At 36.2% G+C, this 144179-nt stretch overlaps 4 protein-coding genes across 11 annotated transcripts; 3 read left to right on the top strand and 1 right to left on the bottom strand.

The window, feature by feature from the left end:
* The first annotated feature begins 31038 nt into the window (after positions 1–31038).
* On the top strand, positions 31039–86087 carry LOC129263391 (vinculin-like). Of its 7 annotated transcripts, none has more exons than XM_064100871.1 (25): positions 31039–31143; positions 32759–32930; positions 33568–33713; positions 34445–34616; positions 37000–37224; positions 38392–38537; positions 40893–41085; positions 41470–41615; positions 43234–43396; positions 45192–45409; positions 46168–46279; positions 48233–48430; positions 48840–48931; positions 52027–52149; positions 55869–55988; positions 57532–57795; positions 59889–59963; positions 61116–61232; positions 65050–65181; positions 68994–69090; positions 70921–71033; positions 71913–72028; positions 75016–75139; positions 81222–81312; positions 82190–86087. In XM_064100871.1, exons 1-25 carry the CDS (start codon positions 31084–31086, stop codon positions 82354–82356), a joined length of 3582 nt encoding a protein of 1193 aa, XP_063956941.1. In that variant the 5' UTR covers positions 31039–31083; the 3' UTR covers positions 82357–86087. The 7 variants fall into 7 exon arrangements, with proteins under 7 accessions (XP_063956941.1, XP_063956942.1, XP_063956944.1 ...); XM_064100872.1 differs by lacking the exon at positions 75016–75139 and adding an exon at positions 73280–73403; XM_064100874.1 differs by lacking the exon at positions 57532–57795.
* A 1443-nt stretch (positions 86088–87530) lies between these two features.
* On the bottom strand, positions 87531–102916 carry LOC129262961 (glucose-6-phosphate exchanger SLC37A4-like). 2 transcript variants are annotated; one of them, XM_064100878.1, is made up of 10 exons: positions 102792–102916; positions 99709–99915; positions 98724–98956; positions 97268–97403; positions 95551–95667; positions 94792–94962; positions 92956–93041; positions 92039–92152; positions 91096–91234; positions 87531–89523 (listed from the first exon to the last, which is right to left on the bottom strand). In XM_064100878.1, the coding sequence occupies exons 2-10, from the start codon at positions 99854–99856 to the stop codon at positions 89366–89368; spliced, it is 1302 nt and encodes a 433-aa protein (XP_063956948.1). In that variant the 5' UTR covers positions 99857–99915; positions 102792–102916; the 3' UTR covers positions 87531–89365. The 2 variants fall into 2 exon arrangements, with proteins under 2 accessions (XP_063956948.1, XP_063956949.1); XM_064100879.1 differs by having other exon boundaries at positions 102519–102807.
* A 14671-nt stretch (positions 102917–117587) lies between these two features.
* LOC129262962 (monocarboxylate transporter 14-like) lies at positions 117588–125361 on the top strand. Its single transcript, XM_054900924.2, has 4 exons — positions 117588–117953; positions 118496–118636; positions 119812–120765; positions 124988–125361. Exons 1-4 carry the CDS (start codon positions 117758–117760, stop codon positions 125128–125130), a joined length of 1434 nt encoding a protein of 477 aa, XP_054756899.2. The 5' UTR covers positions 117588–117757; the 3' UTR covers positions 125131–125361.
* Positions 125362–128658: 3297 nt separating this feature from the next.
* Positions 128659–139943, top strand: LOC129263392 (uncharacterized). The gene is made up of 7 exons (XM_064100552.1): positions 128659–128808; positions 130471–130592; positions 131642–131779; positions 133757–133813; positions 135117–135236; positions 137305–137421; positions 138596–139943. Exons 2-7 carry the CDS (start codon positions 130482–130484, stop codon positions 138608–138610), a joined length of 558 nt encoding a protein of 185 aa, XP_063956622.1. The 5' UTR covers positions 128659–128808; positions 130471–130481; the 3' UTR covers positions 138611–139943.
* The last annotated feature ends 4236 nt before the right edge of the window (positions 139944–144179 follow it).

The following is a 144179-nucleotide window of genomic DNA, read 5'->3' as shown; positions in this document are numbered from 1 at the left end:
ATTGTTTGCACAGCATCAAACGTAACGAAATAACTTGCGTCATGTGTATAACTATGAATGCTGTGACATGAGGACCAGATGAGGAGATTCACCAAGCATCAGAACTCAGTCGGCTTAAAGAATACAAGACAGGTTGTCTCATGCACATCTCGTCTAAAGCTTACGACATGCTCCTAAATGTTGAGTTAATGTTTCGCCGTTTACAATGCACATTGACAGAAAACACAAATGTCAGGACCCGTCTAGTGGCCGAAGCAGAGTTCTGCAACAGGAATGTCGACCTGCCAACCTGTCATGACATCAAATCAAAACTGTTGAACAAGTTCATCAATGCCCGCTTGCACTTTTACTGCAGGAAGAAGAATGTGGAACTGAAGGCAGAGTTAGCAAAAACGAAAAAAGGTGGTGAATTAGGGGGCAAAAGCATGGCCTTGCGAAAGCTGGCTAAAAATGTCAAGTGAGCAATCGTTGTGCCTGTCATGTACAGTACTTTACATGTCGTAACTGATTTTACACACCAGCCTAAACCTTGCATGAATTTGAAGACATACTTTGAAGAAAATTTTAGGAAATGAATTTTTTGTTATAAAAGTAACTTTCAGTAGCCAATTTTCACTCTGTTTCTCACCAAACGAGTTGGTCTCCCTACTGTACGTGTACAAGTACAATGAAGCTTTCTTTATGTTTATATGCAGTATCACACAACTTGCAAGGCTTTATAATGATTTATAAAATTTGGCATTCCTTGCATGAATTTTATGAATCTTATTGAAAAAAAATCTTTTTTTATTTATTTATTTGTATTTATTTATTTATTTGTTTATTTATTCATTTATTTGTTTATTTATTCATTTATTTAGTTCTCTAAAATTGAGGGATTCAAAATAGTTCAGGTTGATGTTTCAAAATATAGTGAAATCAGGATTTTGAAACTTTGATACAAAATTAATGTTTTATAGGCCAACTGTAAAATCAATAATGATTTATACGACCAAGTGTATGTTCATCTTTGAGAATTTCAGGAAATTATTCATTTGTAGAAAATTGACTGTTGTAACTTACAGTCTCCCATTTTCACACTTTTCTCACCAAAAGAGTTGGTCGATAGAGCTTTGTTAATCAGCACTGATGTTTATGTGCAGTACCAGAAAACTTGCAAGGCTTAATAATTTATAAAAGTTGACTTTCCTTGCTATTTTTTTTTTACGCTCTGAAATTCAGGGATTCAATTGGGTTAGAGCATGTGTTTCAAAATATATTGAAATTAGAATTTTGAAATTTCGACAGAAAATCAAGGTGTATTCCAGTTTGTGACATCATTGATGTATATTACCTAGTATACAGTGTATGTTCCTATATGAGAATTTCAGGAAATTAGTCATTTGTTAGAAAGTTGACTGTTGTAACTTTCAGTAGCCCATTTGCACTCTGTTTCTCACCAAACAATTTGGTCTCCCTACAAGTACAATAAAGCTTTCTTTATCAGCCCTGATGTTTATATGCATTACCATATAAAACTCGCAAGTCTGAAATAAAATGCTGACATTCCTTGTTGACAATTTTTTTTTAGCTCTGAAATTCAGGAATTCGATAGATTTAGAGCGTGTGTTTCAAAATATATTGAAATCAGAATTTTGAAATTTCGACAGTGGATTGAGGTTTAGGCCAGTTCGTAAAATTATTGATGTTGTATACGACCAAGTGTATGTTCCTATATGAGAATTTCAGGAAATAAGTCATTTGTATAAAATTGACTGTTGTAACTTTCAGTTGCCCACTTTCACACTGGTTATCACCAAAAGAGTTGGTCTATGGAGCTTTGTTAATAAGCAGTGATGTTGAAATGCAATACCACAAAACTTGCAAGGCTTGTTCAATAATAACTTATCTGTAAAAGTTTACATCACTTGGTTTTTTTGTTTTTGTTTTTGCATGTTTATTTGTCATTCTTGATGAAAAGAGAGATGAAGTAGAGAAATGGAGTGTGTGAGATGACAAGAGAGAGAAAGAAAGAGAAAGGGGGTGATGATGAGAGATGAGATAGATGAAAAGATGGAAGATGAACAAAAGACGAGATGAAGAAAAGAGATCAGAGATGAGATGAACAAGAGAGATGAAAATACAGTGTAGATAAAATAGAGGTGAAAAGATATATGAGAATAGAGAGGACGGAAGACATGATAAAACGGAGATAAGATAAAGAGATAGAAACATGGAAAAGCTTGAAGATGAGAAGAGAGAAGAAAAAAGTAGAGATGAGGCGGGAGATGAGGACAAATGAAGAAGAATGAAATATTTATATAAAAAGACGAGATGATGGAAAGAACCTATATAAGGTAAGATGATGAATAAAAGAGATGAGAGATGATAAACTCTGGTTTTGTCTGCTTGATAGATAGAGAAGGTAGAAAGAAAGAATAGTGAAGGAGACCGATGGGGGCACGAAAAAAATATACCAGAATGCCGCAACAAATTATTTCGCATTGCTCGAATAAGTCTACCCAAGTGTCCTTCCCTCCTTTCCGTTTATCCTGTCTTCATACACGAATATGTCCACTAAACCCTCTAAATTGTAAATATAAATTACTATTGATAAGCAATCATCTTTGTTTTTAAATTTTGACCGATAACGAGAAAGCTTAGAATGCAAAAAATCCAGATAAAACACCAGCGCGCGCTAAGCTATACACACAGTCACCGGGTGCGTAACAATGAATGGAACCAAAATGGCGTCAAATCTCCAGTTCAGTGTCGCAACTCTTTAATACAGGGCCGCCATAGGCCCTATATTTATTATGTACAATGCGAATGGAGAAACTGATTTTCACAAAAGTAAGAAACATGAAATGCATGTAATTGTGATCTACGAGTAAAATATTGTCTGAAAACATGTTTTCTAGCGAGACATATCATTTCTTTTGTCATGCATGAGATAAATGCTCTATTGTGAAATTCAAAATGGCCCATATAGGCCCTAACAGTGTTATCTACAATGTAAGTGGGGACATATAATTTTGTAAGAATTTGGATTTGCTTGATTATGACATCCATATAATCATGTTGCATGAGTAAAATCTTATTTGAAAACATAGTTTTCATTAATTATAGCATTTTTCTGCCATGTAGGTGATACATATTGTATTTTGACATTCAAAATAGCCGCTACAAGCCCTATAACTAAATTATGTAACATGCGTATAGGAAAACTAATTTTCACAAGAGTGAGAATCATAAAATGCATGTAACTGTGATGTACGAGTAAAAATGTTGTATTAAAGGGGAATCCAACCCAAATAAAAACTTGTTTTTATAAGAAAAAGAAAAATCAGACAAGAGTATAGGTGAAAGTTTGAACAACTTGCATTGGACAAACAACAATTAAGAAAGTTATGAATTTTTAAAAGTTGTAAATATTGGTAATCACTATATCCATTGAGACTTCAAATTGGCCGCATATGGGATGTCATAGTGATGTAAGGCAAGTACTACTCTTCCATGTACTCCAATACATATTATGGCTAAAATGTCATTTTTCCCAAAAGTTTTATTTCAAATTATATATTTCTTTCATGAGGACATAAAACAATATACTTCCTGTGTTATATTCAGATTACTGCCCCAGGGGAATGGGTACTTAAGAGAAAACCACAAATCCCTGATAATAAAGTACATGGCCTATGGGAAAGTTGCCCTTGCCCCTTGTCATAATTTACTTACCTAGTTGCCAATTTGAAATATACATACTATTAGTGATCTCAATTTTAAAGCAGCTATAACTTTCTTATCATTGCTTGTCCGATTTCTTTCAAATTTTCACCATTCTGTTTAATTTATTTTTCTCCTTCCCAACACAACATTTTATGGCCAAGGCTGGATTCCCCTTTAAACATGATTTCTAACTACATACATCACATATTGGTCATGAAGGTAATGTTACACTTAGTCCAAAATGGCTGCCAGAGGTCCTCAAAGTACTATGTACATTGTAACTTGGGACATATAATTTGACAGAATTTGACTTTGCTTGACTATAAATATTGCATATAATTGGGATGTAAGGGTGGAAAGTTGTCTAAAACCGTGGTTTCTAACGAGATATATCATATCTTGTGTAATTAAGTTGATAAATGCTGCATTTTGAAATTGAAAATGGCCACCATAGGCCCTTTAGATAATTTTCACAAATAGCACATGGCGGCCATTTTGAATGTTGAAACACCATAAGATAGGATATTTATTGTTATAAATCATGTTTTTAGACAATATTTTACTCATACAACACCATTTAGACAAGCGAAGCCAAAATCTGTTAAAATCATTTGTTCCCATTCACATTGTACATAATACCGTAAGAATCTGTAGTGGCCATGGGGGATTTTGACTTTCAAAATACAGTATTTATCACTTGCAGAATAAATGATATATCTTGTTAGAAATTATGCTTTCAGACAATATTTTACTCATGGATCACTATTACGTGCATTTATGGTGCTCACTCCTGTGAATATTGGTTTCCAAGTTCGCATTATACATAATACAGTCAATGTCTATGGCGGCCATTTTGAAAGTCAAAATACAATATTCAATCTGGATACCTGAATGTTATATTTCGATAAAAAATTATGTTTTGTAGACAGAATCCCATTACTTTATCATATATGCATTTTAGTGCTCACTCTTGAGATTTCTTTGGTCCTCTTTCTCATTGTACATAATAATGTTAGGGTCTTTGGCAGTCATTTTGAATATCAAAATACAACATTTATCACATAGGCCTTCATGGCATATTAAATAATACATTTCGTTAACAATTATGTTTTTAGTCAGTATTCCACTCGTTTATCATAATAATAAGCATTTTAGTGCTCACTCTTGTGACTTTTTTGGCCCCCATTGACATTGTACACAATATACTGTCTGGGTCAGTGGCGGCTATTTTAGATATCAAAATACAGCAATTTTCTCATACATGACATAATAAATGATATATCTCGTTAGTAATGGTGATTTGCCTACAGCACTTCGTTCATATACACTGTATCACGATTTCTTGCAGTTTAGTGCTCATTTTCGTGAAAATTAGTTTTCCCTATTCATATTGTACATAATAGAATATAAAGGGGCCTATGGCAGCCATTTTGAATATCAAGAAAATAAATATTTTGTCAAAAACTTTTTTTCAGAGAGTATTTCTCTCCTGCCACACGATTTCATATGCATTTTATAGCCAATGCATGTGCGGGCAATTTTATGATTTTCATGGGTTATTCATTGGCGGCCATATTGGATTTTGCAAATTTGCGGAAAATGCTCAAGGTTGCACGAGTGGCATCATTCAGATTCGTAATCAGCACCCTTGAATTGACAAGAAACCATCAAAAATATTGTATATATGAAAAAACAAGGTCATGTCTCTTCTATCCTGGACTATAAGCCAAAGCGAAGCCCAGATGACAAGACGCCCAAACCTCGACCAATTATATCGAAGTTTAACTCTTACAGGAAGCGCAATGAGATTCTCAGTAGAAGAAGAAAACTTGCAGGGAATAACAAATCCATTCAAGAAGACTTAACAAGAGAAAATGCTACTTTGCTTTCCCTTACAAGAAGTTGCACCAAAACAATCATGCATGGACAAGCGACGGTCGAGCCATAGCACTTATTTCTGGTGATAGCAACTTAGACATTAAGGCCCGTATTCTGAAGTCGGGTTTAACTTAATCTCAGGTTTAAAGTTGTGGTTTAAGTATGGATAGCAAATTGTTACATAAATCACTAACGGTAGAGATATCATATTTCAGCTCACTTGGCTCTCAAATCATTCATAATTTTCTAGCAAGTATGAATAGATGATTGTCTTCACCATCGATGAATCAGGAAAGAGCACAGTAAACATAAGAAACATATACAACTTATAAAATTTTTGACACTTTTGGCTTCCGATAATTTTAGCACAGAGTTAGACCATGGTCTAAGTTAAACAGGACTTCAGAATATGGACCTAAGATATTACATGTAAACAAGACCTCGTCCGTCTACCAGGATAAATTGATATAGACTATATATATTTCTCACCTGTTTAGTACATGACTTTTCTTGTACTTCGCATATTGCTGAACTTCATTGTTATTCATTATATATTGCATATTCTTTATTTGTATTTTGTATTTTCATTCTTGATGTTAGACAAATCATATTTTTCATAATGTATCTTTCTCAACTTGGGTTCATCTTAGGAGGATTTTGATCTTGTTACATTGTAGTCTTTTTACTATTGTTTATATTGATGTATGGAAACGGTTAATCATAACGATATAACCTCCAGAACATGTCTGTGTACCTTGCAATTATGTAACCAATGTATATCTGACATACTTCCATTTCATGATGTTTCTGATAATGAGTTTATACCAACGTATATGCTTGTAAGTGGTGACAAAATTGAAGATGATAAATATATTACAAATTCCTTTAATGAACTATTTGTGAACCTTGGTAACAAATTGCATGAAAAAAATTCTTTTGATTTTGAACATACACCTGTTGCACAAAATACCTGAAAAATCACTCTTTAAAACCTATTGATGAAAGTGAAGTGTTAAATGTTGTGTTAAATCTCTTAAATACTCACATTTATGTGGTATTGATGAATTGGATTGGTAAAGTCATTAAAGCTATCATTTATACTATTGTAACTCATATCACTTACATTTTAAATGTATCTATTACCATAGGAATAGTTCCATCTAAATTAAAAGTTGTTATAGTTGTTCTGATTCATAAAAAGTATATAATACCTCAAACTACCGTCCTATTTCAATATTGCCCTGTTTTCTCCAAGATAATCATTAGAAAAAAGTTTTATATACTCGTATTTATGATTATTTGTGTATAAACAATATTATCAATCCATGTCAATATGGTTTTCAAAAGAATAATCAAACTAAAATGGCTCTAGTTGACTAACATGATACGATTATTTCTTCTTTAAATCATTATACACGATCGGAATCTTTATAGACTTATCTAAAGCCTTTGATTCAATAGACCATGATATTTCAATTAAAAAAGTTATATATGTATGGAATCCGTGGTGTACCCTTAATATGGTTCAAAAATTATATTTCAGATAGATTACAATATGTATCTTTTTAATAAAACACTTTCCGACACACTCCCCATTTATTGCGGTATTCCCCAATGTTCTTGGTCCTCTGCTTTATATTATTTATGTAAATGATTTCTGTTATTGTTCTAATGTTTTTAAGGTTATATTATTTGCTGACGATACTAATTTGTTAATATCTCATGAAAATATTGTTGAATTATCCAATGTAATATCAACTGAACTCAATAATGTTAGCAAGAGGTTTGACAACAACAGACTAGTTATCAATTTTGAAAAGTCTAATTATATGTATTTCCATAATAAACAAAATCTTTTCCTATTGAATTGAATGAAAAACTTTACAGTAAAATCAGTTTTAAACAGACTTGACGTGGTCAAGTTTTAAGGTTGCACTTGGATACATCATATACAATCTATTTCATGCAAAATTTATAAGACCACTGGCATCCTCAGTAAATTACGTCATATTTTACCCCAAACAACTATTAAATTATTATATAATACTCTTATCCTACGGGCCCACTTAACTTATTGCAAATGGTGTCTGGGGCAATACTTATAAATCACGTTTGCAGGGTATCTATAAATTACAACAGAGAGTCTTAAGAATATGTACCCATGCATATTGGCGGCGGAAGCCAAAAATTTTAGGGGGGGACCACAAAAAAATTTAGACAAGCAAAAAAAAAAAAAAAAAAAAAGGTTATCAACAAAAAATTTAGGGGGGGGGGACCGTCCCCCACCTAAAATTTAGGGGGGGGGGCACGTCCCCCCGCTTCCGCCGCCTATGCCCATGCAGAATTAAGGGCCCCATCAAAACCTATTTTTATATCTGTTAACGTTTTGAACTTGATTATACCAACTCAATAAATATTGCACAATCATACTGTTTAAATATCACAAACAAATCCTTCCATTTTCTTCTCATATTCATTTCTAAAAAATGTTTTTAATTCTTCAAGACTTTCTCTCGTGAGATTACTGACTCGACAAAATAATACTTAATGTTTTTTTGCAGTATTCCTTAATTCCATTCTTTTCTTGAAATCTCTGTATCAATTTATGTAACATAAGCATGTTTACATGTATATCTTTATCTGTTTATAATGTCTCTTTTTTGTATTGATAATCTGTTATTATGCCCACATGCATTTCTCTGTACATTTCTTTTTATCGGAATTGAAAAAAAAATGAATTGAATTGAAAAAAAATTAAATTATCGATATCTCCGGGAAACAATTATAGGGCACAGTGATACATTTAAGTGACTCCTATATGCAGGGGCGGATCCAGGATTTCTAAGGGGGGGGGGCACATTTTTCCGAGGAAAAATTTGACAAGCAAAAAAAAAATGTTTTGTAACCCCAAATCAGCCCCAAAATTAAGGATATTTCGTTCCCGAAAAAAAATTGACAAGCCAAAAAAAAAAAAGGGGGGGGGGCACACTTCTGTTTTAACGGTGTTTTTACATTACAAATTTTAATTTTGCTTCTCTAAAGGGGGGAGCACGGGCCGGCTTTGCCCCCCCCCCCTTTGGATCCGCCAGTGCCTATATGAAATAAGACGGCAAAATCTAAAAATTACAAGATAAAGTTGTGACTGCAATCCAAGACTAAGCACCCATCGCTTTGAGGGTGGGGCGAACTGGTATAACTTCCCAACGCAATACCAACGCACAGGTGCATGAGGGGGTGAGGAAATCGTTCGCCTATCGATTGAGGGGTGCGCCGTCAGTCATTTCAACACATGCCCTTAACAAATCTGAGTGCGGAGATCCCGGGAAGGAATACTTCTAGCAAAATCGTCTGGTCATCGCGTTGTTTTTCTGGTTGGAATATTCAGAATTTCAGGACCCTCCTCTAAATTCAAGGAATATTTTCTCCTGTTTTCGAGTGTTCGAGGGATAAGCCATGCCGGTTTTTCACACGAAAACGATCGAAGCAATTTTGGATCCTGTCGCCCAGCAGGTAATGTATTGATGCCAGTGTAAAGAGTTGACGGGAACTCGGTGGCGTTGGTCGCCTGAGCTCTCCCGTATGTGTGATCCAGAACTGTGTGGTATGCTTTAATAGATCTATTACGCTATGGATAGGGTTGATAAGTTGGGGGGGGGGGGGGGCGGTATTCTGGATCTGGGCGCTAGCACCGGCCGACTTCAAGAGAACTTCCCCACCAGTATGCAGTAATTGTTCGCAAATCTGAGCTGAATACGTTCACATCATTTTTTGTCATTTATCATTATGTTTGATATTCGTAAATCTGAGCTGAGCCGAGTATGACGTATGGTCATTTTTTGTCATTTATTTTGATTGTAGCTTGAGTGAATATGAATGCTTTTCACAAAGCTACCCAGGGCACTCCATCTGCATTACTATAATCCAAATATGATTGTGGCAAGAAATATATAATTTGTAACATACATGTATGGGGGGGGGGGGATAGCCAGAGGCTTCTTGAGAGTAAAAATCATTTACTAACGTATACTTACCCTCCTCGGAGCCAGGAATTCCTTCCCATTCATCTGCATGTACCGCCAAAAAACCTGAAACTTTTGCATCCGAGATTTCTACTTTCCTTTTAAAAGATCTAGCCCTAAATCATGTAAATGGGATACAACTTTATATCCGACATTTCTACGCTATCGATTTCATTTTGGAACAAGAATTCATCCAAAAAATTAGAAAAATATGAAAAGACGGAAGAGACTTGCCCGATGAATACGCCGCCATCTTGTTTCCTATTGTCATGATTGTTCTTCCCCAACGTTACGGATGCATGGGGGAGGGGGTCCCTCAGCTGCTTATATCTTCTCTGATTTTCTAATGCCTATGTGGGCTGCAGGGCCCTGGGAACAATTTTTTTTTACAGGGGGTGCTGATGTAAATTTTACAAGCAAAAACAAAATTTATCACTTTCAGTACAAAATGAAGGTCTTTTTTTGGTCCTGAAAATTTTGACAAGAAAAAAACAGTTTCACTACAAAATGAAGGTCAGTTTTGGGTCCCGAAAAATTTGACAAGCCATAAGACAAAACAAAATGAAACAAATATAAAAAACAAAGGTTTCCCTAACAATTTAGGCAATTTATCTTTTATGTAAATAGATCTTCAAATTATCAAATTTGTTAATATATGCCCTGCAACCATTAAATCAACCAGACTTAGTGAATATTCAGTCAAGTTTGATTTCAATGGAATAAGCACTCTTTACCGATTTTCAAAAATAAAGATTATTATAACTCGAGAGCAGGGTTGAATAAAATCCTTGGACAGCATCATGATAGTAAAGCGTACTGTAGAGTTTAAACCTGCGCATTGAACCACTCAACGACAAGTAATTAATGCCAATTTTTTTTTTCTCCTTTCTTTATTTTTTTCTTTCTACCTTTTCTTTTCTTTCTTCCTTCCTTTCCCTCTTTTGTCTTTTCTTTTCTGTTCTCATTTTCCGCTCCCTATGACTCTCTTTTTAATAAGTCCCCATGGAAGACCAGCCGCACATATAATTGGTGCAGCTGAATATGGGTTATCCAACCGTCTTTTGCCTCAAGTTTGATCTTTTAACTTTCTTAACATGTTTCAATCATTAATTATTATTTTTTTTTTAAATCAATGTTTAGAATTTATTTCATTATGTCTTTACATGTATATATATTGTTATGTATTTATTTATGATGGAAATAAAACAAACAAAATCAAGTGTTCTAAAGGCTGAATACATAACCTCCGCATCACTTTTTATGTTTTTTTCAATATTCTACAGTAGGTAGGACGCTTGCCAATTTTAGTACGGTATTGATTACACTGTATTAGCCAGTCATTCATATAATCCATTATCTTGGTTGATCAATGCATATTGTGGATACAAGTATGTAGGCCTGCAGATATGTACGTGTAGGTCTTGCAATGTAGGTTGTTGCCCTTTGCACCGTAAACATGTAGGTCTTTAGAAATCCTGCTAAGCTGCGAATGTAATACAATATCTCCCACTGCCTCCAAGAGAAGGGATCTATCCCTAACACATGAAGCATTCAATACATGTATGTATTATGCATTATGGGTAAGAAGAGAACAGTGGGTCAGTGTAATTAAGTAAGTTAGTCGATCATGCCATAGCTTGGAATTGATCGATTTAAAAAAATTAATTTTGAAGTTTGATTGATTTCAAGATCCTCTTGCTGACCTTCCAATGTTTGAAGAAATCAGCTCCAGTCTACCTTCAAGAGTTGATATCAGAATATTCACCCTCCCGCAACTTGCGCTCAAGAAACAAATCACTCTTAATAGTTCCTGCCACCAATAGTCCAATACCCAGTCTTATGGTTCATAATCTTTTTATTCTGCATCCCCTCCACTCTGGAACAATCTACTACAAAGTAAAACAAGCAGATTCAACAGAGAAAATCAAATCCATATTAAAAACCTACTTTTTGTTAAAGGACTAGTCCACCCCAACAAAAAATTGATTGGAATAAAAAGAGAAAAATCCAACAAGCATAACAATGAAAATTTCATCAAAATCGGATGTACTTTATGTAAATAAGAAAGTATGACCTTTAAATAGCCTTTTCCTTTGCTTGTGAAGCCCCTCAACTGTCTACAGTCTAATACAATTATTTTAGTTTTTTGCTGAAATTCCTTCTCTCTATTATTTTTGCTAAGCGCTTTAGAGACATGTTTTGTGATAAGCGCTATACAAATAATGTTTATTATTACAGTATTATACAATAATGTACATGTACACACTGACAGTAAACTGTCCATTCTTTTAATTTTAGGTAATTTTAGGTAACACTACTATACACTGTACATAAATGAATTCTTAAAGCCCCAGGTGGCACATTTCTTTTAGTCTGGTTGCTATTAAAGCTTTCTTTTCAAATGCTTTTTATATCGAGAGGAAGAATCTATCCCTGCACATGAAGCATTCCATAGATCTATGTATTATGACTAAGAAGAGAAGAGTGGATCAGTGTGACTAAGATATTAGATCAGGCCATACATGTACATGTAGCTTTGTATGTACAATCTTTTAGTCCATTGCTACACTTTCTTCTCAAATGATTTTTATATCAGGAAGCATTCCATAGATCATTGTACAGAAGAAAAGAACAGTTAGTCACTGAATGTTTATCTTGTCAAAGATATGAAGCTATACGCTACTGTACACTGTACATTGTAAAATCTTTTTAAGACAATAAATGAATTCTTAAAGCCCTTCATTTTGTATTAACCTATTCTTCAATTTGGCAACATTTCTTTTGTCCATTTGTTACACTTATTGACTTCCCCCCTGTTGGTATACATATACATGAATGTACACTCGCACTTGAAACATCATTCTTATAAATAAAAATAATCCATGATAATTACACATCCTTGTTTCAAATTATAATTGCATCAATATGTTTATGGATGCTATTTATATTAATAGATGAATGAAATTAATGAATCACTTTCTGTATAAATTTACAACACACTTGATCAAAATCGTATCCTGTTTCCCTCTCTCCCACTCTATCCTTTCTCCCTTTCTTTTTCATTTTATACATGTATATGTGACCTGCCTCCCCAAAACCAACAATAAGTCAAACAAAATGAATCCTGAGATCTTTATTGAGCTTGAAAATTCACTTCCTAAGCTTTAAAATGATATATAATATGTTAAAATTGACCAACAATATCCATTACAAGTACTGTACTTGATTGAATGCAGAGGAAATTCAGCAAGAGCTAAAAAAAAATCTCAGTGAAACTTCCAAGCAGTCTGAAAAAGTTGTGTCCAAGAAACTCTTGTATCTTTTCTTTTATTCAACTTCACGACTTCAAATTTTCGAAGAATAAAGAAGAAGAAATTATGCTCTTTCAGATACAGTAAGCTTTTTTGAAATTTGGGGTTTTGGAGACTAAATTACTATTGTGGCTATGTGTATTTACAGAGAACCTTACCTGGCGACTTATTGGTGGTTTTGGGGTGGTACATGTGTAGATTTTCTACCGAGGAGGGCATTATGTATTGCAGTCCTGAGGTTATGGCGTAAATAAATCCTATATCACTTTTCTTTCCCCTTGACAACAAAATAGAAATTTTATCTCCTTGATATTACTAATTTCCGGAAGAGGGATGCATGTCTTCAGCCATTTACGTGTTGGGCCTTCAGGATATACATTCAATATCCTGTTATTTCGAATTTCCATACCATAATTTCAATAATGTTTGTAATGCGATCATAATGAAATGAATTCTATCAGGATGTTTTTGCACATATTTGCAAACATTTCCAGGGTTTTCTTCAGCGAGCTATCCAAGCCTTCTTTTGTGGTAAAAAGCTGGCAGGAAATCAGTTTTCTGACACACTTCTCTGACAGGTTTCGATTACATGTACAGGAAATACCAGTAGCACTTTCGAAGCAAAAGATCAACTCGGGAGTCTAAAGAGTGTGTGGGCATTGGTTATGTTTCCAATAAATTTAGGGTGTGGCCAAGTGCAGCATCAGACTGACCAGAGTATTTTCATAATTTATTTGTGAGGTGGGGGGGGGGGGGGGTGTAGATTAGATTACATCACATTTATATACCAATGTATGTGATAAAGGTGACATTTCCCCCTCAATTCAGAAATTGAATAATATACTGTTTTAATACAGACCTTTATATCATTCTTCTCTCCTTCTTTTCTTTTCTCTGTTCTAATCTTGTGTGGTCTCTCTCTGTTCGAAAAGTCAGGAGGGCGAGGAGGTCTATCCCTGCTCCACTGTAGTGATAGTGCGACACCCCTTGATGAGGACTATCCCCCCCCCTATAAAAAAAAATGAAAAAAAATCTCTTAAAAAAATTGAGAGTAACAAGAATTATTGGGTATTTTGTTATTCTCAATTCGATATTGAAAATTTGTTTAAATGATTTTAAACAAGTTTGTATGCTTTGATTTCCTTTCTCTCTGTATATTAACATTGATACATGCGCAAAAGTAGATGTGTGGCTATGTTCATGTAGGCAAGAACTATTTCAAATCAAAGTGTGCTCTTTAATTCCAATTTAATTTTGCATAGAATGCTGTCGCATCCACCTTCAACAAATGACCTAACTGGAGCTACATACATCTAGCCTGGTATATTATTATATGATCTAGCATTTCTTTAATTAAATTAAAAACTTGCCCTTTACACACAGATGTGTATATTAGACCTACAATGTACATGATGAATGCTTTAGTTTTTGAAATAATCTCCAACACACTTCAGCGTGAAAGGCAAAAGGGCAAATATTACAGAGATTGAGTAGTCTGGTAATGCCAATATTGTGGTTGACACAATGCTAGTCTTGAATGCAGACCATTTTTTTAATCATTGATCAGTAATGTAAAGGAAATATTTCTTTAGTCTGGATTGTTGTACATGTACTTGTAGGTGATTATGAACAAGAGGGAATTGAGAGAAGAGGTAAACAACATAAAACTTAGGAGAAAAAAAAAGAAGAAGAAGAGGAAGAAGAAGAAGAAGAGGAAGAGGAAGAAGGAGAAGAAGAAGAAGAAGAGGAAGAGGAAGAAGGAGAAGAAGAAGAAGTAGAAGAAGGGGGAGGAAGAAAAAGAAGAAGAGGAAGAAGATGAGGAAGAAGAAGAAGAAGAAAAAGAGGAAGAAGAAGAAGAAGAAGAAAAAGAGGAAGAAGAAGAAGAAGAAGAAGAAGAAGAAGAAGAAGAAGAAGAAGAAGAAGAAGAAGAAGAAGAAGAAGAAGAAGAAGAAGAAGAAGAAGAAGAAGAAGAAGAAGAAGAAGAAGAAGAAGAAGAAGAAGAAGAAGAAGAAGAAGAAGAAGAAGAAGAAGAAGAAGAAGAAGAAGAAGAAGAAGAAGAAGAAGAAGAGGAGGAGGAGGAGGAGGAGGAGGAGGAGGAGGAGGAGGAGGAGGAGGAGGAGGAGGAGGAGGAGGAGGAGGAGGAGGAGGAGGAGGAGGAGGAGGAGGAGGAGGAGGAGGAGGAGGAGGAGGAGGAGGAGGAGGAGGAGGAGGAGGAGGAGGAGGAGGAGGAGGAGGAGGAGGAGGAGAAGGAGAAGGAGAAGGAGAAGGAGAAGGAGAAGGAGAAGAAGAAAAGGAAAAAGATTGCAGGGAATGAGACATGGGTAGGATAAGAAGATATGGAGAAGTGGGGGGGGGGGGGGAGTATTTACAGAATTTGAATTTGACTGGTGATAATTAGAGAAGTGAAATGATCCTAGCAAAAGAAAGAAGAAGAATTCAGAAGAAAAAAACCTACCCTCCAAAGCCCGGGCTTACATGTACATGTAGGTTTTGTGTTTTTATAAGTTTAAAAGAGTTTTAGGGTTTTTGAAAAATTCAGATGATTTCATTAGATGTCAAAATCAATACCTCAAGTTGTGTGCATTCCTTCACTCCTCAATGTGACCTCAAATGACCTCAATGGCCAGAGACGTGCTAGTCTCATTTTGCAGGCCTTTGTTACTTTGATCTTATGAGCCATGGTGAGGATGGAGTAGGTCATGAAACGAATAGACCTACTCATTGTACCTGTACATGGAGGAGGTTATTTTTACAGTCTAATTTTCCCTGAATCAGTCAGATGCAAGGTGTTTGATAGCTTACAGCCTCTTTTGTGAGGTCCCCCTTAAATTTTTTTTAGAGGAATATGTCATGCTCACACCAATGAAGATTTTTTTTTCTTCTTTTTTTGATTTTTTTTTGTGTCGGAACAAAGTGACCTCAATAGTAAAGACCTTTTTTCTTTTTTGCATTTAGATTTTTGCTGTTCAAAATGCCCCCCCTAGCCCCCCCCCCTTTGGAAAATCCTGGATCCGCCTCTGCATACAGCTTTTGTCAGTGAAAATCATTGGCTATTTGTTTCTCCCTTGTATACATGTATACAGGGACGTCGTGGTCTAGTGGTGAAGACTCTCGTCTTTCAATCTGAGGGATGTTGGTTTGATTCCAAGGCTGCTGAGCTAGCGATTTTGAATCTCGAGCCTTGCTTGCTTATCAGACCATACTGCGCATTATTGTAACTTCAGGAACTTATCTGAAGGATATGTTATGGGATGGTGTGAATGTGGGAATAATTAACGAGTATTGTTTAGCTTGAAAATTTTTTCATAATTTAACGGAGATTCTTGTGATCGAGGCGGTTTGAAACCAAATAATGTAAACATAAACAATAGAGGAGGAATAGGGAGGATACAAAGACAGAATGTTCATCAGGGGTCCGTTGCAAAACTCTTGAGTTGCGTTTAAAAACGCAAGTAAAAAAATCAATCGCAAGTCCAAAATGCGCGCTGTTGATTGGTTGAAAATCAAGTTGCGCATGATTTTCAGAGTTGCGTTTGATTGCAACTCTTTCTGCAACGGGCCCCTGGGCAGACTAAGGAAACAAAAATGAAAGTATAATGGCGAACAAAAACGTAAGAGAAAGTAAGATTAATGCATATATGCAGGCTTACATTGAAATATCCCCAATGAAATCATGTCTATTACATACATATAGCATGTAGGCCTTGATTAGCCAAGTATGCAAAGGAATAGATATGAAAAATAGTGACTGTAGTAACTGAATCATTGCTCAGCATGGCATGTCATGAGCTGATATCCCCGCCTGTGCACATTTGCCTATTATGTTTCACAGTGAAACATAATATGCAAATGTGCAAAAGAAGAAGTACATGTAGGAATGAGGTCATTAAACCCTCATGAAATATCAAAAGCAGGAAAAGGAAATGTAGACTGAAATGAAAATCCAATTTTGCTAGCCTTGTGTTGTTTTTTAGACCAAGTGAATATTAAAGTGCTCGAAAAATTTGGATAAAACAGGTAATATTTCTCAATAAAACAAATAAAACAGAGCCATACTGGTCCGTATTTATTAGCTCTGGTCTGAATTTGTGCTGGACTACGATAGTGACGCAAATCAATTGAGATTTTAAATCATTCATAACTGTCTGGGAATGATGATTAAAATAGTTTTCTTCATCGTTAAAGCCTCTGAGTACATGTAGGGCCAAATTGTAAGAAATATTCCAATGTGTAAACAGGCCTATCTGGAAATTTTTACATTCCCATACATTGGCACAAAATACACGAGGGCGTTTGTTAGGCACACAGGCTACTGAAAGTAATTGTGCACTCAAGTCTCAAACTGTTTGCAGCAAGGGCTGAATTGTACAGAACTTTTACATATTTGAAAAAATATATAAAACATAACTATCAAAATAATATATACAAAGCATGAAGAAATATAAAATCATTACTTTTGGGGTTAATATTAATCAACACAATATTTTCAACTAATTGTAGAGACTTATAAGTAATTGCAGAAGTTTCAATATTTGCTGAAAAGAAATTCATTTTATAAATTCATTAATAAGGTAGAACTAGCTAAACTTTATTTCCAAATCAATTCAAAGCATTAGATAAAAACAATCACAAGTAAAACAGATATTACAGTAATATGTTAAAACAAAAATACAAGTTAACACATGGTAATGCGGCGTATTAGATAAAAAAATGGTGTAGGCGAAAAGCCAAGGTATAGCTTGTCTAAACTTGACTGAACGCTTATACAGGGAAATGTACAACAATTTTTTATTGATTGGAGTAAAATGGTCTGAATCTACAGACTAAATAACGCTACTGGGTAAAGCCCAGTCTGACCAAGTATGTTGGAGTGGAATTCCAAAATTCTAATGAGCACAGTCATGTAGGATATTCTTGGATTCCTGAAGGAGTGGAAGCTTGAGGAAAAGTTAATTTGGTTTGACAAACGCTGGGAAAAGAAGAAGAAAAAAAAATCATCAGTGTAAAATGTTGTCAATTTTGGAAGAGAGAGTAAAGGGGAAAATAGTATAGTAAAAACTTCAAACAAAGCCAGAGGAAAGCAATATCATTCATAAGCCATTGTCTTCCCTGAGCAATAATATTTGCAAAGTGAATCACAACTTAACTATGCTTTAATGTGCTTCCATGTAAAAGGGGAAATATCTTGATGGTGGTAGCAAAAACGGGTTCCATGACATTTGCTCTGGCGCCAATTGCTCCGCTGTAAATTCCACACGCTAAAGAAATAACCAACTTTAACCCTGGATTTAACACTATACCCCATCCTAAACCTGTCCTTACCCTAAACCCTACATAAAACCCTATATCGCAACAATGCAACCCTAACCCTACATGTATATCTTAGACGAAATAAAGCCCAGAGCAGTGGTCAGCGCAGCAAATATTGTGTCACCAGCAGAAACAGCACTTGAAAGTTTCTGTCATTTAAAGCATTTTTAAACTTTTCGTAAAGGGTCTATAATTTTAATTAGTAATGTACAGTATTATTAAAAAACCCTCCCCCACATCTCTGGCAGGTATATGCACAGAATTATAATATCCTTTTTCCAAAGCCAAATGTACATGTATGTGTACATGTAAAGACCATGGACGTGTACACATACACTTCGGCCTACATGTACATGGATCTGGTTACTAGTTCCCGTTTATTACTTGATATTTGAAGGGCAGATGGGAGGAGGGTATCACCCATAGAAAGCTGTGATAGCCATTAGCATTGTATGTCAGTGTGTCATGCTGCAAACCAAAATTACAGTACACTAGTCTTACTGTCACAGACCCAGTTATATGCCAATCCGATCCCACCGCTGCCACAATAAAGAAAGAATGAAAATTTAAACATGTCTAGATATACTAATCTTGAACATATTACGGGTGGCAGTGTAGGAAATGGTTAGGGCCAGGGGCGGATCCAGGATTTTCCAAGGGGGGGGGGGCACATTTGGAAAATTTGATCAAAAAAAGAAGGTTTTTAACCAAAAATTAAGGATATTGCGTCACTTCTGTTTTAACAGCTTTTTTGCATTACAAGTATTAATTTTGCTTCTCAAAATGGTGGGGGGAGGGGGGGGGGGGGCACGGGCCAACTGTGCCCCCCTGGATCCGCCAGTGGTAAGGGCGTTTTTTGCCATCCTTGCAACCCAAATCACTCCCTGCAATTAATGCGCAAAGAGAACACTTTCATAGGGGTGGCCATGTTTTCTAGGGCTTACAGGGCTTGATTTAATTTAATACAAGGTCATGGCCAAGGCCATCTCGCCAAGAATGTCCCATTACCTGGCCTCAGTTGGTTTTGGATGTATTTATTGTACCTTTTTAAAGTTGTCCCATTCGTGCTTAAATAGTACATTAAATAGATGTGTGTCTGTGTGCATTTGGCATGGGGGGGGGGGGGGGTATGTAAATCTCTACATGTACATGCACAGTGGGTAGAAGTAATGAAGTACATGTAGCATACTAATCCTATGTGTCACTACAGTACATGCATGCAATATGATCAACTTTCATTTCATTCATGTAGTAGGTCTACACTACACAGTCTACAGTGTAGGCCAACATGTAGCTCCTTCTTTATTGTGGTGTTGGCCTGCATGTATGATGCAGGCTGTATAGGCCTAAAAGTGTCTGCTCACACTTTTTATCAAGAGTTTTTAGGCCATTAACTTCAGATGATGGTATTGGATAGTTAAAGAAGAAAACATTTTCTTCGTGCATCTGACAGATTTCATAAAGTTGCCATTTGTTGGTCTTTCCTTGTAATGAATTTCAGTAAATTTTATGATATGCTGAGTCTCAGCACAGCATCATTTACAGTGTATGTTGTCTATGATGGCAAAGGTGAGGACTGTTTGGCATTGATATCTCACACATACCCTATTTTCGAGGAGTTGAGCGTAGCAAGCATGAGAACTGGCTAGTTTTTTATTTTCGAGAAAAAGTCAAAGACATGACAAATTAGGTTATACAGAGTGAGTCAGAAAAAAAGTCCCATCATTTTGAAGTTGTCTTGTCTGAAAAGTGTGAACTACTGAAGAGATACTTTTGGAGATTGTCTTGTAGTCAGTCATGCATGCAAAGATTTGTAAGAAATAGAGACAGTGATTTTCAATTTCAGAAAATGGTCTTTTCCGTTTCTGATAATCTGTAATTCCGTTTAAACTTGATCTGAAAATAGAAATTCTATTTTGTCACTGAAAATGTACACAGCAAAAACCTGAATTCCGTTTTGCAAAGGTTAATTCCATTATTTTTACATGAAAAGTACATGTATACGAACCAAACAGAATTTCTGTTTTATTTACCGGTAAAATGGAAAATAACTGTCCCTAAAGAAAATGGTACCAAAATATGTGGGGGATAATAACACTATCAGGACATGAATGATATTATATTTCAGTCTTGAAAGACCTGAAAGACAACTTCAAAATGATGGGACATTTTTTATGACTCACTCTGTATTCATGTTAAGGGGCTTTCACAACTGCTCCTATGACCGTTTGCGATCATTTGGTCACAATATATGTCACACACAATCACAACGGGTGTAAGCAGTTGCACCACCGGTTGTGAAAGAGCTTTGAATTCTTTGTTTTTGCCCATTATGATTGCAGGCCAGGGGCTCTTTAAAAAAAAAGGCCAACTTTCTGCAGCTTTAATAGGTCACCCCTTGGAAGTTACATATGAAATTCAAAGCACAATGGCATACCTGTAAAAACTATCAAATGAAGCGAGGTTTATTTAGAAGCAAACTAGGTAATTGATAGTTGACCTTCCTCCTGCCTGTGAATCGATATTGAACTTTCCGTATAGCTCAAGCGAATGCCAGAGACAGGGTAATAATAATAATAGCATGCTCAACTCAGAATAGATTATTTCTAGTCAGATAAATATAGATCCCCAGGCCAGGGTAGGATGAATTCAGTTTTAAAGGGGAAGTTCAACTGGATTTTTTGTAAAAATACCAGAAAATAATAAATAGCTCATTGGTGTAGATTTTAGGATAACCCATCAAAGATAGAGAAAGTTGTAATCATTTTAAGTTTTTGATTTGTGACATATACGTGTATGAGCAGCTGCCCCATATTTTATGTAATATGAAATGCATAATTTTTCTTTTTTTTAAAGGTTAATGATGATAAATATGATGTAGAATTAGTTTTCTTTCAGAAATGGGTGAGAAATGACTATTTTGTTGATACGGTATACTGAAAGTAGGCCCTATATACAATGAAAGCCATTATCATTTTTGTGAGAAAATGACATTTCATTGATTTTTCTGTACTGAACGAGTGGTACTCATGATGCTGCTTGCTTATACAGTACGGTATATATAAAAAAAAATCATATATTTTGTTTTCTTCGATGGATTTTCCTAAAAACCTTCACCAATATTCCTTTTTTTCCTGCTATTTTTACAATAAACCTTTTATCAGGGTGAACTTCCCCTTTAAGACAGGTCTTACCCCCTCCTACCCCACCCCCTCTGAATTGTGGGGGCCTCTCCTCATGATCAGAGTCTACTAGTGTCGAGAGATTTCAAAGAAAGAAGTTCACTTGCAGTTAAAATTAATTTTGCTTTAATTCAAAGTGTTATGGTGGGGGTGAGGGGGGGGGGGTCAGCAGAGGGGATTGTCTGGTTGCAATACTCCAGGCTGAAAATAATTTGATTTCAACTGATAATGAAAAATCAGACAAACATAACACTGAAAATTTTGATCAAATTCGGATAAGGAACAACAAAGTTATGGCATTTTAAAGATTTGCATTTATTTGGTGAAACAGTCCTGTGCATGTCTTCATGAGTATTCAATGAGCAAATTGATGATGACATATCCCCACTTGTTCTTTTGTATTATGTACAAATGTATGTAATTATCTTAATTAATTTTGGATTTACACTGATTTAATGCATTACATGTTCATTGCTGCAACTTAATTTATCATAGAAGAGACATATCATTCGCACTTGGATGAAAAAATGAAACAATTATGACTTCATGTAATGACATATTAAAGAAAAAGGAAAGTGGGAATGTGACATCATTAGCCCACCTCATGAATATTCATGACGACATGCATATTTCACAAAATATTTCTTGACTTTAAAAAATTCAGTAACTGTGTCATTAGTTGTCAGATTTTGATGAAATTTGTCGCATTTTGCTCTTTATTTTTAAATACAGACGGGTATAAAAACTTTCAGCCCAGAGTACCCCTTTAAAGCGACCTTCCATGACAAATCGTAGGGAAATCAAGGCTAATCTCAGAACAGAGTAGGGATTCAAGTATTTCACTAGGCTGCATGCCTGGGGATGTTATGTAATAGAAACCAGCATGTCTGGGAGGTCTAATATAGGAGAGCAATAGTTTAGTAGACTAACCAACCAGAAGTAAACTGAATGTTTTCCACTTTGAAACATGTAACTTCTCAGAGGTTATTTATTTTGGTCTAGCAATCAAGAGAATCTAGGAACTGGGATCGTTTGAAACTAGAACTGCGACGATCCGAAATAAATAACGATCACAAGTTCGGTCAAATTTGTGCTGTCCGAACTTTGATCGCATTAGTCCGACAGGCTCTCATGATGGACGGATTATATTATGCAAGTCAATTGGCCTTTTGCAAATTTCGTATTGATTCAATTTCCCAAGATTTTTCTATGGCAGGCCGCTTTGTCGCATTTTGCTCTTTATTTAATAAAAACTTTCAGCCCAGAGTATCCCTTTAATGACTGTCGGACAATTTGATGCAGTCATCAATCATGTTCCATCTTTTGCATGAACGTAATATCTATATCTGATGTCTCCACTTATCACATTGTACAGTACATGTAAAAGTGTCTATCAGCCATTCCATTTTGACTCGCGTGACATTCACTCAAAATTTCCGCTTCTTAAAGGTCAAGTTCACCCTAGAAGAAAGTTGATTTGAATCAATAGAGAAAAATCAAATGAGCATAACGCTGAAAATTTCATCAAAATCGGATGAAAAATAAAAAAAGTTATGACATTTTGAAGAGTCACTTATTTTTCACAAAACAGTTACATGCAGAACTCGGTGATATGCAAATGAGAGAATCGATGATGTCCCTCACTCACTCTTTCTTTTGTTTTTTATTGTTTAAATTATACAATTATTCAATTTTTACTGATTTGACAATAAGGACCCTCTTGTTTGAACCACAGAATGTTAAAACAATGGTAATTTCACATGTTCAGGGAGGAATAAACATTTGTTTCACATGACAATGAGGAGAAAATTTGAGTAATTCATATTTCATGTAATGAAATAGTGAGTGGATGATGTCATCCGTCTCCTCATTTGCATACCGACAAGGATGTGAATATAACTGTTTTGTGAAATTAAGCGAAACTTAAAAATATAACTTTCTTTTTTTCCAACCGATTTTGATGAAATTTTGTTGTGCTTGTATTATTTTTCTCTTTTTATTTAAACCAACTTTTTGTTGGGGTGGACTTGTCCTTTAACCCTTTGAACCCGATAGGCCAGAATACCGGCCTACCATTGAACGCGCATATACCCGATAGGCCGGAATACCGGCCTACAGCCATGTGACTTCAAAATGTCAGGTGATCTTTAACAATGACGTCATCTCTCTAGTACGTATGTAGCAAAACGTATAGGAATATTTAGTAGATAATTTCAGTCAAGGGCGGCAATGGTTTCGGAAGGTTTGGCATAAAAAATTGCCAAAATATGCCACTTTTTTGTGGTTATGTGTGGTAACACACGGTGTAATACGCGGCGAGTCAAGTGCTTACTATGGGGAAGCAACTGATATATCTGACTTTGGTAAAAACAGTGATTTTGAGCCCAAAACAGACACTAAAGTTGATATTTCTGTTTGTAGACTAGGTCTACGGGAAGGTAAACAACTCCAGTCGGCTCGGTCCGGGTACTAGCGGGGGGGAAGATGCCGTTGGGTCTCATATCATGGGAATTTGTGAATGTGGTCAATATGTGCAAGTAATTCAGGGTTAAGGTCACCACCCCCCCTAATAATTTAGGGTTCAAAGGGTTAAGATTCATTACTTGAAAATTGTATATTGCAGACTTGTTTTTCCTATTTATTTCAATCAAATTGTTGATAACACACATTGTCCAATTTTTTTATATTTACAGTCGCATTTGTTGGAGATATTTCAATTTGTTGTGACTTGTGTGACGCGACATTATTGAAGATTCCTGACCTTACTGCATTTGTCTGTAATTTCCTAAGGAGATAGTCAAGATACTCACCAGATTTTGATAAAATTTTCTGGAGAGTATTTTGAAACATCTGGAAATATTATGTAAAAAATTCATCAACGCCTGACTTATTGTTTTGAGTCGATTGCCATTTGAAAATGTGACTCGCGTAACACAGGAGTGTGACTCGCGTGACAAGTATCATTAGGAGGCCCTGATGAATCTCGCACCAACCATGGACCTTTGTAATAGGTCCATGCACCAACTCTTGCATCCTTTCAACGGTCAAACCATGGAGCTATCTCCATGGTCAAACCATACTATTGCCAGGAATAGTTTTCCCAGTATCGTGTCGCAATTTGCTCCACATTTTTGAAAAACTGCTATGCATAAAGTCTTTTGTATAGGTAGCATATTTTTACATAGGACTGTACATTACTTAATAGTTGAGAGCATTTCTCTTATGACCAAAAATGCTATCGAAATTTGTAAAGCTAAATTATTCCCTGCTCTTGTGTGTCTGGAAGGCTTAGACTACTACCCTGCCCCTGACACACACAACCAATAGCATCCTACATACCATTCCCTCATATGGGAACCCCTTATTACAGACCAGTCCGCTTTATCCAGAACAGACCTTCGAATAAATTGATATGTCTTGTGTCCACAGATAAACAATTTTGGGGTGATTAGGGGTTTTAATTACTCGTTAGGACTGCTCTTCTTAAGCCATAGCAATTAGGGTACAATATGTTGTGTACATGGTGGTATAAAGACTTAAAGGGTGAGCTGTTAGCAGGCAATATGCCAGACATACTATTAAAGGTCCAGTCTACCCCAACAGGATGTTGATTTGAATTAAGAGAGGAAAATCAAACTTGCATAACTGATGATTTCCTCAAACTCGGGTGTAAAATAAGAAAGTTGTGACATTTAAAACGTTCGCTTATTTTTCTCAAAACAGTTTAATACACCTTGGTGAAATGCAAAGAAAAGACAGGAGTGTTAATTATGTTCCTCACTCACTATTTTTCTTTTTATTGTTTGAAATTTGAATTATACATAAGTAGAAATATAGAATATTTCAATTTGTACAGATTTGGCAATACATGTACATGTACATGTATATTGACCAACCTGACTGAACCACAAAATTTTATTTGGTAAATCCACATGTTCGGGAGCAACAAATCTTTGTTTCACGTGACAATAAGGAGAAATCTAAAATATTTTGTAAAGAAATAGTGAGTAGGTGACATAATCAGTCCTCATTTGCATACTGAACAAGATGTGAAAGTACATGTAACCGTTTTGTGAAATGAAGTGAAGGTATAACATTTCAGAACTTTCTTATTTTAAACCCAATTTTGGTGAAACTTTCAGTGTTATTCTTGTTGGAATTTTTTCTTTTTATTCAAATCAACTTTTTGTGGGAGTTGACACTTGACATGTCCTTAAGTAACACAGTCTTCAAGTATTAAAGGATATATACATTACATGTATGAACAGGCAGCCTCAATAGCCCCACCTTAGGTCAAACCCCACACACTTCAGTTTCTCCACAGATGTAATATTACAGTTTGTTTTATTCTTTGTATCACTAATTGTTATTACTTAACGCATATATTTTAAGACTAGCTATTTATAACACACAGTCAATGAAAGACTACACACAGCATTGGTCAGTTCGCTCCCCCTTTAAATGCAGCAGTGTTTCCACTGTTCCCAAAATTTGGGAAATTTGACTTTTTCCAGGAAAGTTTTGGGAAAAGAAGAATTCCAGGAAATCCTGGGAAATCAGAAAATTACCATTAAACAACAAAAAAATATAGCAACTTTTCATGTTAGGTTAGGGTCTGTATTTAAGGAATTGTTTACCTCAATAGATTACATAGCTCAAAATTTTCTGCTCGTGCTCCGCGCTCGCATTTTGTAATTTTGTTCCCATTTTAAAGAGGGCGTGAAAAAAAAGAAAATGTTAAATTCCCTGAATTTGGTCACCTGTATTATTGCCTGATTTATGTTAAAAATCAAACTTGAAAATTCCAGGAAATGTCTATGAATTTCACGAAATTTGGGATTCAGTTTCGGGAAATTTGATTTGGATCTGTGGAAACACTGAAATGTAGATACATGTAAATAATCAGAAAATTAGAGGTGCTTTAATAGGAGCTTATTGAGGTGATTACAAAGTGTCAAACACAATACTATATTCAGTACCACATAATTGATAAACAATTGTGGGTGATTAGGCACTTCAATTACTCATTAGGATTGCTTTTCTTTAGCCATAGCAATTAGAATTAACATAAATTGTGTACACTGTGATAATAAAGGGGGTTAAAGATATGTGGTAACAGACAACATGTCAAACACACCATTAAGTTCCAGTCTCTTCAGGTATAACTGTAAACTTTCTTCCTACCTGGTACTTGTCCACTCACAGGTCTGGGTTGAGTGCCCCTTAAGGCCACCGCACACCTTACGACTGTTCGTGATCCGATTTTGGAACAAATCGCACTTTGCTCATTTTCTAGAAATGTGAATGGAACATATTTTATTTGAGGTCAAAATTAATTTAAAGAATACTAATATAACAATTTTGAAAGATTGCAAACCTTTATTTTGGAGTGAAGGCCAAATTAGTTTCAAATCGTAGCCAATCATACGACTGCTATGACGTCATTACGACTAGATATTAAATTTGCTTTTTTTCTAAGAAGGATGATAGCATAGTCACAGATTTTATTCATATGATGGTTTCGAACATTACACAGTAAGATATTCCATGTCTCAATATTAGCATCAAATTGTACTAGGTTTTATTCCAAAATTGGGTCGCAGACCAATCGTAAGGTGTGCGGTCGCCTTTATAGAGCTAACTGCTCGTATGGAGGACCTACGGTACCTTTGAACAAATGTTATCATTTGAAAAAAAAAAATTATCAAAATTATTTTAGATGAATTAAACCCCCTTAAAACAAAAACGTTAGAGATGACTCAGCTTTGAAATGAATCAGACTTAGAAATGACTAAAATGGTCAGTTGGGAACAAGTGCTGCAATATACATGTAAACCACAAACATGAGTACATGTAGTTACTGCAAACAAATCAGCATGTCTTTTATACTGCGCATTGCATTTTGGTCTACAGTACCAAGTAAACCGCATTATGCATACATGTATTGTATGTAAGCAAGGAATTTGTTTAGCTTAATTGACTTTGTAAGCCGAGTGAGCAATAGATGTGCCCCATATTGACAGGGTCTAATTAAGTGGAAGATAGGCATTCGCTGAAGATGGCACATCATGCTAATTGAATTAGAGATTCGTCAAGCAAATTATCAACATTCTGCACCTGATACACAGTAAAAACACTGGTTCAAAACTGTATGCATGTTTAACCTCACAGTACATGGTGTAGTTGTGGAGAACTGTTGTTTGATATTTTAAACACTTAGGCCTGTATTCTGAAGTCAGGTTTAACCTATACCATGGTCTAACTCTGTGCTAAAATTATGGGAAGCCAAAAGAGTCAATATTTTTATTAAGTTGTATGTTTCTTATGTTTACTGTGCTCTTTCCTGATTCATCGATGGTGAAGACAATCATATATTTATACTTCCTAGACAATTATGGATGATTCGAGAGCCAAATGAACTGAAATGTGATATCTCTACCATTCGTGATTTATGTAACAATTGACTATCCATACTTAATCAGCAACTTTAAACCTGAGTTTAAGTTAAACCTGACTTCAGAATATGGACCTTACTGTTTAAACGGCTACCTCAAGGTTCATATCTGACTAAAAGGGGTTGCATGATTTTTTTAAATAGCATTGTGTATTGCAGTGTGTAAATTATTCCTGTACTTTAATGTGTGGTACATGCTCTAATATACAACGCTGTTTACCTTATGGGCATTTTCACCATAGATGGACACAGAGGCAAAAAAATCAAGTTGATATTCATGTCAAATGCTTTATGTTTTTTAATAAAACAAGACCTGAAGTTTCTGAGACAAAAAATTTTCCGACTCTGGCAGCCATTTTTTATTTCAAAATGGCTGCCAAAGTATGGATACAAATTAGTGTTGAAAATAGTATATTGATACATATTTTGTTTTGACAGATTTTTAAAGAACAGGTTTGATCATGATGTTTTCGCCTGTGATTTAGCTTGCTATTATAACACTCTTTAAAATCCCACAGAAAGAAACACCAGTAATTCATTTATCTGATAAAAAAACATTGATGAAGTATGTGATATGGTATGTAATGTCAGTTACCGAAAACATGAACTTTTTTTTCTCATTTCCTGGAAAAGAGGATATTATATGAAACTTGGTAGATTTCCTCTCTAGGTAACACCCCTCCCTTCTACACCAAAATTAAAGATTACCAATTAACAATGAAGCCATAGGGTACCATTAAATATATGTAATGTCAGTTACCAAGTGGAAAATGTAATGTCAGTTACCGAAATGTAATGTCAGTTACCATGATAAAACATTGGTTACCAATATTGAAATGCAAATATGTGGTCAATTTTATGGTGAAGAAATATTGTATACTTGTTATTTAAGTCTTTCACTTTAAAAGTCACACCAGAAGGAGCTTGCTATTGACTTTTAAAAGGTATAGTTCACAAGGAATACTATATGAAATTAATGAAATTGTGAAGGAAGTTGCATTCCCATCGTGCAAAAAAAATTACTATGAAATTGTTTTGTACATGCACTTACCAAGTACCTAATTGTTTGTATCAGACAATTTTTTGTTTGGTTTTCGGGGGGGGGGGGGGGGGGGGGTAGGGGGTACTTTTCCCAACCTATTGCCTAAATCTGCAACATTTTTTAAGCTTAACATTGTGATGAAGGGGATTTCCAGGGTCCCTTTTTTAGTTTCTAGGATTCTTTTGAGCATTGCCTCGCTAAAAGTAAATTCCTGGTTTTTATACCTGTTAGTAGTGTGGATGTGTGATACAATTTTGTTTTCAAGTTTTTTTTAAAGTAAAAAAGGGGCCTAAGCTTTCGATCCTAGCAGAATCTTCGTCGGAGGCAAAATGACAAACATATAAAGTGGAACAACCATAATATAGATGAAAAGTGAAATTTGACAGTTCTGATCAATGTTGCATGGATCTACTAAAACTGTGTTTTTTTTTCTTCTAATTTACAAATAGTTCAGTTTCAGTTTAGAAGCTGGAGTTTATTTTTTGTTGACAGCTTAAAAAAGAAATTAGCAAAGAAAATTATTAAACAAATTATGATGAGAATTGAAATCCGACAGATATGAACAAGCATTGCTTGCACTGACCAGAATAGAAATCAATAAAACTACATGGCTGCATGAGATTCGGGGGAGGGGTATGTGTAGCCTAGGGGAGGAGACCCTTATTCATTTTGCCTTTTTTGAGGGGAGGGGGAGGTTGGAGAAGGAAAAGGTTTAAAAAGTCAATATAAAACTGATGAATATATTATGGGTATATAGTCAGAAAAATCCATGTGTACAGTCAATGCAATATTAAATTACTAATAGGAAAATTTCTTATCTTTTGATAATTAAAAATGTAAAGTATTATGAAACTTTTATGATTTTAAAAAGCCTTACATATAAGTACCAAGAAAATTATGCCTTTGAAAATCATATAGCACTGGTAAATGTTAATGTGTATTGTCAGTTACCGACAAGTAATTATAAAAATGTTCAAATCAAAGAAAGGAATTAAGAAAAAGAAAAAGTTTTTTCATTGAAATGTTCCTAGAAACTCGGGTATACTTCCACATCAAGCTCACTTTTATGTGAAGCCCTGCACAGAAGATACAATGCAATGATTCCACACATTTGACTTCCATGTGTTATTTCTATGGCAAATTAAGTGTAATGTCAGTTACCGTAATGTCAGTTACCAGCATGGTTGTGGAAAAATTATCATAGCCCCCAAAAGACAAAAACAAAATGTTTACTAATTTGACACATGTTAACCTAGTAACGAAGGTATATTTACATATTCAAATTATTACTCTATCTACTCAGGGACATGAGATATTTCAATTTTAATGAACACCCTGAAATTGCATGTCCTTTTGCGTAATGTCAGTTACCGACACATTTTTGCTTGCTGATGCGTAAAAAAATGTGGTTACATATGAAAACTTAGTATTAGAGTATACAGCAAGGTTCACTTTATTAACTCTATCAAAAGCAAACTCTCATCATTTGTTGTTTTAGAGATACACACAATGAAAGGTGTGAAAACATTGTGCCGTGTAATGTCAGTTACCGTGAAAATGCCCTTATGAACCTTGTATACAGTAGCTGTTTAACAGTTTAAACAAACATGGTTAATTTATTGAGAGTTAAACTGTTAAGGATCTTTAACACTTGTTTTAACTGTTTAACTGCAAGGTCCATATAGTAAACAGCATTGTATAGAAATTTTAAACAATATTTTTTACGGATTTGAATTTAAAGAACTGGAATTTTTAGTTTTTTATTTAAATCCATTTATATACTGTATATACAGCATTATTTAATGTGTATAGACTTTTCCACCCACTGATGTGTTTTTTCTAACCGGTGTGTTGGCTCAGTTGGTAGAGTGTCCGTCTCACAACCGGGAGGTCGGGGTTCAAACCCCGGCCGCGTCAGACCAAAAGACGTTAAAAGTTGGGGGTTGCTGCTACCCTGTTTGGCGTTCAACGATTAAAGGGATAGAGCCTCGTCGATCTGGCGCTGCACAGCGGCTGCTGGGCTTACGATCAATCGGGCAGAACAAATTTTCGGAGTATTTCATTTCATGTCTATTTCGAACAATAAAATATGGATTTTCATCATTTTTATTTTTTTATCTATCTTTCACAGGTTTCTCAATTGGTTATCCTCCATGAAGAAGCCCAGGATGGAAACGCCATGCCCGACCTATCAAATCCTGTCATGGCGGTCAGTGCTGCTGTCCAGAACCTGGTCAAGGTAACAACATTTTTTCCTTTGGTCTAGCGGTTAGAGCATTGGACTCATGATCGTGAGGTCATCAGTTCTAATCCCTGCTCTGCCATTGTCTCCACTCTGATAAAAAGATCCGAGAGTAATTTTGGTCTTCTATAAAGTCAGCCACTATCATTGACTAATTTTGACGTAAGATTTGCCCTATTTAGTTGGTTATTTCAGCGTTATACCAGCAGAAAGCTCTTGTGCTGAGTTCCTATGGGAGTTACCATTACAGAATATTGTAAGATAAGTATTGTACAATGCCTTCTTAGCTTGTTGTACGCGAGCAAATGGGAGACTGAATGTCAAACTTTCATACCGTTGCACACACAACGTACATGTACCTACCATGTAAAATATACCGTTGCACGGCTTTAGGAGGTGACGTCACAATACGATTCAATTCAGTGCGCTAAGTGAAAAATGAAGGTGAAATGGCTAAATGCACGATACTGCCCGAGGTCATTTGCGCTTGTGGGATTTTGCTTTACACTTTCAAAATTGCCCCTTTTCATAGATAACTGCAGGGAAAAACTCCTGTTTTTTTTTCTTCAAATTTTCGCTAACCTCCAAGGCGTTGTACAACACAAAAAGCGAATATTCTTATTTTTGCAATGGTGCAAGATTTTGCCTTTGGTGAAAGAAAGAGACGCTCTATTCAACTCGGCTAACGCCTGGTTGAATAGAGTATCTTTCTTTCACCTCATGCGAAATCTTGCACCATCGCACTCATGCCTATTCGCTATTTGTATACTGTCTAAAGGCAGAATTCATGTTTCCTCTTTTACACCCTGTGTGCATGCATAGCAGGATCCGATGACAGGGTCATAATAATTACATGTAAAGTGCTGAGAAACAAACATTATTAAGTGCTATATACATATAACTAGTCATTTTTATTCCACCCAGGTGTTAAATGGGTTTTAAGATCCCCCCAAATTTCAAGACCAATAAATGAAAAAGAAAAAAAGAAGGAGAAAGGGAAGACAAGTAAAGGAGAGATGGTGAAATATGATATTATTTTCAAAATTATGTGAAAATTGATCCCCAAATACAATTTTCTAGTAAAAAATGTCCATAATCTTCTATGCATAAATGATTAACTTTTGCTACCAAAATCAAGTTTGAATTATATCTTGATTTGTTTGTGACAAGTATCATTGTCCTGTGTAATCTTCCATGCAATGTGATATTTGGATGACAAGATTTTGAATAAAGATTCACTCATAATGTTCCTCACAAAACATTTCGATGGGCATAGTCTATAATGTCTCTAAATTCCCATGCATTAAAGATCAGTGCTTTCTATGGGTATTAAACTGGAATCAAAACATTTTTGATAATTTCTATATCTTACAATGGCATTCCCTTTTTTCTTGGAAACCCTGTATTGGTCGTTCAGGACATTACAAACGTCACCAATAACTTGAATTACAGAATCACTAATCACTAATAATGATTTTCTGTACAAAGTGTTTCTTAAGTCAACTTATTAAACTTGCTATTAAGTACTGACAAACATGAATAAAAACATATTTGATGATTTTGTAACAGTATTATGACATGGATTTCCCTTTTTCTTGGACACCCTGTATAGGTTGGGAAGGACACTGCCAACAGCACAGACGACAAGATCCTGAAGCAAGAGATGCCTCCCGCCTTCACAGGTGTAGAAGAATCAGCCAACAAGCTGGCCGAAGCGGCCATGCAACTCAAGCAAGATCCGTACTCCTCACCGGCCAGGAAAAAGCTGATTGACGGGGCAAGAGGTAAGTATCTACGTGTAGCGCCTATCTTACCAAGATCGGTGATTGATCCTATCGTTTGGGAGTTTTCGCTTCCACGACACATAACGCATTCAAGAACACAGTAAATGTATTGAAAATGACCGTCAAGTCACAATGAACAGCTGGGAAGTCTTTGTCAGAAATTGGTGACCCGGGACAGCAGTTTCGTCCTAAGTTTGGAACTGATGAAAAATGGCAAATATGTGGTTTTTCAGGGGACCAGGACGAAACTGCTGTTTTGATTCACCAATTCTTGACATTGACTTCTCGTCATTGTCATGAAGGGCGTTTGAGGGAAGTTCCATAAAATAATAAACGTTTTTGTACGTCCGACCCCCCCCCCCCCTCTCAAGTCTTACTTCACTTCATAAACTGACCAAGTCATTGTCCCTTGAGAACATTACAGACTTTCAAAAGAACAAGAAATGAGAAACAAAAAAATTCATGAAGGCCCCACATATAGGGGGTCGGACGTACATATTTTATAGAATTGCCCTTGGCAATGCATTTTTTATGTTCTTGATTACATTGTACATATTGGAAGCAAAATTAATTCTCCACTACGTTCATTCAGCCAGGTAATGGTAGTTGGCATAAAATTTTCTTCTTTCCTTGGAAGGTATTCTTGGTGGAACTTCTGATCTCCTTCTCTGCTTCGACCAGTCTGAGGTCCGCAAGATTGTCCGGGTGGCAAAAGGTGTCCTGGAATACCTGGCAGTCTCTGAAGTGGTTGAATGCCTGGAAGATCTGGTGACATTTGTAAAGGTAAGTCACCGTATATTCAAACTTAAATCTATTCAAAGCAGAATTAGCATTTTGAAGATTCTGGACCGAACTTGAGAGAGAGAGAGAGAAAATCCACCATGATTCGTAGGTTCAATTTGTTGCCCTGAATGCATTTTATTTCAACAAAACCTTTCTCAAGTTAAAGGAGAATGAAACATTTGGAACAAGAATGCTTGTGTGAAAACAGAAAAATCAAAGAAACAGATCAAGAAAAGTTTGAGAAAAATCTGAAAAAATAATGAGAAAGTTATGAGCATTTGAATACTGCGATCACTGATGCTATGGAGATCCTCCTATTGGCAATGCAACAAAGATGTGTGATGTCACTTGTGAACAAGTCTCCCATTACTTTAGTATATACTTAAACTGCCTCTTTTATCACATCTATCAGTAGATCATGTATTCTTTCTAAAGGAGGGCATGTAATACAGATTTTCAAAGAAGGGATGTACTCTTTTATGGTCATTATCAAGTTGTTTTATGGGGGTGTTTTACAAAGATTTCAGTATGACTTAGAGTCGCACTTTAATGTCTAGTTGCGTGCAGTATAAAAGGCTAGACCGCATTGGTCAGATCGCGTCATGAGGACGCCCACTACTGCGTATTGATCAATAAGATCGCGCGTTGCATGTCGTGTACGCGTCGGTATTTAAATGCGACTTAAGTCATACTTAAATCTTTGTGAAACACCCCCCTGGTTTCTTAAACAGAACTTGTCTCCCGGGATGGCCAACATGGCCAACAAAGTGACCTCAAGAAGCAAGGAACTGACCCACACTGCCCATGCCAACGGACTGATCAACCACACCGAGAACCTCAAGAGGACCACACCGATCCTGGTTTCCTCTATGAAGATCTTTGTCGCTACACTCAAGAAAGGAGGTATGGGTCTTTCAGCTAAGCTACAAGGTGCTACATAACTTCTTAGAAGCAATTGCCCGGTCGGGCAAGTAAATTTTTAAACAGTTGGAATATACTTGCCCAAAAATCTATTTCACTTGCCCGAAAAAATCTTTGTAATTTTTTTTTACCTCTTCAAAGGAAAGTTTTGCGGTTATTTAAACCATTGACCCTTTTCTTGCTTTTCACATGAACTGATCTACCCTGTTATTGCATTTCTTTTTCCAAAGTGATTTTATCTTGCCTGCCATGACCAAAATAAGGGTCTTAGGGTCGATATGATATCATATTGACCCAAATTTTGGACATTCTACTGTGAGAATTTTGCTTAAAGTGGTTTTGGATTTTTACTTCAAAACACTTGCCCGACTCTAACTTTTACTTGCCCCGGGCAATCAGGCAAGTGCTTATGTACCACCCTGTAAGGTACCTTGTCAAAAAAGCTGTATCTTTCACGTGGGAGTCCCACCAGAGGCCTTTCTCATGCTTCCTCAAAGTGCCTTTGTAGTGGGATTCCTGCCAAAAGACGCGGACAGACTTTTAACAAGGTACCTAAATCTCTCTTCACTCCTTGTGACTTCGCTCACACGGAGTAAAGCAAGATCTCCTGGAGCCCAGTGAACTCGTTGGAAGGGCACTGGTCATGCCAGCCTAGCTTCCGGGTTCAAATCTTGATGGGCTGTTGCATAAAGATGTAACCATGACTTGGGTATAAGTTTCATGCGGAACCTTATGGCCAGAATTCACAAAGGTGGTTTTGAAAACCCACGGTTGAGTCCATGGTTTATGCAGATTTCCTGTATCTATCACGCTTATTTTACCGCGTATATTAAAATATGCCCAATTTTATTAATGAGTCCACTGTTTTGAATAATGAGTCCACTATTCAAACAGAGGTCTCATGAATAAAATAGCGTATCTTACAATTGTAACAGGCATCAATTTTGCTAACTGTGACAAAAGCACGCATCAGCATTGGACATGTTTTATACACGCTCCCGATATGCGCTAAATTAAGCGTAAGTTCTGGATACTTGAAATAAGGCTTCAATTTCAATAATTTCATAAAATGAAGAGGTTTTACAGGCAAGCGTCAAGACTCACTCGACACTCTGTTTTGTCGACGATCAGCCATGCATTAATAAGTCTTTTGTTAATCGTGCGATAGCTTCTGTGGGAAACCAGTGAGAACATGTCTATTTAATGAAATTATGGAAATACAAGCATTGTTTCGAGGGAACAGAACTTTTTTACTTCATTTTCTGTGATTAATGTATCAAATAAAAGAGCAGATATTGAACTTTTTAGGAATTATTTTCTTTTTGAAATTCAGATACCCCTCGCCAAATGAGTTTTGGTATCCTTTCTTCAAATTATTTTTGCTCACTCATGCGTGAATGAGGAATAATCTAAGTAATTTCAGATAAAAGAGGAGATTCTAAGCTTTACAATGGTATGTCACTTGTCTATTGTATTTGTGAATAAGTTATGATAGATTATCGATGATTCTCGGTTTCATTTTTTGTGGGACGCACTGTACAAAGAGTTGTTCCCAATATTGCACTGCTCTGCTCTTGTTCCAGGTGCAGTATAGCCCTCTGTGTAGAGTATTTTGTGCTCAAAATCTAGTTTGCCATGCTGCACTGTTGAACCTCATTAAAGGTCAACTCCATTCCAGAAAAATGTTGGTTTGAATCAATAGAGAAAAATCAGGCAAGCATAATGCTGAAAGTTACATCACAAATCGGATGTAAAATAAGAAAGTTATGATATTTTAAAGTTCCGCTTATTTTTCACAAAATAGTTATATGCGCTGTTTAGTCACATGCAAATGAGAGAATCAATGATATCCCTCACTCAATATTTATTTTGTTTTTTATTGCTTGAATTATACAATATTTCAATTTTTACAGATTTGACATTAAGAACAACTTGACTGATCCATAAAAAGTTAAACAATGGTAATTCCACATGTTAAGGGAGAAATAAAAAAACTTTGCTTCACAGGACAATAGGGAGAAATTTCGAATATTTTATATTTCATATGATAAAATTCAAAGGAAATGGTGAGTGATGCCATCAGTTCCCTCATTTGCATACTAACCGGGATGTACATTTAACAATTTTGAGAAATTAAACAAAACTTAAAAATTATATAATTTTCTTTTTTACATCCAATTTTGATGAAATTTTCAATGTTGTGCTTGGTTGATTTTTCTCTTTTTATTCAAATCAATTTTTTGTTGTGGTGGACTTGTCCTTTAATGTACTACTGAAGTTACAGGTGTCTGTACATAGATTAATAGTGCTCCCTTGTGCAAGTGAAAAACTAACTCTTTTCAGCACATCTTTTTTGAATAATTAGGAGCAGGACGGGATGAGGCTCAGCAGAACCGCAACTTCATCATTGGATGCATGTCCCACGATGTCAACGAGATCATCCGTATCCTGCAGCTCACCTCTGCTGATGACGATGAACTGTCCCTGGATGATCTAGCAATCATGAAGAAGTCCTTGTTGAATATCACCAACCAGATGACCATGGCTCAAACTTGGTTGGCCAATCCCGACGGTGAACCTGGTGGCTTAGGTAAGTGTATGCGATCATCTTGATGCCATCTTCATTGCAGGATATTGATTCATATCATGGCCTTGCTGGGACTAGGTAAGGCATCCCAAAATGCAGAGCCTTGTGGCTTAGGTCAGGTGTATAACCGCATTCATTCCTTGTTGAATATCAACAACCAGATGATCATGGCTCAAACTTGGTTGGCCACTCCTCATGCTGAACCTGGTGGCTTAGGTAAGTGTATGCGATCATCTTCATTGCAGGATATTGATTCATATCATGGCCTTGCTCAGATTAGGTGAGGCATCCCAAATGTAGAGCCTTGTGGCTTCGGTCAGGTGTATAACCGCATTCATTCCTTGTTGAATATCAACAACCAGATGACTATGGCTCAAACTTGGTTGGCCAATCCTGACGGTGAACCTAGTGGCTTAGGTAAGTGTATGCGATCATCTTGATGCCATCTTGATGGCAGGATACTGATTCATATCATGGCCTTGCTCAAATTGGGTAAGGCAGCCCTAATGTATAGCCTTGTGGGTTAGGTTAAGTTTATAACCGCTGTGATCATGTTGAGATGTTTTAGCCAACCCCACATCTGAGCCCGGTGGCTTAGGCTAGTCTGCCACTTTTCCCTACCATTTCTTTTCTAGAACTGTCAATATTAATGTGTGATATTTTGACACTGCCTTGATGTCATATCTGTTATGCTGTATGCCCAGCAATGCTTTTCCTATCAAGCTTAACTGCAAGTTGTAAGAAGCTACTGAACTCCTTCCATGTGACAGAGTCAGAGCAACTTACCTTTTAAATCATTGACAAGATGTGTGATAGAGTGCCCCCCTCCCCTTGACCCCCGTCTTGCAAAGAGTTACGATTGACCCAATCAACCACAACTATGGAAAGCAAGCAATGTCAACATCTGAAATGCATGTTTGTTTAAAAATTCTCAATATGATGTTAAGTCATTCATTCATCGTTTGCTTGAAAATTTAGTGTGTTCTTCTATGCTTATAAAGGACATTCTGCAAATTCCATGGAGAAAAAAAATTAGACTTGTTTGACTTCCATATTATTTAGGTTGATGGGATCATTCGTAACCTCTTGTAAGACGGGGCCCAGGTATCATGTTCACTGTTTGGTGTTGTTTAATACCTAAAGTGAGTGTTAAATTCTCATGCAATTTAGGTGAGAAAGCAGTACGAGATATCCTGAGGGATGCCAGGAGGGTAGCAGACCGCCTTGAGGGACCCCAAAGGGAACGTCTCCTTACAGCAATCAATGAAATTGAGGCAATGATGAATGAACTTTGTGACTTGAGGGCCAAAGGACAAGTAAGTTCAGGGTCCCGTTTTATCAAGACTTGTTATAGTAACAAATGCACAATTTCTGTAACAAATTTACCATCAGCCAGTAAGATTGAAGCATTTCAGTAGCTTTTAACTGTATTACAATTTTTTTAAACTGTCCCCTGAGGTCTTATTGAAGTGTTGTCAATTGGCTAATCTCCTTAAAAGGAAGGCATAAAATTGCTGGCTCATTTTGTAACATACTGTTTTTACTGAGAGAAGGGATGAATGAATATTAAAACACCTCGTTTAGTTAAGTAGACAAATTCATTGTTTTATGCATGAATTAGCCTAATTAATTCATGAAAAAATCTTATTTCAGAAAAATGAACCATACAGCCTCTTAGAATTCAATGTCACTATTACACTCACTCTCTCTCTCCGTCACCCCAGCCTCTATCCTACCCTCTTTCACACCCACTCTCTCCCTCACCCCAGCCTCTATCCCACCCTCACTGTTACTTTCACGCCAACCCACTCCCTCACCCACTCTTCTACCCTCAATATCACTATCACACCCACTCTCTCCCTCACCAGAGCCTCTATCACACCCTCACTGTTACTTTCACACCAACTCACTCCCTCACCCTCTCTTCTACCCTCAATGTCACTATCACACCCACTCTCTCACTCACCCCAGCCTCTATCCCACCCTCACCCTTTCTTTCACACTAACCCTCTCCAAAAGCCCCACACTCCTACTCTCAATGTCACTATCACACCCTCCCTGTCCCTCACTCCCACCCTCTCACTATCACACTCACTCTCTCAGCCCCACCATACTCCTACTCTCAATGTCACTATCACACTTACTCTCCCCCCACCCACCCTCATATCACTGTTACTATCACACTTGCCCTATTCCTCCCACCCTCTCTCCTCTCAATGCCACTATCAAACCACTTTGTCCCTCATGCCACCCTCACTATCACACTCACCTTTTCCCTCAATCCCACCCACTCTCCTACTCTGAGTGTCACTATCACCCCACCCTCTCCCTCACCACACCCTCTTTCCTACCCTCACCATCACACTCACTCACTCTCCCACCCAACTCCTACTCTCAATGTCACTATCACACTCACCATCTCCCTCAGCCTCACCCACACTCCTATTTTAATAAATGTCACTATCACACCCACTCTCCCTCACCCACCCTCTCTCCTACTCTCAATGTCACTATCACACCCACTATCTTCCTCACCCAGCCTCCCCTATCCTCACCATTACTTTCACACCCACCTTCTCTCTCACCCACACCCTCACTCCTCTCAATGTCACTATCACACCCTTTCTCTCCCTCACTCCCACCCTCTCTCCTCTCATTGTCACTATCACCCTCACCATCTCCCTCGGCCTCACCCACACTCCTATTTTAATAAATGTCATTATCACACCCACTCTCTCTCACCCACCCTCTCCCACGCTCAATGTCACTTTCACACCCACCCTCTCTCTCACCCACACCCTCACTCCTCTCATTGTCACTATCATACCACCCCTCTCTCTCACCCACACCCTCACTCCCCTCAATGTCACTATCACACCCACCCTCTCCCCCACCCTTACTCTCACTATCACACCCACTATCTTCCTCACCCAGCCTCCCCTATCCTCACCATTACTTTCACACCCACCCTCACCCACATCCTCACTACTCTCAATGTCACTATCACACTCACCCTCTCCCCCACGCAACCGTCTTCCTCCATCACGCCACCCTCTCCCCGACCCTTACTGTCACTATCACACCCACTCTCATTCTATCTTCCACCGTCACCCCTACTATTACTATCATATCCACCCTCCCATCCTCGCCCCTACCCCTCTCTCCCATCCTCGCCCCTACCATCGTCCTCACCATATTACACCCACCCTGCCCTCAAGCCTCATCACCCCCTTTCAACATCACCCTCACGCGCGTACTTGCTCTCACCATTTCTTGAACCCCGCCCCCTCACCCTTTCCCTCATCCCGTCCCCCACCCTAACCTTCTCTTTCTCCTTATCCACACATCCTTTCCCCTCTCACGTCCCCTTCACCATGAACCCACTATTACTCTCACCCTTTCACTTACTCTCACTATCATCTTCTCATTCTCACCCGAACACTACCGTTTCCCTTTACACTGGAGATTTCTTTTATGTCGAGCACATGTTCAATACTACTTTTGTCATTTTATGTGGTTTGCATTGTTTCTGAAAGATTTTCTCGTCACTGAGAACATTTTTGTGGCAAAATACAAATGTGATGCAGGTCATGTAGAGAGAAATGGATACTTTAATTCATGCAAAGTAGTGCTCTAAACTAAGGGATTGTTTATCATGATTTCTTTTGCAGGGTAATTCCCCTCGTGCTCTGCAACTTTCGAGGCAGATCGCGGAGAAACTAGACCACCTTCATCGGATGGTGGATGGTTCTGTCAAGGAAGCCGTTAGGAGTGGGGTGACAAGGACTGCTTACACCCTTGCGGGTAAAGTGGAGCAGGCCCAGAAGTGGCTTAGGAACCCTGCCCAAGATGACAAAGGACTGGGTGAGTTGGACCGATCCACTTTCTAGGAGGGGAGATTCACCTTGGGCCCGTTGCATAAAACTTTTTACCTGAGAAAACTCAGGCTGTTTTTACAGGAGTTTTTGCCCTGTGTTAAAGTCAATGGCAGAAATCAGATTAACCTTAGTTTTCAGTTTTTACCAGAGTTTTCTCATGTAAACAGTTTTATGCAACAGGCCTTGAGTTTATAAAGCTTTGTATATAATGAACAAAATAAAGTATCATGTAAAGTGGGATATGCAGATAAGTGTATGAAAGATCTATGGCAGATTTACGCGTCAAATTAGTGGATTAGTCACTTTCATCTCTTATTAACTGTTCGGCAGAGTCGCATGTATTATTCTACTATTTGCCCTTTTTATTTAGGACGCAAAGCCATTGCTGGTATCGTTGCCCAGGGAAGGAAGGTGGCCCAGAACCTGACAGGCCCGGAACGATCAGAACTCCTGAGGCTCTGTGATGAAGTCGAAGGCCTCTCTCAACAAATAACGGATCTTGTGAACAGGGGACAAGTGAGTTACTATAGGGGTACTCCGACCTGGAAATATTTATATCTAAATAAAAAGAGAAAAATTTAAAGAGCAAAATGCTGAAAAGTTCATCAAAATCTGATAAGAAATAGTGAAGTTATTGAATTTTAAAGTTTAGCAATGTATTGTGAAAATAAATGCATGATGTCATGAATAGTCATTAGGTGGGCTGATGATTTCACATCGGTGCTTTCCTTTTTCTTATGTTATTTCATGAAATCATAATTGTTTCATTTTTCATTTTTCTACACTTGTGAATGATATGTCTATCTTGTAATGAAATAAGTTGCAGCAAAGAATATCTAATGTACTAAATAAATCAGTTGTTGGTTTCTGAAGAAAATAAATTGAATAAACCTAATTTCATATAATGAAATACAAAGAACAAGAGGGGATATGACAGCATCAGTTTGCTCATTGAATATTCATAAAGACATGCCTAGAACTGTTTCACTGGAATAATGCAAATCTTTAAAATGCAATAACTTTGTTATTCCTTGTCTGATTTTTGGTAAAATATTCAGCATTTTGTTTGTTTAATTTTTCTTTATCTGTTCAAATGATAATATTTTCATTCCTGAGTACCCCTTTAACCACTTTTCATCAATCTCAATCATCAATATGGCAACATTTTGTTCATGTAATTTCCTAAAGAAAACTGTGGTAGATTAATGATGAATATACATATCTAAATAGCCACCCCCTACCCAATTTAATGTCGCCTGATATTTTGTATTGAGAATCTTATACAGCTCAAATATGTTTCATACTATCCATAACATAATTCCTTCAAATATATCCCGTATGTTTTTGATAAATAATTCTCTTCATTGTCACAATACTCGCTCAAGTAATAAATTTCATTATCCCAAGGTTAAAACACAAATTCTCCTAAATTCATTGAGGCATTATGGCCCACGCATTGGAATAATCTCCCCGATGGAATTAAGTACTCAACAACAATTACGTCATTTAAATCTAAGTTGAAAAGAATGTATATAAATGAATATGCAAAATGATTTATTTCCTTTCTCCTTGCTGAAATATCATACATTTACCGCTCCAACCTCCCTGTGTGTTTGCTGGTGTATGCTGATGCTGTGTGTGCATTTTTTTCATTCAATGTTATTATCATTCAATGTGGGAAATACTACTCACAAGTTTTTATAAACCTTTTTGTAGTTTCAAATTTTCTCTGATATTATCTGTCATTTCTGTACATATTGTATATATATCATTTTTTTAATGCTGAGAAAATAAATAAATTGAACTGAACTGCACATCCTAAGCTTTAAAGTGATATAAAACTTGTCAAAATTTATCGACGATAACTGACCGATTAACTTGATTAAATTGAAAAACAAATCAGTGAGGGATTTATAAAATAAGGAAAAATAAACCAAGGCTTTAATTTCGAGGTTTACACAAGCATTAGATGAGTACATGATGCAGTTTCAGTGAAACATCCTATCAGTCCGAAAAAAGGAACCCTTTAATCAATTTTTTTTTCAATTTAACTTTACAACTGGTCCATTCATCTTGTTTTTTAGTGGCATCATGCCTCCCTTGTGAATTCCTTGTGTATTTCATTTTGCTACAGGGGAATTCCCCAGCATGTTTGGAGGCTGCAAGGAGACTTGCTGAGAAACTACCCGTTCTGCAGAAGGCTATAGAGAATGCCTTAGTGAGGGAGGTGGCCGATGTTTTCATGGACACGACAACACCACTCAAGGAGTTAGAAAGAGCAGCTAAGGCTCCTATCAGTAAGAAAATCTTTTTTTCCTCTTTTCCTATAGCATTGAAAAGCTTGAACCAAATTTGATTTTTTTTGCAGACTTATGGGCCCTTATTTTGAAGTCGGGTTTAACTTAGACCATGGTCTAACTCTGTGCTCTGTCTAAGCCAAAAGTGTCAAAATTTTTATTAAGTTTTATATTTCTTATATTTACTGCGCTCTTTCCTGATTCTTCAATGGTGAAGACAATCATCTATATATAATTCCTAGACAATTATGAATGATTTGAGAGCCAAATGAGCTGAAATATGATATCTCTACTGTAAGTGATTTATGTAACAATTGGCTATCCATACTTAAACCACATCTTTAAACCTGAGTTTAAGTTAAACCCGACTTCAGAATACGGGCCAGTGAGTACAAAGTTACCACCTCATTGAGTCCCCAGCCGTAGAAATCATCCACCAGTACTTAAGGCCATAGGGTGGTATCCTGAAATTTTCTGAACCCTGTAGTCTGATCGTGGCACTCGCCAATTTCATAACAATAGAACTTTGTCTTTAATATGGACTACTGATTTCCCACCACATATAGATAGATATGCCCGGCATGCAACAGACCTACACCTCAAAGGCCACTATCTTCTTGAACCATGCCAACAAGATTTCCTTCTCTGTACTTTGATCAATATTTTCTGAACTATTGTTGTCTGTCCATGCCCCATATGAATTTTCAAATAAGAAATCGTCCTTATCTTTATTGGACCACCGATTATCCACCACTTATAGATGTGCCTGTCAGGCAACATACTTACACTTGAAAGGCCACAGTCTTCTTGAACCATGCAACAAGATTCCTTTTCTCTACTCTGGTCATTATTTTCTGATCCCTTGAAGACTGATCGTGCCACGTGTCAATTTCTTAATGAGAACTTGTCTTAATGGACTTCTTATTTTCTACCACCTATGAATGTGCCCAACAGGTATCATTCAGACTTACACCTGAAAGTCCTAGAGGCTTTTCTCACTATGTTCCTAAAACTAGTTTACTGGAAACTAGTTTAACGCGGAGTGAGAACGGTCTAAGCGGTCTTGGAAGCGATCTTCCAAACCATTTTGGAAAACCACCTTGTGATGTAGTTTTCAAGATCGCTTTGCCTCGTTAAACTGGTTTTAGCGTAAGTGAGGACACAACCGTTCTTCGGGAAGCGATCTTCCCACATTTTGAGTGCGCTACTCCACACGACAGGTGTAGAATGCCTATACTGCGGTTTCGAATTTTGCGCAAAACGTGTCACCCCTCTGAGAGCGTTTCCATAGCAACAAGAGCGCTTTACGTGAAATGATATAGAAAACCACTTTCTTGTGATCAAGTGGGAACGCTAGCAAAGCGATCTTCCAAACTGGTTTCCTGAATCGGTTTCCAGTAAACTAGTTTTAGAAAGCGTAATGAGAACGGCCTCCTAGTCTCCTTGAACCATGCAATCAATATTTCCTTATCTGTACTTTGATCAATATTTTTCTGAACCAGTTTGTCAGTATCTTATATAAATTGTTTTAATGAGAACTGACATTGTATATTTATCTTTATTATTATGGAGCACTGATTTTCCTCCATGTATAGATGTTCCCGACAGGCAACAGACCTACACCTCAAAGGCAACAGCCTTCTTGTACCATGCAAACAAGATTTCCTTTTTGTACTTTGATCAATGCCTTCGAACCCTGCAAGACTGTCCGTGCCACATTTAAATGTCTCAACAAGATATTATCTTTGTATTTATCTTGATTTAATATTGATCACTGATTTTCCTCCACGTATAGATGTGCCCGACAGGCAACAGACCTACACCTCAAAGGCAACAATCTTCTTGAAACATGCCAACAAGGTGTCAGACACCGCCAAGCTTGTGGCTGAGGCTGGGGCCAGCAACGACAGGCTGCTGGTCGTAGAACTCAACAACAAAGCGCAGGAAGTGAGGGATCTTGCCCCTCAGGTGGTGGCAGCTGGGAAGGTTCTTCTGCTCAACCCGGATGAACATGTAGGCACTTTAACCAATTTTATCTGTATTATGTTGTCCAGTTTAACTCTGACCATTGTCTGATCCTCTGCTAGAATTACAGAAAGCCAAGGATTTCAACCTTTTATTAACATTATTTGCTTTATATGCTTACTGTACTCTTTCCTCATGATTTAATGATGAAAACTATTTGAGTTGTTATTTCCAGACAGTTGTAGATAGACAGATAATTGGTTTATTGTTTAAGAAAACCCCCAAACACCATAGCAGGATTCCGTAGAGTTTAAATAGGCATGGTTTCATTGGTAACCTTGAAAAGCTCAATAATTTCCTTGATTTCCAGATGAAGGATTCATTTATTTTTTCAACTTTGAGGGGATATTGGCACTAAAAGTTATTTTATGCTCAAATGGATGGAGACCTGCGGGTCTTTACTACATTTAGGCTTTTGTGCTTTCTTAATTTACATGTCGCTCTTATTTGGCCTAAATTGCGACCTCGGTGAAAAAAATGGTACATATAATCTGATCGCATATGGAGATGGGAAGCTGCTTAATCTTCTTCCTCTTTTTCTTCTCCGTCCTTCCTCTTCTTATCTTTCCTCCTCTTCTTCTCCTTCCCCTCCTTTCTTCTTCCTCTTCTACTTCTTTTTCTTTGTCATAGTTATTTGATGCAGCCGCCCACTTTGATGAGTTGAAGAAGAAATATGTGGCAAAGGTCGAGGCTCTGACCGACTTGGTAGACCAGACTAATATTATTCTTTATTTTGTTACTTCTAGATTGCAGTATCCCACTTTGATGAGTTGAAGAAGGAATATGTGGGAAAAGTCGAGGCTTTGACCGACTTGGTAGACCAGGCTGTTGATACTGTGGAATTCGTCAAAGCATCCGGTGAGAGAGAAAAAAAGGACATTATAGAATGGGCATCATGCATTAGTAATTACCCGACACATGGTCAGCCATGCATTGGGTAATTACTTATCCATGGTAAATTTACTGGATACATGGCTAGCCGAGTGCCGGTAATTACTTAAGCATGGTTGTAAAAGGATTGATTTATTTGCCCCCAAATTCCACCATTCTATAAAACAAATGATGCACAGGTTTGTTCAAGCATCGGTAGGAATAGTAAGCATGCGGTAGCTATGGAAACTATTCTAACAGTTCCATAGTCACCTCATGCTCACAAAACCTACCAATGCACTCACATCTTGGTATTGATCATTTGTATGCTGATTGACTAAAGATTAATATTATTATTATAAACATCATTGTAAGTAGAATAATTCTAGAAGTACTATTTCCTTTTCCCTTTTCTTTTCTTCTTTTTTTGTTCTTGTTATTCTTCCTCTCATCACGTTTCTTTCCATTTTTGTCTCACCTGCATAGCAGAGTGAGACTATAGGCGCCGCTTTTCCGACGGCGGCGGCGGCGGCGGCGGCGGCGACGGCGGCGTCAACACCAAATCTTAACCTGAGGTTAAGTTTTTGAAATGACAGCATAACTTAGAAAGTATATGGACCTAGTTCATGAAACTTGGCCATAAGGTTAATCAAGTATTACTGAACATCCTGCCTGAGTTTCATGTCACATGACCAAGGTCAAAGGTCATTTAGGGTCAATGAACTTAGACCATGTTGGGGGAATCAACATCAAAATCTTAACCTAAGGTTAAGTTTTTGAAATGTCATCATAACTTAGAAAATATATGGACCTAGTTCATGAAACTTATACATAAGGTTAATCAAGTATCACTGAACATCCTGCATGAGTTTCACGTCACATGACCAAGGTCAAAGGTCATTTAGGGTCAATGAACTTTGGCCGAATTGGGGGTATCTGTTGAATTACCATCATAACTTTGAAAGTTTATGGATCTGATTCATGAAACTTGGACATAATAGTAATCAAGTATTACTGAACATCCTGTGCAAGTTTCAGGTCACATGATCAAGGTCAAAGGTCATTTAGGGTCAATGAACTTTGGCCAAATTGGGGTATTTGTTGAATTACAGCCATAAATTTGAAAGTGTGTTGGTCTAGTTCATAAAACTTGGACATAATAGTAATCAAGTATCACTGAACATCCTGTGCGAGTTTCAGGTCACATGATCAAGGTCAAAGGTCATGTAAGGTCAAAGAACTTTGGCCACGTTGGGGGTATTTGTTGAATTGCCATCATATCTCTATAAGTGTATTGGTCTAGTTCATAAAACGTGGAAATAAGAGTAACCAAGTATCACTGAACATCTTGTGCGAGTTATAGTAGTTTTCAAAATCAGCACTGCTGCTATATTGAATCGCGTGATGCAGGTGAGACGGCCAGAGGCATTCCACTTGTTAAATATTTTTTCCCCTCTCCTCCCCATCCTCCTCTTCTTGAATTTCTTCTTTTTCTTCTTGTATTTTTTCTTCATATTTTTCTTCATCTTCTTCTTCTTATACTTCTCATTTTTCTTCCTCTTTTTCTTCTTCTCTTATTTTACACGCCATCTTATTGTTTGATATTCGGGAGGGATTTCAAGTGCACTTTTTATTGTCTCGCCTGCATAGCAAACCGAGACTGTAGGCGCCGCTTTTCTGACGGAAGTGGCGGCGGCGGCGGTGGTGGTGTTGTCAACATTGAAATCTTAACCAAGATTAATTTTTTTTAATGTCATCATAATAAAATATATGGACCTAATAATAATAATACCAACATGCTTATATAGTGCATATCACTGCCAAATGCGTCCCTATGTGCTAGTTCATGGAACTTGGACATCAGGGTAATCAAGTATTACTGAGAGCAAATGTTGTGTCACCCTTATGACCATCCCTGTTCAACTTTCCACTCTCTCACAGAGGAAGCGATCAAGGCGGAGAGTGAAGATGTAGATAGGGCCATCAAGCAGAACAACGCCCCTGTCATCGCGGAGAAGGCATCCAACATCGCTAGGCGTGCCCAGCGGGTTGCCGTGGTCGCCTCCAAAGAAGCCGCCAATTCAGAGGACCCCAAGTTCGTCCATGACGTCAGCCAGGCAGCCAATCAGCTTTCAGCAGGTCAGAGGTCAAGGGTCATGGGGCAATGGGTTGGGCAGATTACAATTTCCTTTGCCAACCCATTTGGATGATTACTTAGTGGGAACACTTTTTGTTATGCTGTTGTTCTTCAGATAGGCAACCTTAGTATTTTTTTGTTTTCATGGCTGCACTTTTGCTTAATTTTTCAAGCACGAATCCCCCTGAAAATATGTGAAAGGCTTTGGGAATTTTTTTGTTGTTGTAAAGTTTCCTTTGTATTGCCATTTTTTAATAGATCATTAATCAACAAATTTCTAAATTAATGGCAGATGCCAAATGAATGCAGTATGTTTAGCAATATGAGCTTGGGACTCTTGTATATTGTTATTTTTTTTAATTATGTTTACTATTCATTAATCGTCATGATTGTGCTCTAATCCAATATTAGATATACCAGCTTCTGTGATAGCAGCTAAGACAGTTTCCCAAAACCCCAATGACCGGAATGGACAAGACCATTGGTATTCAGCAAATAAACAGGTGATATATCATTTTATTAACCATTACAGTATATAATCATTATATTAACCAATATATAAATCATATAAATATCTATATAGCAATGTGCATATATTTACCACTATTACAGGTGGGGGTTTCATAAAGGTGTTTATAAGTTAAGAGCAACTTTAAGAACGACTGGTGATCCTTTCTTGGGTAAATGGTATATTGTATTGGCGATGGTTTAGCGCATAAGAAGGGTTCACCAGTCGTTCTTAAAGTCGCTCTTAAATTACGAACAGCTTTATGAAACTGCCCCCTGGTGCCCTCTCTTGTCATTTATATTGTCCCATTTACCTGGTGGGTGTTTCATCAAGCGGTTCTTAAGTTAAAAGCGACTTTACAAACGACTGGTGATCCTTTCTCAGGAGCTAAATCCACACCAATGAAAATACAGTGCACATAATACTACAAGAAAAGATTACCTGTCTTTTGTTTAGTCACTCTTATATTACAAACAGCTTTCATGAAACAGTTTCATGAAAGGAATTGTCAGACGTTTTATCCGACAAGTACTGTTTTATCCGACAGTTGCTATGGTAACGATGCCTCTCAGCCAATCATAATCAAGGAAAGTTGTCAGAGCTGATAACTTGTCAGATAAAAATGTTGATGAAACGCTCCCCAGGAATAGTTGTTTTTTGGGGGGTAAATTAACTTTGTTGAACCATTTTGTTCTGAATCATTTAAATGTGGCAATAATTTTTTGTAAACTGGAATTGGACATTGCTCACTTTCTCAAATCAAGTACTATTAAGTAAATGAAAACTCACTTGTACATATTATAGATAGTGTAAATGGGATAATATGTATGGCAAGTATTGGCACAGATCTATTCCTTTTAGACTCCTCCCATAATGTAAAAATATTTATGAGAGTACTTTTTGATAATCCTCGTTTGTTTTATCTTACAATATGGCAAAAGAAAGTGTTTAATATATTTTGTTTATTGCAGAAATCATATTGTAGATAAATATCTATGATTTTGTATGCAGATGTTAAAGGAAAATGAAAGGATAGATTTATTATCTGGTCATTAACTGATTACATTTCACTGATTAAAATAAAAGTAAAATGAGGCAGAACGGTTTCCTATTTCCCATGATATGCCAAGTCAAAGTTATCAATATTTTGATTTTGAAAGACCCGTGGAGATCGCCATTTTGCTCATCCTCCCTATATCTCTGTGGGGGGTTGTGACGTCAGCGACGTACAACTCGATGTCCGACCTCGGCACTCGCCTTTGATTGCTAGCATAAAATACATGGGCCAGAGTGGATCTGGCTGCCGAAAATAGGTCAGTAAGGGGCACAAAATGCAGCTTTTGCCAAATTCCTGATCCGCAGAAGAGGCCAGAAATCTCTTTAAAAATGATTGGCTGCACTAAAGGTGGAAAAAAACTACATTTCTTCCAAATTCAAGAGGAATGATGTTGTTGGTAGCGAGCATTTTACCGATTTCTTCGGCCGAGTATTGGGGCTTGAAGTCGTAGGCTCTCAGGCCTTCTAACTAAGTTCTATTTCAATACAAACGTCCGATAATACTTAAATCGACGGTAACAAATAATAAACAACGTTAGATATATTGAAATATAGCACAATTAACAATTTAACGATATTCAAACGGGATAAACAACCAAACTTCCAACATAAAAGTCAACACGATCACTCGGTTCAGGGGCCGGCGGTCGGCACTCAAGAGTTCATTACATGCTGCCGCGCACAGAAAAATCAAGCCATGGAAGTCGTGTGTTGTGGACACCAGAAGGAAGATCCCAGCACGCGCGACCCACTAGATAGAAATCCACTGAAAAACGCGGTTCACGGTGCTAGCTATATACTAACCTCGCAATACGTGTGATGAGTGGGTGGCTGTATACTGTCTACGAACAAATTTAGCTTTGTCAAATTTGCCAATTTGGATATCGTAAATAAATGTGTAAACATTTTCATCAAAACTCATCAATTTGTGTTTTAAACCATAAAATAATTTGAATAGCTTTTTGATAATTATTTAAAGTGTTTTATGTGTATATTATATTCATATCTTGTAAAAAATTATCTATATTATGCAAACTCGGGGTTGGTTTCAGCCTGTGACTAGCTGCACATGGAAGTTAGTACCGAGAGCAGTTGTACGTCGCTGACGTCACGATTTTGAATGAACCTCGCAACAATGGCGATCTCCATTTAGAGACTTTGAACGTGAAGAAGCCCAACTTTGAAGAGGTGGTACTCCACTCTGGGAAATCGGATTTGGGTATAAGTGGATTCATTTTGATTATCATTTACTTATCAATGATATTATGTGGTATTACATTTTGGGTTTCATTCTCCTTTAAGCTGTAATACCCGGTTATTCATTTATTCTACTCAATTTTTTTCTTCCGACACCTGTATGTTTTTTGAAAGAAAATTTCTTGTTCTAAAATTAATCATTATCATTGGAAATTAAAAGTGAATTCATTCCTTAATATGGGAGCAATTTGCAGAGTATGTGAATCTGTCTTTCATATGATTTTGTTCTTAATATTTTTCTTTAATATGAGTCAAAGATGATTTTGAACTTCAGATATGTTGGTTGTATAATGTATTTATTTCTTGCTATTCACATATTTCTGGAATCAACTTTTCATTCCTGCAAAATATATGAATTGCATTTCATTATTATCAATCTTGTATTATTTTTTTTATTATGATTGTTTTTTATTGAGAGAATATTTTATGTTTTTTTAGTGTTTCCTGATTGATAATGCTTACTTTTTGTTAATAAAAACAGGATTTGTTGTGGATGCTACTTAAATACTTTGATTAATACATCTTTGGCATTTCCTAAATAAGGATGTTACTTTATTTGTCATATATTAATTTTGTAGGATGTATTTTCAGTTATACATGTAGTTATGATGTATTTAAATTCATATTCATTATTTATTTTCATTAATATTTATGTATCAGATTGATCTATATATTTGAATTTATTTTACGTGAATTTGGTTTTATTTTTTCATACATGAATGAATATTGATTTTCTTTTGTTCGCAATGAATATGTATGAGTTTCTTTTTCCCTTAGTTGAGGAAGTCAATAGCAGCTGTGCGAATCCCTCTCACGGTCGAAATTCCTCTGGAGCAGTCCCTCCCACCACCACCTCCTCTTCCCCCCATGGGAGCGATGGAACATTCTGCAGTGCCACAGGTTGTTGACCTAATTCACGCAGATCATATGCAAAGCGATATGCAAATGAGTCCCCATTTAACTTCCTCCCTCATTAATCATTCACGAAAAGTGTAGCAAGCTAACCAAAGAATCAAAACAAGCTTATTTTTTGTAGCATGAGTAAATGTGTGAAGACCGATTTTTGTCCAGTTTTGTGTACATGTATGTACTTGTTTTGTGTGATTCATATACATGTACATGTAGAATGCTCTTAATGTGAGTAAAAACACATGATTTATGTAAAGAATTTATTAATCATATGCCAATTTATGTACATTTATCAATCTAATCTTTTCTCCTGCCATGCATATAGCGTACTAATTTGCAGGTCACTGTACTTTTCCTTCCTCAAAAGTTGCCAACCATTGCAGAAAATTTCACATGTTTTTTAATATTCATTTGAAAGCTGTTCATGACGTATTCCTCACAGCTTCGAATAATTGAGAGTGCATTGAAAGTAATCAGCTTCAAGAATGCAGAATTTGTATGCACGGAATATACACATTTTGGCCTGTATTCTGAAGTCTGCTTAGAATCTTGTCTATTAAACTCTGCACTAAAATTGTAGGCAGTAAAAAATGCTCAAATTTTGTTCACATTGTATGTTTCTTTTGTTTTCTGTGCTCTTGATATGATCGCAAAAAGAAAACTGTTAAAATTCCCAGAATTCCCAGAGAGTTATGTGTATTAATGATCTGAGTGAAAAATAAGCCGTTAAGTCAAGCATGTACTATTCAATATCTTTGTGACAATTGGCTATCAATAGATAGACCGCAACTTCATGAAGACCAGAGTTTGCATAAAACCCGAGTTCAGAAAACGGACCATGATGCTTTAAATGTTATGATTGTGTTTTTCAATCTGGCATTAGGCATTTGTTAACAGTACACTTCTAATGGTTGGCAGCTGTGTTTATCTAACATTTTAGATCCATGTATATATCTCTTGCCCACAGCATGGTTGATGACCTGATGAATATTCATAAGCACAGTGGAGTGGAGCAACCAATCAGCTAACAGCATGTAAATGAGTATGTAGAACCCCACCCCCTGACAGTTTCATGATATTCAATTAGATTGCATATAATATACCTCCACATCAGGGGCCCATATCACAAAGCTCTTTCCCTGTGATTTTCACTGACAGCTGTTTCAAGCTACACAAATGCTTGAATATGATTGGCTGAGAGTGAATTGCCAGTGAAAATCATGAGCAAGTTGCTTTGTGAAACACTCATATCCTGATTGCACCCAATAGCAAATTATTTTTTTTAAGGAGGGGGGGGGGGGTTGGGAATGATAAGAGATATTTGTGATTAAAGAAGATAAACAGTGAAGACCTTCTGTTGAGAGAAATTTTAAAAAGGGGAATTGTAAAGTGAATGCTCAGCTTTCAAATGTGTGTACATGAATGTGAGGGGGATTGCCTTTGTTTGCCATAGTAATGGGTCTTACATTGAAGAGTCTTCATGTAGTGGTTCCGAATCTCGCCTTGTAATCAGAGGGTCGTGTGCTCGAATCCCACCATGGCCTAGCATCCTTTGGCAAGGCGTTAATCCACCCTTTGCCACTCTCCACCCAGGTGCTAAATGGGAACCCGGTAGGATGTGAAAGTCATTGTTGCATACTCTGTGCGCCTCAATGGCGACTGGCTGGAATCCTCCCCAGGGAGGGGAGGATGTGCATACATTGTGTGCAATCATGTCTGAATGAGTCCGACGACTGGGGTAACAATAAATTCTCAGTGCTTCAATACTTACAGTGCATGTCTTAAGCGCATTATAAATTACAAGATCATTACATCTTTTTGGGAAGGCCACTGGATTTTCCCCATATTACAGTACAATTGAGGAAAACAAAAGGCACACAACATTTCTGTAGGCCCATGAAAGGGACTTTGAGGCTAATGAATAAGGCATCCAAGGCAATGGCCTTCAATATCATTGCATGAAATTTTGACCGTGGGATATGCATCCTTAAATACCGACAATCATACTGTAATATGCAACCTAAAATCTTAATAAAATTCCTGATGTAAAATGATAATAGAATGGAATGAAGGGTTAGGCATGTGATGTTTGACCTGGGATTGAAAAGTGATTATCGTAAGTGTGTGAAATGGTTAGTGGCTGATACATGTTCAAGCTTGCTCTATGTTGTGTGTATGTGTGTGTGTGTATACTAAGTGAGAATGTATATATGTACGACTATTGTGTGTATCTTTTTATGAAGACTGTGTCTTATTGATTACATTTGTGTATTTTGATTGTGTGTGTAAACTGTGCATACTAAGTACATGTAAGAAATGAGAATGTTTGTGTGTTGTTTTCTCTGAGGAATCTATTGTAAATAATTGTTTGTTTTATTTGGATCAGTTCCAATGCCAATTGCTGACAAGATTGAAATGAAATCAATCAAGATTGCATGAAAATTAGGCAGTTCTTTAAATTTTGGGGCTAATTACATACCATGGATGTACATGTATTCTCCCTCTAAAGTAATCCTAGTTTATATGAAACTGCAAGAATATAAGAGGATAATTTTTTTTAAATTATTATAAGGAGGTGTGCCTTGTAGAGTTACATGATTTGTATTTTAAGTGGATAAATACCAATGCCTATTGCTAGCAAGATATAAATAAAATCAATGATTTTTGCATGAAAAACTTGGTTTTCTTTTATCTTGATAGGGAATAATCATTATCTTCTGCCCAACAAGTTTTTATTTGAAACAAGAAAAACAAAAAGAAACACACTTGTATATTGCATGAAGTTATGCTGAAATTACCAAATTGTTTTAGTGTAAAAATGATAACCCGGGTTATGAAAGTACTGTTCCACAAATTATTACAGCATAAAATGATTGCAAATTATTACTCATCATTTTCAAACTTTTGAAATATAAGTAGTACTACATGGTATAGAGTACACAAAAGTCTCCCTCCAGGTAATAATTCAAACAGATGCACTGTGTATACAGCACACTATTATGATGTCCATAAGACCATGTGTAATCTGTAATTGCATTGTACATGTTTTGCACCTGTCTGCATGGAAGTACATGTCATTTTTACTGAAGAATTTATCTTCTTGTGTTAGGCATATATCTTTTATTTAATTTGATAAATTAATATTCTATAGTAAAAAAGTAGGATTTAAATTTCATATCTGTACCTATTCAGACATTTTTTATTCTTTTCCTAAGTACAAACCTCAAATGGATGTGGAATAGTGATAATGTAATTTCATAATCAAAAAGTCTTTATGTATTTATTTTTAAAGATGGATAAAGAATTTTATTAATCATCAGAATAATTCAATTCAACGCATTTCAATTCATTTATTGCACTTTATAAAAGACAATTTACAAATGAATACTATTGGTAGTAATTTATTATTTCTAGGCAGCATCATTTTTATCCATTTAATTTGTAAAACTAGAAGAATTGTATTTCAATCTATTCCTGAAATTATATCTAAATCGAATCCATTCCTTAGAACCCAAAGTTCAAAATTAAATTAGAATTTTCAAGTAATTGAACCTAATGAACATTGGTAAATGTACTTTGAACCTATAGACACAATAAAGGGACTCCCTATGCTGATGTGTAAATGTGTATTTTGTAGAAATACAAATTTTAAGTTTTAGTTTTAGGCATGCATATTCATGATCTATTGATTGGGCGGTTTCTATCCATAGAGAGGGCCGTCCTTTGATCCAATCCAAGCATCGTCCGGCTACGCAACAGAGAGTGCACCAGCCGTGCCCCCTCCACCTCCAAGCTCCGCCTACGCCAACCAAGCCACACCCTCTTACCAGGTTCATTATTATCTATTGAATATTCATTAATATATTGAATATTCATGTTGTAACATAATTCCATTCATGTCACAAGGTACACATGTGGTTAGGCCTAAACAATGTCATATATTTTTATCTGCTACATGTAAGTGTCTGTAATGAATAGAAAGAGTCAACATCTTATTTGGGAAAAAACCTGTTTCACCAATAATGATCAAGAATTTGTTAAAAAATTATAGTTTGTCTTATCTATAAAGGCATGTTTCATTTTTTCTTCACTTTTTCCCTATTCTGTAAACTACACTGTTTGCAAGTATGAAATTTACATTCTATTAAAAAAAAAAAATGTTATTGGACATTGACAGATGTACAAGCTGATATATGACTTTAAAAATCTTAGATACAAGATGATATTGGTGGGCTAACTATTTAACCATTGATTTTTTTTATACCCTTTCTTTAAAAAAAAAGTTGCGGGGGGATATAATGATAAATAAATGCATGGAGTTTGCATCGTTATAGAATTTGTACAATCCTTTTTAATTCATAATACAAATAAAGGAGAAAAAAAGCATTTGAAAGTGCTTTTTATATTTTCATTCCTTCCTAATTCATGACCCAACGAAAAATAATAATGCATTTGACAGTGTTAACAGTAGTTGGTTTTTTACCTGGTTTATTTCGATCCTGTCCCCTTACAGCCTTCATATGCTGACTCCAACCAACCTTACATGTCATCCATGAATGGCCATCCCTATCACCATGACAACCCTTTAACTGATCATCCTCAGCCTTCCTCCCATCCTTCAACTTCCTTTTACAATGAGGTTACCCTCGTTCAAATTATACCAATTTATTTGATATTTAGCTGCACAGTCCTTTGCAAAATGCTGTTTTCTGTCTTTTTCCCCCTGGCAAATCCACCTTTTCAATCATAAAAAAATTGTGTGGGGGGAGGGGTCGTTTGTCTGTATACTACTTCACCTGTAATTCTGTTATTTTCGTTATTAATAATATCATTTCTGTATCATCCCCAACCCCCCCCTAAAAAAAAAATGATTATAAGTTTCAAGCCATTTAAAAATCTTCATTGTATTTTTGATGCAAAATGACACCCCTTCTATTTAATATTATTTGTTAGTGGATAGATTTCACAGAAAAAATTAATTCTAAGACCTCAATTTTATTTGAATTAGTTTCCTTTCATGCTTTCATTTTGTTCTGCTTACTATGCATATAGCGTGCGATTCCATGAAGTTATCAAGATTCTTGTTTCACTTCAAAGTACTAAAGTCTGCAATGTAAAACAGCCTCTGTGCTGATTGCTTTTATTCAATATAAAAATATATTTGAATGAATAAATGAGTAAATAAATTAAATAGAATACACCTTACATATTATGAAATTGAACAGAGGGAGAGAGATAGTTTCTGGACGGTTTCACAAGTAGGGGGAAGGGACATACATGTATACACATTAAATGGAAATACCCAATGGTTTGTACAGTGTAGTGCAGTTCTGTCATTTCTCTACTCTTATCTGTATCCATTCTTATTGACAGGATTCTCTACCAAATGCTTCTCATCAATCCTATCATCCTTTGAACCCTGTGACCTCTGACCTTCGACCCCAAGGTCATCCTCTTCATATGACCTCTCCTTATGACCCAACACTAACTTCCGACCCTAACACAAGTGGTCCTTCCTCTAACCAACCAAACTTTGTCTCGAGCTCCTCAATAAGCTTGAACCCTCAGCCTCTGCACGACCCTGCCGTGACCTCTTCACCCCTCTATGACCTCAGCATGACCCCTGTTGACCTGGAGGTCAGTATATTGCAATGACATCAAAGTGATAATCATAATTCATCTGATTGATGAGTTGCCAATTACATTTTAACTAAAATACCCAAGGGACTTTATAAAAAGAAAAGAGGACAAAACAGACATGAGAATCAAATCATATAATTTGTCTTAAGTTTAGATGAAACAATATATTCCCAGCTACAATTAAAGAGCCTGAAAATTTGAAATTTAAGGAAATTTTAAGTGCTTTATTTTGTCTGGGAACTTTGTTGAGGCATTGCCCAAATTGTTCGTGGCATGAGGTTTTCATTTAGTATTAGGTTAATATTTCTGTTACAGCCAAATGATGATTCTACGATGATAGTGTTAGTAAATAAAGAGGCTTTCATAGGAGGAAATTATAATTTGTTAACAAATTTTCGGCATTACTCCTATTTGTTTAAGATCGGTATGCTCGATCTGTAATGAAAATCATAAGTCAGAAAAAATTGGAACCAGTGGGATTTGAACCTGCCATCTATTGCTTTCCGGGCAGCGACTTAACCTTAAACTTAAGCTTCTTTATTTACTATCTATTGTCCACGGCATATTAATGAGTCAGAAAGAAGAGGATCGAGGGTATTTGAATTCCAGTTCATCATGGTTTAGCCGTGAACCAGAATAGCCTGGTGGTTAAGCCGGAGCCCGGAAAGCAGTAGATGGCAGGTTCGAATCCAACTGGTTCCAATTTTTTCTGACTTATGATTTTCATTACAGATCGAGCATACCGATCTTAAGCAAATAGGAGTAATGCTGAAAATTTGTTTAACAAATGGTAGTTTTAGTTTAGGATTATCTTGTGGGCAAGTGTTATTCCGGCCCCCACACGTTAACATTCATTGAGGAAAAAGACCATAATTTTTCTACAGGAAGAAATTTTTCTCCTTGTTTCTTTCCTAATTTAATTTGTTTTTAACAATATTAATAGGCATCACCTGGGACCAGTTTGAAAATTTCTAGGGGCTTAACCTGTTGAGGACTAGGCCTGAATATTGTCAGTGATTTTGCGAACTGGCTCAAACGTAATTTTCGAAATTATTTTTTTTGCATATTCTAAAAGCCTGTGATTCACCCTATTGAGTTGCCAAATTTCAGATTAAAATTCGTATTATTTGAAGAATAAGAGCATATTGAAATTTCTTACGAAACGGCTCAACCCCCTCCTTTGATTTTACGAAATGGCTCAAACCATACATGTACTTTGTGTAATATAAAGTCTCTGGAATGACGCGCAAAGGTCAAAGACCCGACCGAGATGCTGCGTGTATGCGGCACGTACATGTATGTGGTTTCCGCAGGGTTTGTGCCTCTAAAAAATCATGCACACGGAATGAATGATTTCACGATCTGGTTTGTGCCGCTAAAAAATAGTGCGCATGGTATGCGGGATTTTACGAAGTGACTCGAACCCCCTGTTTTGAGTAAAATTTAGCAGCTTTTGAAATGTATACATGCGCTTCATTTCAAATAGAGAATAAATGTGAATTGCAGACAAAATTTTGCATATTATAAAAGAGTAGAATGTACTGTATGCCTTAAATTGCTATAATTAATTGATACAGTTCTTTCAAAGCACAAATTATCATGGTCTGAAAAACATTCAAACTTTGAATGCGAATATCTTGAAATCAGGTTTTGGAGACCAGCCGAGGTTTGATCCAGATCATTAAATCACTGACGATATATGCGGCCTGGAGTCTATGGTAAACATTTGTAAAAGCAAAATATAGTCTCCAACGGGTTAGTGCACTGTAAAAACCGTGGTGTTAAAACTGACACCAGTTGGTGTTAATAGAGGACCACACCCTGAGGTGTTCAAATTACACCCTAGGGATTGAACAGAACACCAACAGGTGTAAATGTAACAACCGAAGCTTTTATAATAACACCTATAGGTGTAAAACTAACACTGTCAATTTAACACCCAGTGTAAATTAACTGGTGCGGTCCTCTTTGTACGCCGGTAAACACCACAGGTTTTTGCTGTGTGACTACCAGCCACCTTTTTTGTCACGTGCCCTTACTGATAATCTGAGATTGAAGTGCTGATAACGATTGTCTTGATTTCTTAACAGAATGGTGAGCAGTCCGTGCCGCCCCCTCCCCCGCCCCCACCCCCAAAGGCCACCTCGGAACCTGCAGACTACCAGGTCTCTGTCGATTAACTCTTTGAATGCTTTAACTGATTGGTTTTGATTCTGAGATGAAGTGTGACTTGAAATTATGACATGAATCCCACGATATGACCATACAAGTATATTCAAGTATATGAATTTAAGAACGATCCCAATCCATCTCTTGGTCAGAATGAGTGAAACATGGGATATTGTTGCTTATATGAGCCCTTCATGTGTGAATTTATATCCTGGAATTTTATCCAAAAGGGCCCAAAAGGTATGAGAAACTCATTGGACGTACATAAACAACATTCCATTTTTTTTATTTACTTGAAATGTAATTTTTTGGACTTTGGTTTTTGTTTAATTCATATACATGAAATAAGGTAGAAGAGTTGAATATGGGTTTGATGGTAATATGAAAAGTTATCGAGCGGTTTTCGGTTTGCTTCATGGGAAGTAATTACAGTTTCAAACAGAATTCTTTTAGATTAGATCTTTTTCATATTCTCCCAATTTTTTTTGTTAAAATTTATTAATGGGACAGTTTTTAATGTGTACAGATATGAAGAAAGCTCAATATTTTGTTTAAATTCCTATTATGTTCTCATGGCTACATGTATCATAACGTTTTTATCCTATATGAGTGTGGGTTAATATGTGAGGGCCTATGTGATTGTACTCGGGTGTGGATGTGTTTGTCTATATTTATGATAATTGACATTGATGTTTAATTTTTTTTAGATGGGTTTGAGTTTTATCTGTCAGTGATGTTGTAATATCAGGATTTAAGATAAATGAAGGATTCACAGCAAATAAGTAAAACTCTGTGTGAGATAAACATCAAAATATAGAAATGATGCAGCAGGTTGTTTGATAAATTACGAGTTCACAGTTAATATAAGAGAGGAGAGAGAGAGATTTGGGGAGGGAGGGAGGGGAGGGGGGAGGGAGGGAGGGGAGGGGGAAGGGAGGGAGGGGGAGAGATTGAGAGATGAGTCAAGATTTCAGGACACATTTTGAGTATGTAAGGAATGGAACTCTGCATTTTTTAAATTTGCTTGAAAGATAAATGATTTGCATTGATTTTGATTTATTTGATTCACAAGCATGCTGACGACACAGGAGTGAAGACTTTGACTATTAACACCTTTCTTCATTTACTCACAAATTCTTTCCTAACAGCCCTTAGGGATATCTCGCAATTTTCCTCACGGCCACGGTTCTTCACCAAAGAGGGCTCCCTCTGCTCACGATCCAGCAAGTCAACATAAGGCTCCTTCATTCACTATTCCACAAGAGGTTTTCATATTGTTTTCTTCTCTTCATCATAATCTAAAAATATTCCATTAATTTTTCCTCCTTTGTATATTCATGTTGCACTTAAATGTTTTTTTTTTATATTTGATTTATGATTTTGTAAATTTTTTATTTTACCCCCTTTATTGCACACTAACAAAATACTATGATTTGCAGATGAGCAGATGTGCACCAATGGCAGAGCTCCATACATAAGCACCCATGTTGAGTGTAATTAACAATGAAAGCAGGCAGCTGATTGGCTACTCGCGATCAGAACAAGCGTCTGTGTTGAAAAGTCATTGCACTCTACCAATTAAAAAGAGAATGATACGTGAATGCAAGCCCATTTGTGATTGGCTGATTCTGTTGTAACATACTTGTATCGGGATTTGTGAGTGGTCAGAAATGTCTGTTGTGTATGGTGGATTGTGTTGTTTGTTTTGTACATAGTCGTGTATGAATATGTGTGTGTATGTTTGTAGTGCAAATTATGATATCAAACACACAGATGCCAAACTGTGAAAACCCCACGTGACTACACTATATTACTTTTGTCCTATTTTACAGGTTATTTTCCTTTGATAATTTTTTTAAATATACGTACACTTTTAAATTTGTCTTATTATTTTTTTTATTCTTTTTGAAATCACAGTGGAGAATGAGTAAAGATAATGAATGAAAGTATATCACATTGGGTGCATAGGACATGTTAAGTCCCTTTTCCACCTCTCCCCACATTACACACTACATAGCATAATAGCTTTAGATTTAAAATTCTTATGCCTCAGATTATGCATTAGTTTAAAACCATTGCCACCTTAACCTTATACTGTGTAATGCACCCATTATGTAGTACATGTATTTGCTTTATTGACCGCACACAGTCACCACTTGATTTTCAATTCCTTATATATAAAGCTAATTTACTGTTTGACTTACTATTTAGATATGTGTTAGAAACAACCCACAGTTCTAAATCCCTTATACCTATTAAACCATATGTGGCTTGAACACACCAATGTACATATACATTTTAGTATCACACACTATTTTAGCCCTATAAAGACACCCAACCTTTTGCATGCCCATAGACTTCATTGGCAAAGTTTTAAGACTTCACTCTTCAAACTACCTATGTCCTGTTAGAGTGAGTACAGTATACATGCTCAATAATCACATATGATATAGGAAAACCATATTATATATGGTATAACAATGCACCACATTACCTTTGTAGCTATAGGTATATCAATATAACACCGGTGTGATAGGCTTGTAGGCCATTGAATCTGTAGTATGTTTGATATTGTAGAAATGAAGTTGGTAATTATATGTATCCTGCTAGCCGTTTCATAAGCTGTTCATAAGTAGGACTTTACCTACAACTGATTACTTATTCTTGCATGCCTATCATTTTTTTTAATTCCAATCAGCTTAAGTTCAAATTAGATCTTTATGAAATAGAATTCTTGCATTAACAAATGTCCACATGCAAAATGAATGATTTGTCCAAATTTGATATAGGAAATTCACTCCCAATTTTACAAAAATTAGGCTAGCTTATTTAGCACATGATATGTCATCAGTTGTGAATAAAGTTATGAACAAAGTTGTGCATAAAGTTGCTCTTAACTCATGAACAGCTTTATGAAAGGCCACCCTGGAGCCTGTTCTTGCTGAAAAACTGTCTTTCCAGAGCTAGAACATGAAAAGCACCTCATTGAATATGCCAGAGATATTGTCCTTCAAGGCCATGAAAAGTTGAACAGTTTTGCTGACAATCAGGCGAAAGGCAGTGTGTGTTTAGATGTTTAATAGCTTGCATGTACATGTAAATGTGTAGTTATCTGTACATAGTTGGTGAACAAGTGCAGGAATGTAATATATGATATGAATGATTAACTGTTGCAATGCAAATGAATAGTAGTGTGATGGTATAGATTATAGCCCTGCTTGTCCTGTCAGTACCAGCCAATGCTTCATGCAATATTTTGTTAATGCACTATCTATAAATGATTTCGATTGGAGCAATCAAAATCTGTTAGTACTGTGAGAGTCATATCCATGAATTCCATTTTATTTTAATCTAATTCTTGAAATACTTTTGTTATCAGTCAGTTTACTCAACTATTTGTGCATTGATTCTTGTTGTATTCACGATTGAACAAGAGCAACCACTTTGCTCCATTGTTCTATGGATGGAGAAAGAATACCATTCTGAGACTGGCTGGGTATGCTACAACCCTAGCAGAAAGCAGGGTCCCGTCTTACAAAGAGTTGAGATTGATCTGATCAATCACAACTATGGAAAGCCAGCAATGTCAACGTCAACATCTAAAATGCATGTTTGTTCAAAATATTTTCTAGATATGCTGTTTATTCACACATTCATTTTTTTATTGAAAATTCAGTGTGCTTCTCTTCGTTAACAAAAGGACATCCTGCAAATATCCTGTAAAAAAAATTATGACATTGATGGATTTCCATACAATTGAGGTTGATCAGATCAATCGTAAATCTTTGTATGATGGGTCCCAGATGCTCGGTCTTTAATGGGTTTAGTTTTGCCATTTGTAGACTTTGGTAAACATTGAGGAAAAATTGCCAGGACAAACAGGCATGAATTTGGAACTCAATTGTTAATGTGTACATGTATGTAGCTACGGTTCTGTATAAAACGTTAAATGGAATTTTACATAGTCTCAAACTTTCAACAAATCAACCAGTTGAATGTGTTTTCAACATCACAAAAAAAGTTTAATTGTGCCAAATTTGTAGGATATATTTAATTAGGTTTAGTGTTGACCACAATTGTGACCCACCACCCCAAAACCAACTTAAGTCTGCCAAAATGAATTTTGAGATTTATATTGAGCTTGAAATAGCCCATCTTAAGCTTTCAAATGATGTACATGTATGTGTATGATTTTTCAGTATTGATCAACAATAATCCACACAATGATTGAATGTAGAAGCCATTCAATGAGAGCCTCAAATAACGGATCGAAGTCTGAGGTTTCCCTAAGGTATGGTATGTGCAAAAAAGGGGAAAAAATATAATCCTTGGCAGTGATGTCTGCAAAAATCTTGGTCTGAATATATTACTACCTCTGATTAAGGGTTAACATTCTTCATGGTTGATCTTTTGAAAATCATATTTTTTAAATGTTTCTTTATTGTGATTTGTATTCATATCAAGGCATCCGCAAATTGCATGGCTTCTTTTTAGCTTATCAAGAATCCCCGCCCCCATTATCGTACTCCCAAAGGGGATTGTGTATACTATTACTGATTATTTGTCTGATATATATGGTTATATATTGTATGTCTTCATGTATATCACATGTAGGTATGTTAACACGATGGTATTTCAAATTGGTGAAAGAATTTGTAGAAAGCCAAGGCATTTGAAAATATTTTTTTTTTCAACAGAATCAGACAATCCATTTCTTAAAATAAATTCTGAAGATTTTTCTGGAATACCATGCAAGATCTTGAGCAAAATGACACTTGGAATGCATCATAGACATGCTTCACCATGCCACATTTATTGTTGTATTTAAGAAAAAATGTAGTTTTAGTTGTAAACATTGTAATAGAAGTGTATGTATAGACATGTAAAAACCATAAAGAGATTGAATATATGTATGCTCACTGCGCTAAATTTAGGTTTGATTTATTTTTACATATTATAACAGTAGCCATCAGCCATGGAAAGTAGATGGCTGATTGTCTCAATATCAGATTGATTAATAAGCTGATGACATCACGTTTAACCCGCCAATCACGTTTGCTTGCACACACTGCTCCCATATAGATACAAGACGACTTGGACGCCGTGCTGAAAACGTTCCCAAATTACCCTAGCACGCCATCGGTAGAGACTCCTACTTATGCCCCGCCCCCTGTGAGATCGGCTCCGCCCACCACGCATCCCAAGCCAAGACAGGTCGAACAATCACTGCATCCTGTGTCCTGTTGAATTATTCATGAGTGCTGTCCACAATTAGAATATTCATTTACTGCATTTGCATCGTGCCACTGTTTACATGTCTGTACCTATTCTCATTTCATGTTATGAATATTCATGGTGTTTTGAATATTCATCTTATTCATTTTACACTTCCCCCTTCTTCTTGCATGAAATGTAACATACAGTAAATGTAAGGATGACAACAATGTCAAGTTCAATACTAGTCACAATTTTTTTTATAAAGACCAGTCAAAAACAAGGTTTCTTATAAGATGTCATTGATAACAATGTTACCATCAGTGAATATATTTTGTGCAACATGGTCCAGGTGCCTGTTCCAAACACCAGGTTGGGCAATCGTATAGTTAATTAAAAAATTAGCGGGAAATGGCCCATGAGAGTTGACTAATAAAGTAAAATGCTTTTTGATAGGGATAAAACAAATATAATTCACAAATTGTCCCTTCCCTTATGTTTGAATGTGTCAATCAATCCTTTCCCCTTATTTGTGTTCAATGAGAATCAATTGTTTCAAGGGAGATGAAATTCAAAGATTTATTTATGTCTTCGTTAATTACTCTTTCTTTATTTCTTCAAGGCCACGTGGCAGATTTGTGTGTTTATATTTTTTCCAGTGTGTGTGTGTGTTGTATGATAGCATGTGATTTTTAAGTGTTTTTCATGTTTTGTGGAGTGTATGGTTTTAGCATTGTTGTTTTCAGAATCATCATATATATTCACAGAAGTGTAATGTACCATATGGTCGCTGGGGATTAAAATCTTTTAAATCAAAATGTGCTTGATAGGAAATATTTTTTTATTTTTAGGGGCTATCTTCTTTTTTTTTTCCTTCAAATTGGGGCAATCACATAATTTTTGGGGGATATTTCTATCATTTTAAGGGCTAATCTTTAGGAGCAACAAGCAGGTATGCGGGAAAAGCAAATGTCATTTTTCTACCACAGTTAGAATATTGATTTTTAAAAATAATCTTGAATGTTGTTTGTGAAAGATCTTGGGGATACTCTAGTAAGAATGGTCGCCCCAAAGCATGCATTTTGGGGAAAGCTTAGGGGCAATTGTCATAGTTATGAGGACAAAATTACCTTTGCCCTCATGTGAAAAAAAAGTGAGGACAACTAAAAAAAACCGATTAAGTTGTGACAGACAGGAGTAGCAACACTTCTACAGGAATTACGAGACTGTTTTCAGTCAATGTGAGGTTGGCACCATTGCCCTATTTCGAGTTGCCCGAATTTGTTATAAATTTGGAGATACAAGTTTTCACAACTCTGCGACAAACTTCTATATTTCCCTATAATAAAAACAGATAAACATTATCTATTTGATTTATCCAAGTGTTAGATAAAACTGAAACTTTCATGAATAACAGTATTAGGGTGTTTTTCTTAAATGACACTAGCCTTCAATAGTGTTGAATTTTATTGTCTTAATTAGAAAATATTAAATATGCATTATATGATCTATCCATGTTTCATAGAGCTGAAACTTTAATAAATAACAGTATTATGTTTTTAAAGACACTAGTCTTGAAAAGTGTTAACTTGTATTGTCTTATTAGGAACGAATAAATATCCTCTATTTGAATTATTAAAGTGTTAGAGCTGAAACTTTCATGAATAACAATATCATTTTTTATGTGACACAATATGCAAGCACTCCGGATAAAAGGAACAATAGAGATAAAATTCTGACAAAGAAAATGCCTTGAACAGTGATGGATTATTTTGAAAAGGCGATAAATTTAAAATTTTATCTTTGAATCTCTTCAAACTGGAATGGAAGGGCCATGAAATTGTCAACTCCATCATTTCTCGAGACTGTTTTGTAATGCCCATACAACATAAATTGTAGAATGTTGTTTGCAAGCATTATTTTACAATTCACAGGGGACATAATATCTTGCTTTGAAATCATGAAAATTGACTATCCAAATAAGCAACATAGTGCAGTCCTATATCAATATTATATACCTTCTTGTCAATGTGCACAAAATCTTTATCTCTTTGACACATCAAAATGATTCTCATCTAAGATATTGACTTCTATTGAGTATCTGACTCTTTACTTTTGTTCTCATTACTTGAATATCCTCAAATATACAATTGTACTATTTGTGAAGTATTTTATATCATATATTGTATTTGAATGAATAATCTCTATCATCCTTTACCAGTAGCTATATATATGTCAGATACAAGTAGCAATCAATATATTTGACTAACCTAACAACATGTTTTATTTATGCTTCGAAATGTGAGTTTTTTGTTGAATCTGTGATCATGACAATCAAGTGGTTAATATAAACTTCAAGTCAACTTTTTTTTCTATTCTCATGAGATTTTCTTCATTTAGGTTCTCCAGTTGAACGAACATCATGTATGAGCTACCATAACCATTTAGATATTTGTATTTTCATGGAAATGCATCAAAATGTGTTGTTGCAGTACATCGGATGTACATAAACTAACACTCTACTTTTGTCTATACAGCTCTATGATATATGCATGTAATAGTTTTATATATTACGTTTCTGACTAACTCGTATTATTGTTTGTTTTTATGAAGTGTGTTCAGACTAATCATGTTTACATTTGAATCCAGCGCTAAGTGTTGGCATCGCGTATGAACATGGCTTTCATCATTTGTTTTGTTTCTGTTTTAAATGTGAACATTGAAGACCATCCTTATTATTCCACTTGTTTTTGTTCCATTTAAGCTTTTCTTTGTACTTTAGCTTATGCAAGAAAAACAGAATATACATGCTAACTTTAGAAATATTTTGTTTCATGGACACCAAATAAGATATTGATAACAAATTCCCCAGCACCAATTACATAATTGAACACCTTGCATTTACCAAACTGAATTCATCTGTATATAAGTTGTATTTTGATAGTGTATTTTTAACATAACATAAAAAGGAATGTTCAGAAAGATGAACTTTGCATTCTTCACCCATACTGAAGCTTTTTTCCATGATGATGCAAAATTACAGTTTAGTTTATTTTTTATTTTTTTTCATTTTTGTAAAAGCAAAACATTGCCCAAAGATGCACATCTGCACTTGCTGAAAAAATACACAAAACAAAGGCTTATGCAAAGTCATTTCAGTCTGAATTTTGTTTGGAAACCAATCTTTGTCAAAGGTAATACAATTTGTAATGTGAAGGATTATTATATGGTGTATTCAGGCCAAAGGCCTCTTTTTTAAATCACCATTGCATTATGGTGTCATCTAAATATTCACTGTAAATTGCCATTGCATTGTGGCCATATACCAGGTAGAATGATACACAGGGATTCATATAAGTATTTACTATTAAATTCCCATTGCATTGTCTTATATCAGGTGCAATAATGCATGGGGATTCATATAAGTATTTACTTTTCCCATTGCATTATTGTCATATACCAGGTAAGAAGTAATACATGGGGATTCATATAAGTATTTACTTTTAATTTCCATTTCATTATTGTCATATACCAGGTAAGAGGTAATACATGGGGATTCATATACGTATTTACTTTTCCCATTGCATTATTGTCATATACCAGGTAAGAAGTAATACATGGGGATTCATATAAGTATTTACTTTCAATTTCCATTGCATTGTCTTATACTCGGGTAAAATAATACATGGGGATTGATATAAATATTTACTATAAATTCCCATTGCATTATTGTCTTATATCTGGTAAGAAGTAATACATGAGGATTCATGTTAGTATTAACTTTAAATTTCTATTGCATTGTCTTATATCAGGTGCAATCAGATGTAGGAGATGTACGCAAGGCGCTTACAGTCAACCAGGAGCCAGCTATTCCACCACCACCCGATATGAGCAGACTCCAGCTTGAAGGTTTGTGTTCATAACTCTATTGAAAGAAACCGAATTACATTTTGCTAACCAGCCTTTTTAAGAAACAAAAATACAATTTGTATGATTGATTTGAAATTTTAGTACATAGTTTGCCTCACACCCCATGTAGGTTTATTCATACAATTTTTGTTTCCCAATTCTTGCTACAATATTACTTTTGTGAAAACTTATGTAATAGAAGTGGAAAACGAACAGATTAAAAAAAAAGTTTTACCATTATGAACAAACAATCCATGGGATGAGAAAGAGCATAATTATATCATATCAGTCAGCTTATCGCCACTTTCATTCTACTGAAACGGCCCTGTTAAAGGTTCAGAATGATCTTCTGCTTGCTGTGGATAAAGGACAAGAGGCTGTTCTTATCCTTTTGGATTACTCAGCTGCGTTTGACACGCTGGACCATGGTGTTCTTCTTCAACGTTTGGAACATGATTACGGCTTCAGTGGAACTGTTCTTCTTTGGTTGGAATCCTACCTTGCCGGACGAAGCCATAAGGTTGTCGTGAATGGTTCATTTTCTAAACCCTTTTCTCTGCCCTATGGTGTCCCGCAAGGCTCCGTTATCGGACCTCTCTTGTATATCCTATATACTGGTCCTTTAGGAAGGATTATCAACTCTCATACAGGTATCCAGTATACTACCTATGCTGATGATACTCAGATATATCTCACCATGAAGCCAGCGGATCGAGGAGTTGCTGTTCAAAGACTGTCTGCCTGTATTGCTGATATCAAGCGTTGGTCATTCGACAACAAGGTTCAGCTCAATGAACTAAAAACTGAGATGCTGCATGTTTTCTCTAGGTTTAGGAGTTCAGGTCATTTACCTTGTTTAGATTTTCTCGCTGGAAATATCAGTGGTTCAGATACTGTAAGGGATCTTGGAGTTATTATTGATAACAACTTGACCCTTAACCAGCATATCAGAAATGTTTGTCGTTGTGCATCATGGGGTATTTGTAAGATAGGGAAGTTAAGAAAGTATCTTGATAAATCATCTACTGAACGTATAGTACATGCCTTTGTATCATCCCATTTAGATTATTGTAATGCTTTACTTGCTGGTTTACCTCAATCTAGTATAGCCCCCCTTCAAAGAATTCAAAATACTGCAGCTAGATTGGTAACCCTCACTAAGAAATTTGAACATATCACCCCTATTCTCTACTCCCTCCATTGGCTTCAGGTTCATAATAGAATTATTTTCAAGCTCCTTCTCCTTGTCTATAAAATCATCCATGGTCTCGCCCCATCCTACCTTCAAAATCTTATCTCTCTCTGTCACTCATCCTCTGCAACTCAACGTCTCCGATCTTCTTCTACTGCTCACCTTCGACTATCTCTAGGACCCCGCACTTTTACCCGTTATGGCGATCGTGCTTTTTCTGCTCTTGCCCCTAAACTCTGGAACAATCTCCCCATCTCCATCCGTAATGCATCCACTGTCGAATCTTTCAAAACACTCCTCAAATCTTACCTCATTAAGCAGTCCTCTTAATTCCATATATCCTGTTCTCTTTCACTGTATTTTGCTACCTCTTTTTTCTCTTTCCAATGCGCTTAGAAACTGTTGTATTAAGCGCTATATAAATGTTAATTATTATTATTATTATTATATTGTGTATAAAAGAAAAGAAAATGAATTGAATGGTGATCCGTATGATTTGGGCTATGCATGAGAAATTAGTGCCAATTGCAGTTAATTTTTCCTCTGGGACGCACTCTACATATACCACCAGCAAACTTTGTGAAACAACACCTGTTCACTGCATCAACTTCATTCTTAATGTCTTTTTCACTCTGCAGAGGCTGCCCCACCCAGGCCACCCCTCCCTGGTGATGTACCCCCACCCCGCCCACCACCACCCGAGGATCAGTCCCTACCGGTCCCAGAGCAAGGATCTCACCAACCCATTATGGTAAGTTAGCTACATTAACGGGACTACCACACCTGGGCACCGTCTTAGAAGGAGTTGCGATTGATCCGATCAAAGACAACTATGGAAAGCCAGCATCATTAACATCTGAAATTTTCTAGATATGCTGTATATTCATTGCTTTCTTGAAAAATCCACATGCCTCTCTAAAAGAACATTTTGCCAATTTCTTGTACAAAAAATGTGACTTTGTTGGATTTCCATACAGTTAAGTTTGATCGGAGCAATCGTAATTCTTTGTAAGATGGGTTCCTGGTGTGTTTTATACCGCTGTTTGTAAGGGCCCAGTCCTACTGTGGTATGTTGGCTGCCTTAAAGGGGCCACCACACCTGGAGGGTGTTTCATAAATAAGAAAAGGTAGTAGGTTCCAAAAATTTACATTTTTCTTAACATCGGTGATATTACCTGTGTACTCAATGGGTGTTATTCTGTTAGCCATGGTAAACTTAGACCACTATTTTATGGAATGCCACCAAGCAAAAGTTATTCTCATTCTGTGCAAGAAGTTTTCAAAAATAATTGAGTTGTGAAATGTCAAAGAGTAGGAATATACAAAAATATCATGAGTATTAAATGAATTAATTAGTACATTACAATTGCCACAAATATGGAAGAAATATTAGCACTCCATAGAAGTGCGATTAAAATTCTGTTTTATACTAGGGTCGAACCTAGGTTTATGCTCAGCTAAATGGTATGCGGTAGGCATGGTCGCGAGAGATTTCTACACGAAACACTGCCCAATTTTTGTTGGGGCCAAGAAAAAAAAAAATACCACCCAATATATCTGCAGACACACACCATTGTTAAGGTTCTATGATTATTTTGAATATAATTTACTATGATATTTTTTTTTACAGCAAGCTGCTTATGACCTCCATGTTGAAACAGCACAGTGGTCAAGCAAGGACAACGATCTCATTGCCGCAGCTAAACGAATGGCACAACTCATGGCTGCCATGAGCAAACATGTCAGGTATGTAAGATTATTTTATGATCTTATAACAATCTACTATTATTTAGGTTTTTCTTATTATGATTGTTTTTATTATTATCATTTTGATTATGATTTTCATATCATGATTCCCTTTTCTTTGTTGTTTTCTTTTTCTTTCTTTTTCTTTTTGTCTTTTTTCCTTTCCATCATCTTCCTCTTCTCTCCCTTATTTGTCTTCTCTCTCCTTCTTCCTTTGTCTTCTTGTCTGATCTTTAGTGTATTCCTGTATTATTTTCATCATCATTACATTATATTTTGTTTTAATTCTCTTCCTTCCTATTGTTTTTTTTTTCTTTCTTTTTTCTCCTCTTCTTCTTCTTCTTTTTCTTCTTCTTTTTCTTCTTTTCCTCCTCCTCCTCCTTCTCCTTCTTCTTCTTCTCCTTCTTTTTCTTCTTCATATTCTTCTTCTTCCACTCCTTGCTAATATAATAAGTATAAAACTTCATTTATTATTTCTCCACACCTAAGTTATCTTATTTTGTTCATTCTCCTTATTATCTAAATATACCAATCACTATTTTTTTAAATAATATCTATTTACACTTTGTCTTTTTGATATTGGTACAAGGTTTAACGTTTCTGAGATATTGTTATTAAAGCATCTGTATAAGTCGAAAGAAAAACAAATTATTTCAAATAATCAAAGAATATTTTCCCCTTGGCTCCATTCAGTTACTTTATGATTTATATGTAACCTGCCACCCCAAAACCAACAATAAGTCGACCAAAATGAATATTGATATTTTTATTGAGCTTGAAAATTCATTTCCTAAGCTTTAAAATGATATATAATATTTTAAAACTGACTAGCAATAACCATTAAAAGTACTTGATTGAATGCAGAGGAAATTCAGCAAGAGCTTTAAAAAACAAGGAGAAAACAAGGTTTGGAGTTTGGGGTTCACTCAAGCATGAGATGTGCATACTGTGTAATCTCATTGAAACTTCCAAGCAGTCTGAAAAAGTAGTGTCCAAGGAACTCTTGTATCTTTTATTCAACTTCACGACTTCAAATAGTATAAAGGAGAAGAATTGCTCTTTCGGATAAGCTATTTTGTTAATTTTTGGATATTGGAGACTAAATTACTATTTTGGCTATTGACAGAGAACCTTACCTGGCAACTTATTGGTGGTTTTGGGGTGGTAGGTCATATATGCTGGCAGCATCCCATTTGCCTGTAACCGTTGACCCTGTAACCTTTAACCTTTGACCCCCATGACCTTTATCAGTGGAGAGGGTGGTAATAAGAAGGACCTGATAGACACCGCTAAGGAGATCGTCAAGGTCGCCGCCTTGGTGACCCGCCTAACCCGCGAGATAGCCAACCAGTGCACCGATATCCGTATGCGAGTGGTAGGTATAGGCTGTCTAGAAAAAAATTGGACACGTCCTTGTTTTAGTACAAGGTGTTCCAAAACATGGATAGCATGTAGTGTAACTAACTTGCTCTCTTTGTTGACAATTTTTTTTACAAATCCCTTATATCCGTGATTTTTGTGACATAGATATGTGTGTACTATTATGTTTTATTATGATATATATGTGTAGTGTGTCCGAATGAATTTCTATGTTTCACATTCCAAGCATATTTACTACATATACCAAATAAAGAAAGCATGAATGAGCTGTATAGCTTAATCCTCGTATACATGTATGTCTCTGTAGCTAATGATGCCTGGCGTAGTCCCTTATTGCCTTGAGAAAAAGAAAAATTCACAAAAATTATATGCATACTGTTTGCATGAAAAGAAGGCATAATTGTAATACATGTACATTATCGCTAAAATTGCTTTACCACAATATCTAGCAAGCCCATAGCCGGGGGAGTTCGGGAGCTCAAAGCAACCTCCTCAAATATTCAAAAGCAAGAAAAAATAAGGGAGGAAAATAAGAAGTGAAGGAAAGAGAAGGGTTTGAACCCCCTAATGGAAAACCCTGGCTACGGGCCTGTCTAGTATTTTATGTTTTTACTGTATGCATAATCATCTTATGTATGCCCAAAAGTAACTACTGATAATACAACAGATAATGCAACAACACTTTGAAAAGTCTGATTTTTCGATTGACTTTTCCATGACTTAGTCAAGTTGAATGAAGAATCTCTCAGGGAAAACATTCCTCTTATTACAAGGGGACACAAATTGTATGACAACTTGAGAATAGTCCCAATTATTATTTCTTAAAAAAAAAAAATTCCTGAAATTACTTTATTATTCATGTGGATGTTTAGCATGATTAGTAACATGAATAGTGGCCCATATAAACTTAAATGATGCACAAGTCATGTTTAGGAGTGAGAGTTGGATCTAATCTTGTCAACAGAGGGAGCCAGTTTGCTGTGAGAATTTATTCAAATCATTGTTTGTTATTGGGACCCTGTTTCATGAAACCTGCTACAGCAAAAATTTATTTCTGACAAATTCGCTCTCAACCAATCATATGCCAAGATTGGTAGTTAATACATACATGTATATATATCTACCTTATACCTCAAATTATGAATGATTTTTTGTTGACAGTTTTTGTGAAACAGGGCTCCCCGTCTCCTGGATTCTATCATAGTATAATCAATGATGATGCACTGCATACGTTTTGATTTGTCAACTTCTGTTTGGCAGTTAATTCAAGAAAAGCAAATAAGAAAATGGAATGAAATATTATAAAGATGGTAGTCATGGTAAATATGACATATACATGTATATGAATTAATAGGTTTTATATTCTTTCTTCTTTTTTTTTTTTGGGGGGGGGGGGGCATGGGCTTTCATTGCTATCTAAATTTTTGAATAAAGCTGAATCCAAAATTCCCATTCCTTTACAGCAAGGCAGGCCATTGTAACTTTTGCAGTTCATTTCATTGATTGCACTATGCACTGTGTCCACACAACAACAAAGAAAATCCAAGGACTAACCCCAAACTTTGCAAAGATCTGATTTATAAGCTTTGTTTCCATCCCTTATCTAGCGGTGAGAAAACGTCAAAGAAAGAATTAATCGAGATCGCTAAGAAGATCGCTCTGGCGTCGCTGGAAGTCGTCAGGCTTGCCGGAGAAATCGCAGCTCAGTGTACTGATAAACGCATGAAAAACGTGAGCATGTAACCCATTTCATTGTGGTCCCATTCTGTATCTTTCTTGTCTTGTTTTGCTTGTTCCGTGCCTCTTGTTTTGCATATGTAGTAGTCATTTTTTCAATCTGTTTTGTTTGTTCTTTTCCTTTAAGTTTTGTTGTATGGTCTGCTCAACCCAACTCGATATATGGGTGAAAAAATATGGGGGAAACTAGGTGAATGTTAAATTATGATAATTAAGATATGTTATGACCAGTTGACCGTCACTTATTCAGAAAAATAAAAGTCGTAATGTAGTGATAGACATTGTCTGTCACTTAAAACTTACGGAAAAACAGACCAGTTGAAGTTTTTAAGATGTTTTGACTAGCTGTTTGGAAATTTAAAGTTGGTAACATTGGCCCGAATTCACAAAAGTAGTTTTGAAAACCATTGGTTGAACCTGCGTATATTAAAAAATGTCCAATACTGATGCACGCTTGTGTCACAGGTGCCAAATTGACGCCTGTTGCCTTGGTTACGCACGCTGTTTTATTCATGGGTCCACTGTTCTGAATAGAGGACTCGTTAATTCACAACATTATGATCAAGAAATGTATTTGATTTTATTTAAACACCCTCGATATTTTCAACCACAAAAAAGTTGCTCTTGGTTTTCTTAAACTTTTTTTATTCAGAAAATAATCTTTCATTGCTGTGTTTCACTATTTCAAAGGAGAAAAAGTGATTGGTTTGTCACATAATTGTTCTCAAACTATTCTAGCCACGCAGGCAACAGGACCAGTTAATTATTGTTTTATGATTTTCCTCCCCAATCCTAATGTTGGGATATTGTGCATTATGTTGTCTGTTCTGTTCTGTTGTATCTAGGTTTTAGCATAATTTTTTTTTAATCTTTCTCTTCCATTTTGTTATTTCTGTTGTAACTTTCTTCCAACTTTTGAAAGAAAAAAAAATCAGGATCTTTTCACTTCACCATGACTTTTAGTAACTTCAAAATTGATAACAGCACAGATCTTCTCTGTACTTTTTTATTTTTAAATGAAATTCACATGCATGCCACACAGAAATGCATGCATGGGACTACGTATAAATCTTCAGCCCCAAACATTCACCATTGGGTTTAATATGAATATTTAGAATATTAGGGCATCTGAAACGCAGTCACTTCGGATATCTTTTTGATATGATATTCTTTTTAAAAAGAAAAACATGCACAAAAATGGTAATATCACAGAGTGCTTTATTTATTTATTTTTTTCAATATTTCAATGATGAAAGCAGTTCTGTGAATAGCCTCTTTTTATGTATGGTACTCTTGTTATGTGTCTTTTTTATGGTGCTAATATGTTCTATCATTTTTTTGCACTGAATTGCATGTTTGGTTTAATTTAACAAGAATGCACTTGTGTTCCCCGCACCTGTTCATGTAAATGTGCACGAGAGCATAAAGTCTTGCAAAAGTCAAAACATGCACAATTAGCATTGTTAACAATATTGTTTTTAATACTTAAATGAAAATAAGAGAAATGAAATGAATGCAAACTAATGCTATTTTGCTTTTGATGTACAATTGTATGCTTTTTATTCTGATGACACATTTTTTCTTTAAAAAAGAGATTTGTCCGGACTTTAAGTATTAGATGTGTATGATTGTCTTTATATATCGTTATATTGATTATCTTTGTGCATAAATGATTATGATAATATCAATTTGGTTGCATTAATTGCAGTTATCAGTATTGGAATTGATTTTTATCATGATAATGATACATTTTTTTCTTAGTTTCTCCCAAAGTAAAGCAAATTATAAAATATAGTATTGCAAAGTTTAATTAGTTATTGTATTTTCTTATTTTGGACAAATTATGCCCAAATTACTTTTTAAATTCACGATGACTCTCTCTCGCACACATATGAAGTCTTTACCAGCCTCACACATAGGGCATTTTTTTTGTTTAGGTTTTTTTTTTTCTTGGATATAATTTGGCATGCTGCATTACTTTTTTGTATTTATTTCACTTTAAAAACCATACAGAATATTACAGAAAATCACAAAATTACGAAAGAAAGAAGAAATTGTTCCATGTGCATTATAAAAGAGATAAACATACAACAAAATTGAAATACAATTGAAATACTTACTTTGTCTTTTTAGCATTATTATAATGCCAAGATACAACAGCCTACCAAAACCAAGGTTTTCATGTTGTTTACCAAAATGAAAAACAATACCATAATCACAAGCTGAAGGATGTTTAGACTTTTTTATATAGAAAGCTAATTTTCTTCTTTTATTCATCAAAACATTTCTGTAGACTCTTTTATTAATCATCTTTCGATTTATAAACTTGACATCCCCTTCCTTCTTTAGAGTGAGGGTATCTGTGTTTAGTTATAATTATGACCAAAGCATGGTAGCGATATGATATTCAGAATTTTAATATTGAGCCATGTATCATAAGAAGATGCAGTCAAAAATACTATAGGCTGAAATCACAAGTCTGCATCAAACCTTGTAAAAATAGCCACAACTTCATCACCATAAACTGGGCACTGTCTTACATAGAGTTACGATTGATCCAATCAATCATAACTCTATGGAAATCCATCAGTGTCATAATTTTTTCTACAGGAAATTTGTTAAATGTCCTTTGTAAACAAAGGAGAACACGACAATTTGGAAAGAAATCAATGAATTTATGGATATACATTCATATCTAGAATTTTTTTTGAACAAACATGCATTTTATATGTTGACTTTGCTGGCTTACCATAGTTGTGATTGATCGGATCAATCGCAACTCTTTGTAAGACGGGCCCCTGATGTATGTTTTTATTCATCCAGGAAGAATGTCAAATCCCTGATTTAAGAAAAAAGAAATCTATTCATCTTGGCCTTGTTTTTTACAAAGAGTTACAATTGATCTGATCAATCGCAACTATGGACGACCAGCAACGTCAACATCTAGTATGCATGTTTGTTCGAAATATTTTCAAGCTATGATGTATATTCATTCATTCATTCATTCATTGTGTTCTTGAAAATTCACTCCGCTTCTCTTAGCATACAAAGGACATTGTGCAAATTTTTTTGTAGAAAAAAAATACGACACTGATGGATTTTCATAGAGTTATGATCGATTGGATCAATTTAACTCTTTGTAAGACAGGGCCCTGGACTTACTTTTATGGTTGGAGACTAGTATCACGTTCGTTCTGGGACACTTCTTCAGCTCGTCTGATATTGCATTTTTTTTTTGGGGAAAAAAGAACATCCAATGTCCAAATTACTTCTGAAGAAGCATCCTGGATCGGGAGGAAACTGTTCTCTGCTTCTCAAAAGCAAGTCCAGATGAATAGATTTATTTTCTCTTTGGAATTTAACTTCATCATGACTATTGATTGTATGTTTTTGTAATCTGTAATCATGAACATTTTATCAACTCATATTGTCTATTAGAATATTAGGTCAGGCATTGTTTCACAATTTTGACGTATTGTTCATGCTGGAAATTATGAATCAAAGTTCTTGAAATCCAGACATTTTTTGTTATACTGTATGTACATGTACAATGTCTGAGTTGTGGTTCCTTTTAGTTCCAATGTTATTCGCTTATTTCTTAGTTGAGTGCAGTTTTTACATAATTGTGATTGATGATATAATGCCATTTATACTGCATGGTCATATGTAGAATCAGGGGCTCATTGCACAAAGATTTGCAATCAAACACTTGTATAAAAAAAAATCATGACTGGTTGAAGATGATGCTAGACACCATCCCCTTTCAACAATGGCTGTTGCAATTTTGTAATTGATTGTAAACCTCTGTGCAATGAGGCCCATTGTTTAGTTGCATCTTAGTAAGTGTATCAACTTAGACTTGTGTGACAGACTTGTATCCCCATAATGTTTGTTCAACTTGGACTTGTGTGACAGACTTTTAGTGTGTATCCGTCTATCGTGAGTGTGGACTAATTCATACATCAGTACTGCTTAGCTGCGACTCCAGCCAGAAGGGACGCCATCGACGGGAGAGATGTCTGCCAACCTTGTGGGCTCCATTTCATAAATAAATTTACTATCAGCCAATGAGATTGAAGCATTTCAGTAGCTTTTAACGGTCAAGGCTTTCAAAGCTGTCAAGCTTTATGAAACAGGCCCTTGAAGAAGCAAATGAGATATTGATCATGGTTGTCTTGTGTGTAAACCTTATACATATATCACAGAACAATGGTCCATAAGAGGCAACCTTGCATAAGTCAAATATACCTGTATAAGAAAATGGATGATAAGCTTTGACTTATGCGATGTCATCACATGTGCAAATTTTGACTTGCATAAGTTAAATTTACCGGCATAAGAAAGTGGTTGATAAGATTGAACTTATGCAATGTCATTCTATACAAATTGTGACCTTCCACCCCAAAAGCAACAAAAAGTCACCCGAAATGAGTCCAAATAATGCTGAAGTCATATTTACATTGGTCTAAAAGATTCCAAGGGTCTAATTTGCATCCATTAGATATGATTGCATCAGAAGAAACATTGAAATATATGGGATCAGTCATACATGTATAAAGGCTTGAATGGAAATGAGCATTTGTCAAAACTTTGGACAAGTCAAGTTTGCTTGGATGAGATTGGCATAGGCCAAAGTGGCAAAAAATATTGCATTTACAGTTTGAGATACTGTAGATATTAATAAAAGTCCAATTGGCCTATATGTGAAAATATAAGTCAAATTCACATAATGAAAATATGCATTGTATGAAACATTGCATAAGTTGAATGTTGTCGCAAAAACCCTTTTTCTTATTTTAAGACGGGTAAATCTTATCAACCTTCAACCATTTTCTTGATTTTGTCATGACATGACATATGACATGCCAGAACACAATTGAAAATAATACCCAATATTGTTGTAAAAATGTTAGAAAAGGGGTTAAGTGAAACTGAACTAAATTGAATTCAGCATACCAATGTACTAAAAAGTGATGTATAGTATTGAAGTGAATAGCTATTGAATGATATCAGCCAGAATCAGGATTTGCGTTAACCCGAAGTTGATGTATAATTCAATCCCTGAATTATACATAATGGTGGTTTTATTTTAGTTACCAGTGTCAGTAAGAAAGGTGATAATGCACATATTTTTTGTACATTGGGGATGTTTCATAAACCTGTTCATGACTTAACATGAGAATGGAGTATGGAAGGCCAGATGCATTTTTGAATCACTTTGAATTGAAATTTCCATTGGCTTAAATTCAATATGCATAGAATTTCTAATTGTAATGTAGTCCCTTCAAAAACTTTGTTTTCCATAATGGGTTGTTACTTGAATTACCATCATAATTTGCATAAACTCATTGGCATCAAGTCTTCTACCTACTCAGCCTAGGTACATGGACATTTTGTATGTGTAATACAGGACTGGCTTGATTTGACCAATAGGTTAATTTCTCAGAAAAATGTCTGGACTTAAATTTTAGCACTTCATACTCCATTGGTCTGTAAATCATGCACATTGTTGCGAACATCTAGAGGAAAGCATACCCTGATGCATATTTTGCATGAATGCATTTTGCAAAGCTGTATGTTTCCCATGCCAACCACTGGCATAAAGATGTAGGGGCATGGACCCTCCTGAAAATAATTTTTACGGCCAAGAAAAATAAAAGAGGGATAAAAATAAACGGATAGGAAAACAAGGTGGAATCAGATATTGTTTTGCTTCTGAATATTATGTCAAAAACTATCACAAAATTTTAATACAATTTACGGGTCAGGAAATATTTACACTTGGTGGATTTTATTCCAGTTTTCATAAAGATTACCTTGAATAATAAAAAAAATATATATATACAAGAAATGAATGCATGAATTATTATTTTAATGCAACCTTTTTAGAACCAGGATCTACAGCTACACTTGGCTGGAGTTTTCATGAAGATTAACCTTGTATAGCAAAATGGGAAAGAAAAGTATACACAAGAACTGAATATTTTTATTATCAATTTAAAGACAATCTTTATGGACCAGAAACTTCTACTCTTGGTTTGATTTTATTTAAGTTTTCTTGCCATTATCTCTGTAGAACCTTCTTCAAGTCTGTGAGCGGATCCCTACCATCAGTACACAGCTCAAGATCTTATCAACAGTCAAAGCTGTCATGCTTGGATCACAAGGTAGGAGGTCAAAGGTCAACCCTTATTACATCTGGGTCCTGTCTTACAAAGAGTTGCGATTGATCCAATCAACCACAATTATGGAAAGCTGACAACAGCATATAAAATGCATGTTCAACATATTTTCTAGATATACTCTCTCTCGACTCTGTATTCATACAGTTGTCCTTTTCTTGAAAATTCAGTGTGCTTCTCTTTGTTTATTTTGTAAGTTTCATTGTAGAATGAATTATGACATTGATGGACTTCCATACAGTTGAGGTTCACCAGATCAATTTTAAAACTTTGTAAGACAGGGCCCAGGAGAACTTCTCTAGATCTCGCAGATCAGCCTTTACTTCTATTGGCAGCGTTGTTTTGCCTCCCCCTACCGTTAAAGAAACTGGAAAGTCTTTGAGAGAACTGAGCGTGCATTCACAGGATAGAACAGAATGGAGAAAGTTTGTCCGTGGGGTCACCAGGAGTCAAGAATGACCCAATGGCGCTTAAAAACAACAGCTGTTCGTGGTTGCGGGAGGCATTATGTTTTTTATTCAGTCTGTCCCGTTTTCATTATTGCACCTGAAGAACCATTATATTAGATGGATCATTGGCAATACCCAGAACCTGATGATAATCAATGAGTGGATCAATGTTGTAGGTCTTAAAATTGAATGCCAGTGCAAAAGTCCAGATTTAGTAATCATATTCCATCCCAAATCTCAGTTCTCACATCAAACATAGTGTTCAAAATTATGTCCCAACTGCAAGGGGGATGAGTAAGTTTCCATGCAACGGCAATTCATTCTTCTATAGTGTACAGTACAAATATCATGAATTTTCATTCTGTGTTTCATTAAAATACTTGAACACATATACATTTCTTCCGGTCCCTCAGAATCCGAGGAGGACATGGAAGCCACAGAGATGCTGGTCGGCAATGCCCAAAACCTGATGAAAGCCGTCAAGGAAACAGTCAGAGCCGCCAAAGCTGCCTCCATCAAGATCAGAACGGATGCAGGCTACAAGATGAGATGGGTCCGCCAAAGACCTTGGTACCAGTAGGTCCACCCAGGAAGATGCCACTGCTTTGATGTTCTCTAAGGCACCTTGTCTCGACCTTTCATAAATTGATTTCGCCCAAGTCGAAGCCATATTCAGTTTAAATGCATCTCCTTAGTAAACTTTTTCCGAAGATAAGATGGGTTCGTCAACGACCTTGGTACCAGTTGGTCCATCCAAGAAGATGCCACTGCTTTAATGTTCTGAAAGATACCTTATGTTGACCTTCCTTAAATTGATTTCGTGCAAGTCAAAGCAATATTAAGATCAGATTGTGTAAAAGCTTGTGTTATGTCCCTCTCCTAATTCGAAGTTCCTGGAAAATGAAGTGGGTCCGTGAAAGACCTTGCTACCAGTCAGTAGGTCCATCCTAGAAAAGGCTCTGCTGTAATGTTCTTTAATGTTACATGTAGGTACCTTGCCAAAAGTCCATGCCGCGTCTTTTATCAAGCATCCTTCTCTGAAGGCAGAATGCATCTTTTCATAGTGGCTTTTTTGCATTCTCTATTGTGTTTTCTATGGTGAAGTGTGAGAATTGGTAATGAAATTGTGCTTGCAGGAGTCCAGCGCAAAAGACGCGGCTCCGACTTTTACAAGGTACGTCAATGTTCTGTAAGGCATCTTGCATCTACCTTCCATAAATTGAATTCGCCCCAGTGCTATGTAAAATCTTGTGTGATATCCCACCCCTAAGTCAAATTCCTCAGAGGATGAGATGGTTAGAAGATCTTCAAAGACCTGGGATGAGTTTCATGAAAGTTATCAGTGCTGACAATATCAGTGAAATCCTTTGTTTTGATTGGTTGAGATGCACTGGCCTCTGACTGTTACTTTAGTAATTGTAGAAAAAAGTCAACTTGTCAGTGTTGACAACTTTCGTGAAACGGTCCCAAGGTGCAGCTAGGTTCTCCCAAGAAGAAGCCATTGCTGCAAATCTCACAGTGCCGATGGCAGCATTAGTTGCTCAAGAGACTTAAAAATCTTGTATCAAGCATTACTCCACTTAGATAGATCAATATGGGGCCCTTTGCAGAAAGAGTTGCATTCAGATGCAAGTCTTAACCCTAATAAGACTGGGAGGAGGGGGGGGGGGCTGATTCAGCCAAACTTAATTTGTTTACAAATCCAATGCAAATACTGTTCTGAGCCAAAATTCATGAATGTATCATTATTTTTCCTTTTACTGATTTACTCTGATTATTTGAGTGATGAAAGGGATGGCTGATAAAACATGACATTTTATACATATACATATATTTTCCATTGCAGCACTTGAACAAATCTTGCTCAAAAAATGTATTAGTTTACAAATCCAATGCAAATACTGTTTTTAGCCAAAATTCTTAATTATATCATTATTTATCCTTTTACTGATTTACTCTGATTATTTGAGTGATGAATAGGATGGCTGATAAAACATGACATTTTATACATATACATATATTTTCCATTGCAGCACTTGAACAAATCATCTATTGGCTAGGGTTTGGATCCCATATGCCTATACAGTTTGCATTTGGTATATGTTACTGTTTTTTCTGCTTTGCATTTAAAAAAAAAATTACAAGACAGTTCTAGAAAGATATTAGTTGCTCATGCAATTTCAAAATTGAGAATCATACAGATGTGCTTGTAAATGGAGGAACAAAATATGTGAACACATTTTTCAATTTTTATACATTTGTATTTATATGTGTTGTTTTTGTCAACGAAAAATAAGTGCTCTCTTATGGCGTGTTTAGACATAGTGCAACAACGTTCAGCAGCATTTTTGACACATCCCCTTACTGATGCCGAACAATGCCCATTACAGACTTGAACTCTAAAATGTGGGGGTGTAGTGGTTCTGACACTTGCCTTTCAATCAGAGGGTCATGGGTTTGATTCCCAGCCATGGCATGTTTTCATTCAGAAAGAAATTTACCCACATTGTGCTATGAAGCCTGAAAAGCCTGGAAAATTGCCAGGGTCTGAATTCAGGCGAAAATCTAAAGACTGGCATCTCTCTGTAGAAATACATGTATGAATATTACTAACATGGTCATGTGCCATGCTTCAAAAGGATCTGTTTACATTAGTATATCCTTCAGGTGATGGGAAATTATGTTTTCTTATAAACCAAGTGTGGACGGTGTTCAATAGTCTTCCGTATATAGAATCGTTTTTCTTTGTTTTTTTTTATGGTAAACGGTTTATAACTTGTGTATGTTTTGAATGAGTTACGTAATATTTTGCTTTCTTTGTTCTAATGGGAAGTGGTTCGTAACATGTGTATGTTTTGAATAAGTAATGTAATATTTTGTATTTTCTTGCTAAATTGTAACAAAATAATGAGAATAGATTGGTGCTTTCTGTAGGTCTTAATTTATGTTGGACAGCAATGAATTATGGGTAAATAATTCAATTAGTAAAATAAGGACAGTGGGATGTAGGAAATAGGTTGGTATAAAGTAAATAGTAAAGATAATGAAACGATGTTTAATAATGATGTGAATTATAGTTATGTAATTTTATCTTGTGTATGATAATAATAATATCGGTGATCAGGATTATAAACTTGTGAAAGCAGGAATATATTTAGAAGGCTGAGTTTGAGTATACTGCCCATTGAGAAATCTGATAGATTATCCGTCATTGAAAATTCATTATGATTATCATGAACAGCATTCTTGTTTCTTTTATTGTTAACTTTGAATGGATAACACTCGTGAAATTTGAAAATAACAGTGTTTGTTAGATAAAGAAGAAAAGGCAGATTTCAAAGACATTTTTCTCTTTGATGATGCATGCATCATGCAAATGTTTTGTCATTGTAAAATCAATATGCTTTTTTAAAAATATCAAACCATGTTTTCAGACAATAATTTTGTTTGTCTAATATTTTGTAGAAACGTTTGTAGCTTCACGAGGAGAGAGAAACAAATATATATTTTCTTATTGATTATACATGACAACTTTAGAAGAGTTATGCCTGTTGGATTTATTTCTTAAACTGTTCTTTTTTATGTAGTGAAATTCTTAAGCGGTAGATGAGCTTTGGTAGTTTCTTTTTCAATCATCGTTTTTCTGTACCCGTGTGATTATATTGGTATTAAGAATGCATGTATATGTCCAAATTATTTAATGATAGATTATAGTGTGCAGTATTTATTTAGCTTCAAAAAGATATATTTAATATAATTAGATGGATGAAATCCAGGTCAGCTCTCGCACATGGCTACAATTGTAGCTCAGCTAAAACTGCTATTTAAAGTATATTCAACAAGTTTGTTACAAACTATTTTGCCTTGCATGAATGCTTAGAAATGTGTTAAGTCAATCTCCTATTTAGAATATGAGATATATATTCTATCTACTAGTATTTTCTTTTGTATTGGGTAAGTCTTTTCATAGACCTATATCCTGCAAAGGTAAATCCTGTTTTTATACATCTCTAAAACCTGTATGCTTTCTTTTTAAGCCGGTAAGAAATATATCCCTATAGCAGACAATGTCCGAATTTATAGAAAAAAAGAGCAATAAAAAGGTGGTACATTTGTGTACAAAGTGTGAACAAGCAGTGTAATTTTAACAGTAGGAATGTATTAATATGCACATATTACACTTTGCCAATGTGACTTTTGATTTTTTTCTCGTTTCGAAGAACCATTTTGGCATTGACTAATTTGAGTATGCAATTCATTGAAAATGATAATTCTTGTCATATTCAACAAATAAAGTCTCAAGTCCTTTCATATGTTGAGCCTATCGAATCTGTTTCTGTTATGCTGCCTATTTCTTTAAAACATAAAGGTTAAAGTGCTATTAGTGTGAGAGATGCAGAGTATCCAATTGATTATGCCGATGATTAGTGATTTTTTTTAAACCAAATTTTCATTTGACAAAGTTAAAAATCATACGGCACGAAGCCCAAATTAGACCATTTGGGCACCAGACTTAATGAAAGTTATACCAAATGGTTAATATTCTGATACGCTACCCATGGTTTACTAGGGTTACCTTAGACCACACTTTTATGGAGTGCCAGTTGTCAACTTATTTATCACTTAGCAATTATTATTATCCTGTTGCACAAAGTTGTCAAAAACATTGAGTTGTGAATGGGAAAGAATAGGAAAATATAAAAAAAGAAGTATAATGAATATTAATGAATTAATTGGTACATTTACATTATAATTACCATAAATATGGAAGATGTATTATGTCAGCATTTCATAGAAGCATGGTTAAAATTTCTAGTTGAGACTAGAGTTTTTTGTTTTTAGAGATGGGAAATAAATGAATTTGAATACCTAGGTTTTAATTATCAGTATACCACCCAATGAGTGAGTCTTAACTCAAGTGATGGTTGGACATAGGGAGAGAGGGGGAAAGAGAAAGAGAAGGAAAGAAAAAGAGAGGGAAAGAGAAAGAGAGGGAGAAGTGGGGGATACTGAGATGGAAATAATGGTGGGAATCTTTCCCCTCCAAAACTTTTTTTCCTAAATTAAAAAAACACTTTGTTAAAGAATTTCAAGAAGGAGGGGGGGGGGGGCAATGTTTAGATGTGTAGAGAATACGCACAGATCCTGCTCTAATGAGGATCTTAGAGCACAGAGAGGAATGGAAAGGGAAAATTTATAAGTTTATCTTTTAAAGTTCAAGATGATGCACAAAGGCCTTTATGATATGTAAAAATATTAGCATCTTTGTGAAACTTGGACCAAACAGTGTGACCCCCCATACTCCTCTCTTTCACGGTAACATAAATATATATACTTACCAATCGTCATCCCCTCTTTATAACACACACAGGCACACATACGTTTTTGTTGTCAGCAATAGACATAAAATGCTTCAACATATGGGGGATATTTGTGTATATGTGAATGACAATTTAACTGAAACCAGGGACAATGATAGAAAATGAGTTTGTCCATATTTTACAAAATGTCCCCGGTTGGATAGTGTTCTGTCATACACACACACTTGGAGGGGCTTAGACACAAACCCATGACACACGCACATTCTCTTGCTCTTTTTTTTCACACATACGCACACACCTTTTATATTTTTTTTTAGCTAGTCTGTCCACATTCTTGTATATCATTAAAAATAACATGATGAAATATCAAATTATTTTGCAGAATCACACAGATGACCGCTTTCACATAATAAAACAGTCGTAAAACAAGTAGTACACTATCTAGTTCATTATTTCATTTTATTTAAAAAATAAATTGATCAAATATGTAATTATTGCACCATCATGATTCGCTACTCCACTGAGTAGGGTCAAAAGAAACATTTTTTTTCCACAGGAATAAGCAGGGAGCACCAACAAAAAAATTATCAGTTGTAAAATATATAAATATAGAAAGAGAAATAATGAATAAATTTAAGTTTTACAAAAGTGAATTACATGATGAAAAAAAGTTATAAAAAAGCAACACTTTCTTAAAATTCAAATGAATGGTTACCCCCCCAAAAAAAAATTAAATTAATAAAAAATAAATGAATAAGAAACCCCTAAAAAATTGGAATACTTGAATGAATGGATCACATATTATAACAAAAGCAAATACATGCACATGAATAAATTAATAAATAAAAAGATAGAATGAGGAACTAACTTCTTTTGTTAATGTTTTGGCACTTCAAGCCCATAATTAGAATTAACAAGGCACTTGATTCTATATTGGAAGCACATTGTATAATAAAAAGTGATTCAGCCCTCGGCCTCCTCAAACTAACAAATACTATAAATTTCTATGAACTGTGAAAACCTCAAACTTAAAATAATTTTTATTCTTTGTTCCCCTTTGATGCTTGTTTTCATTGCATAGCAACTATTGACCAACCAATGAAATAGTTTTTATGGAACACATTGCCACAGTTTTAGAGGTAGGACACTCAGTAGAAGGACTTCATATGGGAGGCTTTATTTTCTGCTGTAGCGATCAATTTACTGTGCTACATAATTATACTTTTGGATCCACAACTTACTACTTCTAGTTTCTTCATTCATCTTCATCATCTGTATATCGCTCGTTTTCTTTGAGCGCTTCTACTGTGGACCTTACATCTGTTCTCACATTCAACCTGCATATTTTAAGCAGTTGATAAGGTTGAGATATGGACTTCACTCCATGAATAATATGTAACCATGTATAAATGTAATGTGTCCCAATTCAGTCTGAATTTTTCGTAGATTGGTCACCAATTCTCATGTTCATCCTGCTTATTGTAAGCATTAAGAAAAAGCTAAAAAAATCAGCTCACTCCATGAAGAATGATTATTGATGTACATGTATAAACCCTGTGAGTTTGAACTCTGTTTTTTAGGAAACTGGTAACCAATTCTCATGTTGATCCTGCGTACAAGGAGCATGATGATAATGCTGAGAAATGGGATTTCACTCCACGAATAACAATGCCATTGTAACCATATAGAGGGACCTTGCAGGCTCCAATTTACTCTGATTTTTTAGGAGACTGGTAGCCAATTCTCATGTTCATCCTGCGTATAAGGAGCATGATGACAAGGCCGAGAAAAGGATTTCACTCCATCAAAAATTTGTGTCCATATATAAACGTTATGTGTCCCAATTCAGTCTGAATTTTTAGTAGATTGGTAACCAATTCTCATGTTCATACTGCATATTGTCAGCATTTAATAAAAGGATAAAAAAATCAGCTCACTCTATGAAGAATGATTAATGATGTATAAACCCTGTGAGTTTGAACTCAGCCTGCTTTTTTTTAGGAGATTGGTAACCAATTCTCATGTTCCTCCTGCTTATTGTAAGTATTAAGAAAAAGCTAAAAAAATCAGCTCACTCCATGAAGAATGATGTATAAACCGTGTGAGTTTGAACTCAGTCTGCTTTTTTAGGAGACTGGTAACCGATTCTCAGGTTCATCCTGTGTATAAGGAGCATTATGATAAGGCTGAGAATGTGCTTCACTCCATGAATAACAATGCCATTGTAACCATATAGAGACCTTGCGGGTTCCAATTTAGTCTGATTTTTTAGGAGACTGGTAGCCAATTCTCATGTTCATCCTGCGTATAAGGAGCATGGTGATAAAGGCTGATAAATGAGACCGATTCCATGCAGTAGAGAGCGTGTGACCAGGAATAATGCTGTGAGATGTAGGTCAGAGGAAGCCCAGCTAATACACCACCCACTACAGAGAGGGACAGAGAGAGAGGGCATATATTGTATTAAAATGGCATATACAAGTAAATTCCAAGATTACATAATAAAAATGCCACACCTTGGGTAAGAATGCAGGAACTGTTCAGTGCATCCCAGAAAAAACAAAACAAAACATAAATTTATTGATGATTTTTATCATAACTCAATCAGACAAATTATGTCATTGTAAAGCGTAGAATCCCTTCTTAAACCTAGTATACAATATTCCTTGTTCATGCTTGAGTGACTAAAAACAATTTGGATTCCTAAAAATTGAATTTCAATAGTTTTTATAAAATAAAGATGCTTTAAAAGCTAGCTGTCGCACCTACTGAAAGCTCTATTTTACTTAACCAGCCATGCATTAAGTCTTTTGTAAACTGTGCGAAAGCTACAGGAAGGAAATTGTGAAAACAGATTTGTTTAATAGAATTATGGAAAGACAAAAATTCCTTCAAAGAGACCAAACTTTGTTATTTCTTGACCATTTTCTAAAATCGTACCCCTAATCCCTTTGTCTGCCACAGAGAGAATCACTCCTGCGCCACACAATCCCAGCCATGGCGTGTTTTCTTTCAGCAAGAAATTTATCCACAATGTGCTGCACTCGACCCAGGTGAGGTGAATGGGTACCCGGCAGGAGTAATTCCTTGCATGCACCGAGTGCCGGTGATGGTAGCTCGAGCTAAAGCCGGGGTAATAATAGCAGCGCTTTGTATCCTCAGGCAAAAAGCAATTTATAAATCCAGCTATTATTATTATTATTAATTTCAAGGTGCAACCGGAAGAGGGGTTTTGCAAGGACTATGCTAATTCAGTTCGTAATAGGTTTTAACTAGTTTATTGTAAAGAAAGGCTTGGTGTGTACATAGTACAATGTGATGCGCACATCACCAATGTGTATGTGTGTATGAACAATCGTCTTAATGCACTCTGTGTGTATTGTGAATAGATTGTGACTTGAGTCGAAATTGGCAGTCTGCTTATGTGACTCTTGTCGGACAAAGCGGAAGAATAGTTATTGTACAATGAACAAAGAATCATCGTACTATCGGCACAGAGAAACTGTACAATGTAAAGGCATAATACAATCAGCAAAAGGGCACCCTACAATCTGTGCAGGGATATTGTGCAATCTGTGCAGGGATATTTGGTGATTTCAAGTTCAGTGTTGACTTCTTGGTGTTGGTGTTAGGTCAATTTTCACATGAGTAAAACGACGAACATAAAACGAAGATGGTCCTGAAAAGTCACTCACTTGGTGTTGAGCTGTCAATATTGTGATCTGCATTATTTGTTCTAACTCAGAATAGGTTTTGGAGCTAGGAAACGCAATCAAAATCAGCTTCTAACACCAACACTAACACCGAACTTGAAATCACCCATTGTACAATGCTGGACACAAGAAGTCGTAATATGATTGTAAATAACGCAAACACAAAACTTGTAGCCTGTAGCATATGACACCATAATAAAAACACAGACCAATTAATCAGATAATGATCGTAACGCATGTGAAAGAGAAAAAAAATTGGGGTCAGAAGCCACTGTCCCAACTCACCGCTTGAAGCCAAAGCAGCGAAGGCATGCACTGTCCCTGATAAATGAATGGGAGAGTTCTCCACAGCGAGGATGCCAAACAATGCCACACAGCTCTTCTGGGCAACACCTAGGCATAGACCAATCAGTAGTATAAGCTCCTAAAGGAGAGTCATAACAATGATAATACTGATAATAATAATGCAGAGTATTTTTAAAGCACCAAATCCACATGGATTAGGATTACCTAAGCAGAGACTAACCAATAGAAGCTCCTAATAAAAAAAGATAATAAAATAGTATTACTACTACTTCTACTACTACTACTACTACTAACAATAATAATAATTGTAGTAATTATAAATGATAACAATTACAAGAATAATAACAATACTAATAATATCATTATCATTTTTTTCAATAATAATGATAGTGTAGAGTATCTTTAAATTGCCAATCCGCATGGACCACATACTCAAGATGTAAAGGAAAGGAGAATATTCCATGTACAGGAAAGTTACAAAGAATAAAAGAAAAACAATAATGATAAATAAGGGATACTACGAAATGGAAGGCAATTTTGAACATCTGGGTTTTGAGAGCAGTTTTGAAACATTTCAAATATTATGAATGCGATGAGGAAATCGATTCCACAGAGTAGTTATTGCCAACTTGAGGAATTCTATGGCATCAATGCTCCCAACATTTAAATGGTACTCTATCATTCTTAATTTTTATCAACTCTCCAGGTTTTATGAAAATTGATCTTATTCTTTAAATTTTCTTTTTAATACATTTTAAATAATGGTTTCAAAATTTAGTTGAAGTTAACTTTATCAGAATTTCCTATATCTGTATCTCTGGGGGTCTGGCAACAATTAATCATTATTTTAAAGCCTTTCTCTCAAAATAATTGCATACAATTATACATTACTTGTATTCAGCGTAAGTCATTCAAAATTTACCTGGTAAGTTTCTGGAGCGATGTAATTTCTCAGGGCATGGAGTGATAAAAGATTCAATGCAACCATTAGCAGTAACCATGGATACCGTGATGTTCCTCTCCGCCTCCGACCATACTGTTCATATCAATAAAATATAATAGTTCATAATTCGCCTGCTTCCCTCAAGGAGAGACTAAGGGAAATTTTTAAAGATATTGTATTTTTTTAATTTTGCCCTTTTTAATTTGCTGATATTTGAGTTTGACTTGAAATTTTTAAAGATTTTTTGCATCATTGGATAGCCTACGCTGTACTCTTTTAATATTAGAAATAACAAAAAATAATCATTAAAATTAAACCTAAATCCCTACTTGCTGGAAGCCAACACATTATAATCAAAGTATACAACATGTGCATATTATACAAAACTAACTGATTTTCAAGCAAGTGGAAGAAGTATTATATTCCTACACTGAGAATGAAATCATTCCATTTGATGGCTATTAAATGATAGTAAACTTGCTATAAATAGTATACATTTGTCATTAAAAATGTATGAAATGGGACCTAGGAGAGAAGAACTGTTTTCCAAATGGACATGGGATGCTGTAGCTTACATTTGCTACTAGTTTATCTGCAATATATAAAGGGGGGGGGGGGTTTCCACAAAGAGTTAAGTATGACTTAGAGTCGCACTTAAATGCCTAGTTGCGTGCAATATAAAAGGCATGACAGCATTGGTCAGATTATGCGAGGAGGGCACGCACTACTGCATATTGATCAATAAGATTGCACGTTACACATCATGAATGCGTCGGCATTTAAGTGCAACTCTAAGTCATACTTAAATCTTTGTGAAACATCCCCCAGATGTTATACTTTCTATAGGAGCACCAAGTGAATTATGCAATAGTCAATGAACTTAGTGCATAACTTACCTTTGCTACAAGTTTATCTGTAATATATCCTGATGTTATACTGCCAACGGTAGCACCAAGGGAATATGCACTTGTAAATGAGCTTCCTGCAATGCAAAGTTAACATAACAAAAGTTACTGTCTAATACTAAGTATCTTCTTGACCTTTTGTTATACAGGGTGGCCCATAAAAAATAAACAAAAACCAAGAATTATCCATGCTTCACTGCAACTTACTCATAATCACAATACAGACATTGAATTCCTAGAGGTTTAATATAACATTTCAGTTCCCTGACGGATCTTTATTTTGCCACAAGGGCTTATATTTTGCCAAAACATCAGGGAAAATATGAGGGAAAAGAGCTACGGACGGAAATTAATTGAGTATTTATGAAACAGATAGACGAGAAAATATCTGTTACATTATAAAGCCTATGCAGATTCACCATCAGAGACTGCATTGGCCTTAATATGCTAAGCTTGTAATGAGTTGCTACGGCTCTAATATGTTTATCCATGGTAGGGCCAAGACCTTTCTTTTGTACCATGAAGAATTTGACTCAGTCTGCACCCTCTCTTACACTAATCTTACCCTATCGCTCACCTGTTGTATGACTAAGACCTTTCTCTTGTATCAATAAAAATTGGTCCCAGTCCTACCTCTCACACCAATCTTACCCCATCTCTCACCTGTTGTATGAGTTGGACCTTTTCTCTTTTATCAATAAGAATTAGTTTCAGTCTTCCCTCTCTAACTCTCACAAATCTTACCCTATCTCCCACCTGTTGGATAACTAAGACTTTTTTCTTGTATCAAGAAGAACTGGTCTCAGTCTTACCTCTCACACCAGTCTACCCTATCTCTCACCTGTTGTATGGCTAAGACCTTTCTCTTGTTTCAAGATGAACTGGGCCTGTTGCATAAAAGTTATTGTACAACGCCTACTTAGCTTGTTGTACGCTAGCAAATGGGAGACTGAATGTCAAACATTTGTACCGTTGAACACACGACGTACCATCCAAAATGTACCGTCCAAAATGTACTGTTGCACGGCTTTAGGAAGTGACGTCACAATACGATTTAATTCATTGCGCTCAGTAAAAATAAAGGCGCAATACCAATATGCGTATGCTGGCTAAAAGCGCAATGCTGCCCAAGATCATGCACGCTTGTGGGATTTTTCTTTTCGCTTTCAATATTTTTGCTCCCTTTACATAGATTACTGCAGGGGAAAACTCTGTTTTTTTTTGTATTTTTGCTAGATTCCAAGGCGTTTGGTGAAAGAAAGAGACTCTCTATAGAGCATCTTTCTTTCACCTTATGCAAAATCTCGCACCATCGCACTCATGCCTATTCGCTATTTGTATACCATTATGGTTACTTTGCCATGCAATGGCACATGTAACTTCCATGAAATCCTTGATTCCTATTGGCTGTTGATCAGCATTACCATTGGTTACCAGTTACCATTGGATGGCAAAGTTACCAAAATAGTAACTTTTATGCAACGGAGCCCAGGTCCCAGTCTTACCTCTCACATCATTCTTACCTCTCACACCAATCTTGCCATATCTCTCACCAGCTGCATCACTAAGACCTTTCTCATGTATCTAGAGGAACTGGTCCCAGTCCTACCTCTCACACCAATCTTACCCTATCTCTCACCTGTTGTATGACTAAGACCCTTCTTTTGTATCAAGAAGAATTGGTTTCAGTCTTCCCTCTCAAAAATCTTACATTATCTCTCAAATGTTCTATGACTAAGACCTTTCTCTTGTATCAAGAAGAACTGGTCCCAGTCTGACCTCTCACACCATTCTTACCTCTCACACCAATCTTACCATATCTCTCACCTGTTGTATGACTAAGACCTTTCTCTTGTATCAGGAAGAGTTGGCCCCAGTCTGTCATCCCGGTAACAAGAAAGTTACTGATCATGAAGAGTAGAGCTATAACCCAGAGTGCTGGGCTTGTTAGGATGGACTTGAGATTCTCAAAAGTACTCGCTGATTCAGATGTTTTTGCTGGAAAGGATATTATATTTTTAAAAATAAACAAAAAAAAAAGGTTTGCTCTGACAAGTTTCTCCAATATACTTGATAATTCAGATGTTTCTGTTGGATTTAATAGCATATTCAATGAAACCAATTATGACTCGTTCTGACAAGATTCTCAAAAATACTTGATGATTCAGACGACTTTGCTGGAAAAAATAAAATATTCAATGAAAACAACTATGGCTCGCTCTGACCAGATTAATTCAAATTGAAGATAGCTGATTATTAAAAAGTAACAGCAAGACTAGATAACCCTAAATAAAAAAGTTTTTCTGTTTCATGAAATGCAATTTCTGTGTTTTCTGTGTTTTTTGTGTTTTAATCGTCATATACGTTGACATGAACAAAACATACAATAAAGCAATTGTAAATTTTTTTTGTGTGTGTTTTCTTGATTGCTTTGCTTTTTATGATTTTCACTTTATTGGTCATAATTCAAATGTATACTATCGGCATATGTTTTCCATGAGACTATGTGAGCTTTATCTGTTTATGTGATTTCTGAATGAATTTCCATATCCCGGAAATCTGGGGACTCCACCCTACATCACTTACTTGTATCATTATTCTTTGATTGTTCACTGTTCGCATGTAGAGATGGCTGTCCGACATCAGTGGGTGAGCTTCGTATTATGAATCCAGCCGTCGCAGCGACAACAATAGCACTCCCAGCTGTAAAAAAAATTTGCACTGCTATAGATTCCACTAGAAATTCCAACTACAACCCTAGGTTTGATACTACACACTCAGAGATGCCAACCGTTACGGAATACTAGTCAGATAAGAAATTACAATGTGAATAACTAAACGGCTGAACCAAATGTTTTCTTACGAGACAAAACGGGATAACAAAAGTTTTTCGCTCTGTCATTCAATCGGGAAGTAAACACTGAATTTACATCAGAACACATCTCATTAATATTGTGTAAGGGTTGGCAACTCTGTACCCTACCCTAAACCTAACGTTACACCATATTGAAAACCCTAACCCTTTAAGATTTTCATTGAGTTAAAAAGAAAACACATCCTAAATTTAAAATGATCAAATTGATCAACAATTACCCACTTTAGTATTTCATTCAATGCAGGAGAAATTCAACAAGCACTTGAATAAAATGAGAAAACAAGGACTGAAGTTCAGGTTCACTCAAGCAATCTTAGTCAAACTTCCAAGCAGTCCTGCAAAAAATGGTTGTTAAAGAAACTATCGTTTCTTGTCTTTTATTCGGCTTTACAATGTCAAATTTTGACAGTATGTAGGAGAATCGTTCGTTAACATTAACCAAAGTTACTTTCTTTTGAAGATCAATTTCCTATTTGGCCCAATTACAGAGAACTTTCGCATGCAACTCATTGATGATTTCAAGGTGGCTGAAAACTTCCAAGCAGTGGTGTTGAAGAAACTTTTGTATCTTGTCATTTCTCAAACTTTAAAACATCAAATTTTGACGGTATAATAATAATAGGCATTTACATAGCACCATCTATCTAGAAATATTCTATTCCGAGGTGCTATTTAATATTATCATTACTCCAGCTTTAGCCTGTGCTGCCTTTCAGTGCTCATGCATTCAAGGAATTAATCCTACCTGTACCCATTCACCTCACCTGGGTTGAGTGCAGCACAATGTGGATAACTTTCTTGCTGAAGGAAATTACAAAGAAGGAGAATTGCTCTTTTACATAAAGCTAAGTTTGTAATTTTTTTGGTTTTTTTTTGAAGATCAAATCACTATTTGGCCTAATTACAAAGTTGATTTTAAGGCTTGGTCCCACTGCACTTATGGATGCAAAGAGGATGTAAATCGAAAAAGAATCTTGCCATCTGTTGGAAAACGTTATTGTATCTGTTGTGTACACGTTGCATACGTGTTCCATACGCTCTATATCCATCCACTGTGATTTCATTGTTCGCCCATTGTCTGGAGCGGATGTCCGCTATATCCGTTATGAATACGTTTTGTGCCCGTTGGTCAGTGAGACCAGGGTCCCGTTTTACAAAGAGTTACGATTGATCGGATCAATCTCAACTGTATGGAAATCCATTAATGTCATCATTTTTTTCTACTGGACATTGGCACAATGTCCTTTGTAAACAAAGAGAAGTGTGCACTAAATTTTCATGAAAATGATGAATGAGTGAATATACATCATATTTAGAAAATGTTTTGAACAAACATGAATTTTAGATGATGTTGCTGGCTTGCCATAGTTGTGGTTGATTGGATCAATCGTAACTTCTATAAAGATGGGGGCCGAGGACTTTACTTACCACAGAACTGCATAGCACCTCTCCAACCAAAGTTGATGGCAAGTAGAGCCAGACCGAGGGGTCCTAGAGTCCCTGCGACATTAGCAGCAGATGATATCAGGCTCCACCATAGACCGATCTCCGATGGCAAATACCACTAAAGAATCCAGACACAATATAATACCACTTAGAATAACTTCAAATTAAATAAAACTTCACTGGTGACCGATCACAAAAGAATTACATATAAAGATAATTGAGAGTAACTGCATTAAACACTGATTTCGAGAGAGAGTATGCAAAAACAAGGTTAAATTGTGACTGTATTATTGTGGATCTAGAACTGGTACCTGTAATTCATGATACTGAAATGGAAGCTGAAAAAAATGATCACACTGATGACTGGCAACACAGATAAGGTTTGGGGGTGACTGGTCACACACTGCTTTGGTAGTTTCTAGTTCTAACACACATAGTGTGTGTAAAAAAAAAAGATAAGAAGATATAGAAGAGAGGAGGAAGAAGAAAAAGAAGAGGAGGAGAAAAAAAATAAGAAGACAACGAAAAAGACAAAGAAGAAGAGGAAGAAGTATCATCTCCTTGAACTCTGTTACCTGTTTCAAGGCCTTGGCTACTCCGGGCTAGCTCACGCCCATGAGAAAAGACATAGGGATAAAACTTCCGCCCACCTTGAGAAAGATAAATGAAGTGAGAGAATGCTGGTGGAAAAGAGAAGATGCAGAACAGAGAAAGAAACAAAGGATGAGAAAGAAGAAGTAGAAGAAAAGAAAGAAATAGAAAAGAAGAGGAAGAAGAAATGAGGAGGAGGAAGGAAGAGGAAAAGACAAAGGAAGAGAAGGGAAAGGAAAGAAGAAATAGAAGAAAAGAAATAAAACAGAAGAAAAAAAGAGAAAAAAAAGAAGTAGGAGGAGGAGGGGAAAGAAGAGGAATAGAAAGAGGATGAAGAAGGAGAAGTATCATCTTCTTAAAATCTCTTACATGTACCTGTTTCAGGACCTTGGCTACTCCCGGCCAGCTCACACCCTGAGCAAGGCCCATCAGGAACGACATCTCGATGAAACTTTCCACAAACGTTGACACAGAAAACTGAAGTGATACTGGTTGCAAAGAGAACACGCAGAGACAGAGAAATGGTCCAAGGAACAGAAAGGAGGGGAAAGAAGAAGTACAATAAAATAAAAAGAAGATAAGGAAGAAGGGACAGAGAAGGTAAAGGGGAAGACAGAGGAGAACAAGAAGGAGAACAAGGAGGAGAAGAAAAAGAGAAGAGGAGGAAAGAGAATAAGGAGAGGAAGAAGGATAAGGAGAAAGAGGAAGAGAAAGGAGGGGGAGGAGGAAAAAGGAATAGAAAGAGGAACAGGAATAGAGAGAGTAATAGAAAGTGGAAGAGGAAGAGGAATAGAAAAAAGGAGGAAGAATAAGAATAAGAAATATTGATCTCCTTAAAATCTCTTACCTGTTTCAGGACCTTGGCTACTCCCGGCCAGCTCACACCCTGAGCAAGGCCCATCAGGAACGACATAACGATGAAACTTTCCACCGACGTTGAGACAGAGAACTGTAGCGAGAGAACACCGGTGACAAAGAGACCCATCGGAAACATCGCTCGAGGGCTGATCTGATCAGAGATAATCCCTCCGATAAACTTGCTGATGGCGTAGGCTAATGTTAGACTACTTGTAATGGTACCTGAAGATCGAAGGGGGAGATTGGGAGGACGAAAGAAGCAGGGAGGTGAGCGATAATACAGTGATCACAAATAAAACAATAAAAAGCTGAAAAAAAGCTGACGAGTGATGGGAAAAGAGAGCTGAAATTAAAAGAGCTCCCTTACATGTACTTTTGTACAGAAGTAAGCTAAAGTTGAAATTAAGCTAAGAAAACAATAAATCAGCTAAAAAGCTGAAAACTGTCATCCTGGGGGGGGGGGGGGAAGTGGACATTGGAAAGAGAGAGGAGAGAGGGAATGTCAACGATTTGAAGAGAGATAGAGGGGGGGTGTAGAATTGGAGAGAGAATGAGGAGGGGGAGATGATACTACGTTGTGTACAGGTAAGCTGCGTTTCTTGATGGATTTTCTTCAGACCTCCAATTGTTGTTTTCTTCTACTTGGAGTTTAAAAAGTAAAATAAAGGAGAAGATTGAAGGGAAACAAAAAAAAAAGGAGGAAGAGATGAAGAAGAAAAAGAAGTTGAAGATTAAGAAGAGGCGTATAAAGGAGAAGAGGAAGAGAAAGATAAGGAAAAGGAGGAGAAGAGGAAGGAGAAGAAGTAGAAAAAGAAGACAATGAGGAGTAAGAATGAGGGTGTAGTAGAGAAAAATTAGAAGAAGAATACAAATAACAATTAGTTGGAGGAAAATAAAGTTGCAAATAATATGACTTCAGAGGAAAGAAATAGATTAAAAACAAATGACAGGGGTGAAAAAAAAGTATGACTCACCAAGATCATTATTCTTGAGGCCTTCTTCTTTTATTATTTCTGGTAAAAGGAAGACAAAACTCTTTCTGTTTAAGACATAGAGACCATAGCCAATGAAGAGTGTCCCGACGTTGATGAGGCGCCATTGTGTGTACACATTCATCACCATATCTGAGCAACAAACTCCAAGACAAGTAGTATTCAAGGAGATGAAAATGGTGAGTTGATCTGAAAGAAAGGGGGAAATCATAATGGATTCTTCTAAATGTAGCACTCCCTATCAGACATACAATCCCTTTTATAACGCTAAGGTTAAATTATCCCACACCAGCACTAGATAGCTAGCTGAAATCCGCCCGTTACTTATTTTAAAACTAGTTTTTTTACTCTATCCTGGCCTGGACGTGGTCCGACTCCTAACTCAGCAGATCTAATGTTACATGTAGGTCTACCAGTCCACGTCCATGGCTCCCTGCCGGCTCAAGGAGGTAGTCCAGACCCCGCGAAACAACCAGACAAACAGAGACTGAATCTTTCAGTCTTGTCCAGGTTGGCTGATAAATGTAAGAAAAGGGTCCAATGAGGTGAGACACATTAACATTTGATTTCCATTTTTTTTTAAAAAGAAATAGACGTCTAGTTTAGATCTAGATCTAGACCCTACATTCCGGTAGGTCTTGATCGACATCTAATTGGAGCTTAGTTAGTCCGTGGTTGGCGGATAAAGATATTAACGTTTTAAGTTAAGACTAACTTTCCATGGTTTTCAAAAACGGGCTCCTGTCCATAATAATAGATCTGACGTTAGATTAGACCCCAAATTCCAAAATCAGTCCATTTCTGTCACGGATAGCCTATGCTCCACTGCGCGCTGAGAGTTGAAACTTCCTCTGGCTCCGTGGCATGCATCCCCTCCATCAATATTATTGACGGAGGGTATGCCGCAGCGCGGAGCCAGACAAAGTATCAGTGGACATGGCAGAGCATATCCCTGACTAGGCCAAGAGCTGCAGTCTCTGTTATATTAGTTGTTCCGCTGATCTCCGTTGGCTCCACTCACCAATTACAGAGACCGAAGTTCTAACTCAATCTGTACAGGGACTCAATGGCAGAAATCTATAAGGTAAATAGAACCCCCACAAACATTTCAATCTTATTATTAGTACTACTACCAAAATATAACCTATTAAGACCGCAGTATTTATATCGCACACACATTTAAAAAATTCATTAAAACGTCACTTTTGTAACCAAAACTACTAATTTCCTAGACCAAAAGCTTCAGTCTCTGTATTTTGGTTGTTCCGCTGAACTACGTTGGCTCCACTCACCAATACATGGACTGAAGAGTTGTTGGCCCGTGGCTATAGACAACATGTAAGTGAACTAACGAGTAACGTTTTATAGGTCGAGATTTAAAACTGTTTTTAAGCTAAATTTACAGTTTCATGGTTTCCATTATCAGGGAAATATAAATAACTTACAAGTAATTGCGTACCTTGGACTAGAGTTATTGAAAAAATTCCTCTGGATGATTGAGAAATCTTTCATCTAAGAGTTAGACATTTTCACCTAAGCTGACGGTTTTTCTTGCAAGTTGCCATCTTGAATGATGTCATTATCCTTATTAACTTTTCAATGTCTCGATATATCGAATGTCGTCTGCTACCTGTGATCATAGCGGTTTAGCTCGCATATGGAACAGATCGTATAATATCAAAAGCAATATCGATATCATATTCGTAAATTGTTGATGCCCTCTCCGTTCGTAAATATCTCTTAATTTGGCTGCCATTTTGGGGGTGATTCTCGAGACCAAGACAAGTAAACATCGGTAAAGTACTATTTTCATACCTTTTGATCTCTTTTTTTTATATGTCCTTATTTTTTATATATTCAAGACATTATTTAGGTAGTTTCTAAATCCTTAGACTGTAAATTCGATTAAAACAAATTATTGAAGTCTGGACAGTACTAGTCGGCGAATAGGTGAACGTGATAACACATGCGAGCTCACACTAACGAACCACTGTCAGTGAATGGGGATTATAGTGAAATGTCAGAAATTGTTAAGGAAATCCCAAGAAACGACGGTTATTCCTGTCTAGACCAAAAGCTTCAGTCTCTGTATTTTGGTTGTTCCCCTGAACTGCGTTGGCTCACTCACCAATACAGTAAAATGTCAGAAATTGTTGATTAAATCCCCAGAAACGACGGTTATTCCTGTCTAATAATTTCCATACAGTTGCAATCTATAGTATAAAACATTTGTAATGAGGGATCACTGTTGTATTTACTGGAGCGCTCAACAACTTGAATTTTTGAGCACATTTTGTGCAGGCCCTCTTTTGGTGGAAAGTAAAATTTCAAGAAAATTTTCATTTTTCAATCTCTATTTTTAATTCAGAAAAAATAATTAAAAGACTTCAATTTAGGGCCTACTTAAGAACCAAGTAAAATATGATGAATAGTTGCAATGGAAAATGACCGTGACAGTAAAAAAAATCAAGCATTTGTCCCCGAAAATAAGCCAAAAATTGCCAACATTATTTTGACACACAGGGAATAGTACTTTAAGTTTAGTAGAGTAACAGTGAACAAGGTTAAATGAAAAATCAACCTTTAGTTGTTCATTCAATCATTGAATATATGACTATGAGTGGAGAGAGGTTCGAATCCAACCAAGTTCCAACCCAAAAGAAAAAAAGAAGAAAAAGAGAATAGAAGAAGGGGGTTATGGAGAAGTATTTTTCCACTGAAAGAAAAAGACTGATTTTTCGGTCTAATCTAACGTGATCTACCCCGTTCCAACCTGAACCGTTTCCGCTCACCTGCCTATCACTCAACCACGCCACGACCGGCAGCGGAAGCCACGCCGGGCTGGCGGGGTGGGCAATAACCCACTTCCCGCTCGATGGCAGCCATTATTGGCTCGCAACATCATCGACAATATCTCATCTGCAAAAGCTAAAGAAGCTCGGTGATAGTCTTACATATGTTGCTGGACTATTCTACTATCAAACATGATCCAACTACGTATTCTTTATCTGAAATTTTCCTAAAACCTACATAATTACAAAGTTACAATTCACCGATCGACTCACCGCGACGAGGGGTATCGAAGTGTTAACTAAAAAAGTATCCGATTAACTTGCTGGGAATTCCATGTAATTGTATCCGATGTATACCTATCGTTTTAGCACATCGGGGAAGGGATGGCAGGGGCCGTAATAGGATTACGTTACGTATTGCGCGTTTCCGTTTTACACCCTGGCGAAGGCAATTTCCGTAAAAATAGCTACAAAGCGACTAGTGAAGAGTCTACACACGTCGCTGGTTAGATATGCACGTAACACTGCACCGCATGCAATCTACACAGCCACTGAAAATAGCACAGTGTTCAGTAGCCTCTTGTCGAGGCCCTGGCGGCTGCTTTCCGAGCGAAGCGAGGGATTCCCTAATTCGCGAAGCGAATTAGGCCTGGCGCGAGCACTTAATGTACAGAGAGCACTTAATGTACAGAGAGCAGTCATATGGATTAAATCCGAACATATTTTGCAGTGGCGTTTGTATCCCGATGCACAAGGAGGTGAAAAACCTACAATTCGGGCAAAGAAAGTAGCCAAAATTAATTTAGAAAGCAGTAATAATAATGTTAAGACAAGAATAATAACAATAGTACAAAACGAAGGAGAATCTACAGCATCATACAAGTCCAGTTGTTTTAAATTGTTTCAAAATGATTCTAAGCGATGAATTAAAATCCCAATATACTGCTTCTGCAACGATTATCTACTACTACTACTACTACTACCACTACGACTAATTATAACAATGATGATAATAGACTACTATACTACTACTACTACTACTCACTCGATCATAGTACTACTCACTACTATACTACTACTACTACTATACTACTAGTACTACTACTACTGCTACTACTACTACAATTCTTACATGTAATGATAAGAAGAAGAAAACTTGGAAGAAGAAGAAGGTCGAAGGCGAAGAAGAACAAGAACAAAAAAAAATAATACTTATAAATAATTAATAATATACTACTACTACTACTACTACCAATAATAATAATAATAATAGTGATAATAATATTAATAGTAATCATGATAATATTGACAAACTATGTACTTAATAATTAATAACAGTTTCAAAATGATGCTAATGATAATAAAGTATACTACTTCTACTACATGATAAAAACATAATAATAATAATAATAATAATTATAATCAAAATAATAATAACAATAATAATGAATTATAATAATATCGATAATATATAACTACATTAACTACTCTATTGTACTATTACTACTACTACCATGACGACTACTAATAAAACTAATTGAATAATACTACTAAAATAATCACCACTACAACTAATTATAATTATAATATGAAAACAAAGTAAAAACTACTTGTATAGCAATTTATAATCAACAAAATCATAAAAAGTGTTGTCCAGTTAGTTTCCCCTTAAAGGGATCGTCCAGGCTGAAAATATTTCTATTTTAATAAATAGAGTAAAATTCACAGAGCAAAATGCTGAAAATTTGATCAAAATCGGATAACAAATAATGAAGTTCCAGTTTCATCAATATGATAGCTGTTCTGTTGTCGCGATAATGAGAACTGGTAACAGATGGACAGACAAACGGTGCACAAACAGATGGAAAACATGATGCTTCCAGCAACTTCACTGTAGTAAAAAAATCCAATCACTGTTATTGCAGTAACATTTACGGTATGGTTATCAGGTGTTCCTGATAAAAAGCACTGCTTTTTAGTGGATCCCTCCATTTTCTCAGAATTTTGTTTTATAATGGTTATGATATTTTGCTTATATCTAATACTCTGTTTTGTTTTACTGTTACTTATAGATAAATATCATATATTGTACATGCCTCAATTTATTTTGCCTGTATGATAAGTTCAGTGTAACTATTTTGACCACATGCATTACTTTGTTCTGTTGATAATGCAATATAATAAATTGAATTGAATTGAATTAATGGTGTAGACTGGAGGCATAAAAAGAAAATAGATTCTTAAATTTATATATTTTTCATATTCACTGTTTTGATAAGTTTTGTCATTTTTTAGGACTTTCACTATACCTGCATGCCCCGAATATACCATCTTCAAACTACAGTACTTTACATCAAACAAAGTTTAATTTCTTGCCAACAACTGAAAACATAAATTTTATTTGAACACATATTCATCAAACTTGTAAGAATCTTAATCTTACATTACAATGCATCAACAAACATTGTCTTATACCTATAATAATGATTGCTTTTCTTTCATCTAAAAATAAACAAAGGTCTATTTTACATCCTACTCATATAATAATGCAGTGTCATACCAACAATGGTGACGGAATATGTTATTCTTCTTCCATGACAGTGAGAGGGCAAATTACCAGCAATTCGGCAAAGGCAAATGATGAAGGCAAACGTTCGTGTTGAACATGCATTTGTATATGTTCTTCATATTTCTTCGGTGCGGACTTTTACATCGCGCGCCCAGCAGATAATGTACACAAACGTAGACTCTTCACTAGTCGCTTTTTAGCTATATTTGCGGAGATTGCCTTCGCCAGGGTGTAAAACGGAAACGCGCGGCCGCGCATACCGGGGGGGGGGGGGGGGGGGGTGCATATTTGTAAAGGGTATACCGTGAGCCCGAAATTTGCGGGGGCTTGCATGGGTCATGCAAAGAGGGACCCAAATCCAGTTGAAGGGGGGCCACTTACATTGACGAGTGGATACCATGCGCGACCAAAAAAAAACACGTAAAAAGGATGTCTTTTTCAAGACAGGGCACGTTACGTACGTAACGTGATAAGGGTGTCAAAAACACAAAAATAATGAAAAAAGGGTATCTATTTCGGTAGGAAAGTTACGTGTTGAGGGTCAAATTTGCGGGGATGATAAAAAAAAAATTAAAATGTTTTATAGATGATGTCCTTAATTTTGCCCCAACACTACGTGTTTAGAGTCCGATTTGCACGAGGTGTGGAAGGTGGGGTTGTACTAAACCAAATGATGTGTAAAGGTAAAACCATCGACCGAAGGACCCGTGACATAACAATAAAATATTCCTGTACTTGTTTAGGGGTTCATTTCAGGGAATACTTGCCAAGAGTATCGTTTTGTTCCCAATACTTGTTAAGGGTATAGGGTATCAGACGCCAATACTTGTTAAGGGGTGCATTTTCAGAATATGGAAAAAAAGTGTTTAGGGTACTTTTCGAGACCCCATGGTCGCGCATGGTATCCACTCGTCAATGGAAGTGCCCCCCCCCCGGGACCAGTTGGCCAACTGGTTTCAATAGGGAAATTGTAACAACTGGTTCCAATTGAAACCAGTTGCTAATTGGTTCCAGTTAAAACTAATTGGGCAACTGGAACCAGTTGGCAATTTGTTTCAATTGGTTCCAGTTGAAACCAATTAGGCAACTGCATCTCAGTTGGTTCCAGCTGTTCCAATTTTCCTATTAGAACCAGTTGAATCCAATTGGAGGCAACTTGTTTCAATTGGTTCCAGTTGAAACCAATTGGAGGCAACTAGTTTCAATTGGTTCCAGTTGAAACCAATTGGAGGCAACTGGTTCCAATTGGAACTTCCAGTTGGAATGAACTTAATTAGATACAAATTAATTAGCATTTGTACTAACTATTGCTCATGCCAACACAGAAGCATTGAAATATGTCTATTAATACCATTGTAATAAAGGGCATTGATAAAATTAAGACTTTCGTACATAATATATTTATATGGAGGAGTTTCGAATATATGTATTTGTATTTGATGTAATTTGGTAAAAGTTAGTGGTGTACTAATGATCTTTTAATCTGTTAAAATCATAATCTATAATATTTATGAACATGGTTTTCACTGCTAACTATTCTAAACATTGATCTTAAACAAGTGAGGCACTTGGGAATGAAAAGAAATGAATGATGATGAATCACATAAGACATTAATCTGTACACATTGGCAGATAATATGCAAATCAACTGGTTTCAATTGGATCCAGTTGGGTAACTGGACATTTTCCAATTGGAAACCAATTGGAAGTAAGTTCCAGTTACCCAACTGGATCCAATTAGGATTTCCAGTTATCCAACTGGTTCCAATTAAAAGTCATTTCCAGTTACCCAACTTTCCAGTTAGAAGTCATTTCCAGTTATAGGCCTTTTCCAGTTACCCAACTGGTTCCAGTTAGAAGTCATTTCCAGTTGAAAGAAATTTCCAGTTACCAACTGGTTCCAGTTAGGATGTCCAGTTACCCAACTGGTTCCAGTTAGAAGTCATTTCCAGTTGGAAGACATTTCCTGTTACTCAACTGGTTCCAGTTAGGATTTCCAGTTGCCTGACTGGCTCCAATTGGTTTCAATTGGAAATTGTTACATTCCAGTTTAAAACCAATTGAAACCAGTTGAAACCAATTGAAACCAGTTGGAAATCCAACTGGTTTCAATTGGATTTTGGTCCTGGGGAGGAAGGGGAGGCGGCTGTTTGTTGGGGCAGGGGGGCAATAAGGGAGCCGGGGGGGGGGGAGGATGTTGGGGATCGATGTACGGGTACGGTTTTCTTTATTTCTTTATTTTCTGAATTACATTAAAAAAATTTCTTTCAGTGGATTATATAAATGGTTATATAAACCGATTTATGGATTAAAGCCCGGGGATTAAAGGATATGTTTATGAATTACTTATTGCATGGTACCTTATTTTATGAAGTTATTTTTTGACAGTTTATCTTTGTATTCCACTCCTCAATGATTTGCAACTGTCACTGGAAGAATCCATAGAAGAATATACTTTAAAAAAATATTAAAACCATACTCTTAAGAACTTAAGTTAAACATACAGCGCGTCCCCCCGAAAAAATGTCTCTCTTATTTGGGGCCAAATTACTTTAAAAAATAAAAATTATTCTCAATGAAATGTATTTAACTGGGAAGCTCATCTCATGTTCTAACTTCTATAAAAATGTCATTGGTCTCGCTTCAGTGGTTTTGAATACACAGTCTATTATGTAAAAGAACTTTTCAGCCCATTCCAAGTTTAAATGCATGCAGCACTACCGTGTGTTCTGCACTTTCTAGCATGTCAACCCCCTTTGACCATTCTGACCAAGGAATTCCCTGATCTGACCAGGGGAATCTCCATGATCTAACCAGGCTCATCAAATCACAACTTTGAGCATGTTTAGAAGGGCAAAAACAATATTTGACAGCTTCATGCATGTTTGAAAACGGGAGATGCACAATGTTTTTAACTTGCGGATTCCCCTTTATTTTTGAGCTTATTTTACTCATCCATCATTCACATTTTCTTTCAAGTTGGTGCACTGATTCCCCTTATTATATTTCTTGTCCTTCTAAACACGCGCCAAAGTTTACAATTTGATGAGCCTGGATATGATTAGGGAAATGTCCCTGCTCAGATCCTGGATGTAAAAATGGGGGTTAACATGCCATATAGACAATGCAGATATGCATCAATGCTGCAAACTTGGAATGGGCTAACTGTTACGTGACAGAGTGTGTATTCAAAACCGCTGAAGTGCGACCAATGAAATTTTCATAGAAGTTAGATCATGAAATGAGCTTTCTACTCATGAACATTAATTTGAGAATACTACCACATTTTAGAATTAATTCAGTCCTATGTCAGAGGGACATGTTTGGGACGCACTGTATATGGCAAATTTGACTGCAATTTAGCAAGTAATGGGGGTCTTGACAGCTCTATAAGCCAGTTCGTATAGTTCCTTTCTGCGCATGATCAAAAGATTCTACGCATGATCAGAGGAAGGTCATTTGTACTAAAGTGACATGGTGGTTTAAAATCTAATGAGATAAGCACCAACTTTGATGTCTTGATTATTCATATATTCTTTTGAATAGTGGTTTTCATTTACATCCACAAAAAACAACAATGCGTCCACGAACGACTGGTATTTCACAGTTTGCCAATTATATTGTGCAACATGCTCTGATATGCATTCAAAGTAGGAATGCAACAAATACCTTCATTAAGTGTTCATTGGTGTGTTATTCTAGTCTTCTAATCTATTCAATTTATTCATCCTGCTATGTAAGGCAAGCTTACGTAATATTTTGCTTTGAAATCTGCCTATCATAATGAAAGAAATGAAAGGTTATTTGACCAAAATTGTCCATGAGTAACTACGAACTGGTCTATTCCCTCAGTATCCCTAAGTAAGTAAAGTGGGGACAATACATAAATCAGCACGGCTAATAAATATTCATAATGACGTCCATATAACTGTTCCAACAATAATTGCTAAACTTCACAATTCAATCACCTTGTTATTTGTTTTCTGGTTTAGATAAAATTCCCAACATTTTGCTTTGTGAATTTTACTATACTTACTCACTATTTCTTTTATTTTTCATTGTTTGAATTGTGCAATATTTCAATTTGTACAGATTTGACAATTAGGACCAACTTGACTAAACCGTAAAATTTTAAACAATGGTAATACCACATGTTCAGGGAGAAATAAAAATTTGTTTCACAGGACAATGAGGAGAAAATTAGAATATTTTACATAATAAAATACAAAAGAAAAGTGAGCGAGTGATGTCATCAGTTACCTCATTTGCATATAATTCTTAAAAACAAATTAAGTAAAACTCAAGAATATCATAATTTTCTTATTTTAAATCCAATTTTGATGAAACTTTCGGTGTTATAATCGTTGGATTTTACTCTTTTTATTCAAATAAACTTTTTGTTGGGGTGGACTTGTCCCTTAAGATGGCCCCTCTATCCCCTCTGTAACAAGTGCTCTAAAAGTGAAAGCTTTTAAGGTAAATTGCCAATTCATCTACTGCCAACTCGTCCACATGGTCTACTTTCATTTAGTATAATGCCGTTCCGTCCATCAACACTTCGTCTAACAACTATTTGGTCCAATAACCATTTGGCCCAATCATCACTTCGTCGAATCACCAGTTCGTCTATAACCATTTCGTCTCAAAACCACTTAGTCTAATATCCATTTTATTTTCCTTCATTTCGCCCATTTAGACTTTATATAGTCCACTTAGACCAAATGGTTGGCCTATAAAGACTAAATGAATATTGGACCAACTGATTATTAGACGAAATGGTGAGTGGGCGAAAAAGTAATTAGACTATGTGGATAGTGGACGAACTGATGGTAGACCAGTTGATCACTAGCGTACTTAAGGGGGGGGGGGGCAGACTGCCCCCTCTGACGAGTCACAACTCATGCAAGGGACGTACCCCTGCCCCCCCCCCCCGACGAGTCACAACTGATCCCTGACGAGCCACAAATGGCCCTCTATTGAACTCGAAGACCTTTTTTTTTTTTGCTTGTCAAATTTTTTGGCGGACGAATTTGCCCCCCCTTGGAAAATCCTGGGTACGCCACTGCAGTTGATAGTAGACGAGTTGGTAATTGGATAAATCGGCAATAGACCAATTGGAAACAAACCGCTTTTACCCTTCAATTGCCAAAATATATTCTCGCTTGATCACTTCATTGAACACACCATTGAAAATAAAAAGGGATAAGCCCAACAATTCGCATTTTTATATTGTGGTAACACCAACAAAAAAATGAAGCGACTATTATTAAGCTGTAGGAAAATCGTTAATGCAAGTTATTTTTTTTACAACGTATACATTCAATATCATTCACACATGTATGAAATAATTAGACCTATGATTTCATTTTATATCTTCGGATAGAGGGTTCATAACATGATCATCCCACGTAATATCTTCGGTATTTGTCGACTTTGATAAAATTGTCAGCGTTTTTTTGCATGATGAGTTTTATTCCATTTATTCAGATGTATAGGTTTCCGACCCGATATTAATAAACACTGATGGTACATTAAAAAAAAAGTATAGTAACTTTTGTTTCATTTTTTCAAATTTCTGAAAAATAGCTATTATACAGTGCGTATCAAAAAAAAGTTTATACTTAGAAAAATTCCTGTAAAATTATACATTTGTAATATCCTAAAGATTTTTCCACATTTTAACATTAGTACAGAGCCATTTAATCAAATGACGATATAACTGTCGAAAAATATTTCCACTTGAGTGAGCACCACTTACTTTTGAAAAGTTAGTGTAAAATGATTTGCGCAGAACTTTGAAATAGTTATGCAAATAAAAGTAGACCTTTATCATGAAGAACACGTGCAATTTAGCTAGTAAAATTGATTTGAAGATCTCTTTAACAATTTTAACTTGTTTCCTTTCCCAAAACCCTTCGAAGAATGCACTGCGCCCCAACCCAGTCCCCCACACACCGAGGCCAACGTGACGATATTTGCTTTACACTGAGCTGTGAATTACATGAAATAACTTAGGCTTGATTTTAATTGTGTTAATCATTTTCAAGCTTGGGAAAAGTGTGGAGAAACAGACAGTGGCGTACCTGGCATATTTCGTCAGGGGGGAGGCAACCCAGGACCAAAATCCAATTGAAACCAGTTGGATTTCCAACTGGTTTCAATTGGTTTCAATTGGTTTCAACTGGTTTCAATTGGTTTTAACTGGAATATAACAATTTCCAGTTGAAACCAATTGAAACCAGTTGGGCAACTGGAAATCCTAACTGGAACTAGTTGGGTAACTGGAAATGACTTCCAACTGGAAATGATTTCTAACTGGAACCAATTGGGTAACTGGAAATCCTAACTGGAACCAGTTGGGTAGCTGGAAATGACTTCTAACTGGAAATGATTTCTAACTGGAACCAGTTGGGTAACTGGAAATCCTAACTGGAACCAGTTGGGTAGCTGGAAATGACTTCCAACTGGAAATGATTTCTAACTGGAACCAGTTGGGTAACTGGAAATCCTAACTGGAACCAGTTGGGTAACTGGAAATAACTTCTAACTGGAAATGATTTCTAACTGGAACCAGTTGGGTAACTGGAAATGGCTTCCAACTGGAAAGGATTTCTAACTGGAACCAGTTGGGTAACTGGAAATCCTAACTGGAACCAGTTGGGTAACTGGAAATGACTTCCAACTCGAAAGGATTTCTAACTGGAACCAGTTGGGTAACTGGAAATCCTAACTGAAACCAATTGGGTAACTGGAAATGACTTCCAACTGGAAATGATTTCTAACTGGAACCAGTTGGGTAACTGGAAATCCTAACTGGAACCAATTGGGTAACTGGAAATGACTTCCAACTGGAAATGATTTCTAACTGGAACCAGTTGGGTAACTGGAAATCCTAACTGGAACCAATTGGGAAACTGGAAATGACTTCCAACTGGAAATGATTTCTAACTGGAACCAGTTGGGTAACTGGAAATCCTAACCGGAACCAGTTGGGTAACTGGAAATGACTTCCAACTGGAAAGGATTTCTAACTGGAACCAGTTGGGTAACTGGAAATCCTAACTGGAACCAGTTGGGTAACTGGAAATCCTAACTGGAACCAATTGGGTAACTGGAAATGATTTCTAATTGGAACCAGTTGGGTAACTGGAAATCCTAACTGGAACCAATTGGGTAACTGGAGATGACTTCTAACTGGAAAGGTGATTAACTGGAAATTAATTCTAATTGGAACCTGTTGGGTAACTGGAAATCCTAACTGGATCCAGTTGGGTAACTGGAAATGACTTCCAATCGGTTTCCAATTGGAAATTTTCCAGTTACCCAACTGGTTCCAATTGAAACCAGTTAATTTGCATATTATCTGCCAGTGTGCACAGATTAATGTTTTATGTGATTCATCATCATTTAAAATGTATCTATTTAATTCTTTTCTAATTCAAGTACCATACTTGTTTCAGATAAGTGTTTAGAATACTTAGCAGTGAAAACCATGTTCATAAATGTTATAGATTATAATTAAAACAGATTATAAGATAATTAGTACACCACTAACTGTTACCAAATTACATCAAATACAAATACATATATTTGAAGATCTTTCATATAAATATATATACATGAAGAAATTCTATTTTATCAATGCCCTTTACATTGGTATTAATAAACATATAGCACTGCTTCTTTGTTGGCATGAGCAATAGTTAGTGCAAATTCTAATTAATTTGTCATTAATTAAGTCATTCCAACTGGAATTTCCAATTGGATCCAGTTGGAAACCAATTAGTTTCAACTGGATCCAGTTGAAACCAGTTGCCTCCAATTGGTTTCAACTGGAACCAATTGAAACCAGTTGCCTCCAATTGGATTCAACTGGTTTTAATAGGGAAATTGGAACAACTGGAACCAATTGAAACCAGTTGCCAACTGGTTGCTTAAAATGGTTTCAACTGGAACCAATTGAAACCAATTGCCAACTGGTTCCAGTTGCCCAATTGGTTTTAACTGGAACCAGTTGGCAACTGGTTTCAATTGGTTCCAGTTGTTCCAATTTCCCTATTGAAACCAGTTGGCCAACTGGTTTCAATTGGTTTTGCTCTAATTGGTTTCAACTGGATTTTGGTCCTGGGAAGCGACAAAATGAGCAAGGGGGGGGGGGGGGGGTGGGGTAGTAGGCATGGACGTATAGGCACAATTTTTCAAGGGGGCTGATAATCATTACCCAAATATCAACTTCACAGTTTTTAGTTTTCGAGCGAGCGAACATTTTTTTCAATTATTATTTAGCCTTTTTGCATGATATGAAACATTCGGTCATAAAATTACCAATACACGAGGATATTTGGGCACCTCGTAGTCCTCGTTGCCCTGCATTTTGCAGCCCCCCCCCCCCTATACACGTTTGGATGTGTAGGTCTAGAAGTGGCACTGAAGGTGGGAAAGTTTTTTTTAATTTTTATTAAAATATCTTTATACAGGATAACAGGCTCAGATTGACTGTTTTTCAGCCTGGTCCTGTTAACATAAAATAACAATATATACATAATAGATAAAAGAGTAACTTGGGTTCTGTACAGTAATGAGTGAATTCAATAACATTTAAAATCAAAATTATCACCAATACAAAATTGTTCAAAGATAAAATACACCACCAGTCACAATTCCCAGACTCACCACTACCTGCCTCCGCCAGAGAACAATAGAATCAGTGGACCAAATCCATTGCTCTCCGGCCGAAACAGGAAATAGTGATTCAAAGAATGGTGATCGGTACCGTATTCATTTTTTTTTTAAATAATGAAATGGGAAAACTATCCTGTAGACAATACAATAACTGTGAAATATAAATTAAGATGTATAATATCATTGACATAGTAAATACAAAATTCAACATAATTTATGAAGGAAATTAAGAATATAATTATCAATGAGCATATCATACTAGACTTAAGTATAAAATTTTACAAAATAAATATCGACAAGTTAAGTAATGGAAGCTTATTTGCTAAGAGTACGAATTATATCACATACAAATCATTCGTTCCAACATATTTGATATCCCAAATCATTAACAAAATCAAAAAATAATAATGAATTAAAATGGAACAAAAAGCATATAATATTAATTATTGAAATAAAACTTCTTATAAATCAATTGGGATAAAACAGTTGGGATCTTGCTACTACTGATATTTGCTATCGGGCGATTGCACTTTATTGTCGAAATTATTATTATTTTTTGTATATCATTCCAGAAGTGAAATGTATTGGATCGTGATCGATTTACTAATCAAGTGGTAATTGCAATGTTTATATTAAAATACTTCTTTTATTCCTCTTTGAAGGTATTTACATTATGTTCACAATTCTGCTCATTTGGAGACGTTATAAAAGAGGTATTTGACAGTGAAATCAGTTGTATTCATGTATTGATTTGCATTGGTTTTATTTCCATATACACAGTTAAAACAAAAATAAATGCATCCATTCACTCATGAAAAAAAATATGAACGTGAAAATATATGCGACAGTAACATGATATATCACTAGATATGAGGAAAATCACTCACTCACTGGCAGGAATGTCAGAAGGTTGAGGGAATTGAAATTGGAAAAGATAGATAGGCGGAGGAAGGCCTGGGATCAGGTACATAGGATAGAAAGGGGGGACGGTAATAACCAGAGGAATGTGTAAGCAGGGGTATAGCGAGGCCTTTACCCGACAGATATCAGTACCGATTACTGACGTCCGACGAACAGTACTCATCTATATCCAACCCAGGGGCAGATCCTGGATTTTCAAGGGGGACATTTTGTTTACAAAAATTTGACAAGCCCCACCCCCCAAAATTCTTCACTTTCAATTGCACGTGCCTATAACTAAAATTATATGAAAATAATAAGTGCGAGCGCAAAACACGAGCTGAAATTTTCTAAAAATTTTGACCTAAAACGATAATTTTTTATGCACTTAACTATGAATAGGATGGATATCTTCCTTAATAAATTATGCGAGCGCGAAGCGCGAGCTAAAAAAATTGATATTCCTAACTGGACACTAGACATTTTAATCAGTTTTACAAAATGGGTATCTAAAGAGTCGTGCGGGCGCAAAGCGCGAGCTAAAACTTTTGATATTCCAACTTAAGAAGTGAATATTCTAAGCACTTTTAGTAACCATAAACAAATTGGTTTCTAACTGAATAATTAATTGATGCGAGCGCGAAGCGCGAGCTGAAATTTTCTTAAAATTTAGACCTAAAACGATACATTTGTGCACTTAACTATGAAAAGGATGGGTATCTTCCTTAATAAATTATGCGAGCGCGAAGCGCGAGCTTTATATTTTGATATTCCTAACTGGACACTAGACATTCTAAGCAGTTTTATAAGTTGGGTATCTAAAGAGTCGTGCGGGCGCAAAGCGCGAGCTAAAACTTTTGATATTCCAACTTAAGAACTGGATATTCTAAGCACTTTTAGTAACCATAAACAAACTGGTTTCTAACTGAATAATTAATTGATGCGAGCGCGAAGCGCGAGCTGAAATTTTCTTAAAATTTAGACCTAAAACGATACATTTGTGCACTTAACTATGAGTAGGATGGGTATCTTCCTTAATAAATTATGCGAGCGCGAAGCGCGAGCTTTATATTTTGATATTCCTAACTGGACACGAGATCGTCTAATTAGTTTTACAAGATGTGTATCTTTAGAGTCGTGCGGGCGCAAAGCGCGAGCTAAAACTTTTGATATTCCAACTTAAGAACTGAATATTCTAAGCACTTTTAGTAACCATAAACAAATTGGTTTCTAACTGAATAATTAATTGATGCGAGCGCGAAGCGCGAGCTGAAATTTTCTAAAAAATTAGACCTAAAACGATACATTTTGTGCACTCAACTATGAATAGGATGGGTATCTTCCTTAATAAATTATGCGAGCGCGAAGCGCGAGCTAAAAGTTTGATATTCCTAACTGGACACTAGACATTCTAAGCAGTTTTATAAGTTGGGTATCTAAAGAGTCGTGCGGGCGCAAAGCGCGAGCTAAAATTTTTGATATTCCGACTTAAGAACTGGATATTCTAAGCACTTTTAGTAACCATGAACAAATTGGTTTCTAACTAATCAATTGATTTTTTGATATTCAAACCTGAAAACTAAACTTTTATCTTAGGTACTCAGTACTACCCAACTAAAAAAATGATGAGAGCGCGTAGCGCGAGCGAAATTTTTATTGTTATAATTATATTACCTAAAAGTTGTTCTCTACCCTTTTCCTGTCCCTGGTCAGCCCAGTCCATGCACAGAGAGCTCTAATAGTCGCATTGCGTAAAATCACAATTTACCGATAAAAGTGTACAGTTAAATTGACATTTACCGAAAAAGATGGTGGAACTAAAAAACAAATCAGTTGGAACAGCCCCGTGTGCTCGACAGTTTATCATTTTTTCCGACAGTCTGCAGTCCAGTTTTTGTTTTCCCCTTTCTCTTAACCTCTTTCTTCTTTTTCCCCTTCCCCCTTTTTTCCCTCTTTTCTTTTTTCTTTCCCTTTTTTTCGCTTCTTTTTTTTTGCTTGTGACTCGTCAGGGGGGGGGGGGGGCAGTCTGCCCCCTGCCCCCCTTAGGTACGCTAGTGGAAACAGGTATTAAATGGAAATGTAAACCCACTTTAAATGATAAAAACTTAGTGAAAAAATGCTGGAGATGTTTGATATAAACTTTTGTTCAGATTCAGTTATGTCCTCAGATCCAGCTGGCACAAAAATGGTAAAGGTTGTGCTTACTAAGTGTTGAAATTTCAATTTGGGTGGAAAATTGTTACAAAATGCTTGAATGTATCCGCTTTTTTTCAATTGACTGAAAGTGCAAGGGAAATGTATGAGAAATGTTTCGCAAGGTAAGTTTGATTTCGCCCTTTCCCCTTGACAAAGCGTAAAAACGAGCATTTCTGCGCAAACAGACTTCTGCGAGCTTTACAAAAATGGAAAGTGCTCACTCAAGTGTAACATTCTGTCAAAACTTTTACTTTCATTTGATAGATGAGACCCAAACCCAAGATTATATGTGAAAAAATTACCCACATGTTGTATATTTTTTAATTCCCAGAGCTTTTTCAAAGTGTACACTTTTTTTTATACGCACTGTAGAACTACAAGTCCACCATTGTCCAAGGTTACCAACTCATAATAAAAGCGATGCCCTGATTTCATCGAAACTCTGACTGACTTTCAGCCATCTTTTGAAAATATTTTCAATGGTACTGTGTGGTTGTGCACTCTGCGTGACGTTTCAAAACTGATATAAAAAATTGCGCCATAGGCCTACATGATGGTGCATAGAGAGCCAATCAGTTGTGACCAGTGACCCCCCCCCCCCCAACCAACAATACATCGCCATGAAAGGTTCATTGTGAATAGCTAAACTGATAATCTTGTCTCCGAAAAGTAAAAAAAAAAAAAAATACGAGAGTTTGTTTAGTACATTTTTTTTGCGTATTAGGCCTATGCTGCTTGGAACTATGCACAGTGTGGACACCTCGTGCTTGAGTGAGCACTATAAAAAAAAAAATCATATCTGGCGACTTATTAATTGTAGGTTTTGGAATGGCAGCTATAGGTCACAACCGTGCTTTTCAGGGACTACTGCTTCTGGATTGAGCTTCAAAAAATGGCCGAGGCAAACACTGGCGTTGGAAACTGGAAATACTTGATCGTTCTAAGCAAGTTCACAATGTTGTTTATTGATAGCGGAATAGAGAAATCATTCGGTGTTCTTATTCCTACGATGGTCGAGCGTCTTCAGTCGGACTACGCAACGGTAGGACTAATCTGTAGCATGCCGCCGACCATCACGTATATTCTATGTAAGAATTCTGTTTATTACACTTACTGTAAACACTCTAAAAAGTTTACCCAATATTGGGTAAAATGGGAACATGCATGTTTGTTGGGTTTTTGATTGATTTTATTTGTCAGGTAACTATGTTACAAGTACAAGGAAATTATAAACAGAAGTGTATACCTTGACAGGATTACCCATGAAAGCCGAGATGGCTTATTTCCAATGGGGTCCTTACATCAGTAATTGAAGACAATGTACATCTATGAAAAAACACCTATAGAAATCTACAAACTACATCAAGTAAGTCTAGACCACTAAATTTACACGATGAATTGTAAAACTTAATATATAAAAAGACAAAAACTAATAAGTTTGCCATGAAAAACACTTACGCAGTCAATAAAATATGATTAAAATAATTGCAAAACATACTAAATATTTTGGAAAATTTCAAGCAATGTTGAGTTGAAATTTACCCTTCAAATATGCATTTTGCCCAATGACGTTCATGAATCGTCGTGCTTATTGTACCACGTGTTCTCGTCCATTTTCTCACAATATTAGGTCCATTTGTAACACTCGCTCTCCGGCTAGCCAACCACCGGTCTGTTGCTATGTCAGGGGGTCTTTTGTCTGGTCTATGTATTATTGCCTGCGCTTTCCTGAGAAACACAATTGCGATCGGAGTCTTTCTCGCTCTAGCAGGTAGGTGTATTTCTTGCACTCTAAAAAACGAAGAGCTACAAAGAGCTAATTTAGCTCTTAATGAGCGTGTATAGTGACTGCTGATTTTTCTCGTTCAAATTTGAACTAAACCAAATCAGCACTCGGAAGTGCAGTCACGCTCTTTAAGAGCTAACTTAGCTCTCCGTTTCTTAGAGTGTAAGGACCTCAGTTAACATGACAAAGTTGTTGATAAATAAGAACAATAATCCAGAATGCTGATTAATGTTGAATATGTTATCATTATTCATATGGATAACAAAAAAATGATTAAAAAAATAAACACAGGTTATATAGAAACTTTCTAGGCCCCCAAAATGATTAAAATACGTAATTCATCTTCCGGTGGTATAATTATCACACATGTGGTATATGTAGTAAAATATGGATGTTGAATATACAAAAAAATTATTACAGATTGTATATAATTTATCACATTCTATGTGTAGCACGAATATTTGCTCATGTATAATGAAGAATAAAACATATTGGGTAGCAATTGAGAATAATCATAGAAGGATAATGTGCTCTTGTGTGTGGGGGCATTTGAGTGTGGGCGTGGATGTGAGTGTATTATTGGGTTTCTACAGACGTGTATCATTCATATACTGTTTGTACGTCTGAGACCAACCTTTACCGTCAAGAACCTGACCTTTCACATGGTCTCGTAGTTGTGACTCTCGATAAATGGCGCTATATAAATGTCTGTTACAATTATCAATACCATTGTTATTAATAATATTATAATTGTAATCAATATAATTATAATTTATTATCATTATCATTATTGTTACTATAGGTATTTTTTTGTATTATTATATATTTTCTTCACCTCCTCCTTCTTCTTCTTATCATTCTTATTATCCTCGTTGTCATGATGTTTTTATATTCATATACTGTTTACGTCTGAGACCAACCTTTACCGTCAAGAACCTGACCTTTCACGTGGTTTCTTAGTTCTGACTCTCGATAAATGGTGCTATATTGTTATTAATAATATAATTGTAATTATTATAATTTATTATCATTATCATTAATGTTATTTATTTTTAAGCAATATTCTTCTTCTTATTATTATTATTAGCATCATCATTATTATATCATCAATTATATTATACTATCATTATTAATACCCTCATCAACATTTTATTTTTCAGGTGCTGGATTTTCAATGACCTTCACACCATTAAACCTCGCACTGAACGACTCCTTTCAAGAACATTTTGTTTTTTGGAGCACATTAACTTCATATGACTACACATTAGGTTCTATGTTGATGCCTATTGTGATTGAAAAATCGCTTCAAGCTTATGGATACGAAGGTGCCTTCCTCATTCTCGGTGCTATTACACTTCATACACTCGTATGCGGCGCTGCGATTCGGAAGGCGGTAGGCAACGGAGATGCTAGCAGAACTGGCGGATCCAACAACCATGGGAATGCGGAGAGTAAACACAAGCGTGGGAATCAAAATGGCGAATTGATGAACGAGACGGATATGCATCTTCACTGGGAGGAGGAAGGGAAGAAGGAGGAGGAATCACAGGGGGAGGAACGAGAGGATGAGAATTGCAAAGAAACCTGCCAAGAGAAAAGACGGTTGGTCCAATGCGAGCCTGTCCCTGCCCGAAACGCGCCAGCGGTTCTGTGTCACGGACTACTCCAGGAAAGGATCTTCGTTGTTTCAATTCCGATTGCGTTCTTGATGAATTATATAATCTATGCCTGGATGCTGTTTCTGGTTTCCCATGCCGAGGAGTTGGGTATTCCTCCACCCAGAGCTATCTATCTATCTACAATCGGCGGTATAGCTGGCGTGATTGGTCGCTCCGTCCTCATGATCCTCCTCAAACATGGCGCCAATGATTTAGTCGTGTATATCATCGTAGGTACAATCTGTACTGTCTCCTTGTTGTTGGATTTCATCGGCTCCGATTATCCTATTCGGGCTGTCCTGGCATTTACACAGGGGCTCTGCTTTTTCATCGAGGACAATGTGTATATCAGCCTGTCCAAGAAAGCGGTCTGTGACGAGGCGAATTTTGACATAGCCTTGTCGCTTTACAGCTTCATGTGCGGCGTCGGCATTGCATGTGGAGGGTTATTGACAGGTAAGTGGAGCCTTCGGCATGACAGGAGTCCATTCCATACTGAGTATCACGATTTTGTTCTTCTGAACAGATTTGAACGGCACTGCCACTTTACAAAATATGTATCATTTCAAGGATCGCGATTGGTCACAAGACGCAAAAGTAGGTGGACCGAAAACATGACCAGTGCTAATGTAAAATTGAAGGAACGCACCACAAATTTTACCATTGCTTATAACTTTTAGAGTCCCGAGTTTTCTGCGATGTCCTATAAAAATAATACATTTACGATCTTATGTATAAAAGTATAGGCCTACGGAAAAAAATTTGGGTTCTTGAATTGGTGCACACTGTGCACTAATTTTAAACCGCCCATCCACAGTTAAAACGTTAATAATAATAACAAGAAGAAGAAGAATAAAAAACTCACGTGTACGGGATTTCCACTCACACACTCAGTTCCGTGCGTTATTGATCTAATGGCGTATTTTAGCATCCATTTCGCAGACGCTTTTTGGAACGTTGAAAATGTACTGAAAATGACAGTCAAATCACAATGGAAAGATTAGAGGTCATTGTCGAATGTGAGTGTCGCAGGACGGACAGCACGTTGTCTTACGAAAAAATTGGAAGGCGTCTGGGAAGTAATTGCTAAGATGACCTAAAGACAAATCGCGGTTTAAAGGGGCCACAACAGTCAGAAAATGTCAGTGGTAGAAAATCATTTCCTGACTGACATTTAGGGTATTTACATATTTCAGGGATGCAATCTTATGGGTGCAGTGAGAACGGCGGGACTAAAGTAGACTCAGTGAATAAAATCAGAAATCAACTTTGAACTAGGGACTGATACTTGGCACGATAAGACACAATGTAGTTTTAGTAAAACGACTTGCCCACAAAATATTCGAGATGCATCGCAAACCACAATACCCTTTATTGAATTTTACAGTTGAGCAATATTTTGTAAAAAGTTATTTGCACGTCGTCATGAATATTCATTAGGTTGGCTGATGATGTCACATCCCTACTTTCCCCTTTCTTACGTCATTACATGAAATCTTAATTGTTTCATTATTTCATACATGTGTGAATAGTATGTCTCCATTATAATGGAAAAAGTTGCAGCAATGAATATCTAATGCACTAAATCAGTTGTGAATCCAATCTTTGTAGTTCTTGGAGGAACATTTTTGAATTAACCTAATTTAATATAATAAAATACAAAAGAACAAATGGGGATATGACATCATCTATTTGCTCATTGAATATTCATGAAGACATGCCTAGAACCAGTGTTGTAGTCAAGGCCCAAACCTCCAAGGCCAAGGCCAAGGCTTCAATACCCAAGGCCAAGGCATGAAAATCCAAGGCCAAGGCCAAAACCTGAAAACCTCAAGGTCAAGGTCAAGGTCAAGGCCAAGGCCAAGGCATTTCAAACTTCCGATTTATGGAACAATGAGCCAACAATGCTTAGTCGGCATACATGACACACAGGGCAAGATGTATAAAAGGTGTGAGCAAGCAAAATTTTTGACCCTTGTACATGTAAAAAAAATAATTTCATGATAGATTTAGACATAATATTAAAATTATAATATAGTTACCTTCGTACATGAAATACATTATTTTTCTAGGCGATTTACATCGCAATAATAATTACCAATGTCATCTGATCCTGCCATGCCCATTCTCAAAGTATGCCTTTCTCCACTCTCTTGGACAGGGGTGGCAGAAAATATTTTTGTTTCGGGGGGGGGGGGGGGGAGGTCAAAGCCCAAAAGGGCACTTTTATGTAAAAAATTTGCATTTTGGTGCAAAAAGATTTATCAAATGTGTGAAGTAGTTGTGTGTTTTGCAGAAATTAAGTTGAGCAAAGCCTTTTTAAAGTGATTTCTAATTGATAAGTTAGATATTTTATTTTAGGCTTTACTTTTCCGCGAGGAAGCGTAGCGAGCAAGCGGTTTTGAAAAAAAAATCAATTCTGAACTCGTAAAACTTGATTTTTTGTCAATTATGGCGCTAATCACTGTTAAAAGGGCATCCTTGCGAGATGTTACCAGCGTGTATCACGAGCTCAAACTTCTGGACATTTTGTAATAAGACATAAACATTAAATATTCTGAGCTGTTCTGAGCTCTTTTATGAAAAAGATGTGTATCTAACTAAAGAGTAAACGCGAGTGCGCAGCGCGAGCTGAAATTTGTAATATACTGATCAGAAAAGGAACCTGTTAAGGCCTGCATTTAGTGACTCATAAATAAGATACATAACTCACCAATCAAATAATGCGAGCGCAAAGTGCAAGCTCAAAACTTTGTGATTCTCCAACCTCAAAATGGACATTCTAAGCATTTTTGTGGTTAAACTGGAACATAACGAGTACATTACTTAACAATAATTTATGCGAGTGCAGAACGAAAGCCAAAAATTTGTGATATTCCAATCTGAAAACTGGACATTCTAAACATTTTTGTAATCATGAACAGTATTAGTACCGCACTTAACAATAATTGATGCGAGCGCGATCCAAAATTTAGTGATTTTCGAACCTAAAATGTATTATGTTTTACTATTAAAAAGGTATTTTTTTAATATTTTTTTTTTTTGGGGGGGGGCAAGAGAGTACAAAGCACAAGTTGAGATTATCAAATGCTGACATGAAAATGAGTCATTTTGAGGAATCTTGTCAGTTTTCATGGATTTTTTCTGCTTACAACCACTTTTCAATTTCAATTATCATTTCTTGTATTTTCTACACTTATTTTACAAAATAAAGTTATATTCAAAAGGATATGAAATAAACGGGGCGCACCCCATACCCTTAGTTGGGGGAGGTTATATCTTAATTACAGTAAAATAGAGTTCTCTTTTGAAACATATTGACACAAAAATAAATACGTTGTTTATCCCCTTGAAACTGTAGTGAAATGAAATTTACTGTCGAACCATATGATTAAATATAAGTAAACACTTTTTTTTACTTTGTTTTGTCAGTCTAAGCCACTAGACCCAAAACAAAATATATACAATTAAGAAAAAGATGTACTGCTTATCAACATATTAACTGATTTTGCAGTTTATTCTTCCTAACCAGCCAAATATGTAACCCCATCTTTCTTACGTCCTCACATGTTTCTCCCCCTTCTCCTCTCTCCTTCTCTTCCCATTCCATATCAGAACCCCCCCCCCCAAAAAAAAAAAAAGAAGTTCCACCACCTAGAATAAACTTAGAAAAGGAGAAAAAAAGGAAAGAAAAAGGAATAAATGTTATATCTTTTTCTAAACATATTGTCACAATCTATCACAAAATTAGCTTTTCTTATAGTAAGAGGGTGAAAAATTTTGCTCGCTCGCTCGCTTTAATGGCTCTCAACTTTTTGGGGCAAAAAATTGGCTCTGCATACCAAGCTTGGCCCCTCAAAATTTTTGGCTCATCATGCCATAACCTATTGACATAACCTATGACAAAATTGAAGATTGTGTTCAAGTTTACCAAATCTTTTCAAATATATTTCAGACTAAAAACATTCTTGTTGGCCAAACAAAATCATAATGGAATAGAAATCAACCATGATATCATTCTGTAGACTATATAATGATATCATGCTGTCAAAATTGCAGTCAGATCTGTCAGAATTATTCTTGTCATCAAATCACATCTTTATCATAATCATTGTTGCCATCATTATCATTATTAATATGGTCATTATCATCATTAGTCATGATTACAGCACATTACCAAATAATGTTATTTTTCATCACTGCTGTTGTCTTTGTTAAATATGTGATGGTAATCCTTGATAATGGTGATAATTACAATTGATGGCACTGCTAGTACACTTACTACTGCTGCAGCTAGTGCTACCTTGAAAAAGCCTTGAAAATGCCTTGAAAATGCCTTGATATTTCAAGGCTCAAAATCCTCAAGGCCAAGGCCCTCTCAAGGCCAAGGCTTTGAAAAAGTAGGCCTTAAAGCCAAGGCCGAGCATCAAGGCAGTACAACACTGCCTAGAACTGTTTCACCGGAAAATGCAAAACTTAAAACGTCATTACTTCGTTATTCCTTGTCCGATTTTGATTAAATTTTCAGTGTTTTGTTTGTCTGATTTTTCTTTATCTGTTTAAAATCCTATTAACTTTAGCCTGGAGTACCCCTTTAAGTGCTGTAGTAAATAACTTTTATTGCAATCATTATTTTACTGTATTTATCATATTCCATTTTATCGATATCATTCCATAGGTTACCTCATCGATGTCACCCAATCTTTTACGAAGGTCTTCATCATCATCGGCTTCATACATGCCATTGCAGTCATCAATCTCCTCGTCGTAGTCGTTCTCGTCAAAAGACGAGGCGAAGAGACGATCAGTAAGCGTGCGTGAATATGAACTAATTTCGGAAGACCATGGAAAACGGGATTGATATCTTAAAGAGCCAAATACCTGACGAATATTTTGCCTATTCGATTATTCGATTGGTATGTTCGTAGTCAATGGGTACTGCCTTACGAAAGATTCCGAAACATAAAGGACCTATGCAAAGAAGTGGGCATTATTCGGTTAGTTAATCGATTCACGTACACGTGACGGTCATTGCCATCTGATTTATTTTTGAAGAAAAAAAAAATTATATTTTCAAGAGTCAAATATCTGAAGAACATTTTGCCTATTCGATTCGTACACTGTTAGAAAAAACAAAAGATCTTACAGAAGAACAATTCGATTTTACAGAAATAAATAACAAATTATCCTGTAAATGGCTATAATAGGAAAGATTTTGTGCAATTTTTCTACAATTTTACAGAAAATGTCTGTTTTAAAAAAGGGGGAAAAGTTTTATTACAATATATATTATTTGTAAGGTTACATACACCAATTACAAAATTTCTGTAATTTTACACAAATGCATGTAAGATTACAGGTATTCTCGAGACTCTGCTGCAGGAATTTCTGTTTTTTTTAAGTAGAATGTTTTTAACAGTGTATGTTCTTACACAATGGCCGTATTAGTCAGGATACCGAAGCGTCATGGACCAACAAAGAGATGAGCATTCATCAGATTATGGATTTCACGAACAAATTACTGTCATTGCCTTCTAATACTGTTTTCAGTAACACGTGATTATTTTGGTCCCCACCAGGCCCGGCCCACTAAAAATAGTCCACACCACAAAATAAAATTGCATTCAGCTATTATGGCAGAGCCTCGCTACTTTTACGATCACCCAAAGCTCGGGCATGCGGGCCCGGCGCCTGTCTGGTGCTGATAAAATCAGCACCAAACTTGCCAAGGCCGGGGGGGGGGGTTATTTTAGCCCGCGCCATTCATAAACTCTACACTTTACGACTTAGCCCAGGGGGCCGTTTCATAAAGCTGTTCGTAAGTTAAGAGCGACTTTAAGAACGACTGGTGAACCTTTCTTACGCACTAAACTATCGCCAATGGTGTATACCATTTACCAAAAGAAAGGATCACCAGTCGTTCTTAAAGTTGCTCTTATCTTACGAACAGCTTTATGAAACACCCACCAGGACTGGTCCGGAGCAGCGAGTTACTGAAAGCGGTATAAGTATCATTCTCTTCGTTCTTCTTTACTTTGATCCGGTGATGGGCACCAACAACGAGGACATGGATTGATAGAAACAATCCGAACAGTCCGAAAGAAACATTCCGAGCAGGCGTGTCCCGATAAACAAGCACCCGCTTTCAGGGTTTTCATGCCATCTTCCATTTACATAAATTGCATACTGTATTTACATTCATCTTTTTTTACCATGTTTTTGATTTGTATATTTTATATGATATTGAATGAAATGACAATCGGAAGAAAATAAATGCTTGTTTAAACTGAACTGATTTAAACTTTGGCATTAAGGAGTTTTGTACAGCAAGCACCGCAACCTATACGGAATATTCAAGAATAGGAAAAATAGTATTGTAAACTGGCCGTAAAATTACAAAGAACAACTAAGAAGTCTGTGTAGAAGATTATTGAAAACTTTGTCTAAAATCAAGGACTACACTGCTGTTTTGATCAGGGGCAGCGGAAGCGGGGGGGAGGGGGGGGGGGGTGGGGGCTGGGGGGCTTCAGCCCCCCACTATTTTCCAAAACCCTGTACAAAAACGTAAAAATTACCATATGATTGTGATTTTTTGCATGGTCAGCCCCCCCACTTTTGGCTCAGCCCCCCACTTTGAAAACCGTTCCGCGGCCCCTGTTGATTACCAATTTTCGACAAAACTTCCTTGCTGACATTTGACAATATATTTACTACGTTTTTTTTAATCCCCGGTAATCAAATTACATATGTGCCTCTCCAAAAAGAAAATAGGGGACTCTGGAACTAAACGTTGGTCTTGAAATGGTGGATCTCCAGAACTGCTCTAGGATTTTGTAAAATCAAGTCCACGCGCATGCGTACTCTTGTTCCGAAGACGCAAGTCATGAATATTCAGATTGGCTTCCAGAACTGCGGTGGCAAAAAATAATTTCGCGTCCCGGTCCACCTACTTTCGACAAAAGCGCCTCTCAGATCTCCATTGTGATTTGACTTGCATTTTTCCAAATAAATTGGTGCGTTGTAGAGAGTGATCGCGTCGTGATAGCGAAAACTCTCTAGTGTGTCATTTAAATCTTCGGGTTTGCCATTGAAATCTTAATTATATCAGCTTTATTTGGGAAAGGGTATATTTTTCAAAAGGGCTCTTTTATTACATTGCAGCACACAAAGGGATTTTTTAAATTTATTTCATTTACCAATTTAAAAACAAATACTTATAATGTTACAACGAAATGTAATACATGATAACATTTAAGGTTTGTTCTAAAATACCAGAAAAAAAATATTTGAGGTTTTAGGAAAAACCGACGTCATATACATGTACGAGTAGCTGCCCATATGTGATATCAAACACATACATTTCATTTCCAATGGTTCGTGATTTTTTTTTCTTCCATGAGTGGGTGTGAGATCATATACTGAAGTTAAAATAAAAACAATACAATTTTTTGGCAGGGCGGGGGGGGGGGGGAGACAAAATTACATTTCATTGATTTTTGTTAAGTACACGATAGACCTAGATTAGAAAGCTGCTCGCATTTGAGGTCACGAACCAAAAAGCTTCACCAATATCTTTATTACTTCTTTGTGCAATTTTTGCAGTAACATTTATGTCATAGTGATTTTCCTCTTTGAAGCTACCAAACCTCACATGATGGTAAACGATGGTGGCGCCTGTCTGTATGGAACGTACGAGTTGCATTGTATTCTTAATGATGGCATTTCAGCAGTGAGCTCTCAAAAGCAGTTTTGCCAGTGCCAAGCTGAAAAGAAAAATCAATGAAATGCTAGTAAAAATCAACATCCCCGAAAAACAAACGAACCCCCCTCCTAACTAAAAATTCCCTTCCCAAAAAATTAATAAAACATAATAGAAAAAATCGCTATACGTGGGATCGAGTAACCTGACTGCTAAAGAATATCAGATGACTGGATAGATAGATATAGAAAGATCGATAGACAGATAAAAAGAGTTAGAGAGAGAACGATAGAAAGAGAGACTCGATAGAGAGGCAGACACTTGAAAAGATGAAAAATATATATATATAGAGAGAGAGATGGGAAGAAATATAAGTAAGATTTAAATGTCTCGTTAATTTATGACTTTTAATCTTTACTGTACCCCCCCAAACAAAAAATTAATTACACTAATAAATATATCAAACAATTGATAAATTAATCTAAAAAATATAAAAATAATTAAAACAAAAATAGAAAGGCACAGTGGCACTGTCATGAGCCCTTCACGAATGCTCATTGCCAAGTAATAATTGACAGCTAAGCATGAATGGTAACATGACAAATACAACATTTTATCAATTGTCAGAACCATGTATTACTCATCCCTCCGTTGGTCCGTTACTACAACATAACGCTGCAGACAGAAAGATCGATAGATGACTTCATAGCAGTGCCATTTGTTTTATTCTTCAGAAGCCTACGTCTGGAGTTACGACATTATATTTTGCAGTGGAAGGTATCTGCATGATTTGAAATATCGTAAGTAATCAGTGGCTATGATATCTTCATTCTATTTTATTTTATTTACAATGTCCTTATCTACATAATTGCCGGTAACCATATGTTTTTTGCATCTATTTTACCCAGTCGCATTATAGACGGGTCCATATACGACCAAAAATAGCCTTACCCGGAACAAATTGCAACAAATAATTTTTCAACGGTATTTTGTACTATTTGACCTCAGGAATAACATACTAAAAATCTACCAAAATCATTTGTTGCAATTTGTTCCGGGTCAAACCATATATTGACCCGTCTATTAAGATCATGATGGAAAACTTCTACACTTCTGATAAAACCACAAGCGCGCAGCTAATCACGACCCGCACACACACACGCACCCTGACACACGCGCGCGCACACCCCCACAGACACACACGCACACACATACCCTCACACATGCTTCTGTTGTGAGAAAGATAACTTTGGTTAGTTCTTTACTATATTTCATACCTCAACCGCAAAGTCAAATGCAGAGCCGTCGCTTGTCATCCTGGTAACCAACATAAACAGATCAGTGTTTACCAAACGACATCAGAGAGAAATGTTCTGAAATAAAAGGACAATCGCAAAATATGAAAAGGGGAAAACCACATTTTGCCCCCAGTCGACAATGACAATGTTATCTACCAACCAGTGTTGTGTAGGCATGGTAGTTGATACACTTTGGAAGAACATTCAACACGCTCAAAACTGTCGCGGTAGAGTGATTTTGAATGAAAATCTTAAGTGACGTTGACAGTTCATTCACTCTTAAGAAAGAAATTGAATTCAGGACCTAATCAGATTAACTTTCAATGTTCATGTGATATCTGAATTGATTCCTTATCATTATTCGGTCAAATAATTCGTTTGCTTTATATCGATATTTGATGAATTATTATGTAGTGAAAATAGGTTTACATTATATTCATGTTACGTTAGTATTATCATTTAATAATTAGTGTCTCTTAAGAAATTGTGCCTCTCTACTCTTAAAAAAATGAACTCCATTTTTGTTAATTGATGTGAATATTCTATCCAAAAAAAAAATTCCCTTCAGTTTGTGCTTTTCATACTAATAAAGACGCTTTACTTTGCTATATTTAAGGGATGTATAATTCTTGTATATTTATATATATATATATGCATACAGACATATAAATGCATGTATATAATTTATATACACATGGAAGCATTGTTCTCTAGATCAATTTATTTGGGACAAATTTATCCTCAGGCCATCCGAGGTTTAGGTAAAGTATTAATGAAAAGTTTTGTAGTTTATCATATCGAAATAAATGATTGACTACTTTTTCTGATACACACAATATATGTGTGCGGAGCATTGTGGCCCAGTGGATTAGTCTTCTGATTTTGAAACAGAGGGTCGTGGGTTCGAGTTCCAGAAATGGCGTTATTTGCTTCCGTAAGAAATTCATCCACATTGTGCTGTACTCAACCCAGGTGAGGTAAATGAGTACCCGAATTTCCTTGAAATTACTTCGCGCTAGGAAAGGCTGCGGGGCTAAATCCAGGGAAATAAAATCCAAGTCCTTTGGAAGCTAATTTGGACATTATGTCATAATGTGCTATACAAGAACTGCATTATTATTATTATTATCATGATTATTATTATTATCATTATATATTCATCAGCAACCCCAGCAATGAGCGACGCAGCAGAAGAAGAAAACATACCTGAAGATGAAAATAGATCTGAAGATGCAACAGTCGAAGAGGAAAAGCCTTGGCACAGGTGGACATCATGGGTGTGTTGGGTAAGTTAGTGTACACCTAGGCTATATCAAAGAAACTTGATGCTGTTATATTTTCTCAAACTCGTCCTAATTAAACTCGGCTTGTTCTGGCGATCACGACAATTACATTGATTTAGCCTGTTATGATCATGATTTTCAAACCGTGTTCGACAGACAAGTAGAGCGCGAGGACTTGCACAAAGGCTAGTTTAATTACGCCCAAGAGAGAGAGAGAGAGAGAGAGAGAGAGGAGAGAGAGATAGAGGAAACTAAAAAAACTGTAATAACTTATAGTAGTATTTACAGCCATCCAGACTAGAGATATATGAGATTCATGGGACCCATACCAACCGCCAGTGACCATCTTCCTTCCTGGAGAATTGCGGATGCTTTCACCGTTCAGTTTAAATGTGAAATTGTCAATATTCAGTCTATTAAACTGTAAAATATTGCTAAGTTCTATGTATTAAGGGACCCTGGTGTCAAATATCATAGTTTTTCTCCTTTGTTTTTTATTTTTTCGATCATATTTTCTTATAATTATTTATTTCGTATCACTCGTTTTTTCCTGACCTATGCGTCTTAAACCTGCTGGAAAGAACACAGCGTCGCACAGTATGATCACAGTGTGTGCACATAGTGGACTATGTGAAAATATTATTCACTCTGTTAAAATGCTCACATTCAACAATGTCAAGAAATTTTCACACTGTGAACACCTCGACAGTGTGAAAGTTCACAGCGTGCTGGAATGGTCGACTATGCGAATATATGATTTACCATGTTGAAATGCTCCAATTTAACAGTGTGAAGTTGATTTCACATCCCGTTCCACATGTGAGCACACACTGTGGGACACTAATCTATGCTTTGAATAGATTTAATATTGTTTAAGGTGATTTTACACGTTGCACACTGTTGAAACACGGTAGCACACATCGCGTGACACTGTGTTCTTTTTAGTAGCTCTAATTTATGCGTTGAATATAATTAAGAATTTATGATTTTTTTTTAATTATCAATTTTATTTACTCAAATTTGAATGCTATTTCTTTTTTTCATCACATCAGGGCAATAAGGAATCGGAAAACTACGATGTAACCGGGGTCGGTGTTTTTACCTCTGTGGTGCTCACTTTAGTTGCATTTGGTGTGGTGACGTGTGGAACAATAGCACGATTCTACAGTCTTGAATTCACCCTTGCTTTTGTAAGTTTGATGGTAAATTGTCAATTCGTCTATTGCCAACTCGTCCACCCTTCAAATAGTCTACCTTCATTTAGTCTGATGCCATTCCGTCCATCAACATTTGGACTAACAACCTTTTGTTCCAATCATCACTTCGTCTAATCACCAGTTTGTGTATGACCATTTCGTCTCATAATCAATTGGTCTAATATCTATTTTCATTCATATCGCCAAATTAACACCGAGTCCAATTGAACCAAACGTTATATGGACTAAATGTCTATACAGTGCGTCCCAGAAAAAACGAAACCGAGTTTAAGCGATGATTTATCATAACTTAATCACAAATACAATAGCCAAATGACCTACCAATGTAAAGCTTAGAATCTCCTCTTTCATCTGATATTACCTAGATTATTCCCCATTCACGCATGAGTGAGCAAAAACAATTTGAAGAAAGGATACCAAAAACTCATTTGGCGGGGGATATCTGAATTTCAAAAAGAAAATCACATGCCAAAAGTTCAATATCTGCTCTTTTATTTGATACTTTAATCACAAAAAATGGTCAAGAAGTAAACAATGCTTGTATTTCTATAATTTCATTAAATAAACGTGTTTTCACCGGTTACCCACAGAAGCTATCGCATGGTTAACAAAAGACTTAATGCATGGCTGATCGTCAACAAAACGGAGTGTCAAGTGAGTTTGAACGCTAGCCTGTAGAACCTCTTAATTTTATGAAATTATTGAAATTTAAGCCTTATATCAAATAACCAGAACTTTGTTATTTCTTGACAATTTTCTGTAATTGTGGTATCAAATTAAAAAGCAGATATTGAACTTTTTAAAAATGTGGTTTTCTTTTTGAAGCCCAGATACAGCCCGCCAAACGACTTTTTGGTATCCCCTCTTCAAATTGTTTTTGCTCACTCATGCGTGAATGAGAAATAATCTAAGTAATTTCAGATGAAAGAGGAGATTCTAAGCTTTACAATGGTAGGTCATTTGTCTATATTATTTATGATTAAGTTATGATAAATCATCGGTTAATCTCGGTTTCGTTTTTTTGTGGGACGCACTGTATATCGGACCAGTTGGTTATTAGACGAAATGGCAATTAGACCATGTGGATAGTGGATGAACTGATGGTAGACGAAATGATAGTAGACGAGTTGGTAATTGGACAAATTGGCTTTAGACCAATTGGGAGTAAACCAGTTTGATATGTCAAAACTTCTATAGTCACACTGTCAACGAAATATACCCATGGCGTGCCAGTGAAAATAACGAAGAATCGCATTGGTCAATTTGGAGTATGTTTCTTCGAGCTGACTGAGAAATTATACGGACCATGATCTTTATCTGTCTCTCACTCCCCTCTCTCTTATTCCCCTTTCTCTCTTTATGCCATATGCATAAGCATGTGTTTGTGTGTGCGTATTTGTGAGTTTGTAATGACCTCCTTCTTTGACAATTTTCTGACATTTTACCAGTCAACCGCGGACGTCCCCGGTCTACAGATAACCGACAATCATTTCCTCATTTCATGTCAAATCGTTTCCACAGGAAACGTAAGATCCAGTTCGGTCAATTACTCTCAAGGTTGTGTGTGTGTGTGTGTAAGGGAATAGGAAGCGTCCCCAGTTGGCGGACTATGCTCCGTATGTCCGAAAAATCTAACTCAATGTTTTGTGTGTATGAGACCGCGAACACATGCCCCAACTTTATCGATTAATGATAAACGAGTCCCCGATTGTCAAAACGCCAGGCTGTGTGTGCGTGGCTGCACTTAGAAGTTTGTGTGCGTGTGTGTGAAGGTGTACGTCTGCGTGTGTATATGTGTGTGGGTGAGGATGTGTGTTAGAGAGATCTTCACAAATCTATTTCAGGTATTGGTTCGTGGGTGAGCTTTTAAAAAAAGTACTTCAACCAATGTCTCAAAGTATTCATAACCGCTTTGAAAACATTTATTATACAATTTTCTTAATTCCACAGTTTTACCTTATTACTGGATTGAGTGGCTTTGCTACGATTTCTAAATACACATGGACGGTAAGAATATTACATATTTTTTAATTTGCTTTTGCCTTTTGTACAAATTTACCTTTTGTTTTCCGTTTCCACAAAAAAAAACGTGTACATGCTGACTAGGATATTTCCAAATAAAAATACAAATTTGATGTTCACAATCCAGATAATCAATATATATTTATATATTTTTAGGAATGTATTAAAAACTTGTATGCATTGAGAACATTAGTATACCTCTCCGTTTTATACGTAAAGTAATTTTTCATTTAATCTGACTTATGATTTTCATTACAGATCGAGCATGCAATCTTAAACACGTAGGAGTAATGCCGAAAATTTGTTTACAAATTATTACTACCTCCTATCAAAGCCTCTTTATTTACTATAAGTTTTCATCCATTTCACATTTCTTATGTGGGCTTCATTTTTAAACATTACAGACAAAACTTACCCCGTTAACCCTTAACGTGCCATGAACACATATATGTGCATCCACTGGAGTGCCACGAACATATTTTCGTGTAATGGTCATACAGCTATTGTTATGCCTATTGCATTTTGAGGAGTGCTTTGCATGCATGAGTGATTCCATTGTTCAGTTCAGCTTATGGTCAAGATTATTGTCTCATGAGTGATTCTCTTTTTTATATAAATAAAACATTCAAATATAGACTCTTTGAAAAAAGTGGCACTCGCTTATTACAGTGAATGGCACATTAAGAGTTAATAACCCGGTAACTTAAGAAAGGGAAAGATGCATGTTATAAATATGTAATGCAAAGTCACCTATTGCTCTGGCGTTATTAGGCCATTGAAGCAATCACTCAACAGACGCTTACTGTGACGCAGAGAACCTTTTGCCAAATGCCCTTCATAACAAAGCAGCTTTTGTCGAAAATCGGTGAATCAAAACAGCAGTGTCGTCTTTGACTTTGGGCAAACGACATATTTGCATTTTTTTGGTCTCGTACGAATCTTACGACGATGTGCTGTCCCGGTCCATCAACTTTCGACAATGACCTCTAATCTGCCAAGTGTGATTTGACGAGCATTATCAATAGATTCTGAACGTTGCAGAAAGTGTCTGCGAAGTGGATGCTAAAATGCGTTATTCACATTGTTTACCTTCGAAGCAGTCAAAATGTTTTACAACCGTTCCAAGGATACATCGTTTGTATAAATATTATCAATGTCCTGGATCATGAGTAATATTTGTAAATTCTTGATTCAATAGTGTAGGAACGGCGCCAAATTGCACCGTCGAGGCCAATAATTAAGGCCCCAAGCCACTTGGTACATTTTCATTCTGTTTTCATTATTTCAGATTTTGATTTTTATGGTCACGTGTTTCCTGTCGACCCTTTTAAGTCTTGGAGCATGCGCAAATTTCATCTCAGTTCTTGCACACGGCACTAGATTGCTGAACTGTTACACGCGATGTTCGGTGAGTTTCCAAGCCCAAGAACCCTGATATAAACCCCTGCAATCCAAAGTTCAACTTGGTTCTTGTCGATACTGAATGAAACTGAAAGTAACGAAAACAAACAAACAATGCTGAATGAAATTCATGTGTAGACAAGAACCGATGCCAATAGAAAGTCACACTGCAAAAACTCCGGTGTTGATTTAACACCAGTCTGGAATCTATATATGTCCACACTAGAGAAGTGTTAAAAAAACACCAGTTTCGTTTTGGTCTAACACCAGAAAGGTGATTATACAACACCAATTAGTATTAAAACTGCATCGGTTTGATTCCAAACTGGTGTTGTTTCAATACTTCTCTAATGTGGACATATATAGATTCCGAGCTGGTGTTAAATCAACACTGGAGTTTTTGCAGTGCATGTGTTGCTATTTAAAAAAATATTAAGATTTCCCAATGACCTTTAAGAGAAACTTTGCTCCAGCTCTTTTTTAAGAGCTTTAGGTGCCTAAGGTGTCTATCATACAAGGACTTGTAAGATTTTTTCTCCGACAGCTACCGTATGATCTGTGTCTATCATAATGGACCCTACATGGCCTATTAGAGAATTAGGTAGTTGGAGAGATTGTGATCGTAGGCTGGCTTGGAGAGGGATAGTCAACCTGCTCGAAACGTTGAGTCTTCTCTCCTGCTCTATAACTTAAATTGCCGACTCAAGCCAACCTTCTCCAACTATTTAAGCCTCCTATATCTTTAACTTATCAACCTTCTAAACTCTTTCTGGGCCATTCTTGGTCACGTGTGGGACCAAAATTATGAGAAATCTTGTTATAACTCTCACAAGTTTATAGATTCATTTCGATTTTTATATGACAGTAACATATTTGGTCAACTATCATTTGAAAATATTTCTTGCTGACAACAATATGTAATTCAAGGTCAGAGGTCAAAAGAAGTGGGTCACGTGTGTGATTCAAAGTGTCACACATGTGACCCACTACTTTTTACCTCTGACCTTGAAAATGCATGCTGTTGTCAGCATGAAATATTTCCAAATGATAGTTGATCAAACACGTTACTGTCAGGTAAACGTTGAATGACTAAATCTATAAACTTTTGAGAGTTATAACTAATTCATGCCAAGATTTGCCATAATTTTGGTCACATAATTGCAGAGAATGGCCCTTCTGCTTTAAAGTGTTTTGTAAGGACTAGACTCATATCCGAAAGATAATGTACTTTCATTTTTCTTATCTCTCCATTTCACTTTTAATTCTATCCACTTGGTGTACTGTAAACCACTAATGCGATTGGGAAATTGGTAATTTGTCACACCTGTGTCCCGTTTCCTAAAAGTCAACGCTCATCAACAGCCAATCAGAATCAAGGATTCCATGCAATTTACCATTTGATGTCAAAGTTACCATGATGGCAACTTTTATATGCAACGGTTCTCAGTTTACGTTTCAATATTTGGAAAAATTATTGAGTATTTTCATATTTAGAAAACAGGTCATAGCCAAAATTCTTCTTTAAATCAGACGAGTGGGGTCTGTAAAGGGTGACAACTATCGTAACTATGGTACCTCAGCTGTAAGCCAATCCCAATCAAGGTTTCACTGTGAAATAAAGTGGCAATCATTGCTTTTATGAGTTTTCATAAGGACTGCACTTCGGGTGCTCATTTGCAGAACTTGAAGTACTAAAAAAGCATATGTGCTAGATTGAGCCCCCCCCCCCATCCACTCGAGTCCCGAGTGCTGACAATAAAAATACTGTCTATATGCTACCTCTTAAAAACTGCCGATTTAGCAACATATTATTTAGTATTTCATAGTTTAGTCGCAACTCTGTATGGAACGGACCACATAGGGTCCCTGTCAAAATATTGTACCGCGCCTTTTACTGGGAATCCCGAGCTGTATAAAGGCACTTTGTGTCTTTACATAGCTTTCTGACTCATGACAAAGTACCCCACTGCTTGATCTGCGTTTATTTACAGTTAATCACTTGAAATACCTTTGTCATGACAATGCTGACGGAACGATATTTGTGTAATTTCATGCCTTGTTTGTTGTATTTCCAGCAAATCACTGTTCCAACTTCCGTTTCGGTTATACTGACTTTCTGTGCTCTTCTAACTGCTCTTCGCGGGACCGCCCGCTGCGGTATGAGTTTGTGGAACCCAAATGCATCAACAACGGTATGTTAAAGCAAAAATATAATTTTTCAAGCTATAAATACCTCGGTATTCCACAAACTAAGTACAACAAATGACAACTTACGCCCCCCCTTATTTAAGTTAGTCTACGCTCCCACGAAACACGACACATTCGAGAACATAAAGAATGTGTTAAGTACAATTCATGACAATGAGGTCTTTGTCGAGAGCCCCCAAAACAGCAGGATCCATCTGGACTCTAGACAAACGACATATTTGCAATTTTTCGTCAGCTCTGAAACTTCCCACGATCTGCTACTCCGGCTCATCTTTTTTCGCCAAAGACCTCTCAGCTGTTCATTGTTATTTAACCTAGCTGTGTTCATGAATTCGTTCTAAGTGGCGGTGCAAAAACTCACTGATATCACAACTATCTACTATCTATCATGTACGAGTTGTTTGTACAACATGCGTTTTTGTCTTTCAGACCAGGGCTCCGTAACACAAAGATTTAGCGATCAATCGCTAAATGGAATGACCAGTCAGAATCAATGTTACACGCGCATTTACTTCAAAATATTGACCAGGGGCCAATCAGAAGTGTTCTTTCATATTTGCTATTCATCGCTAAGATTTGTGTTACAGGGCCCTGATGTTATCATAACATGATAAAAAAGTATTTGACATGAATGTTCTTACTCTTGATATCCACACGATTTTAACACCAACGTTAGACATATGGCCCGAATTCTCAAAGGTCGGCTAACTTAGCCCACCTTCGAGAAATGCAAATTATAGCCTCCGTGGGCCAATGACGTGAAATAAGGCGTTAGCCCATGGGGGTAAGTAAGCCGACTTTTGAGAATTCGGGTCGATAAGACACGATAATTCAAGAGCATATCCACCTTAATATGATGAAAAGATGATAAATGTTTTTGAAGGACACCTCAAAAATTTACTTCATATAGGCCTACCCCAGTCACATTTTCTCTACGGCCGCCGTATGGCGAGTCGTAAGCAGTCGCTTTAAGTAATTTCATTCAAACCAACCATATGTAGCTTGTAAAAATAGTGTCAAACGGCTGTTTTTGTCTCACCGTACGGCGGCCGTAGAGAAAATGTGACTGTGGTAAGGAAGCTTCTTGTCAAATTCTACCCAGTATGTTTAATTTGATAGGCGTGATTTTATTTTTAGTAAATTTTTTTTTTATTGCAGGTAGCACCTGAATAACAAGATCCAGCCTTGGACATCAACCATTCTATATTACTTCTTATGTTGGTGTGAGTGGCGATTAGTCATATTTGACTCTAGTCGCCATTACGACTCATAACAACTCAGCTTTTGATGGCGTCTATAGCTATTCCAAGCCAAAAAGGAAACTTAACATAACAATATTAAAAAAAGCACTAGTGTCATGAAAAGGATAATTCAACACTAAAGTGAATTGTCTTTACAGACGACTAGATATATTACACAAACGTATCCATAACTTTTGAGTAGACCAAAAATTCACCTACAGCTGTATAAAACAAGTTTTTATTTTATTTATTGATTTCTTTCCTTGAAAATTTTATCATCATTTAGCTTTTTTAAATTTCTAATTACTATTATTCATATAATATGTATTATATACATGTATATAAAGGGGGGTGAATGACAGACTGGAAAGGATGCCTAAGTGAGTATCGCGATTGTGATAGACTGTCTATAGTATTTTGCCTCGCGATTCCCTCAGATTCGTGCTTTGTGCCGAGACCGTTTACATCTATCGACTCGTCTAGAACGACCCGCGTTAACTTCCGGAGGCGTTCCAGATTTTTGGCAGATCTAAACGGGGTATTAGTTCCCATAAAATTCACACAAAGTTAATGCAGGTACATTTATAGCCAATAAGGTTTTGGCATACATTCTTCAGACGGAGATGTAAACGGAGTTTGATATACGCCTCTCACTAGGAAGAATGCAATCGAAGATGCCCCATCCAATTATATCGAAAAATAAAGAGTAATGGTTTCCTTTGGTGTGCACTATTTTCTCTTAGTTTAAAGCTTAATTCCATCCAATGACAGCTTTAGCTCTGATAGTATATGAACTGATAAACATGGCTTGTGTCATCACATCAGGTTTAATATCGCGTCAGGTCGGGCAAACCCGACTTTTCGGGAGTTTAGGGGACCCTTTCATCGAATGGTCGGGAATACACGATTGCCGGATCTTACGTGTAAACCCGATGTGATGTTTTTTTTTATGGGGAATTATCAATTGATGCATTTTGTTAAGCATATGTAATATTTTTTTTTCAATATCGAATTTCCTTTGCATTGCAATGTAAACTAGTTTAATGGTTTTTTTATGGATCCTATGGAAGAACCAGGGAAGAACAGAGTAGTTATGTTAATGATTCTGAAATGGGCAATCCTTTCGATTATTTTATCTATTCAACATATATGCAATTAATTTTGTTTGTTTCAATTGATGCCATCTGCGTTATTTCGTTATGTTATATATATTTATGATTTATGTTTTTGTAATAATCGGAAAATAAATAAACATGTCACAAGCCATATGCGTGCATAATGCGTTTTTATTCAATTCAAACACATTTTAAAATAGTATATCATCTTATCAAAATAGTAAATGCATCACAATTTTGAAACGAATTGAAACGAATTATTAAATATTAATTGAATTGATCTATTCACCTGCACAGAGAAGAAAGAAACACTGCATGGACACTGTGAAACGTTGTTGAAAGTGTTTTCACGCTGTGAAATGAGAAATTACTACTTTATAATTTATCGACACTGTATATCAAATGGGCCAAAATCCATATAAAAGTCATGTTATATGTCATGTACATCACACTATGGTCTGTGGTATGAAAGGTCAGATAATGCATTTGGACAAGTAACGAGGATGGTTAGTTTTCCATTTTGTCAAAAATCGAAGGCAGATTCTAAAATTTTATCAAAATGGTCCTGTTACCAAATCATGAAACAACATGTATTATGCGGCTAATAGCAGCATAATTTGGTCGTAAAATTGGAGGAGGACCAGAGTTATCCGCATTATTTTGATGCTGCTATTATCCGCACAATAGCAGCATCGGGACAAGATTCTGAGTTTATGAACGCATTTCCAAATAATACGGATAATTGCCATGATGCGGTCACAAGGTCACCCTTTTCCAACACAACCGCATCGGAGGGGGCGTGTCCAGTTGTCATGACGATTATCCGCCTTTTTCAGGACGGGCGCTCGTAAAAATAATGCGGCTTATTTTCGGAGTTTGTGAACGCAATTTTTATTGAATTATCCGCATTACTCTTAGGCGGCTAATTGGAGGATAGGTTTATGAAAGGGTAGTCACCAAAATTATTTCTCACAGGTGGATATTGTATGAACTTTGTCCACTTTAAATAACAGCAGTAATTTTAGAACCCACTTTTGTAAGCCAACTTAGATTTTAATGCAAAATGGATTACTCCATATCTTTGCAAGCAGTTCCAAAGTATTATTTGACCCTTGAAATCCTAGTGTAGACACCAAAATCATATCCCAAGGTGTATTTCTCATCAAGTATGTCTACTTTTAAGTAAAAACAGTAAATTTAGACCCCATTTTTGGAAGCCATCTTGGACTTTTAACATACCAGACCACTGACTGTTCTTGTTACTTGCCCTTGTACACTACTTGACCCTTTCAACCGTGGTTTAGATACCAAACTCATATTCCCCAGACAGATATTTAACAAACTATGTCCATTTATATTAACATTAGACAATTTTTGATTTTTTTCGTAGACATACTAAACTACTGACTGACCCTTGAAACCATAGTTTAGATACCCAAATCATATCTCCAAGGCCGCTTTAAGTATCAGCAACCAATTTAGAATCAATTTTTGTAAGTCATTTTGAACTTTTAGATATACCAGGCCACTGACTGTCTTACAACTTGTCCTTAGGTATTTTTTTACCCTTAACCCTAAATAGACTGGGCTATTTCGACGCCTAAGAAGACGGGGGGGGGGGGGCTGATTCAGCCCCCCTTATGATCTCGGCCGTCGATCGCACGATCGCGACGAAAATTGGCACGCGCGTTACCCATGGCATTATCTACAAAACTATAATATCAAATTCTGCTCTAATTAATAAAATAATGCCTCTAAAATGCTAATTTTTGTTTCACATGCTCTAGATAGGCATCTCATCAAATTTATTTTTCAAAATTTTCAACATCACATTTATTTTCTTATGTATTCTATTGTTTTCTAAATTTCTTATGTATTTCCCTGTTTTTCGACTTTTTGTTTTTTATTGTTTTTTCAATGGAAATCGTCAGGGACTTTATTTTGACCATAACAAAGATAAAATTAATTGATTTTCAGCAGTAAAAGTAAAAATAATGATACATTTATGAATTTTGGCTAAAAACACCATTTGCATTGGATTTGTACAAAAAATCACGTTTTTGAGTAATTTTGGGTCTGCATGCTTTTACTAAATGTTGTGTAATTTCAGAAGTGCGTACCCGGGGGTCACAATTTTGGTCTCAAAAGTTGCGCGAGACTTGAAAGTAAAAAGTCAGCGAGTGACGCGGTCAAAAGATTTCGCGCGGCGGATTGATCGCGAAAAATGTCGAGGGGGGGGCTGAATCAACCCCCAGTCTTTTTAGGGTTAAAACCAGTGATTGAGACAACAAATCACATCCCCTAGGACGATATGAAGTGAGCTATGTCCGTTTGAACTATCACCAGCCATTTCATAATCAATTTTTGGATGCCATCCTGGATGTTTGGACATACCAGACCACTGACTTTCCTTGTTAATTGTCCTAACGTATTATTTCACCCATTTCACCATGGTATTGACATAAAAATCATATTCCTAAAAATTTAGCTATTTTCTTTAAAGGAGAATGAAACCCTTGAAACCAGCTGAATCCATATCAAAGAGAAAAATCAAAGAAACATATTGTTGAAAGTTTGAGGAAGATTGAATGAATAATAAGAAAGTTATGAGCATTCGAATATTGAGATCACTAGTGCCATGTAGATCCTCCCAACGGCAATGCGACCAAGATCTGTGATATCACACACGTACAACTCCCTCATTACTTTAGTACTTATTTCACTTATATTCTCACTTTTATAGAGTCTATCACAAGGTGAGGTGTTCTCTTTATGAGATGACAAGTACAGAGGTTTCACAACATTATATCATTGATGAATCGTTTGTCATATGATTAGAATGAGCAAAAAGAGATGTTTTGGGGTATATTTTCAGTGTCCAAATGGGAGAGTTGTACGTGTGTGACATCACAGATCTTGGTCGCATTGCCAATGGGAGGATCTCCATAGCATTAGTGATCTCGACATTCAAATGCTCATAACTCTTTTATTGCTAGTCCTATTTTACTCAAAGTTTTGTTGATCTTATTCTTTGATTTTTCTGCTTTCACAAAAGCTAACTTGCTCCAAGAGTTTCATTCTCCTTTAAGTAGCAATTTTAGACTCCATTTTTGGAAGCTGTCTTGGATTTTTCAACATACTGGACCACTGACTGTCCTTGTAATTGTATTTTTGACCAATGAAACCATGGCCTAGACACCCAAATCATATCTACCAGGCCAGGGGAATATGAAAAGAACTGTGTCCGTTTTAAGTACTAACAGCAATTTCAAACTCTATTTTTGGAAGTCATCTTGGATTTTTCGACCCACCAGACCACTGACTGACCCTGTAACTTGTTCCAATGTACTATTTCACCTTTAAGACCATTTACTATAAACCAAATTAAAGCCACTTAAGTAAGTCATACTAGATGAAGATGAAGTTGTGGATTTTTAGCCTACGGCAGCCATTTTGGGTGCCATATGGATTTTCCAGGTACCATGGAGTGTTTATATTTGCTCTAGCTTGTATCAACATATAATTTTACCCTTAAACCGTGGAATATGAACCGAAATAGGATACTATGGTGGATAATGAATGAGCTTATCCATTTTTCAGTGAACGGCAGCCATCTTAGACGCCATTTTGAAAATAACCACTTTCCCGGATGCGGATTTTGGTAGACTTTTAGTATGTTATTCATGAGGTTAAATAGTACAAAAAACCATTGAAAAAAACATTTGTTACAATATGTTCCAACAAGGATATTTTTGGTCGTATATCGATCCGTCTACTATCGATCATTGTTGTTGAGTGCAGACTCTCCGGATCGGATCCCCGTGATATTCGCAACCCGGATTCGCTAGTATTTTCCACTCGATATTCGTTTGATTACGACGCAATTGTTTCTTTTAACTTCTATTTTAAACTAAAACAAGAAACACGACATCTTTTGGCGGCCGATAAAGTATATTTCAGTAAATAGTAGCGCCATATGATACAGTACATAAAACATTAAAAATTCAACTTAAAAAATCATATAAAATTATGAATACACAAGCAATTCCCTTAAAATTACCTTTTTAGAATGTTTCATTTGCTACTAAAATATCTGCATCTGCATCATAACATCACATATTTGTCTAAAAATGACTGAATTGAACTACTATGCATTTCCAGTAAGAGCAAAATATCAGTATAATCACATTTCAACTCACGGTATACATCAATTGTACTTCCGAACCGTTTCGGCAGGAAATTTATACACAAAGGCAACTCGCAAAACACAATTCAACTTTTAATTGAATTGTCACCGTACTAACATACATTCTACTTGGGAAGACAAAAGAATCTCTTGAAGCTGGAACAAAACAAAATAAATATATTGAACTTTGTACATAGTCA

This window comes from Lytechinus pictus, chromosome 6, assembly GCF_037042905.1.
Source record: "Lytechinus pictus isolate F3 Inbred chromosome 6, Lp3.0, whole genome shotgun sequence".
Classification (NCBI taxonomy): Eukaryota; Metazoa; Echinodermata; class Echinoidea; order Temnopleuroida; family Toxopneustidae; genus Lytechinus; species Lytechinus pictus.
This window is presented reverse-complemented; position numbering and strand designations above follow the sequence as displayed.

What these genes read in the sequence shown, in the direction of transcription:
- LOC129263391 (XM_064100871.1), top strand. Translation starts at nt 31,084, where the DNA reads ATGCCCGACCTATCAAATCCTGTCATGGCGGTCAGTGCTGCTGTCCAG. An exon ending in CTGTCCAGAACCTGGTCAAG is followed by an intron (nt 31,144 to 32,758) that starts GTAACAACATTT and finishes CACCCTGTATAG; the next exon opens with GTTGGGAAGGACACTGCCAA. An exon ending in GCTGATTGACGGGGCAAGAG is followed by an intron (nt 32,931 to 33,567) that starts GTAAGTATCTAC and finishes TTTCCTTGGAAG; the next exon opens with GTATTCTTGGTGGAACTTCT.
- LOC129262961 (XM_064100878.1), bottom strand. Translation starts at nt 99,856, where the DNA reads ATGGTGATGAATGTGTACACACAATGGCGCCTCATCAACGTCGGGACA. An exon ending in CCTCAAGAATAATGATCTTG is followed by an intron (nt 98,957 to 99,708) that starts GTGAGTCATACT and finishes TTCGATCTTCAG; the next exon opens with GTACCATTACAAGTAGTCTA. An exon ending in AGGTCTTAGTCATACAACAG is followed by an intron (nt 93,042 to 94,791) that starts GTGAGAGATATG and finishes TTTGCATTGCAG; the next exon opens with GAAGCTCATTTACAAGTGCA.
- LOC129262962 (XM_054900924.2), top strand. Translation starts at nt 117,758, where the DNA reads ATGGCCGAGGCAAACACTGGCGTTGGAAACTGGAAATACTTGATCGTT. An exon ending in AGTCTTTCTCGCTCTAGCAG is followed by an intron (nt 118,637 to 119,811) that starts GTAGGTGTATTT and finishes TTTATTTTTCAG; the next exon opens with GTGCTGGATTTTCAATGACC. An exon ending in ATGTGGAGGGTTATTGACAG is followed by an intron (nt 120,766 to 124,987) that starts GTAAGTGGAGCC and finishes ATCATTCCATAG; the next exon opens with GTTACCTCATCGATGTCACC.
- LOC129263392 (XM_064100552.1), top strand. Translation starts at nt 130,482, where the DNA reads ATGAGCGACGCAGCAGAAGAAGAAAACATACCTGAAGATGAAAATAGA. An exon ending in GGACATCATGGGTGTGTTGG is followed by an intron (nt 130,593 to 131,641) that starts GTAAGTTAGTGT and finishes TCATCACATCAG; the next exon opens with GGCAATAAGGAATCGGAAAA. An exon ending in ACTGTTACACGCGATGTTCG is followed by an intron (nt 135,237 to 137,304) that starts GTGAGTTTCCAA and finishes TTGTATTTCCAG; the next exon opens with CAAATCACTGTTCCAACTTC.